Genomic DNA, 144,179 nt, shown 5'->3' on the forward strand with positions numbered 1-144,179 from the left:
GCTGGCATTATCGAATGATTGGCCTCTACAGTTAGATAAATCCAGCCCAAGATTCTCCACCATGGCAGTCACACAATCTGCTAGACTTTGGCCTGTATGGCTCTGAATTGGCTCAAATGCCAGGAAACGCTCCACTATGTTACCTTGCTTGCTAACAAATCTGAAGATAAATGTTAACTGATCAACATGAGAGAGGTCGGGAGTGGAATCTACAATGACAGAGAAATACTTTGCATCACGGAGCTCTTCTGCAATTACTTGCCTGTTTTTTTCTCCCATCATGTCAATAAACTCTTCACATATTGTTGACGACAAATATGAGACGCTCCCTCTGCCCTTCTGGCCATATGTTTTTATATGCTCTGCCAGAAATGGGTCAGATTGGGATATTAACTCTAATATTCCCAAATAGTTGCTGTTATTTGGCGATCCAATGAGCTCGTCATTCCCTCTGAATGCCAGTCCTCTTTCTCCTAAAAACTTGATCTCTGCCACCACACGTCGGAGAACATCCTTCCAATATTCCCTCGCATCCGAAGTTTGCTTTATCAGCGCTGAGTCGATTGCGCCAGATCCACTCATCCTCTGCATCAGTGTCAGCATGTTGGAGATATGGACTGGGCTCCTCTCATGTTCTGAAATGCGATGTGGATGTTTCCAGTCGCAAAAACCGTCCACAAATGCATTTTTTGTTGCCCCAAAAATTTTGCAGGCAAAGCAAAAGACATGTCCAGTTGATGGTGAATACACCAACCATTTTTGAGTGCTAGTTGACCATTTGGCAGGTGACTGCACATCATGTCATTAGTTAATGAACGAACCCGACCACCTAGTCCACAGTCTCTCGTCGATGCAGGATATTTCCTTCATCTGTTGTGAAATGAAGAGGGCCCTCTTTCAATAAGAACACTCTTTACTTTGCCACTGAATATATTTCCCCACAGCGCAGGATCAGTAACAGTTTCACACCAGGAGTCTTCATCATCATCCCTCTGCTGTACCGCACTCTCAGGTTCGTTCCCGGCCGCCAATATCTCATCCACTGGCGATGTGACAGGACTTACCTCGGTCTGACCTGTCTCGGCCACCACCGCCAGGCTGCTGCCCGCCGTAGTAATGCTAGTGCTAGCATTGTCCGCTGCAGTTGTGGTACTGACACCGCTGCTGTCAGTACCATCACCTTGCCTCACTTTTCTGGTGAAAAATGAGGAGATGGACGGAATTTGCTGCAACAAAGAGACATCTTTGGCTTCTTTTTCTTTCCTTTGCTTTCTTTTAGCTGCTCCACTCAGCGCTCGATTCTCCATTTTGAAAACGCATTGTACGTTTGACCTCCAGCGTGCGTACGTCATTGTGTCATCACACATTTAATCTTATAATTTCTCAAAAATTCAAATTATTTTATTATCATACTACATTTTCAAAAGCATATCCATTCCAATATATATTTTTTTATTCTTTTATTTTATTTTTTTTACTAAAAAAAAAAAAAAAAAAAAAAAAAAAAATCTGAAGGCCAAGGGCCCCCATTGGCTCTGGGGCCCTGGGCACACGCCCACTTTGCCCATGCGGTAATCCGTCTATGGTCACATCCTGTTCCTTTGTTTACTGTGTTTTTGAGAAGCGCGCGGTAACAAACCGGCGCTTCCTTTTTGCATGTTACCGTCAGAGATATTGTGCGGAGATTTACATCTGTTAAAAGATAAATCTCATGTAACTGGACTGCCTGCTTTGCTAGCAGTTGTCTCTGACGATGTTTCCTGATCTCTCTCCCTCTCTCTTTTCTCCTAAACCTGTTTATACACACATCCGATCTGTATTTAGAATACAGTTCAGGTAACATAGTTAAATCTATATTCAGAGAGGCTGGACACATCTGGAAGCCATGCGGCCGAACGCCAAAGCAGAGACAAAGAATTCTCTTTGTCTGAAAATCCCTTGGTGTAATTCATGTGACGACCACCAGTGTGAGCTCCGGCCACATGGTGTCATTAACATAGACTCCATTTTGAATAACGCAAGTTAAACCACGCCTCCTCTCTCCCTCTCCTCCTATTCTGGCTCTAAATTCGTAACGGCTCCGCCATCTTGTTTTGTAGTCAATCCGCCATTTTGAGAGTTTTTAGGCCTTGATTCGACGAATCATGATCGGCCGCCATCTTAGATGTGACGTCACCACGTGACTGCGTCATTGCCACACCCTCTTCTTTTTCTCTCTCGCTCTCTCACACCCACACACACACACACACACCCACACACACCCACACAGAGACAGACACAGAGACACATTGATAGACACAGACAGATACACACACACAGATACACATAGATGAATATATGTGTTTTCTAAATTGTGATAAGCGGCTGCTGTTGTTATCTTTGAAATATGGGAGTTTGTTAAAATGATGAATCATTAAATAACACTAACTGTATTTCACATGCACACACATAGATACACAAACAGAGAGACAGTTTGACACAGACACACACACACACACCGAGACAGACATTCATAGGTAGACCGTATTTTCTGAATTGTGATAAGTGCTGCTGCTGTGTTTACCTTTGAAATATCGGAGCTTGTTAAAATGATGAGTCATTGAATAACATTATAACTTTATTTCCCCTTTTTAATAAATGCTTTTGTAATCAAAGTATCTGTAGTCTGTGATTATTTGTGCATATGTATGTGATTGCAGCTGGATTATGATTGCCTGTGCTCGAACTTAGAAGCCTTCACTGTTAATTAAGTAATTATTAATATTAAATATTGAGATTATTGATTTGACCTTTATCATTATGAGACTGATATTTAAAGATTGATTGTTGGTCCCTGTAACAAGGGTGGTGCCCCGCGACAATAAGCAACGATTACAGATTTGTATTATTCTTAATTGATGATTGTATTTTCATTAATTATTTTAACTATTACTAATGGATAACCGTATCATTTCGAATTAAATGTGTTACTATTCTTAATTAATAGCTTTATCATTTTTGATTATTTAAGAAATAATTGTTATTTTAATAATCATATTTCATGATTATTAATAATTAGCCAACGTCAATTCTACTCCTACTATTGCACAACAATGTTTATCAATAAAAGTAAAAAAATATATATAATGTTACTTTTAAAGTGTATATCTTCATTGATGTCAATAAACATGATTTTTTTATTTGTTGTTGTCTTCTTGTGTGTGTTTGTCTTCTTGTACATAAGGCTATTTAGTCAAAATATGTTTTCTAGCCACAAATAAATGGTTTATGTAAACCACTTAATTTACATAGTCATCATAATTTTAATAAGTGATTATTAAAATTGTTACAATGTTAAACATTAAGTGTGGCCTGACAGAGCCACTAAAGTGGCTGTGGATTTGTTTTCATCAACAAATAAAGGTTCACCTCGAGATAGGAACCAGGGTTCATGGTCAGAGCCCAGGCCTGTGACACCAGGGAACAAAACATACTGTGTACTCACCAGAGACATTTGTTCTTCTTTGGCTCCATACATTGAGCACTTGTCTGCCTCTGACACTTTGAAATCTTCATTATCACCTACAGCCACAACTACCACATTAGCCAAAGCCACCGGCTGCACTCCTCTGCTGCTGCTGTAGGAATTGACAAAATCCCAAACCGCTAAACCTAGAATCACTCACAATCACCATCATACATAATACAATACTTGTCAGCCTTGTTGCTCAGCTCCCACAGCGCTGTGTACTCTGTAACTTACCCACGTCATCTCATGGGAATACGCAGAGGATGGCCAACTGGCTTTTTAAACTTGTGCTGAGAAGCCTCAGATAAGCATCACCTTTCACTTCCCATTTCCCAGACCCCACATGAAACCACAATGTTTTGTTTTCGCTGAAATACACTTTCCTCTCTTTCAAAGATGAAGCTACAGAAGGGCGAACTTCTTCCAAAATAGTATTTGCCGTTCAAGACAAAATGGTAATATGTGGTGATTATAAAAGGTCAATATCTTTGGTCCAGACTAAAACATATCAATAGCTTGGTTTGAATTTTTTTGCAATCCCTAGAGGATGAATCCTAATGACCTTGGCAAAACTGTTGACTTTAAGCCGAAATGCATGTTCATTTACAATTAACAACGGTGGGCATGCTGTACCTAAATGCTGAAATATTAAAACCTATACCTGCTCAACATATTCTGCATATTAACATGATGTTAGCATTTAGCGGAGAGAAACGCTGTGCCTAGGCGCAATTTCATGGAGGTTTTTTTGCCTTTAGACTCTAAACTTATAATTGCGAAAATTCACAATACTGACACACTCCAACCTGGGTGCTGACCACGGTGGATGGTGTTAGCTACGGCAAGGCTAAAATTAACAACCACATTTTTATAGCTTTTTCAAACCAAGCTACTACGCTTCGCACAGATGGTGATTGATCCCAGAAGTGTTGCCAGATATATGATAGTTATTGAATTTGTACGATAATTTTGCCCTCAGTACAATGTATCATCAATAATGCCATTATTTCCTTGATGTACGAAAATGTAATCATGTTGTGAATCTGATCATTATCAGGTGTAAAAATTGGATCACGTCTATGTATTGCTTGTGGTGATGAATGTGCGTCATATACCCATAGTTCCTACCCACGGTGGGATGCACTGAAGCATCACTTAGCCATGGTCACGTGACATGAACGTTTCGGACCACATTTCGGAGCATTGTTTCAAATCAACAGCACTTTAACACAGCTTTGAAATGACAGAATTGAGCAGCTCATCCCTACCCTGATCGTGTACGCATTTTTTTCCGATTTACAATAAATTTAAGCTTCGGGTGCAATACTTCAACATTATCCATCCGGCAACATTGGATTCTAGTCTTCCCAATTCCGCATGCCGAAGTGTCCTTAGGCCAGCAAGATACTGAACCCATAATTGCCCCTTCTCATAGATAGATGTATGCTGCACATAGATGCACTGTATTATTGTGTGTGTGAGTGAGATTATGGCAAAAACTGTACGTCAAAGCACTTTGAGTGGTCATGAAGACTAGAAAAGCTCTATATAAATACGGACCATTTACATTTCCTATTACGCCACACCTAAATTAGTGGGCATACGCAACTTCTTTAAACACGGTTAAACCAGCTAAAAAGAGACGATTTAGCCCTCTTCATTGCCAGTAGAAAAGTTTGCCTTCCAGTTTTTTCTCCCAGTGCCTCATGATCGATGTCAGAAATGCACAGAAAACTTAGGCGCTCTTTCACCTTTTAACTGCAGAATCGTTTGACCAAGGAGTGAAATTAGCATGTGTCCAGTCACTTCAGAGTCAAAAGATAGATGAGTGGGTTTTGTAGTGGCAGTTACCTCAATAATGTATAAATAAACTACACTTTCATCAGTCAAAAATATAGTATGAGCTGACAGACGGCATAAGCTTTGGTTTCTTTTACTGCTCTCATATGCTGCCCTGCTGCTAAGATGGAGGCTATTAGCAGTAATCAATCAGTTTGTTCATTCGGCAGGTCTCTCTAAAAGAGCAGGCAACCTCCTGGGCAATTTGTAGAACGAGGACAACAAGCTAAACAACGCAGCCCCTGAGATAAATCCTTCATCAGGGGAGAGCTGTGAAGAGCAGTGGAAGTCTCAATGAACTGGAAGTAATCGGATTAGTGGGAGCATCCAATGCACCCTCTCACACACACATTTGTGCCTGACAAAGACATAATAACGAATACTGTGAGTGTGTGTAGTCAGGTCTTTGGTGCTCCTCAGACACACAGTGGGTGGATATCATACAAGGCACTGGGGCAACTCAGGACATGAGCGTGGGTGGTGTTTGTCTCTCCTGTTCAATTTACACTTGCATGAATTCAGTCGCGGTGAATTACACAGAAAAATCGAGCCCAGCTTTGAGAGAGAATAAGATAGTACAGGCTATTTAGTTCTCTCCTCTACGGATATTTAAAAAAAAAAATCAAAAGAAGGCAACAGTTACATCACCTTAAATGTGATTCCTCTAAAATAGCATCCTACCGTTTCCACTTCATTTGGACAAATTAGGACCTGTGTGTCTGCGGTATCGTTCAGGACAAATACCAGATATTTTATTGAGGAAAAGAAAAACAAACATGAACAAATCATAGGGGTAGACATTTATTCTGTTGTCTAACAGTCTTTATGCCCAAACTATTATTAGATTTAAAGTGAGAGAAGTGCGTCTTTGCTGTTTGTAGTCAAACTTATCCATTTCTCCCATTTTATCAATTTCTCAGTTTGAACTCGTACATGTACACAGTGTAATCAAGACAGCTTCCAATGGACAATGATTTTCTCGATGGAACTCCTGAACCAGAATCGGCAATGATAGTGAGGTGAATGAGTGCACTTATGTATTATCCTTTAGTTTACTTAAGATAAGAGATACTCTCTCATTCTCCAACAGTGTTGCTGTGACTTGACCATACTTATTACTACTTAAACTTAACTACACCAAATACTCTCTTTATACAACTTAAAATTGAAGAAACCCCTTATGGTGGCCCCGTTTGTAATTTGGTGGAAAAGATACCTTTGCGTTTCACATGAAAATAGAAGTTTTATTTATTTCATGTAACATCATAGTATGATCATCATAATTCAACAAACACCAACAATGTCGTTGGTATGCAAAAGTAAAGTAAAGTTGTATTATTTATTTATAATAAAAAAGGTTTAATATCAGAAGTAAGATTTCTTATTGTCCAGAAAATGCCTTCCTTTCTTATGCAAGTGAATGCTATAGTGTAGCATTTCTGTGTAAGCAGCATTCTTCTGCTTGAGCTGGAGCTCATGTTATCTACTTTGCTGTCAGGTTGTTTAAGATATACTGTTTGTGTTGGTTGTCACTGAAACTGTAACCAGTATATAATAACACATACACAAGTTAAATAATTGCTACATAACACTACACCTGTACAACTAAATAGGATGTAAAACTCAAACTTTGTATCATTTAAATTTGATCAAGAAAATATTGTCTTGTCTTGAATACCATGATGAGGTCCAAATCTCATAAATTAGCTCATAGATTTATCAAATAGTTAAATTAAACATACAGACCATATAAAATGTATAGACAAACTTTATTTCAGTCTTTTGAAGTTGCAGATGATTCCAGACACCAACCACGTGTCCCTTTTTCACTTGCATGTTGCCCGTTACTTACCTGTTTTCCCATTATGTGGTGGTGAACAGGAACATAGTATTATTTTAGTTTTTATCATTGTTGTTGTTGTTGTTGCATTTTTACATTGTTATGCAATATGCTCTATTTTCTGTGTTCATGTAAGTATGTACCATGCATTGTCCAAAGTATTAAATTGTCCCAGTCTTTTAAAACCACACCACATTTCTATAATAATCTAGAAAATGCAGCCTCTTCCTCAGATTCTCTTAAAATCTAAAGTCTTTTCATTATCTAAACACGTTTAAAATAAAGTGTAGAGTCAATTTGAATTGTATTGTTCCTCCACTGAATTAGCAAAGACTTCTCTGTCTGCTGCAGGATATATGTAAATGTAACAGCCTCAGAGGAGATGCGCGAGGTGGATGACGCTCACAGAATCGACCTTCACCAAAAGAATTGTTTTCGTACGGTTGGACTCCTGCATACTGTGTAGGTTATGGGGACACAGCGGGGTCATTCATAGGCATGATGTCTAAATCTATACATATCCAGTGGGGAAATGAGCGTTTATAAACAGAGGCACATTGCATTCATCCATGAGCCACCCCCCTTCGTGGTAGTAGTGGAATGTACCAAATTGGCTGGAAAGGGGTGGTTACAGGAAGACAATGCGCTGATTTTCAAATAAATCTTTGATTGTCAATACCTTTAACATGTAATGCCTTCTAGTGGGGAAATGTGATTTCTACTTGGTGACATACGGTAACGTGTTCATCGGGTGTTGTGTCCGCGCGTCAGAGGCGGTGCGACCCCCCCCCCCCCCTTTGAGTGGGCCGCGCTCATATTTAGGCAATCTGAGACTGTAGCTGCACACACAGGTCGGACTGGTCCACAGAGAAGCAAGTGATAATGCCTGCCCCATGCATGTGCTCTCACAATTTCATTCCTTGAGACGAATCATTTCGGAAGAGGACGACTGTTTCATCCACACGGGTGAGTTCCCTCCACAGCATCCTACCGAGTGCGCACAAGGTGTTTTTCTGTGCGAGCGCGTATGTGTGTGTGTTTGCGTGAGAGAGGCTGAGTGGGGTACCAGTGCGCCGGATATGTGTGCATGGCCCGTGAATGATGAAACACCTCACAAGGATGTCATGCAGACGGAGCGGTGTGTGTGTGGGGGGGCTGTCATTATTGCGCCTTCCTCGGGGAGCGGCTCGTGCCACATGGCATCGCTGTGAATTTATTTCTTTGTGTGTTTGTCCATCTGCATTTTTTCCAAACCGGCCCGTTTCTTTTGACTCATCATTCCTGAGGCATGTGCAGCCGGAAGAAAATGGTGAGGCGCGTGTGTCTTTGTGCGCCTCCATCAGCCTCACACTCTGAATGTCCATTCAGTGATCGCGAGGCCGTGTTTGACTCCAGTCTCCATGATGAGCGCGGTGAAGGTTACTCAGCATCACGGCTGTGGTGCCTTCACTGGATTATGAAAAGACGGCCTATGCCTCACATAGACCAGGCTAATCTAGCAGCGGTGAAGTGGGTCTATTAATCCACTAATCCGCCACTCGGTGAAAAACGGGGTGCCCATGTTTATTCTGCAACCTCGGAACATCGATGCGTTTCATAGGAAAAAAATTCAAACGTGTACGTTTGAAAAATGTGAAACCAACACGCCTTGTAAGGGTGATGAAATCCAGAGGAGAGACAGATGATGCGCACTTCATCCCACCTCAGTCTGAATATATAGTGTCCACACCCTGGATGGTTTTCATGCTGAAATCCAAGGGATTTGCATGTTATTATTGTCCACACTAAAACAAAGCGCTGCACATTGTCCCGAAGAGATAGTTATAATAATAGTATTTTAATTATTGAAAGTTGGCATCCGGTCATGTATGAAGGGTTTGTCCATCACCAAGGGCTATGGAGCAGCTTTCCTCCGAATATGATCCTTTAGGAGACAAGTGGCACCTGTTAGCTCGCATTTGTATTTTATATTAAATGTTTCCCCAGCCGCGTACCACTATGATTCCCCCGAAGACTATAGAGACAAGTGCCACATGTCTGCTCATGTTATTATTGACATTTTTTTATTGACATCCTTCGAGGTTTCCCCATCCCTGAAAGCTGCATACTATTGTGATCATTCCGAATATTATCCCTTATAGAAGATGCATGCTGTCTGCTCATATTGGTATTTCTTTTTTTTAAATTCGACATCCCCTCACATATGACAGGTGTCCCCATCCCTCACAGCTGTGGTGACACCGTGTTTGGGTTCGTATGCAAATGGCCTCCTGCCTTCAATTATTCAGAAGGCTTGAAACATGATAGTCTCAACACCTCGACCGGTCACAGAGTCACCGTCGCCCAGGCTAATGTTCCAGAGCCTCTTTCTTTCCTCCTTCAGAACTTTAACTTACAATAAAATCCCCATTCATTGATTCTGCTGCCCCAACCAGACCATGTGATTTGCATGTGCACATATTTGTATGGACTCAAACACTCTGGCCTGGGAGAAGTAGGGAGGGGAAAAGTTAAGATTTAATGAATGCAGAAGAAACATATGATTGAAATCAAACATTTTAATAATTAGGTTGATGTGTACAGGTTTCATTTATCCTTGTCTTCATTTGCCAGAAACCCGTCAGTCGGCCACTTAGCAGGGAAATTAAAGGCTGAAAGGCGACTCACAAAACTCACTCAAACACACTGATGACTAGAATAAGTGTTTGTTCATCAGTAATGGTTGGGCCAGTGCTGTAACCACAGTTTTTAACTTTTTATTTTCCTGTTACTTACAGCAGTTTCCTCTTTTCTGCCACAGACATTGGTGATAATGAAGAACTGAAGACCTATTTCACTCAACCTCTACGAACTTTCTTAAACCCCACGTGTCCTTGAACCCAAACTCCTTCAACCTTGTAGCTGTGCAGAGACCGATTTGAAATAGTGACGTTTCAAAGACGCAGGCCCTGCCCTTCCAGCCCACTGACTGAAAAGACTTTCCACCCTTCGCCTTGATTGCTTTATCAAATGCCCAAAAACAGCAAGGCCGTCAAGAGAGAGCTTGACGACGATGTCACAGAGTCTGTTAAGGACCTGCTTTCCAACGAGGACGCCTGCGACGATTCCTTCAAGAAGAGCTCGCTGATCGTCAACAACCATGATGGGGAAGGGAAAGAGTGTGACGTGGAGGAAGGGGGCTCGGACGGCGAGGAAGAGGAGCGTCCAGCCTGGAACAGCAAGCTCCAGTATATCCTGGCCCAGGTCGGCTTCTCTGTAGGCCTGGGTAACGTCTGGAGGTTCCCATACTTGTGTCAGAAGAATGGAGGGGGTGAGTCCCAGTCAGATCATTAACACAGTGAGCAGTAGAACTCTTCAAATATGGATGGGTAACATAAACTTACTAAAAACTAAGACATTTACAAGGAACAGAAACATTCGATTCATCAAGTTTGTATTTATGTCACAGTTTTGCACAACTCCATGTGTTAATATCATAATCTTGTCCATGATTTTAAACTGTTAAATATTTCCGCCACACAGTAGTTAAGACAGATACTGTGCATTTACAAAACCAGACTCAGAATGAACTGGTTCGGCAATAACTACAGTTTGCTTTAGTGTTCTTGACACTGACTGTTTAAGTTTCTTATCCCATCAGAAAGACAATGGTCTTAGTCTAGTGATTAATAAAATTCCAGTTGTGGTTGTGTAAAAGAGTTTACAGCAGAAGAATAGACTTCGGTTTCAAAATCAGTAACATTAGAATGAATGTGTAGTAAACCTGTGAGTATTTCACTGTGCTGACATGCAACTGAGGAGGATTTATCAGATCCAAGTTTAGAGTATCACATCTAAAATAGTGGCAAGTCAAGGACTTGTGGGTCGGAGCCTTAAATTTACTCTGAGGCTGTAGACGCCTAAAAGTGTTGGCACATCTTTATGTTTCATGTGTTATTACAGAGATCAAATGTTGACTCAAGAAACCACGTGACTGCAAGTAACCAGAAGTTCGGATTTACCCTTGAAACAGTCTGAATATTATCAGAATAATAATTGGGCCCCAACTTGACAAAAAGACCATGCAGTGTTTATTATTACACTGAAGTCCTTTCCAAGCTTCTTTTTAATATTAAAAGAACTGCTGATAGAGTTTGGCCGCACATGACTCAGAAACTCCCAAAGTTCCTAAAATAGACAAATAGACGTTGAATGACCGGTTAAAAAGTGCCAAAAAGTGTGTGGGTTTTTTGTGTGTGTGTGTTCCAGGCCAATAATAATGTGTTGCACTTCCCACCTGGAGATTAGGTAAAGCCATTGACTGCCTTGAGAAAGCTGATTAAATGAAACTGTCTCACAGACGCTGGCCAGACAAGATAGAAGCTGTCGATACAAGTCATTTTAGTTATAAGATACAATGTCACAACGGGCTTAAAAACTAAGACCCATGAAATTAAAAGATCAGTATAAAAGACTGCATGCCATTCCAAATTAAAGAGTGTGTGTGTGTGTTTGTGTGTGTCCATACAAGTGTGTTCTTGTACATGATTTGCATGAGATCCATCTGTTAGTATCTTCCGTATGTGTGTGTATGTGTTCTGTTCAAATCAACTCTCTTTCGACCCTGTCATGTTTCAGGTCTGTTTTAAACAGCTCTGGTCCCCCTGCTGTGTTCAACTGTAATTAGATTAAAATGTCAGATCTGTGGCTGGGGCAGGTCTTTGTGCGTGTGCGCGTGTTAGTGCGTGTGTGTGTTTGTATGTAAGACTGGATTTTGTATATGTTTTAGTTGCATTATCCACACACAGCAGGAACCTGTATGCTTCATTTGCTATGTACAGTACGTGTTTGCATGTCATCGTCTCTCATCTCCTTACTGTTTTCTTTAATGGCAGTGTGATGAGAACAGAGGGGCCCTTTGTCTTCAGGGCCTACAGCAGTGCCTTTAAAAAAAGATCGTATTGAGTAGTCTGCTGATTATGTTCTCCATTAATTACTTCATTAATTAATTTTGAACTGCTTTGTTAACAACATGCTGAAGTATTGACCCTAACAACCTGAACACAAAACAGTAACAAGCGGTAGCACAAGATTCAATATGTCAAATAATTTGTTGTGTATTTCCTATGGTTATACAGATTAAGAATCAAAAGTAATTAATTAAACTTTATTTGTACACTCGTTTTTATAGAAACAATGTTAAACAAAGTGCTTTACGGAATCAAAACACCAGACAATCATGCACAAACATTATTAACAGGGACTGAGGAAATTTTATCGTAAATCTCCTATTGGAAATGCGGAAAATGTTGAATGCAGGTAAACAAAGAAAAATAAAATAATAAAGATAATAGAACAGAGACTAAATAAAACAGGATAATAAACTGATAACAATTCAGAAACAATTCATAGTAAATAAGTAAGTAACTTATTAAATAAGTAAGTAAATGATTGAACATCAAAGATTAAAAGGATATAACTGTTGAAGATGTTTAGAATAGAAGGTTTTTCAAGGTAGTTTTGATATGAATCATCTCATCTAATTTCTTATAAAACATGCATACAAATCATACACTCTCCTTTTCACTGCACAAGATGCCTGACTTGACAAACCAGCTATTTCACCTGCACAGCATAAGTGAAGAGGACTGCAGGAAACTATTTTAAGAAAAGATAGATTTGCTCTTATCAGGCTTATCAAAGTGTTGCCAACATGTGGGTCTCTGTTTGTGTGTGTGTGAGAGAGAGACGCTGTCGACAGTTTTAAAAGACAATGGAGACCAGTGGGGGGTATGAGTCTGACTGATGTTGAAGCCTCCCTCTACTCAGTGAACCAGAATTAGACGATTTAATATTAGAATCCAGTGAGTATACTGTACAAACACAAACACACACACTGGAAACAAAAGATAGACCAACACATATTTACTTCCTGCCTGTGACCACTCCCACCTAAAGCAGAGCTGGGAGGGACAGCAGCAGGACTCAGGAAAGGATCTGAATGAGCGTCCGGCCAGATGAAACAATATACTCTGTCGAAACAGGGATGAAAAAACAATATACCCATTGTGGAAGTTTGAATGTTGTCATCAGTGACTCACAGTGCACCTCGTTGACTCACCTATTGTACTTTTTGATGTAGGGGTTGAGAAAGGTGAAAAAAAGGCAGATCTAGGCCTAGAAATATGATGTATGATGTAGAAATGTCTCACAGTTTCCATGGTGGAAGGTCCTTTCAAGACACGCGTAGAAAATAAAAACCTACTCGCTGCAATATTCTTTGCATCACAACGTATGCAGCGGGAACTTAACAGCCACATAAATTCAATAACTTCCCCTAAACACATATAACCACCGGCCATTTCCTCTAAGGAAATGTTGAGGTTCTCTTAGTTCTCTTCAGAAGGTCTTGGGCACAGTCGTACGGCTCATGAGTAGATGCATGAGAGACGTGCCCCCTCTGTACTTCATTACATCACACTCATTACCGCCTGTCCTAATGTTAGTCATCCGCCCTGAAACCTTAATTGTAGAGAGCAACGTTGTCTATGTAATGTTGCCCAAAGTAATCCCACAGTCATTTAGGTAATTTAAGACTTCTGCATCGTTGCTGGTTTCCTGGATTATTTGATTGCACCACACACCGTGGTGGGACACATTAGGTGGAAACACACAGTTGCAGCTCAGCAGTCGTGTGTATAGTAATTTGTGTGTGTGTGTGTGTGTGTGTGTGTGTGTGTACTTATGCCTGTGTACTTACTTATGTCTGTGAGAAGACCATTGTGAGTAAAAACGAAAAAGAAGCCGTTCCTCACTTTTACAAAGAGTTGTTTGGAGGTTAAGACTTGAATTTAAGGTTAGGGTTTGGTTTGGATTAAGGTAAGGTATTTTGTTGTAATGGTTAAGGTTAGAGTAAGGAGCTAGGGGATACATTATGCCAGTGTTCTCGCTGAGATAGAGGTATGTTGTGGGGATGTAAATCTGTTTATATGGTGCCATTGTATGGACTTGACTTCCTTTTGGGGACACAAAGTAAGTCCCCACAAAAAAATCATTAGATTTTATGGTGGAGACATGTTTTAAAGGTTCAGTGTGTAGAATCTAGTGACATCTAGTGGATAAGTGTCACGTTGAAGCTGATAACTTTTCACCTCAACCTCCCCTTCCAAACATGAAAGAGAACCTGTGTTAGCCTTCGGTTGTCATAAAGATTGATTCAAATGGTGTTTAGTTTGTCGAGTATGGGCTACTTTAAAAACTGTGATACACTGTGATTGTGAATTTGTATACAGCGTGCCGCAGATTTAGAGATAAAGACCAGTTACAAAATGTGTATGTTGTGCCCATGTGCCTCAGGGCTGGTTTCAGGAATAAAAGTGGTGTCACCTCACAGTTCCAGTTTCCTCTCCTTGTGTGTCCTCAGTCTAACTTGCTGTCTGTATTTTGCTGGACCTGCAGGAGCGTACCTGGTGCCCTATCTCATCCTGCTGATATTGATTGGCATCCCGCTGTTCTTCCTGGAGCTCGCCGTAGGCCAGCGTATCCGCAGGGGCAGCATTGGGGTGTGGAACTATATCAGTCCTCGGCTGGGGGGCATCGGCTTTGCCAGCTGTATGGTGAGTCTTGACACTGTGTATTCGTTTTATTGCTTAAAGGTAGAGTTGGTAAGTTGTTTCTGAAAGAGTAATTATCTTTTTCTGGAAATCCATCAATAAAGGAATCTGAATCTGACTTCTAGTAGTTGTCAATCAGTGCACGTTCATCTGTTTTGGGGGTGTAGCCTTGACCAGAGGGCTGATTGGATTGGGTGGGATGTATCGGTTGCATATTTTCAGTGCAGCCTTCTTATCCAGGAATACCAACCCTAGCTTTAAAGACAGATTCTTTGGAACAAATAATATATTTTGAAAATGTGGAATCACAAATGGGAAACCATAAGGATAATGTACATTGGTCCTTTATGTGAAAAATGGAAGAAAAATGTTATCATCAAAGGTGACTCAAACAGAACATCATGTTTGTTACTATGTAAGAAGGTGATATGATTAAAGAATCCTGTTTTTGGTTCAGTGTGTCTGAAGTCAATCTACTCTGTTCCTGTAGGTTTGCTTCTTTGTGGCTCTCTACTACAACGTCATCATCAGCTGGAGCCTCTTCTACTTCTCCCAGTCCTTCCAGCAACCTCTGCCATGGCATGAGTGTCCGCTTGTGAAGGACAAGAACAGTACATGTGAGACACATAACAAAGAAACCCCTTAGCAATTAATTGTCACTCTAGCTTCTAACTCCCTGTCATGCTCGAACTGTGAAACACAGAGCTTATAAGAGAGGCGATTTTTAATAAAGAAGTCAAAGGCAACTCTTTACATTTCTGTCCGCAGATGTGGTGCCGGAGTGTGAGAAGAGCTCGGCCACCACCTATTATTGGTACCGTGAGGCCTTGAACATTTCCGACAGCATCTCTGAGGGAGGAGGCCTCAACTGGAAGATGACGGTGTGCCTGCTGATTGCGTGGTCCATGGTTTGCCTTGCTATGATCAAGGGAATCCAGTCTTCTGGGAAGGTAGGCACAAATTGATTTTCTTTTAGCGTTTTTTCATTTCCTCAGTAGATTTTGTAGCCAGAAAATATATTTTTTTAAATTTAGTTGGCTGTACAGCTTCCCTGTGATGGCTTGGCCAGCTTGGCCTTCATAGCCGCTTAGATATAACTCTTGGACTCTATAAAGTGACAGAAACAAATGGCCATTTCTTGCCAAGTGTTTTGTAAAATCCTCTCAAATAATGAGCTCACTTTAAAGTAGAGGTCTTTAAAGGGCACACAGAATGGGCGCCTGGTATTAAACCACTGCTTGGTGACTACTGTAATGTGACTGGGCTTGGCTTGGCTAATGATGCAGTCTCTGATATGATCCTGGGAGCTCATGTGATCTTGTGTGGGATTTCTGGCTCAGCTTACTTCAGTGCAGTATAGCGAAGCTGACAGTAGCGTGACTAGCATCCGGAAGGATAAGCCCACTGGCTAAAGGTCGGCGTTTGCTTGCAAACTCGCCCCGCTGCTCTTCTCTTTCTACCGGTGATCTTTATCAATCCACACTTTCTCGGATCATATGACAAGCATTAGCCAAGGTCACAGTCAAGCTGCGCTAATTGGAGAAATTGTTGCACTCTTTAATGTTCCCAGAGTAATCTTTGATGCAGAAGTTATTTGATTTTGATATTATCCCCCACATCTTACGCTGGGCATCGGCTTGGCTATGACAAAGAGTGGGGTCAACATTAATCCGGTGTATTTCTGCGATTACATTTTTTTCCCCTCTCCAGAAGAAAAAGATCTTGATGAAGTTCATAGATGAGCTGGAGAGAGCTTAACCCAATGAAACAAGTCTTTGTAATGAGGCCAAAATCATGGAGAATTAACATCCCGCAGATCTGTTGGGCTTTTCAGCCTCATTATTTTGGTTTTAAAGCACATTAAGTGAATGATTTAGTTACAGCTGCATCTGTAGGGAACTGTTTCCGGCACAAAGGCTCTGAAAAACCTATTATGTGCAACCTGTCTGTCACTAGATAGACAACTTGGTGGAGACCAAACTGGAGTTCTCAGAAGGTGAGTATATTGAACTGACATCTAACAACGACCTGGAAACATGGACTTATGGGATGCTCAGGTTGCACTCTGGCTGTTGAAATTTAGGTTTGCAATGGTTTTAACTAATGTAATGTTAGGTTGGTTATGGTTTTTGTTATCTGCCACTCAGTGTATTTCTGCCTTGGTGTAAAAAAAAGTTATTAATTACTAACTTCATGTTAAAACTGGATAATTTCTCTCTATTATGGGATAAATACATCTGACTCAGCTCCTGCAAGAAAAACTTTTGTTATATCAATACATGAAATCACATGAAAACCAACATATCTTCTCCTCTTAACAAATGATATGGATATGTTGTTATTATAATAAATATCCAAATGAGAAAAAGTTCCACAATTGTCTATGTTTACAGTGTACTTTTTATCTAAAGTAATCACGATTGATAGACTTGTGGATCAAAAATACAATTTAATTGTATTTTGTACAATACTTTGACAATAAAGGCTCTCAATCGAGATACCTTCTTGTTTGTAACTTAGGACCAAGCAACATTTTTTGTCATGGTGGCTGCAATACACTGCCATGTGTTTTCAACCTTTATGTTGAATTAACTTTATTATTTCAAATTTACAAAACAAGACTGGGAGCAATAAAAAACAGCAATAACCTAGAATCATATTTTTTTACCGTTAATTGAGAAAATTTGTTTTACAGCTTTAACATAATTGTCTTCAGGTTTTTAAACAAATGTGTTGAATATATTTTAGGTGAAAAGATTCTGCTTTGTGGAAAATAACCATATAGAACCCTGTCGAAACAGTAACTGTAGTTTCTTGAGATGGTGTGGTCACGTTGGCCTTCTGTAGCTCATTCTCCACGACAGTCTTAGACAAAACAAGATAGATGACTGCAGCAAAAACACAGCTTCAATCTCAGCCTGTGGCTCAACTGATTCACAGAGCTCCACAGTCTCATTTCCCTTGTCTGCCACATACTGCTTCCTGGCAAGAAATGTCACTGATAACCACAATCACTTTCACACTCACAACCACCACTGCCACTCTGTCAGAGGAGTTGTATTAGAACTAACGCGAACTTCCATTGCCATTGTGAAAACAAAATGATTTGTTAAAGTGAGAACATACGTTTATTTTGTGGTTTATGAAAAAAGAAACCCCAGCTACTGGTGAATTGTACATTTGGAGCTTGATGATCGTCCTCCAACTACCTGGTGTGTCTGGATGGCATCTCAAGTTGGCCAGAATAGAAATGGGAATGAACTTTCCCCTGAAGGGGCCAGATTCTTCTTTGAAGTTCAGTCGAGGCCTCGTGGTACAAAAGAATAATAATGTCCCCTCCACCCATGTTCACACAAAAGCCTTTTCCAAGGAATATCCCTAACTGCGATCTGCATTGCTGTCCCATTTGTGTGTGGGTGGGCGTGAAAGGGTTCAGACTGTTTTGGTTGCCATGGTTATACGCGCCCTTTCTTGCTTTGTTTGATTGTGAAGAGCGTGGCCCAAAGGAGAGGGAGTTTACAACTTTACAACTTATGGTGAGGGAGAGAGCAGGCTTGTCATAGATTTGGTAAAATAATGTTGAGACACATTGAACGTTGGTCTTTTGGATGAAAAGCAGTCTGCAGATTACTGGCTCTTTGTGTATGAAGAACGATTGCGTGTGATTTTATGTTCTCAGGGGGAAATCTGTTGATGATAACACAGTGATAGCAGTTCTCAGAATATGACCTTTGCAAGAAGCAAATGCATTCTAACAAGAAACATTATGTTTCAAAACATGACAGAACATTAAACTGACATCATGAAGGACCAGAAACATTATATCTGCTTATCACTGTTTGACTTGACTGGGATTGTGTTCTTATAAACTCGAGCTCTGTGCTCAGACAAGGGTTGCAGCAAATTGTTACATTTTACTTTAAATTGGGGGATTTATCATCTGCAAAGCTTTCAACTCTGCTTAGACACCAATACAACTCGAATAAAACATAAAATCAGTCTATATGTTGGTTTTAAGTTACAGAATGTATTGACGTCAGATTTCTTGCCTTTAATGCATCATTTCACAATTAACAGAAAACTATTTTTGTATCTGTGCTGTCATAAATAGATCGAGCTTTGAGGCATTTCTTTGAAACTAAAAGAAAGAGCAACTTGTGACCACTGCAGAACAGGAAAATGCCCCAGAATGAGTTCCTTTGGCAATGGAACCCTAGGTTTCAAAACTGTCTATAACCAGAGAACATAGCCATGGGACACTTGCCTCACAGTCAGTTCCATGAATATCCTTTGTGATCACAGGTTAGAGACTCTGAGTTTGGTGAAACTTTAAAATATATGAATGAATCCCACTTAAATGCATTGTTTACCTTTCTCTTTAAGATGTGACACTATGTTGCCTCACTCAGGTCTACATATGGACCACCATGTAGGAGACGCATTGGGTCTGAATCACCAACTGTGCACATGACCATCTCCCACCCCAAACCATCTCCCAGTGCCCACACCCCTCTGTTAGTCCTGTAAACCCATGTGTCGCAGGGTAGCGCCTCAGTCAGGCTCTCATTACAGCTCTCAGTCTTTAACTACCATCTTGTCTATACAAACTCAAAATGACATGGGGCCCAGTGTCTGATTAGCACAATAATGAGACAAAGGGGCATGCAAAGACCCTGGAGCTACCAGTTCTGGCTGATATCAGTTAACCACCTTGCCTGGGGCATTCTTTAAAAATGATCAGAAAAGATCAGATATTTTAAAACATACCCCAGACTCATCTCTCCGCTACAAACCTAGATCCGAGACATGGATATAAATAGGAAACAAAAGAAAATGCAATGGCTTATCATAATTTTCCCGTCTCATTTACCAAGAAGAACACATTTTTTATTTTTGCAGCTTTTTAAAGGCATAAGCTACTCACTCTCAACATGTGATCAGGAACTGAGCAGCAGTTAGTTCCCCCTTCATAGTCCAAAACTTAAAATGTTCAACTTTGATAAAAAAAGGTGAATAGTAAAACTATTTAAGAGTAAAACTTCCATAACCAGCCGGCAGTTTGGATAAGGCTGTTGGGTCTACTTCAAATCTGTGCTGGCAAAACATGATCTGGAAACAAGCTCATAGCTATGAACAAAACATTTATTTGAATTCAGCTTAGTTTGACTTTTAGTATCTTGTGATCACTCAAAACTGATTTGGTCCTTATACAGCTGTAAGTGACAGTCTTTGTTTTCGCTGTGTATCCATTGCTCCTAGTTTCCAAGACACTGTGTGACTCTCTTGACATCTTGAACAATGCAAAGTGTCTGTTGAGGGACAAGCTTACAGGAAAGTGTTTTAATTTTAATTCAATGATGTGTTTGTTTGCAGGTGATGTACTTCAGCTCCCTGTTTCCATATGTTGTGTTGATATGCTTCTTGGTTCGGGCTCTGCTCCTGAAGGGCTCCGTCGATGGGATTCGCCACATGTTTACACCCAAGGTAATGCAAGTCAGCATGTCTCTATAGTCTTAAAATACAATTCAGAGCAACACTACTGTTGGAAAGTCAATGAAATTTACTAAGGAGGAATATATCCATTTCGTATTTAACCATTTGATTGTTGTTCTTCAACTAAATTGTTTCATTATCAAATAATCAACCCATCCCTTTGTCTATAAAATGTCAGAAAGTAGTGATTATATTTTGCCGGAACCCAGGTTGACATATTTAAATGTCCTGTTTTGTGCAGCTCAGACCATAACCTTGCAGATAACAAAGATTGTAATCTCCATTTAAAAAAACAAAACCGTAACCAGCAGATCTGTTTCCTGTTTACTTGTGAAATCCTGAAACATCAATACAACTAATCTAAAAAATGCTGACAATTTATTTCCTTTCAATAAACAAACGGATTAATCGTTGACGTTCTTCATGAGAGACAAGCATGTGTCAGAAATGTAGAAATGCTTCTTGAATATTCACGCTTGCAGGCCAAGTTTTTTTAATCAACCAGTCTCTGTTAAATTGGATGACTTCAAGGTGTCGCACTCCAAAATTCAATCTGCAGCGTAATAGGCCGGCTCATCTGCATTATCAGGCCAATGGCACTTTGGGATGTGAAACCATGTCACCATGGCAACTGGAGTCACTGAGGCTTTATGTAGGCGACCAGCCCCAGACACTCGTCCACAGCAGAGTGTGTCTGTCGCGTCTCATGTATCGGCTCAGTCTCGTTGGCCGATATTTTACAATTTTAGCCAACATGTGTTGCCACCGTCTCCCGCGCACATCAAAGTCCTGCTGCATGCGGCGAGCAGTGTGAGACCTTTTGTAACAGAGAATCTACCAGGTGGAAACTGTCAAGCCACCAGCTGTCATTTGGCAAGACACGGTGTCCTGAGAGGCCGCACAACACAGACTAATAAATGTTGATTATTAAAAAAACATTGTTGGATGAGCATGTGAGTTTAAAGCCACTTATAATAGATCATTCTGTGCACTCAAGGATTATTATTGTTTCAATTATTGACTTTCAACCTCATTGTTGAAGGGTTTTTATGTGTCGCAACATGTGAATCACAGACCACACATAGTCTTAGTCATAATACGTAATAACATACACAAGGCAAGGAACTACACTATGTTCAAACATATGCTCACAACCCCCCCGCCCAGCCAAAATAACACAATGTGCATCACTGACAGTGAAGCATCATAGTCCCATTCAGATTTTAAAAACTCTTTTTCATAAATGTTCTAAAATAGAACAATCAGTTCATGTATTCACACGTGTGGTGCCTAAACTGTCACGGAGTTACATCATCAGTTTGTTTAATGACAAAAAGTCACACTATAGCACCGCATGTTAATGTTATCACTGTAGACGTGTGAGTCTTCACAGATTTAGATCAATCTCAAAACCCAAACCTCACATCTTATATGTTAAATATACAGAACAGTTTATCTTTAATTACCGAATTTTGGGAATTGAAATTATGTATTTACATTTTTTGAGTAATCTCAATTCAAATTTTCAATTACTCATTTTCACCTTTGTTTATCAATAATACAAATTCACAAGTAAATTCAAGGTTTAAAATATAAACCTTGATTTTTTATACAAACCTATATTTACAATCAGCTCATTTCAAATTAAGCAGCAGTTGTATTAACATGTGTTAAGTGCCTTAAGTGACTAGGTTAAAATTATTTATAATAATAAAAACATCATAAAAGGTAACTCATTTTCAGATTAAACATCGATGATATCAATGAATTCTAGCTGGAATCGAACAAACATTCAGCCAATCACTGTACACTCCATTGATCATGTGACACTGGCGTTTCTAATTAGGGGAAGTGATCAGCTATGTCGGTCGAAAAGTCAAAATGCAACTTAGCTGACCTCTTACTTTTAACTTTTTAAAATTGAAAAATAAAAAGTGAAGATTTCTAAATCTGGTGAGACAGATTTACTTCCATAAAAGACGTTGCTAAACATGGACTGTGTCACTGAATCTGCCTGTGCTCTGTTTCAGTTGGAGATCATGCTGGAGGCCAAGGTGTGGCGAGAGGCGGCCACGCAGGTTTTCTTCGCCCTGGGTCTCGGCTTCGGCGGCGTCATCGCCTTCTCCAGCTACAACAAGCGGGACAACAACTGCCACTTCGATGCCGTCTTGGTGTCTTTCATCAATTTCTTCACCTCTGTGCTGGCCACCCTGGTGGTGTTCGCTGTGCTGGGCTTCAAAGCCAACATCATGAGCAGCAAGTGTGTCGCACTGTGAGTATTAACTCAGTCACGTTCAGATATTTATAGCTTTGTGTTTACTGTCCACCAGTAAAGGGCTGATCTGAGTGTTAGCGTCCCTCACGATGAAACAGCGGTTGTGGCTCTTTTAAAAAAAAGCTAATCGGACTCCTAGTGTTTATGTTTTCCATGTAGGCAGTGGCGAAAGAGAAACAAATGTCATTCTGAATTTCAATTGTATGAATAAAACATAGGGCAGGGCAATAAAACAGTATCAGTAATTATTGAAATATAAGAAAAGTTCAATATATAATGATATATTGCTCATTTACTGCTCAAGTGTTAATCATTTTCTGCTCACAAATAAGAGTTTTAACCATTAACCTTCTCTCAGGGGCCAAAATCTGTCTTAAACAGATATTTATTGGAAACTCATATGAAAACTTGTATCTCTGTATCACTTTTGGCCTTATTGTCCCTGTCCTACCAAGACATGGTTATTTTTTAATCATCACTTACTTGTGTCTGTTTTTTAGAAACATTAATAAGATTGTGGGGTTGCTGGGTAACGGCATTGAGGAGAACCTGATCCCGCACCACATCAACCTCACTAAGGGTGCTCTGGTGAGTGTGGAGGACTACGGTCAGATGATAACCATCTTCAAAGGGGTGAAGGATACCGACTACCAGAGCCTGGGTCTGGACTCCTGCAGCATTGAGGACGAGCTCAACAAGGTTTGTGGAAAAACACATAGAAAAACACATCCAAATATTGATTGATAGGAAATTATCAATAATTCTTTAAAAATACTTATTTGTTTTCTTGCCAAGAGTTAATTGAGAATCCAGTAAATGTGAAGCAGGGGCAACCATTTAGATTAGCTCCACTCAAACACTGTTTGTTTAGTCTCTACAAACACTAAAGGGGGGAAACAGGGTGCTGATGGGGCGGCAGCACCCCCTATTGGCAAGGGGTGTAATAGACATATCAATTAAAAAACATTTCATTTTATTTTACAAGAGTAACATTTTAAGAGTAAGGCAAACATTTTGGATTCAGTATTTTTTTGACAATATTTTCTGTGTGGCCAATCTGATGCACAATAAGATAGCATGAGGCTCCAACTGAAGGAATGTCAGTTGTGGTAGATCTGGGTAGGATATTTCTTTTATGGCCAAAAAAGCCAAGTTGCAAATCGCCTTTTGTTTTGTAAAACAACCAGACACTACTCCAGTACATAGCTTTCAATGAGGACGAGCTGCTGATAAAACCTAGCACTTTTATGATTATGTGTAAGTTTTTCATTAGCCATACAGAACAGCCGTTCTCATACATGATCTCTGGAGAATGTCTGCAGAGGCTTGACCTGACCTTTTACTGAGTTTGCTTTTTCACTCACTCGTGGTGAATCCTGCAGAGAATCTCCTGCTGTTTTCTCACATTGGCTCATTCGGACATTCTTTGGAGTTTTGACTAGAGGGCCGGCCGGAGAAACTCTTACTTAGTATGTGTCTGAAAGAAGCTATGAAGACTCATAATGTCTGTATGAATTAACCTACCTCAAGTAAAGGCCTGGATCTTAGTTTAGGTAAAGTGAAGATGCTTACTTCCTTTCCTTCTTCTTCTTCTTCAACCCTTACAGGCCGTCCAGGGCACAGGCTTGGCCTTCATCGCCTTCACAGAGGCCATGACCCACTTCCCAGCATCGCCCTTCTGGTCCGTCATGTTCTTCCTAATGCTGGTGAACCTTGGCCTCGGCAGCATGTTCGGCACCATCGAGGGCATCCTCACTCCGTTGATTGACACTTTCAAAGTCCGCAAGGAATTTCTCACAGGTCAGAGATGATGAATAAGAACAACAATGTTCCTTCTTTCTTTCATACTAAGTTAAATTTGACCGAGTAGCCTTTTAAATCAAGTAGCATTACATTTGAAAGTGTTTCGTTGCATGTGCAGGATGTCTAGGGGCTGTATTTGCCTGGGTTGTTAGATAATCATTCACTTGTTTTCATATTTATAAAGTTGATCATCAACAAAGAAACAACAGTTTATCAAACGTCTGTCCTTTTCTAGAACTGCCCTGGTAGATCAGCACCAACACTTAGAGAAGATGAGAGGGGAAATTAGTTTATTATAATGTTATGATTCCAGTACAAAGTCTCAAACCCTCAGCAATGAGACTTTCTCTTAATTTTGGAACATAAATGCAACTTTTCACTGACATCTAAAGCTAAGACAGAAATATTGCCACAATTAGGGCCATGTTGAAGAGAAATGTTATGAGATTTCAAAAATAAAAGTCTTATATCGGAGAGGCGGTGGTCTAGTGGCAGAAACTTGGACTATGGGCAGAGAAGGTCTCTGGTTCGTCTCCGGTTCGACTCCACGGAGAGACAACAAAAGACGAACCTGGATTGATCTGTCAAAAATCCAAGAGTCTCCCTACCCTGTCTAGTGCCCCTGAGCAAGGCACCTTACTCCCCCAACATCTGCTCCCCGAGCGCCGTACATGGTCGCTCACTGCTCTGTGTGTCCTGCACCAGATGGGTAAAAAGCAGAGATTAAATTTCCCTACCTGCATGAGTGTGCCTTTGCATGTCTGTGCATGTGTTTGGGACGAATAAATGGATCTTAATATTATGAATAAAAAGTTGTAATTTTACAAGATCCAATGCCTTTGTCAAACTATGAAACCTCTTAAACAATCACACATATGTAATGTGGGAAAACCCTACAGTTGATTTCCTCCTACACAAAAGAGTTGATATTTGTGTGGATCTTTTTTCAGAATAGACTCAGTTTCTTACACAATCTTTTTTGTCCAGATACTTATGATAAAGTGGTGCTGATGTGACAAAAGGTTGAGTAACCTAAAAAGATGCTCCACATTCTTCATTCTAACAAACAGCAGATTGATCTTCAGATATTTCCTCTCAAAAATGAGTCATAGCCAAAATTAGGACTTTATTATGACTTCCTCCCTGTAAATAAAAACATTAATCTTTTAACATTATGACTTTGTTATTGTTAAATTATGACTTTATTCTCAAAATATCAGATTGGTTTGTCCTCTACGTTGGCAATAGATAGAAACACATATTCAAAATTAAAAAAAAAAAATTCTACCATAAGCAACTTCTTAAGTTTTGATAAATGAGGCTTGAGGCTCAATGGCTGCTGCACACTGCAGTGAACAGATGTGGGACATGCGGCTGCTCATTGGCCTCCGACAGCTTTAAATGGTTCCCGCTGTAGTTAACCATGTTGCATTTTAGCTCTGTTTATTACAACTTGCTAGTTTAGGTGTAAGTTAATGACAATAGTTTACGGTACAACCATAAAATATAATCGCACTTACCAGCCACAAACGATATACAAGTTATATGTATGCATGTATTAGCTGTTCTTAGTGCTTCCATACTTCTTATTTGAACAATCCAATATGAATGTGAACTCAGTGACCCGCTCTGTATTGTAGATTATCTGTGAGTATGCACACTATCTAACTGCAGTACCTGCATCTCTCCTGCAGTGGGGTGCTGTGTGCTGGCCTTCTCCATTGGCCTCCTGTTTGTTCAGCGCTCAGGGAACTACTTCGTGGCCATGTTTGACGACTACTCGGCCACTTTGCCTCTGCTCATCGTGGTCATTCTGGAGAACGTGGCCGTCGCTTGGGTTTACGGATGTGAAAAGTACGTACACAATATCATCAACTGCATATAGTCTGAAGTTTGTATGAATTACATAGAATGCGAAAGTAAGCAGGTATGTGCAGAATCAAACTTCGTATTGACATTTACCCTTCAAACCAATTAAAAAGCAGATCTTTTTTTATCACGTTTCTAAGTGAGATAGTGTTGAACAAAAAACTTTTATACAGCATTTTGATGATGTCTTGAAGAAAAGCCAAATTGACTATGATCACATATGCATTTAGTATTTTGGTAGTTTTGCTTGTAATATTTTCAAAATAATTATTAAAGGGGACATATTATGAAAATTCCACTTTTGTAGTGCTTCTACACGTTAATTTTGGTATCTGGCATGTCTACCGTCCCAAAAACGCGGGGCCCTGAAATCAGGTCAATCTGAGGAGGGCTGTTTTAGACAGGGTAAAAAAGGTGCTGTTTAAAATTATCCTTGTCGTATTTTGACCAAAATATGTTACAGACATTTCATTAAGACCCCAAGGAACCATATCAACTGTGGTAAAATGGGCATAATATGTCCCCTTTAAAACATTAATAAATCTGTTCTATTCATGTACCTGAGTAGATCTATTTGAATGAAGCCGTGAAGGCAAGACATACACAACATACAGAGGCCATCAGGTTTACAAACAAGAAATGATTTTGGATTCTTTGCCACAAACTTCTGATCTCACCTCCCACTGCTTCGCTGCCCCCACTCTCTCAGGTTCTTTGAAGACCTGAAGGACATGCTGGGCTTCACGCCGTACCGTTTCTATTACTACATGTGGAAGTACATCACGCCCATCCTGCTGCTGGTGCTCCTGTGCTCCAGCTTCGTCCAGCTGTCCATGACGCCGCCAAGCTACAGTGCCTGGATAGAGGAAGAGGTGAGTCAACGTCTCCGGCCGGTCTCTCCCGGGACCAGAGATCAAGGAGGAGGGGGGTGGAAGAAGTATAAAGCAAATTAAAGGGTTCAAAGTAGCTGAAATGGAAAGGCAGGGGATGACCAAGTTTTCACTGATAAACACATGTTCAGGCATCCTTTTACCAAGGGAAAGTCAACAGTATGTGTAGTCTACCACTCAGACATACAATGTTTGATCAGAGCCATTTTAAACCTTCAGTAAGTAGAGCAAAGGACAAAATTGGACAGTTCTCCTTCCTGTTCTCCTTAATGTGCAGTAATGCTCACCCTACTCACCTGCAGAATGATTGGGCATCCTTTTTGATTTAGGTACAAACTTTCAACATAACTTATTACAATAGCTTTGATTAATACATGAAATAATCTGCAATGTTAGATTTTATACAAAATGTATAAAATCCCTAAAACCATTTGATAGTGTTCAGGGTGACATCTTCATATTCCTCCTCTGTTCAAGAGTCTTGAAAACCATACACATTCATGTTGTCATATCAGTGATGCAAATGCAGAGGAGGGCAGCAACTCCTTGATTAATCATTGTACTGTTGACTCAGTGATCACTGGCAATTTATCAACATTTCAATTCTCACATAGCAAAATAGTTTTGGCCAACAATCAGCCAACGTCCCTCACATCTTGGGCAGGCTGTTCTTGTTTGCCAGATCTGGGCCCCAAGGAAGCCGTAGCAATACAGCACGTCAACCAAAGGTGGCTCGAATTAGTTTTTATGCTATATGGGCCATATTCACCATTCGCCTCATGGGAGCACTTCAGCTTTGCATCCCTTTTCCTCCTTGTTAAGAGCGATTGCGTGTTTGCCAGAAGTGACCCACATTTGCTATTTTACCGGTGGGCAATTTGAGGCCCACATCCATTTTGTTTTTGGCCACAAAGCCATAAGTGCTGCATCATTGCCTAAAGTGGCCCACATCTGTTTGCTACCTATAGAACAGACATTAATTACATCAACTTTATGGAAAATATAAATTAACAATTAAGTGAGATATATTTAAAAGCAAATATATGGATTGATTACAAGATTGGTTGTTTCACAAGCTGGATGGTTTACCACCTTTCTTTTGTTGAGGGAAACCTTGTTAATGAGCCACTGTCCACTGTCATGAAAGCACTGAGAGGAAATTACTTGTTGTCAACTCATCATTGTGTGTGTAACTCCACTTGTCCGTCCTCCATATTTTCTTCTGTATAACATGTTTTCCTCATGTCTGTCCTCCAGGCCAAAGAGCACACTGTGATCTTCCCTTTGTGGGGCATCGTGGTCTGCATCTCCCTGGTGGTGATGGCCATCATGCCCGTGCCCGTGGTCTTTTGCCTGCGCTACTTCAACATCATCGATGACAACACCAGCAGCCTCTCCACCGTCTCCTACAAAAAGGGCCGCATCATCAAAGAGACCGCCCGGCCGGGGGAGGATGATGACACCAGCCTGATTCAAGGCAAGTCGCCCAGCGAGGCGCCCTCGCCGATGCCCGGCAACAGCATCTACCGCAAGCAGAGCGGCAGCGGCGGCCCTGATGCTGACACCGCACCTAACGGCCGTTACGGTATTGGTTACTTGATGGCCGACATACCGGATATGCCAGAGTCAGACTTATAGACTGACTATAATAGTAAGCCCTATGCGGCCATACCGGCAGGCCACTCCCCCCCTCCACCCCTCTGCGTGCGTTTAGTTGGCTGTATCATCAATGTATATTTCACTTGTACTATATATCCTTTGTAGATATCGTAGCTGCTCTCTATTTGTCGTCTCTGAACCTTTTTGTTTATTGTCTACTTTACAACAAGTGGGAGGAAACATCACCCTTATCTGACCCATGATCCATTGGCCTGGCTGCGTCCCAAACTACTCTGCGTCTCCTGCTCCCTCTGCTTCCTCCTCAGTGCAGATTCTGCAGGAGGGAACAGGTGTAAGCAATAAGGTGGACGTCCCACCAGGCCTACTTGAACAAGGATCTGCATTTAGGAGTCTGCGAAGGAGCAGTTGCGCGGGGTCGTGAGGTCCTTTTTTAGATTGAGCCTGTGTCTGTTGGGGGGTGTGTTAATCAAGCCAGCATCTAATTCTGCTGTAAAAACTGGGCGTGTAGATTATGACACCTAACTGCTGGCCTAGAAGTCCTGAGATTAGCGGCAGTGTAATAACACTGCGAGACTGATCATCTTTTTGCTGGTGAGAGTTCACGAGTTGAGTTCAAACAGCGAGAGGATGACCTCTGGAAACCACTCCCATGAATGTTTGAGACGAAAGTGTGCCTAAGTAATTTATATTTGTTTATAGAATACATGATGGACGCTGTATATTTAAGGTATTCTGTAAATATAATATAAATATTATAAATATATTTATCTTGATAGTTTGGATATCAGAGCACCATGTTTTTAATGTTCAGAAGTACTTCAAACTTCCTTAACTCTCATCTTTGTTTTTTACTAATGTGTTGTCAATGTTTGTGAGGAATGAACCCCTCTTGTAAATATTTTTTCCATGAAATGGCTTAAAATGCAATGTATTTTTTTCCCTGTCGAGATTAAAGATCAAAATGGTCCACACCCTGCCACAGATGTTGGTCCTCTTTTTTGTTTAGGTCTTGTCTGGTTATTCACAACCTGGCTGTCACCATTCCTCTACTCTAAATGTAAATAACATTAATTAAAGAATATGAATCTACACATACAAAGAATGAAGATACTGGTAACTTTAGAATTAATTAGGAGTATTTTATAATTGTAAAGGTCAATAAACTATAAATGTGTGATGAAGTGATTAAGCCTGTGATAACCATTATATTCCATCCACCTCTCTCCATTCACCATGGTTCTTTCTGAAAATAATACTCTGTCAACAGCATGTACACAGGGCCAGGAGAGTTCATAAAATATCATTTAATTAACCCTGTTTGACACCAGCAGTAACACACTTCAGGGACCGTAAAAAAAAACGTAGAAAGCAGGCAGCACTATGAGAGGTCTGATGTGGAGTGACTGAGCTCACTGGTCACATAGACATGAGAATAAATAATGACATATACACTTTAAGAGGCTTGTTTTCCTTTGGCTTTTTTCATGTTTCAACCTCCAGCTGAACAATTTGCAATATGCGGAGCAGGAAGTCGTCCTAAATGACTGCTGTGCAACACAAAATAAATTGTCCGTGTCCCTTTTAGAAAAATGTCCACATTGGAAAACAACAAAGGTTGTCTTCATCTGGTCAAACGTGGCACATTGTTGTATTAGTGTTCATCTTAAATAAAAAATCAAATCAGCTAATTAAGCTGAACCCTCCCCGTCAATCTGAACTGCTGACACGACGGTCCACAGGAGAAATGATCCCTTTTCCACCAGCAGTTCTGTGCAAAATAATGAAAAACAAAAGGCTTATTACTGCCACCACCACTACCAGCACTACTCCATCCATATTGATAAATAGCAAATGTATGCAAAATCAAACATGAAATAACTCAAGCACTAATTTCTTTATTTCTTTCTTTATTTAATACCTGCTTAGAAGCATTCATTTGGAACATAAATATGTAGCATCAGGAATAGTAGATAAAGAAGATTAAAACACTTTCAGTTCCCCTGTCAATATGGTCTTTTGGGATTGTTTTTCCTCAATCTTGATGTGGGTAAAGGGAAGAGGAGGCCACACCTTGTTAAGCCCAAAGACACAAACTGATTTGTGAATATGGATAATACAGATAAAATGAGATCGACTGATTGAATAATTGGGCATTTCTCTCTAATTTTCAAGGGGTGCAGATACACTAGCAGTTTGTATAGCTCCACATTCGAGGCACTAACACAATCTATAAGGTAAAAAAAGATTAAACTGTTATTCAAGAATATAAAATGAAGTCATCCTTCTGTTGCAGCTGATCCTCCACATCTGCTTCTGTTATTACGCTGACTGCAGCTACAAGTACATCTGACTGTGTTTGTGGGGGTACAACCACTGCTACTGCTCGGGAAAGCTCCTGAAATGTGGTAGGTTCTGACGTAGAGTTATGACGAAAATTGAGAAGTGGGAAATAAAGGGAAAAAAATGTATCATGCAAACCTCTGGGCTCAGTGGTGCTGAAGCTGCTCTCTCATTTTGGCTGTGACCAACTCTCTCTTCTCGCAGTGTCTGTTCAGGTCTCTGACCTCCTTCGGCAGCGTGCCGTTCCACACCATCAGCACCGACCCCTCGTCTGAGGGCAAAGGCAAACGTGCACTTTTAGGTTGACGCAGAGAAACTCACACGGCGGGACAACTGTTCTCCCTAAGTGTGAGACAAACAATGAACCATCGGACTCACAACTCAAACCTTTATCTTGTGGGTGTCTTCTGCCCAAAACCAGCACCACATTCTTCCAGTTCAGTGTTGCTGTACATGGAGAAAAAAAGATGATTACACCTGGAACAGTTCATGAACAAAGGCTGATATAAATACAGTGTTTCATGTGAAGATTACATCAACAAGTCCAAAAATATCAAGACCACAGGAAAATAAACATGATGCACAAAACTGGGTTGTTTAACACAATTCTGCACTCAAACATAACCCGTCAGTGTGTGAAAGTAAGTAACAAAATGGAATTTGTTTTAGTCGACTAAAACTAGACTAAAACTAAGAAGGATAAAAATGACTAAATGTGACTAAAACTAAAATGCATTTTCGTCAAAAGACTAAGACTAAGACTAAATGAAAAATAGCTTCCAAAATTAACACTGCACTGCACCACAGTGCTGCTTTCTATAATATATATTAATTTATATTATTATATAGTGGGATATGAACCCCTTACCCGTCAACATTTTTTTCTGTATTCTTCAATATTCTTTCTTAACCAAAATACAGTGAGACCATTTGGTATGTGACGGGAGCCTGTGGTGTGAGTATGAGGAGTTTGTCACAATAAAACAAGTGTACGGTTGTGTCTGGTGTGACACAGAATAAAAAAGATGTGAATTTAGAGATAAATGGGTACATTGAGGACCAACCTATGAGTGCGGAGGCTATGCAGCGGATGGAGTCGCAGCGAGGGCCGATGACCTGCAGTGTCTGGTGTTTGGAGAGCTCCAGCAGCAGCAGGTGGCCCCCTCTAGTGCCGACCCAGAGAGCTGCAGCGCTCTGCACCAGCAGGGATTTCACTCTGGCCTGGGAGGGGGCTGCCTCAGCTGGCAGGTCGGCTTTGCTGCCCTTCCTGCCTCTGCAGCCAGAGTCATGTCTGCAGGAAGAGGACTCATTAACACTGTACCGCTGCTGGTGACAGACTGTGATGGCCTGCACCTTTCACCTTCTGATCAAAGCAGCGTCTATCTTCAAATGGTAACGACACAGATCAGTCGAAATGCCGTGTTGTGTGTGTGTGTATACCTAATGATCTGGGCACAGTCTATGGAGTCCACCATCCTCTCACTCCTCTTGTCCCAAACTTCAACTCTTGAGGAGCCAGCTTTGCTCAGGTATACGTATTTATCCACAGCCATTCTTGATACACAAGCCTCACCACCCAGTGACCGCTGCTGCCTGGAGAGCACACCATGCAAACACATAGACAAAATGATACTGTTAAACACATTACTATTTCAGTCTAGACAGTCAACAGACCTTATTTAAACTTTTAACTCAGGCTGCACTTAAAGGTTCAGTGTGTAGGATTTGAATGAAAGGGATCTATTGGCAGAATTTAAATATGAATAATCCAGGAGATGTTCTCACTAGTGTGTTTCATCTAAATTGCACAAATTGTTGTTTTCTTTACGCTGAAATGGGCCTTTATAAATACATACTTAATATTTACCCAGGGAGCAGGTCCTCTCTACAGAGGCCACCATGTTTTTTCACAGTAGACCAGACTGGACAAACTAATAAACTTGTGAGTTTTTATGACAACTGAATGTTGAGGGTGAGGTGAGGGGTATTCAGCTGCAACATGAGACTTCACCACTAGATGTCACTCAATTCTACACATTGAACCTTTAACTTATAATTCTATTATGATGCAGTACTTTTAGAAAAATATGTCAACAAGTCGAAGATCTCAATATTTATGAAATCCTTAGGGCTCAGAAACATTAGTTATGAACATCCACATTTATGTTTCAGGCCACATGTTTCTCTGTCCGTCTTCATATTTGAACAAATTACTTCTCACCTCTGCTACAGTAGAATGTGAATACAAATGCTACATGGACTCACTGGAATACAAGGCTCTGTCGAGTATCTATGGTCTTGGAGACATCGTAGTCGGCTGCGAAGGAGCGGATCGTGGTGCCGCAGCCCGCCCACACCGCTCTGCTGTCCAGTGGATGCACCGATTGGCTCAGACACATGACAGGTGTGCTGGCGTTCCCCACACAGACAGTTTTCACCGGTTGTCCATTTTCCTTCTGTGAAGAGGAGGAGTAGGAAATAGATATCTAAACATACCTAATGCGTTGTTCAGCGTGGGAGGACACAGTGGGAGTAACCTCTCAACAAAATAAAATCATCCTATCAGATGTTCTTTTACTTAATATTGAAAGTTTACCTTGAGAACAGAGTCTTCATAAACAGTGAGAAGTCCATTGGCTGTCCCCACCAGCAAATAATTCTTTCTTTGGCTGAAACATAAATTAAAAAGGGGAGGTTAATACTATTTGCCGATTGTTTATTTCAACATAACCTTACATGTCACACTGTAATAGGTACAGTTTTATACAGAACATTCCAGATTTTAGATCTATACACGGAATCTGTAGTCACAGCAGTCACATTGTATTTTACTGGAATTATTATGGATTTCTGACCATTCTCCAACATAGCTAAAAATCTATTTATTAAAAGTAATAAATGAATGCTTCTAAAAATGCTGCATATTATTAGACTGATCTTTAATAAATATACATCAACATTTGCTGGAGAGAGCTCATGATATCAGTAGACATGGTGTTTTAACTGTATTCAGATGTGGTTCTAATACCTTAGCTGGTTCGTTTACAAAAACTTTGATCCACACAAGATATTGAAAAAAAATATGATTTTATTGAATGTTTTCACCATGTATCCCGTGACTTCTCTTCAAGTGTCCCCCACCAGGCAAAAGTGTACTTTTTAGTGTAGAAGGAAACAGACCCCAGACCACAGACTTGCAGTATCCGTCTGTGGTGTTTTTACTGATACTCACGCTCGACAATTGTGCACATGGAAGTAGAGCGAGGTGACAGCGTCCGGGACACTCTGCAGGTGGTGCCAAGCTGACGGATCCAGAGTGCTGATGACTACCAAAGAGCCGGACTGGGTGCCGGCCACCAGCCAATCGCAGGCCTCGTTTGGGATTTGCACTGTCACAAGACACAGGACGGGACTGGTGTCGATCTCCTGTAGGACGCAGAGAACTGGTCTTTGAACATTTACGACTGATGTGTGTTTGTACTATCTGACACTCTGATACGCTTAGGTCTAGTGGTTTTATTCTTGTAATTATTATTTTATGATCGTTTTTATTTGATATATCATTTTCTAATGAGTTTTACTTAAATAAAATGATTATTTTAATTATCATTAAAACTAACTGATGAACAAAAATGGTATGTGTCTTGATGAATACCATTACAATAGCATTGTGTGATATATTGCGCTCCAGTGTCTCAGCCCACTAATGTCATGGCCCAGAATCACATACAATCCAATCAGTTATCGTGCTGGGTTACATTGCACAAGTCTAATAAAACATATGTATTTAATGTGAGAGTGTATTACAGAGTGATAATAATTCAATCTCTTTCCGAACCAGAGTTAACAATAAAAGTGCAAAGATAGAAAATTGGATGAAAACAGATCCTACTCAGCAAAGAAATTAAAAAAAGATAAAACATCAATAAAACAATACAATTTAAATTATTTCTTTTAAAAGGCTACAAGAATGCTTGTCTATAAAGTTTTAAACTGACGCAGTGATTCTGCTGATCTGATGTAAAGTGGGAGTTTGTTCCACAGCATAGGAGCTAAAACTGTAAAAGCATGATCCTCCTCTTTCGTGGGACTTTCAACAGCATCGGATCTGTGGTCTCAGTGGTCAGGGTTAGGGGTTCGGAACAGGGTAAGGGGTTAAAAAAACTGATGTATAAAGCCGAGGCAGATAATGTGGCGATTTAAAGTGTTCAAAATAATCTTGAAGTGAATTCTGTAGAGGATAGGTATCCATTGTACTTTGGCTATGGGTGCTAGACTCACTGAATTATTATTATTACATTTTTTTGATAATAGAGGTATAATAATGAAACTCTTTAAAGTTGGTGGGGTAGTGAATTTGAATTTGATTTATGTTAAATACAACACAGATATATGCAAATATTTACATTCTGTATACTTCCTCAGGTTCAAAAGGGCAGGTACATTAAAATGAAATTACCTTTTTGAGCTGAAAGATGTAAACTCCTCTAAGGTCAAATGTTGTTGCACAATGTTTTATCTGCTTTCCATACCTGAGTAGTGACTGTGTTGGTGTCCATGTCCACAGCTGAGACGGAGCCCACCCTCTGCGTGCTGCTGCCCCCTCCCAGCCAGGCTGTGTGGCTGCTGAAGAGACAGTCACTGCCGCCAGAGCTCACTGTGAGGCACTCTGCGTTGAATGCACTGGGAACGAGCAGCTCCTTCATCAGACACAGCATCTCCCCTGACTTTAGCCTGTCAAACACCTGCACACATCAAAGTACACATGAAGCATCTAGGGCTGCACGATATGGGCAAAATATGATATCCCGATATTTTTTGGCTGAATGGCGATATACGATATATATCTCGATATTTTCTATAGAGTGGGTTAGATGGTTTTTTTTAAGTCAAAAGCCACATGTGAGACGTTGCAAGCACTTTTAATAAAACACAGATCAGTATGACTGCAACATATATCAACATGTGATTTTGTATAGTCATTTTCACCAGAATGGAACATGGAACTCTGGCTGGCACATGTGCCAAGTGCAAGAAAGGTAAATTGAATGAACACATGAACACATGAACAGAACAGTTTTTATGCTTCTTAACAAAATAAATAAAATCTTTAAATCTCTTTGACAAATTATGTGGTGCCAACATCTAACATTGTGTGAAATAACAAATATATTAAATAGTTTTAATTAAATGAATAGGGTTAAGATTATTCTTCTCCTACAGCTGTGCAAAGAACAAGAATGTAAACAGAACAAAATTACCAACAGAACAGGCCAAAAAAACGTTTCTCATTTGCAGTGCTCTTATATTTTACAGGTTTTGTGCAAGGAAAACTAGTCTATCAACCGCCTCAGGCTTCAGGGATGCCCTGTGACAGTTGACAATGTTGCCGCTGCAACTGAAAACACTGAGCCAGGAGCCAGGAGGCTCAGTGCTGGAAAAATATCGGCATGCATCTTCCACCATTGGAGAGGATCTGTGTCGTGGTCGATGATAGCTGACTGTAAGTAGCTTGTAAGCTCACTTTCAATCGCCTCCCTCTGTGTCAGCCTGGTGTTGGTGGCTGTGCTCTGCTTGAAGAAGCTGGCCAGTGACTTCTTCTTTGTGGATGGTGGTGGCATTCCTGGTTCCTCTGGCACAGGGCCAGCCGGGTCCGGCTTACCGCCGCCCAAATCAGCCTGCAAGGCCTCCACCTCCAACACAGCTCTGTGTTTCAGTGCCTCAACTCTTTCACCTGGGATGTATTGGACCCTGAAACGTGGATCCGCAAGTGCTGCCATATCCAAAAGGTCACTTGTGTCTGGGTCAGCATACTTGGCATTAAGGTAATCCAAGATTCTGGTCTTGATCGACCTACACAGCTCACTATCATCCTCTTCCCGTATTAGGAGACTTGAGTTGAAGAGGTGTAGCACAGGCCTGACGTAGGAGAGGGTGACATACTCTTCACCGGAGAGAGCATCTGTGAAGTCATGAAGGGGCTTCAGGACTTTCTGGACTGCCTGCAGGACCTCTACGTCCTGCCAGTTAAGGACAAGATGTCTCGACTTCTTGTCAGCAAACAGGACTTTGGAGAGGGCTGCCTCTTGCTCCAGGACCCTGCTGATCATCTGCTGTCTCGATCCCCAACGTGTGGCTGACTCTGTGATGAGCTGGTGAGTCGGTAGACCCAGCTGAATCTGCACCTCAGCCAATTCTCTCTTTCCAGCTATAGGAAAAGCTGCTGACCATTTTCTTGCACAGCGCAATGCACCTTGTGATGCGGTGATCATTAATGTCATGTCCTGAAATAAAATTGTTAAATATTTTAAATCATTTACTTTTCATTTAACCTTTTAATTTAAACAATGTCTTAGAAACCTGTTAAGTAGAGTACGCCGTGTTAATTTATTTTGTTTTTGTATTCACTTTTTCAATTGTGTGTTCATGTTCTTTAATAGAAAACATTTAAAATAAAAGTATTTAAAAAATGTAATTCTTCTTTGATTTTTATTATCTAAAAAAGGAAGATCACCTGTGTTTAAGAGGGAGGTGTGTGATTTAGATTATATGTCAAATTCAAACACCATTTAACTGTGTGAAAAAGTTGTTATGGCAAACAACCGTTTTAAAGCATGCACACATTTTCTCTTCCCTGTAACTATTACTTTGCCATTGTACTCACCAATGGCCAAATGAAGTCGGTGACCAAAGCATTGCATCCTCAGCCATTTTAGCAGTTGGGCCGCTTTAACAACGTTGCTCCCATTGTCGGTGGTTATGGCCACCAGCCGCTTTTCCTCCAGCTTCCAGTTTGAGAGTGCATCCTGCAGGGCTTCAGCGATGTGCTCTCCGGTGTGATCTTGAGGAAAGTAGCTGGTTTGGAGGCACGCCGACTCCATTCTCCAGTCCTCGATAAAATGAACTGTCAATGACATATACGGCTCGCAGGTCCTACTGGACCACATGTCGGTAGTGACCGCAAAATATTTTACTGTTGCGAGCCGGGCTGTCAGCTTTTGCCTGAGAGTGGTGTACATCTCTGGCAGCACTTCTTCAGAGAAATAGTTTCGATTTGGCAAATTGTACCTTGGGTCCATTGTTCGGAGCAACTTTTTGAAACCATCCTGGGCGACCGTTGCGACCGGGACCATGTCTTTTGCAATGTGGTAGGCTACCGCTTTAGTGATCTCACGCCACTTTGCGGTTTTCTTGTCATATGGCTCACCACGAGTGAAGGATTCTTGCAATAGACATTGTTTTGGGGCAGCCGCAGAAGATGCTTTCGCGGTCGGTGATGCAGCAGCAGCAGCACAGCCACGGAGTTTCACACATTCCTCGTATTGCACTTTGTGCCGCTGCTGCAAATGGTGGAAAAGATTGGTCGTGCTTCCACTTTTGGACGCAACTGTTTTGTTGCATTCCCTACAGATGACCTGCAGCTGCTGCTCATCTTTTTTTTTAAAACCAAACCATTTCCTTATGATGGAGCCGTTGTTTCTCCTTTTAGAAACAATTTCGTCTCGCTCCGCCGTCTCGTTTTTTTTATTGGGATCCTCCATGCTTGATTTGTTGTGAGGGGGTGGTGGGGGCGGGAAAGACGCGTCTTTGCAATCGGCACGTTCGGAACGACAGAGTGGGAGGGGTCGCGGTTGCGCTCACAGTCTCCCAAGGCAAACGCAGACGCTTGAGGCGAAACTGACCATTTTAACGCATATATCGATATAAACGATATTGTCAAATCTTGTATCCCTGTGGAAATTATATCGATATATCGTACATAGCCGATATATCCTGCAGCCCTAAGCATATCCAATAGTGTGTAAAATTGGCTGGATCTGCCCAGGAATTAAAGCACCCCATGTATCATTGCATTTCCATCTGCCTTGCTACTATCATTGGCGAGACATTCAGCCCGGCTTGATTGCTCTTAGCCAGCAACCGCTACCACTGCAGATTGGTCCCTGTAATTCTCCCCAGCTCTGCGTCCTGGTTCTGTGCACTGGAAGTGACAGCAAGAAACCAACCAATATGGATGACAGGTGTAATATTTGCTGTCGCTCTCGTCTCCCATTGCTGACATTAAGGTGGATACGGCAAATCCGAAACACAATGTTGGCATTTAATAGAGCTAAACCAAAGCCTCATTTTCATAAGGCACCAAATAGGAAACAATTGCCGAATAACCAGATTTCTTAATGTTCCTTGTAAACACCACATCCCCATTATGATAAAAATTTAATTAAACGGTGTTCCAGCTCTAACCTGAGTGGAAGTGGGTCGATCCTGTGGACTTTGCCTCAGACACTCCTTCATCAGCACCTGGAAGCCCGGCCACGGTGAGCAGCCGTAGTGTTTCACTGGATCTGTGTCGAGACACAGATACAGATTTACTGTGATTTATCCTTAATGATGCCATCACTATGTGTCAGATTCAACAAAAAAAGTGTAATATAAGCAAGATTGATAATATAATGCTGTATGATCCCTTGTGTGAAAACATGGCCCAACTAAAAACTCAAGCTTATCAATAACATACAGCTAAATTGATTTCATTTTACAGACGTCTTCTTAAATTGACATCGACTCTGGTTTAAAAAAACTCACCTGGTAGTTTCCCCTGCACTGCCACTTCATCGAACTCACTGGGGAACTTCATCCCGTCAGAGATGCGCTCTCCACAGGTCAGGAGGTCGTAGAGCAGCAGACCGAATGAGAACACATCAGCCTGCTGGTTATAGATCACGTTACCCCGGGCGACCTCCGGTGCTCGGAAACCTGTGTGGTTCACAGAAATAATAGCTTCACGTACGGGGTTAAACTCTCTGTATCTCTGACCTCACTTCACTCATGAATCCTATTGCAAACACACACATAAGTAAACATATGACACTTCAATTTAATTAAGAGTATTACATGTTCCAGTACAGTTTAGCAGCAGCTCTATAAATAACCAGGTTCAATGCTAAATAAAAACCTACAGTTGCAATCAGAAATATTCAACCCCCTCACCTCAATAGACATTATAGTGATGTGGATGACAGATAATGACAATAAATGACAAAAAAACCTCATCAAACAACAAAAGATATTTATTGATGCGTATTTTAGTTATTTTGACAACAGAAGTTGACTTAACTTTGAAGTTCAAATGAAAAATGTAACCCTTTCAACACATGTGCATGCAATGTTATTCAACCCTCCAGCTTCAGTACTTTGTGTTGCATCCTCAAGCTTTTATAACTTCTAAAAATAGTAAATGCGGACAAGCTTCTTACACCTCTCGATTGGAATCTTTGCCCATTTTTCAAGTGCAAAAGCCTCTAGATCAGTGATGTTTGATGGCTTCCATGCTGCAACTGCCTTCTTTAAATCCCACCAAAGATTTTCAATCAAATTTGAATATGGTGACTGTGAATGCAACTCCAGGACGTTCCAGGATCTTTTTCTCAACCAAGCTTTGGTGGACATGGAGATTTTGCTTTGGATCATTGTCTTGCTGGAAAGTCCAATGATCATCAAGGTTTAATTTGTCACAGAAGGAATCACATTCCTCTTTAAAATGGCCTGGTATTTCTGTGAATCCATGATGCCATGTACACAATAAAGATTGCTAGTTCCTGCCGCAGAAAAACAGCCCAATATCATCTTTGACCAACCTCCATGCTGGACTGTGGGGATGGTATTCTTCTGGTCATAAGCCTGGCCTTTCACACGCCAGACATACCGCTGGTCCATACGTTCAAACAGTTCCAGTTTGGTTTCATCAGTCCATAGAACTGTCACCCAAAACTCTGTAGGCTTATCCAAATTCCTCCTGGCATATTCTAGTAGACTTTTGATGTTGCTTGTGGTCAAGAGCTGAGTGCGTCTTGGAGCCGGCCATTAAGTCCTTTATTATTCATTGCATGTCTTATAGTTGCCACTGCAGCACTTGTACCAGCCTTCATCAGGTCATCCTGTAGGTGTCTTGTAGTCATACAGGGGTTTATCTGAGTTGTTCTGACTAAGTTGCTGAGGGTCCTTGATGAAATGCTGGGCTTTCTTCCACGGCCAGGCATGTTTGAAGCTGCTCCATCAGTTGTAAACTTCCTTATAATGTTCCCAATTGTGTCTCTTGGAATATCATTTTTGGGGGAATTCTTCTTCTACCCAAGGCCTTTCAGGTGTGATGAAATAATCTCCTCTCTCAGCTTTTGTGTAAGCTCCTTTGTCTTTCCCATGATTGCAACTCACCTTGAATACCTTCATGGGTGGGGTTTATATATGGATCACAGCTGAAGCAAATGAAGGATCAGTATAGATTTCCCAAAGGCTTAATAATGTTTCAACTCAACTTTAGGACAAAAAAAACTGTCAGACAGCTTAAAAACAACAATTTTATATAGGGGTTGAATAATTGTGACATGGCTATCTTAGCAAAATATACTGCTACACACAAATACTACATCATGCATTTTCCGTGTTGATTTTCTGTATCACTCAACTCATAAAGAAGGCATCCGAAGCACAATTTTGATCAAAGAACAAGATTCTGTCTACTTTAATTGATAAATCCTTAAAATCTTTGGGGGGTTGAATATTTCTGATTGCAACTGTATGAACTATCGGATTGAGGAGGTGTCTGACCTGGAGTGCCCTCTGAGCTCCTCACTCCCATACTGCAGCAGTACTGGGAGATGCCGTAGTCTGTGATCTTGGCGATGATGTCGCAGTCGGTCTTCAGGTTGAATAGAAGCACGTTGTGGGGCTTCAGATCCCGATAGATGATCATGGCTGAGTGAAGGTACCTGTTCACACAGATGATGGATATCTTTTCAAACTAGCTTGGTAAAGTTATCTAGTTTGTTTTCCGTTATGTGCGATGACGCAGCACACACACGTCCCCAGCCGTTTTAAAACCCTGTGAGTTTGTGAATGTTGATTTTGCAATAGGTGTGTTACAAAAACCTGCATTAATGTATTTCATCAAAGAACAGTCTCATAGAATTAAAATTACAGCTAAAAAAACACATTTAAGTATGCAGTATGTTTTCTAATAGTCATGTCAAGATTTTCTAAACATCAAATATGGTTATGTTAGATGTAAGTAGCTGTGCATCTAGACTACATCATAATGAGACTGTGCTGTATCATAATGTCTTCTAATAACTTGTAAGCAGTCCCCAAACATCGAAGAGATCATCATCATGACAAAATAGAAAAAATAAAATAAAAAATAAATTAGGAACTTAATGCAATCATCCATATTTTCTACCTGAGTCCGTCAGCCACTTGCAGGGCGATCCTGTGCTGGAGCTTTTGGTTGATGCTGCTCCTCTGATGTTCAAAGAGGGAGTCCAGTGAGCCACGCAGAGCCAACTCCATCACCAGGACCTGAGAGGCAGAACCAGCTGCCAGCAGGCCCACCAAGCTCGGGTGACGGAGGCGACCCAACACCACCAATTCCTGAAAAAAACAGTGACCAATGAGAAGAATTAAAGTAACTTAACCACTTTCATTTCTCAACAGTGCATGAAAAACTCAAAAATCAACATTATTTTAACAATATTATCTCAGTGCCATGGTGAGTTTATCTAAGCAAGGCACTTGAGTGAGGACACAGCATCTGTAGCTGCCCCTTAGTTTTTGATTTGAATGACTTCAGCGGTACCTGTCTGAGGAGTCTGTGGATGTAGAGCTCAGACGCATGCTTGTTGAATATCTTCACGGCTACTTCCTCATTCTTGTAAACACCTCGATAGACTGTTCCAAAGCCACCGTCCCCTGTGGCCAAATATACAGTATATCATACTTCAAGAAAAGCTATTTACCATTTAAAATGTATCCCACAAAAGCAACACAGGAAAATAAGAGTATACCCAGTTGGTTTTCCTTTGACAACTCCATATGCAGCTCTTCAGTGTCCAGCATGGTTCCTGCAGACTGGTCACTAAGTACTAAGTCAGGGGCGATCTGAGAGATGGGCAGTGTGCACCGCGGGTCCTCTGGATTCACCAGCAAAAAATCTAGGACCCAACGTAAACGATTTCAGGTAAATTGCTGCATTTTGTACCTAATTGTATATTGAACCTTGTTGAAATTACATCCCTAACAGAGGTGTTAAACTTCCGGAGTGATTTATGTACCATTGTCAAAGTAAGTGAAGAGGTCCTCCAGCAGGATCTTGCTCCACTTCTGTCTGTCATCGAAGCTGTACAGAGCCCACTTCTTCAGCAGAGCCTCACCGCTGCCGTGCATGTCCATGTTCAGCAGGCCAGGAAACCACTCCTCCAGCAGGGAGTCGATGTGATCCACCACCTGACCCAGCAACACATGGCCTGGAAGGAACAGAGAGACACAGGTGAACATCGTACAGCAGCAACATCATCATCATAAGCAACTATTACCTCTCGAGAATTGATAATTGTCAGTGTGACCATAGACCACTGAAATGTAAATGGTAAATGGTTTTGTATTTATATAGCGCTTTTCTAATCTTGATGACCACTCAAAGCTCTTTACAGTACAATTTTACATTCACCAATTCACACACACACACACACACACACACACACACACACACCCATTAATACATTGCATTTATTAGCAGCACTTTGAACGTTGTTCTACGAGGGGCAATTCAGGGTTCAGCATCTTGCAATTCGGCATACAGATGGGTCAGACTGGGGAGTGAACCGCCAACCTTCAGGTTGGAAGACGACCACTCTACGCCTCAGCCACAGCCGACCACATGTTATCACATCATCTGAATATCTTAATCCAAGTGACAGCTGAAGAAATTCCCTCAAGCAGTCTTGAGGTACTGTGTCATTCAAGAGGCCTGTACTGTAAGGCCTTTAACAGTGACATTGACCTTTAACCACCTAATAAGTTAATCAAGGAGTTCAAGTTAGTTATACCAGATGTAATGAAATCCCCTACTATCAGTTTTTTATATCACATTCACAGGAAGTAACTGTGACCTAGACCTTTGACCCCCAAGCACCAACATCGAATGTAATCACTTCATCTTTGAGTTCAAAACGTTTAGTAACACATTTGAAGACATTCCCTCAAGATATAATGTTCAAGTAAAACACTTAAAAAACTTCTTGAATCCAACGTGACCTTGACCTTAGGCTACCAAAATGAAATCCAAGTTCAACTGAATGTTTATGCCAAATGTGTAAGCAATTCCACCAGGGCTTCTAGAGATATCGCAGTGACCTTCGACCACTTAACAGGTCATCTTTGAGTCTAAGTGTTTGTGCCTAATTTAAAGAAATTCTCTCAAGGCAATCTTGATATATCGTGTTCACAGGAAAGGGACGGATGAAGAACATAATGCCTCCGGCCACTGGCTCCTGTCGGCGCAGAGGAATCAAAACAAGCTGCAGGACAAGCTGCTCGTCTCTCTACCGCTGCTCCATGGAGAATGTGCTAACGCACTGCATTTCTACGCGGTGTGAAGGAAAGGCCTTAAAAGAATAATCAACAGCGCCCGGAAAATCATTGGCTGCCCACTGCCCTCTCTGGAGGAGCCTTTCAACTGCCTTTCAACATAGTTTAAAACACTAACCTCAGCCCACTCTCCCTTAACTATTTGAAAATACTGCAAAGTTCCATAGTTAATGTGTAATTTTTAACTGTTTCTGTTTTCTCTCAGTGAATTGTCTTTTTTCCATTGCTCTATGTTGTGTGAATGTACTAATACAGCAATATTATCAATACACTTGCCTGACATTATGCTATTTGTAGTTAACATACGGACATCTATTTACATATTCTCAGTTAATCTTAATTTGCACACACTGATAAGATTAAAAGCAGTTTCCGTAGCATGGAAAGGTTCTCATTTCTGCATAGCAGCCAATATCGCCAGTTAATGCTTAATTTAAAATTCAGATCATGTCGTTCCTTCCTGAAAACCCCTTTTATCACTTGTATATATGGAGAAATGTCGTTATTTTTTTAAAAACTTACCTTTACGTGAAGAGGGCACAGTTATTCTGACGAAGCTGGAGGGATTTCCATCCTCTGAGGCAGCTTCCACCAGACAGTACGCCTGAGGGCACCAGCTCAGGTAAACGCCTCTCCTCCAGTAGATCCGGTTGGGACGCACAGCTTTATCTGGGCAATAAATAGTTTGAGAGAGTCTTTTATTTTTTTGGGGGGGAAAAGTACTGATCAAACAGTGACTGTGTCTCTTATACTTGTATTTTACCTCTTCCACAGAGCAAGTAAGAAGAAACATCCAGTAGGCGGCTGATAAGTCGAGACCAGTAATCCATCGGGAAGTACGGCATCTCATAAAGACGCACAATAACCTCTGAGTTCTCACTGTGAGGTAGCTCTATGACCGGCCTGTGTTTTGACAAACTTCAAACGGACGAATGAGGGGTTAGAAACATTTATCAACTTTCTACTTACTATAAGATTTCTGCAGAATCTGTCTGGTCGATAGAAAACACAAGAGATCCATAGGTTTAAATCTAAACGTACTTGTTGGGTACCAGCAGCTGGTCCTCTCCGAACGGCAGCGCGATCTGGAACTTCTCCAGCAGTTTGAAGAACTGCATCAGGTGCCTCTTGGGGAAACATTTGGTCTCAATCAGGAACTTTTCCACCACCGACCGCTGAACAGTTCCTTTAGGCTGCTCCCAGAAGCCACAACTCTTAAATGTCAGTTTCTACGGAGAGAGCACACAACACAGACAATTAAATATAACAGGCATGTACCTACATATGAGGGTTAATGAATAATAGGCATCTCTGAATATATCCTAGGATCAGCTGTTGAGCAGAGCACCATTAGTGTGAGGGATTTATGTTTTCATCTGAATAACATCTGTTGTCTATTTTATGCAGATGATATTCAGTTGTATTTATTATTATAATTATAAGTTACTTCCTCTATTAAAGTGATTTAGCCCCTTGTCCAACAGCTCACACTGTGTATTAAAAATCGTTTGGTCCTCCTAGACATTCCTCTTCATTTTGATAAAGACCTGGAAACAATGATCCACGCTCACTGTACATTGGGGCTGTCTTACGCTTTCACGCTTTCACGCTTTCACCCTAAGCTCCCCTAAGCTCTGGAACATTCTGTGGCCCCAATAAATTATTTACAACAATCTTAAAGGGGACATATTGTGAAATTTCCACTTTTGTAGTTCCTCTATTTCAGAAAGGATACGCTAGAGTGCGTCGAATGGGATTAAGACCCGAATTTACGTCACAGTCTGTCTACATGGCATAGCTCCCCCTTAGATGCCTTACGGGTAGCAGCAGCGAGCTAACGCTAGCTTGCTGCTAGTTTGTGTTTAAAGTTGCAGCTCTTTCTGGAATGGTTGTTTGTGCACGTGTTTACAGCAGTATTGCAGAGATATGTGGCACCCCAACCGGGAAGCATCAGACTGGGAGGTGAGGGGAGAGATCCCATTTTGAGTTGTTACCTGGGAGATGATGTTGCAGAGCCACTGGGGGTCGATAAAGTAGAGCTCTTGGAGTTGAAGTGCTGGATCATCAAAGTGCAGTAAAACCCCTGCAGACAGAGAGACAAAGCCCACTTAGTTGATTTACTGTGGATCCAAACAGCAATAATTATATTTAAAGTGTAAAATACACCTCAAACTTTAAACATGTGTATGCATAATTAAATTACATTACAGGATGTAACTCCATGGTCGTAACAAAAGGAAATTTGAATTCATACATTCCCACATCTCTATGTCATTGTATTTTCTGCCTGCTAAATGTATCAATACATTTCTTTCGATGATATTTAAAGGAAGTGTGGGTAATTAGTTTTTGTAAAACTTTTAATCATATTTGTGGGAAATACACTTTACATCCAGATAGCCATCAATAAATGCAGTCGTCTGAAAAAATGAAGAAAAAAGCCAGCGTCTGTTGCCCGTGCAGGACTGTAATAAACACAACCAATCACTTCATTCAGACCAAATTAAATGAGTGGGTTGCGAACATGTCTGCCAGCATACATCCTGACCTAAGTGAGTATGTCATGGAAAGGTCGTCTTCTAGAAGTTGCTAGTGCACATTTATATGTTATAGGGGCATAGCTTTGACCAGCGGACTGATGGGAGGGGTTGGGATGTATCAGTTGTATTTCTTTAAAGCGTAGCCTGCTCTTGCAACCTTCTCCAGGATTACCAACCCTAGCTTTATTTATTTTAAATTTTTTAAATGCAGCAAAGAACCAGACTGACCGGCTTCACTCATGAAGTGGACGGCGTGGGGCATTTCAGCTTCCTCCAGTTGCAGCTGACTCTCCTGGATGAGCTGCAGCAGCTCCAGGCGCCTGAGGATGGGGAACTCAGGGGGAACCCTGGTCCTCTCCAGGAGAATGCGGCGTTCGAGCTCAACATAGCTGTCTGGAACCGGCTGGCCCATCACAGGCTGGCCCTGGATCTGTGAGAAGGAGGAGAGGTGGTGAGTCACGTGGTTAACTCTGGACAAAGGAAAAGAAAACAATAAACCTTCCCGCTTTCGCCCCTTTACCTTGAAGCTGGTGACCTCTCTAGCGATGGCCTTCCGGAGTTTGGCAATGGAGTCCGAGTCCTCGCAGACAGAGACCATATGATAATCCTTTATGGTTGGGAAACCCTGGTGGTTCAGCAATTCCTTTCTGATCTTGGTCAGGCAGTCATGAAGCTGCTGCTCGTCGCTCACATCTGTGTGTGTCCCCACCAGGATGACCGGGGAGAGTGGAGCCACTGCCTGAAGTGAAGAGGAGCGCACACTTAGACTCTACCACTGCTAAAGGTTTTGTTCTATTGCAGTAGTTGGCTATTAAAGTTATCTCAACATACGCACAAGATATAGAATTCTAGCATCTAACAATATAATTTAAAAGATGATGTAAATTAATACAGTATTGTAATAGCTGTTTCACTACAGACAACTGCTTACTTTGGCAGATACATTTGATTTGAATCCATGTAACTGTTTCAGGAAGTTTTTCTTTCCGGGACTACCTGAATTAAACAATCTGTCTAATGGGGAAGCTTCCAGTCAGTGTTTTTATCAGTAACAAGAGGTGTTCCACAGGACTCAATATTAGGTACTTTTCAAATTTACATTAACACCATTGTTTCATCTGTATGTATCCATATGTTTTTACTTTACATCTCGATCATCTTGATTCCTCTAATTGGTCTAATCCAATGTTTTTCTTAATGGCTTTTATATAGGTAAATTGTAAAACTTCTTGCTCATTATTACTCAACCTACTTGCATCTCAGCTGAAGTTAGACCAGAACATTTTATTTACTAGAACATATTTATCATGACAGGTTGAATCTTTGGTTCATGACTTGCTTTGATGTTGAAGAGCCAGGGTTTGAGGGTGTCCAACTGACCAGCTCCTTTGCTGAGGTTGTAAACCACCAGGTAAATAGCTCTGGAGGTCAGGAAGTGAGGGTGAGCACCACTGAACTCCTCTCCACCTGGGTAAGAAAGCAGAGAGTGAAACTACACCACAGCAGCTGAATAAAATACAGAAATCTCAGATATGAGATATCAGTGTCTTACAATATGCATGACTTGTAGCAAACTCCATTGCACACATGCCTGCAGTTGCCACCTGACTGTTCAATAACAGTCTCTGCTGCCCCCGGTGCCATGTGTGGGTTAATGTTTATAAGCTGCTGGACCACTTGGCAATTTGTGATTAATGCAAATTCTTCAACGCACTGCTTTGCATATTCATTTATCAAGGTCTCAAAATGCTGGCAAACCTGAAAAGTCCCAGACATTTATCACCATCTTCTTCTTGTCTTTTTCACCGATGACCCAGTCCCTGATATCAACAGTTGTCCTTTTAGAGTTCAACTGGCAGCGCTTCAGCTTCATCAACTGCTGAATCAGGGTGGTCTTCCCGCTGCCGGCATTCCCCACCACGATGAGCTTCATCCGGTAGTATGGCACTGCCTTCTTCAGCCGCTGCTGCAGGAACCTGGGGTGAAGGGCAAAGGAAAGGAAAGGCAATACATCCGCCAACGAGGTTATGTTTTTATGGTTGTTCGTTAGTTATCATGATTATGGAAAATCTACCAAACCGAATTCTATGTTTGAATTCTAAGTTTGTTACGAGACATCTCTCCTTCAATAAATTCAACAAGGGCAAACATAAACTGTGGTGTACATTGAGCCAATGGTATTCGATATGATGTGGTGGTGGTCAAAAGCTTTTCAAATTTATATGTATATGTATAAAAAAAAAAAAACTCACCTGACTATGTCTTTGGTCTTGTTGCCAATTAGTTTAAGGTCCAGCTGGAGCCGAAGACCATCCAGCGGCAGGTCCCACAGTCTGCTTAGTTTCCCCATTTCATCCGGGAAGGACCGCAGGTTAGTGTTACGGCTCACATCCAGGGAGGTCAGGCTTTCAAGGAGGCCAACCTGTGGAGGAATCTGGAACAACACAACCATCAAATTTGCAGTAATGTGAATCTTATTTATTATCAAGCTTTGCTCTAAATTGCCCTTTACCTCACTGAGGTTGTTGTCACTCAGGTGAAGTTTCTCCAGTCTGATCCATTTGGAGGTTGGCCCGTTCAGATCCAGAGCTGCGATAGTGTTCTGACTGAACATTAGCTCTCTGAGATTGCTGGATGCCCAGAATCCCGGGCCGGGAAGAACGGCGATGTGATTGGTTCTCATGTCCACAGACCTTAAGCTGAAAGAGGCAAAAAAACATCCGCTGCATTACAACACACTGACTCTCAAAATCCTAGAAACAAGAAAAGTAAGTGTGAACTTGGCTTACTTTGGAAGATCAAGTATAGCCTCAGAAACACAATTGAAGTTGTTGTTTGCTAGTTTTAGTGTCATGATCTTTGACGGCAGATGTGACAGGCAACCTGGAGAGGACAGTAAACTCATGATTACAATCACCGTGTTCACTGTGTTCACATAGTTAAAATACTACCCACACTGAACTCGTTTTCAAAGTGTTCTGCACAATGATATGTTATTAAACTTTGTATGACCAATATTACAAAGTACAAAATAGGCAAAATAGGAAGTTACAAAGCTCCTGAAACCAAGATCCTGAATGCAACAACTAGGGTCTGGTACTGGACTCTGTACTTTTAAGGGAACCAACCAAATCACGTCTGTACTACCGGGTACCGGTTCACATTTAATCAATCTATGCCAAATTTGAGGGCCAAATTTGAGGGGATTTGGGTGGGAGAGTAGGTATACGTGAGAAGAGAGAGTATACGTTAGTTAAAGAGTGAGAGAGCAACTTTATTAATTTCTGATCATGATCATTCTGATGTTTTTACCTAGGCTGAGTTTACATGTGTCTGATCATACTGTTTTTGTGTATGAGTGGGTGAAGGCACGAGAGACAAGCTGAATGTTAAAAGTATAAGGTACCGTTGGGTACCGATACATAATTCCAGCTACAGGTAGCAGCACCAGTAACGGTTCAAATGTGAATGGTACCCAACCCTAGTAAAAATAGCACTCACAGATTTTGTTCATAGCGGCATTGAACGTTTCCAGCTTGGGGCAGCCTGTCAGAAAGTCTGGAGAAATATGCTCCACACTGTTCTTGCAAACATCCAGCAGCTTGATCTCCGGCAGGTACAGGGGCGTGCACAGCTCAGTTATACTGTTCCTGAAAAGTTAGAAAAATGAAGTTATATTCACCATTGTGCCGTTAGACAAGTGGACACATGATAGGGTCGTGAAATAACTTGAGCTATAAACTTAGCTACTGCCATGGACACTGCATGGATTTAGTTAGAGAGGTGAGTCATACATTAAGGAGGCTTTATTAGTGTGGAACATTTTTAGAGGGTTTCTTTACACTGTGATTTATATGAGCTTCTGATAAAGATGCTTATCGTGTGAACTTACTCATATATGGCCCTATACTACTCGAACACATTTTGTGTTCAAGTTTACTGTTAGGGTTAGGGTTAGTAATTTTAAATGTTCTTAACTGGTGTCAAATGTTGTTGATCACTCAACCTAATATTAAAATCACAAATGTGGTTATATAAACTTTCTTGAGTGAATGAAAACACTACAGTACAAGTGGATTGGAAATATTCACTTCACGGTATGAAAGAACTACTATCGTCCATTTCCAACACTTTCCTGCTCATCAGTATATTCAAACCCCAAAACAAACAGCTCTGTTTCCACCAGCCTACCCTTCTAGAAACAGCTCCTCCAGGTGATCCATGGCGCGGCCCAGCTCGTGAGGAAATGTAGTGATTTTGTTGAAGGACAGGTTTAGCTGCCGCAGTGACGGCCAGATGGCAGTAGGGTCAAAGGTCAGAAGGGGACCCACACAGTTACGAGACACGTTCAGCGTGCCAAGCGACGGCAGTGACAGCAGCTCCGACGGCAGCGACTGGAGCTGGTTGCCCTGCAGGTCCAGTCGTGTCAAACTGTTCAAACTCTGTGCCAAAACAAAAGCAATAATATGAGCTTTAGCGTAAATATCACTTAATCCTTGGTGATTCAGCAAAGATCATATCCATCACCTGGCAAAGAGCTGAAGGAAACTCTAGCAGACTGTTTTGGCCAAGGTCGAGGCGGAGGAGATGCCCCAGCTGTTCCTGCACAAACCCGCTGTCCATCAGACAAGACAGAGAGTCCAACTCATTCCCGGACAGGTCGAGCAGGCGGATCCTCTCCCTCTCTCTGAACAGAGCGGAGTTCTCCACAGACCCCAATGCTGAGGATGTGACGCATGTGTGTTATTATTTCGTCCATTTCCAAAAGATTCACCCTCCACCTCTTTTCGCCTAAAAAGTATTTAATTGTATACGTCCAATTTCTATAGAAATGATCATAAACCATTAATGGTCACAGAGTTTTTAAAGAAGAAATAAAAGTGAAAGCTATGACTAGGCTAAGCATGTTCCTTGACTTGAATCAACGGTAGTTTACAGTCCAACATCACAGTACACATCAAGCAGCTGTGTCTGCGAGAATGACAATAAAGCTTAACTGAATTAAATTGAATGGAGTTACATTTTGGGGCGGAGCCAGTCCTCACATATCGCCTGTGTACAGGTTCACAGTGTTCGCTCTCAGTCTGACCACTCTGAAAAAGACAAATCACATGAGAGCAAAACCAACAGTGAGACAGAAGGCTCACATTTGAGATTCCTAATTCTGTATATAGGCTAAGAACTGCAAGGTATATAGTTTTACAGCTGTAGTGCACACAGGAAAATGGTATCACCCTGAGCATAAAATACTAAATAAATATGAAGAGCTTTTACCTCTGTACTGGCATGTCTGTGACGCCTCTGCTTCCTACTGAAGGACCCCATCTTCAGCTCCTCTGTTGAATTATTATGTGGTTTGGGAGACAGAGCCCCCGACAATGAATCACTCCCTGCAGAGAAAAAAGCACACAGGAGAACAACTTATAAGTGACGGTGAATTTTTCCCTTAAGTTGTGAGGTTCGATTTAGATCAAGACAAAACACTGTAAGTGTAACAGGGGCAGATCCAAGATTTTTCTATATCAAAGGGTGTAAGTTATCATGTGTAAAATGTAAACGTTGGTAAACAAATCTATGTTACCCAATTTTGACTTAGGGAGGGCTGTATATTAATACAAATTGTATATCTTATTTAAACTAAGCTCAATGATATAAAAATACTTCCTTTTTTGTTGTAGCTCAACGGAAAAAAAACTCCAGATGATGCAGAACACATTGAACGTGCCTTAAAGCTAAAAGGTCAAAAGTAAAATGAACAAATGCGTGTCACAATTACACTAAGAATAAACAGAGACTAATCATGGGTCAAATATATCCATAATGAATCAATGTGACTCTCTGAAGAACAACAGACAATGTATTGAGCTGAGTCGAATGACAAAGCGCTAAAAACGACAGAGGAAACCATATAATGTGTATGATCTTCAGTGGTATATCAAATAACATGAAAGTGAGGGCATGTTAGTGCTCAGTTGCTGCTGCAGTACAATAGAGCTACAGTCTGAAGTCCAACATGTTCAGTCAGTAATAGAACTGCATTGTTGTCTCAACAGCAATGTTGGTATTCCCGGATATAAATCTAGTATCCTGCCTGTGTTGGAATCGTAATGGATAATATGAATTTACAAACTTTCATTTTTAATTCATTTAAAAGAGAATTTGGTTATTTTTCGACCTGGGCTCCATGTTTATAAATGTGGGTGTGTAGCTGAATAGTACTGATAAAAACTTCAGTCCAGTATAACTCCTCTGCTGGCAGCTGTGACTCTGCGGCAGTAGTCACAATGTTATCTTATGGGCCAACTGAGACAATAAGATTCAAACAATCAAAGGCTCAAATAATTTTTCTGGCATCATTATTTCACTTTCAACTCTCATGAGAATTAGGTTGATGGAAGAAGACGAGATGGAAGAGTTGGAGAGAGGCGTTTGGCTTTTACTGAAGGAAATTATTATGGCTGAATCCTTTTCCGATGTGGACGATGTCCATGAGCCATTTGATGGCTGTCCCTACTTGTTGGAGCATGAGTGTGGATGAGGAGCATGAGGAGGGGGAGAGTGGGGCAGAAAGCAGAGCAGAGACAACGAGCTTCTGGAGAGTTGAGAGTGAGACTTCTCGTTGAGTCAAATGTTGCAAGACTCTTAAGATTGCAGCCACTGCAGCAGAGATGATCTACTGGACCGATTTCAAAAGTAACTTTCATTTACACACACATTTATAAAAAGAGGGCCCAGGTTGAAAAATTCCAGTTTAAAAATCGTACTATATCTACCATCAATGAATACACTGCAGGATCAGCTCCAGCAAACAACTCTTTAACCTTACCGTCACTCTCCATGTCGTCGTTGAAAATCAGGCTGTCGTCCATGGAGAAACAGCTGAAGAGAGAGTCGTCACTCTCGTCAGAAATGTAGCCAGAGGTCAGAGAGGGGTCGGCCATTGACCTGGAGGGACCACTGATGCTCTTGGATCTCTGGATAGATTGAATGTACCTGGCTAAACTCATGCCTTTACCTTTAAAGAGCAAGAGCATTGTACGTCAAAATCATGAAATATTCCCATCACAACTGCACCTTTAAATAATTTACTTTGTCCAAAATCCAAAGATGGTGTATGTACAATAATATAAAAGAGAAAGCATCAACTCTTCCTCACCGTTACCAAAGCGGAGACTTTGCGTTCTTCCTCTTTCGGCAAATAAGGGGCCGAGCCAGTTGGGATCCATGCGACCGAGTTTGAAGCCCCCCAGGCACAGGGCACTGTTGTTGAGGTCCAGACCGAGACGACCCAGCAGCTGTATGACCGTGGGCCCATCACACAGCTTGACACTCACAGCCAGAGCCCTGCGGAGGTGCTGCTCGTGTGCACCTCGGCTGATCAGGAGCTCCACCAGCTCGAGAGGTCCGCCTAGCTCACACACCTGCCAACACAGCACACAGGCCATGACGGAGAGGCAGGCAGGGCTGCAACTGATTCATTCATCTGTCAATGATGCTATCAAACCTCAATTCTTCAAGTACTGGGACCCATGGACCACGGACAGCTCTGCTGCCCGGGCCAGAGTGTGCACAGCCCGGCCACAGCCCCACCAAGCCTGGGGCAGACACCCAGGGAGCTATGCAGTGCTCCACTAAATCAGCTGACAGTGATCATTTTGGGTCTATTCCAACATGTTTGGACCCTAAAAAATATTGTTTTTTTTATAGTTTTACAAGCTGTCAGTAATTTACTGCTCATCTCTGCGTCTCTATCATTTGTGCAGTGCACTGCCAACCGAATGGAGCCAAAATGAGTGTGCCCCGCCATCTCCACCGGTTCAAGTTTACAAATTCTGTTGTTTATATCCAGTGTGAGTTTACACATGTGTCCGATGCCACTGTTTGTCCAGAGTGGGTGAATCTTGACCCGAGACAACATGATCACTGTAAGCGGTTTCCACTCTACTAGAATTTTGTTGGGAGGCGGAGGGTTACGAAATTTGGCGGAGGTTGTCGCCTCATAATTCTCTATGCCGGAAAAACCCTGGTAATGTATTGAAATACATGTTTCATGTATCTGTACATTGTTGAAGTTGATTTATTTTCAAGTGCTTTTAACAAATACTCCACTCCATATATCAGCAAAGATATCTTCTAACATGTTACAGTGTATTGTGTTAAATGCTCAAGTAATGATTAACCACTGGGGAGGCCCATAGATGCAGTCAGAGCAGTCAGGGAACATTAGACCTCGCCTTCTGCAGCAGCATCACTGATGAACACCTGAAATGCACTTTGAGGCAACCGCTGAGACTTAGTACTTTTACTTTCAATGCTTTTAGCACAGTATATTTAAAATAAAGTATTTGCTTCATTCACTCAAGTACTAATGTGTTACTTTTCATTTGACCTTGGTTATGATTTGTCTCTTTATTAGTATATTTAATTAAGTAAAATGTTTGAGTACTTCCCCACTCACACTTGCTCTTCACACATTATTGCCCAGACAGACATTGTCAAGTTAACACATGACCTGCTGGAATCTAAAGGTCCCTAATCTGGCATGTGATGGTTTGTGAACTGACCTGGTAGATGAGAGACTCTTTCTTCGTCTTGTGGTTGATGTCGGCGCCCAGCTCGATCAGACACTCGGCCATCATCGTGTCTCCATCCCTGCAGGCCTTTTCCAGCATGCTGTAGTGTAGCTCCGAGTCGCACCACATCTTCGACAGGGCCAGACACACTGAATTTCGCAGCTGACGGCAGACAGAGCGGGCGAGGAGGAGGTTAAATGGTAAAATGGTTTGTATTTATATAGTGCTTTTCTAGTCTTGATGACCACTCAAAGCGCTTTGCAGTACAGTTTTACATTCACACATTCACACACACATTCATACAGTGCATCTATTCGCAGCACTTTGTTATTCTATGGGGGGGTATTCGGGTTTCAGCATCTTGCCCAAGCACACTTCGGCATTCAGATGGGTCAGACTGGGGATCGAACTGCCGACCTTCAGGTTGGAGGACAACCACTCTACCCCTCAGCCACAGCCGTTAAAGTGGGTTAAAGTTGTCCTAAACAAATCTGTTTATTAAATCATGCTGAGGGTTTCCAGTGTTCCTCGTGGTCATTCTAAGTGCTTAGCAAGAAGTAGACAAGTGGCCTCTGTTCTTAATCTGAACAGTATATAAATGTGTCTGTACATCCTGCACAGTCATTGGTACTGTATGTTCCTTTTTGTGGGGACTGTGAGTACAGAAGAGCATGTGTTTTAACAAGACTGTCTGCTGATCACTATAATTGCTGGTATTCGCAGTACATTCTTAAAAAACACATTGATCTCATTTGTGAGAGCGGTTTGAACTGAAGTCAGTAATCTGGGGCCTTTGGAAAAGAGAAGCAAATATTCAACAACATTAGAGGTCAAATGAAAAAATAAACAACTCCAAGTTGTGTCAATCATGTTTATACACCAATTACAAAGCTTTTGTCTGTTTACAGAACAGGATCGATTTCCTGTGTTTTTCACATCAGTTTGAGATGTTCTAGAGAGTTGTTTGAACTCTTCAGGATAACTTGTATCCCGGAAATTTGTTTTTTTCTTTTTAATGTGCGATATCAAACCGGACCTCTGACATCCTGAAATAGACTTCGGGAGTTGGGATGTTTTCACAGATCCTTGATCAAAAGATGGAAGATTGGATGTAACCAACAATTTTTTATTTTTTTATTTTAAGTGACAGGACAGACCACAAAATTATCCTCACCACTCGACTCCATTTTTTTCCTACTGCGAATTTTCAAAACAATAAAACGCAGTGTGTAAGGTTTCCATGCATGAAGATTTTAATTGGATGATGGATTTATTTTGAAATGCATATGAAAAAAAAAGACATGGTGTGCTTGGTGTGCTAAGACCTTGAGAATCTGTGGCCATGCAAATAATACTGTGGGGCTATTGTACAAAAGTACTTCACTTACATGGACATCTATATTACAACTATAGACCTTTTTCAATGTGTATATGACAGTGTTAATTTTGGCAGCTATTTTTGATTTAGTCTTAGTCTTAGTCTTTTGACGAAAATGCATATTAGTTTTAGTCACCTTTTAGTCATTTTAATCCTTCTTAGTTTTAGTCTAGTTTTAGTCGACGAAAACAAATTCCATTTTAGTCTAGTTTTAGTCGACGAAAACAAATTACATTTTAGTCTAGTTTTAGTCACATTTAATAGCCACATTAAACTCCTTTTCTATAAAAACATATAGCTGCAGCCTAATAGCTTAAAAATATATATTTAGTTTTAAATGTGAAAACAAAAAGGGAGAGCAAGTCAGACTGGAGCCGGACACAGAAACTGAACATCGGTACAAACCAACTGCAGCTTCTGCTCTGATGAAGAAGCTCAGGGGCTGATCTCTGAGCAGCTGAGACCAGAGAAACTCAGGTTTTCACAGTTTCCATAGTTAAGAAGCAGTCGGTCACTGAGAGGCTGCTTCACGAGAACGCGCTTTGCTTTCACTGTGTCTCTCTGAGCGAGTGCGCGAGACGGGGGGCGGAGCCACGGACCGGAGCGCTATCTGGGGCGCACACACACACACACACACACAGACACACACAGACACAGTCACTCGCCCGCTCCTGATACTTCATGACGGCCTGATACAATGATGTTTTAAAAATTATTGTGACTTAGTCAACCACCAACATTTTCGTCTCGTCTCGTCTCGTCAACGAAAATTAAAATAGATTTCGTCATAGTTTTTATTTTCAAAGATTCGTTTTCGTTACGTCTTCGTCTCGTCTTCGTCATGGAAAAAAGGTCGTAAACGAAATGTTAGTTTTGCAGGTATTTTCCCATAAAACATAAGTATTATTAATTTTCATCCTGACTTGAAGCAAGATGAATCTCCAGGGGTATAGAGTGATTCCAATTCATTCTGATAAAAAAATAAAAGGTCTGTATAAAACATCTCAGCAGATCCATACATAATTGTGGAGACGTTTTACTCTTGTGCGAAACAGTGTCACCCTCATGTTGGTGGTCTGACTCACAGGGCTGATGCACTGGTCGGGGGTGTCCTCTCTGAGCTGCTGGAAGATCTGCCTGTCGAAGTCTTCTCTCTGCAGCTCAGCAGCCGCTCCCGAACAAGCATCCAGCATCCTCAATGCCACCTGGAAACACTGTGGGACACAAACACAGAGCTCAAATATAAATAGCCCCAAATCTTCGCAACCTTTACCTCATCTCATCTCATTTTCATCCGCTTATCCGGGGTCGGGTCGCGGGGGGGGCAGCTCAAGCAGGGGGCCCCAGACTTCCCTTTCCCGGGCCACATTGACCAACTCTGACGGGGGGATCCAGAGGCGTTCCCAGGCCAGTGTTGAGATATAATCTCTCCACCTAGTCCTGGGTCTTCCCCGAGGTCTCCTCCCCACTGGACGTGCCTGAAACACCTCCCAAGGAAGGAACCCAGTGGGCATCCTTACCAGATGCCCGAACCACCTCAGCTGACTCCTTTCTAAGTAAAGGAGCAGCGGCTCTAATCCGAGTTCCTCACGGATGGCTGAGCTTCTCACCCTATCCCTAAGGGAGACGCCAGCCACCCTTCTGAGAAAACTCATCTTGGCCGCTTGTACCGGTGATCTCGTCCTTTCGGTCATCACCCAGCCCTCATGACCATAGGTGAGGATAGGAACGAAGATCGACCGGTAGATCGAGAGCTTTGCCTTGCGGCTCAGCTCTCTTTTTGTTACAACGGTGCGGTAAAGCGAACGCAATACCGCCCCCGCTGCTCCGATTCTCCGGCCAATCTCACGCTCCATAGTACCCTCACTCGCGAACAAGACCCCAAGGTACTTGAACTCCTTCACTTGGGCTAAGGACTCATTTCCTACCCGGAGTAAGCAATCCATCGGTTTCCTGCTAAGAGTCATGGCCTCAGATTTAGCGGTGCTGATCCTCATCCCAGCCGCTTCACACTCGGCCGCCAGCCGATCCAGTGAGTGCTGAGGGTCACAGGCCGATGATCCAATGAGGACCACGTAGTCTGCAAAAAGCAGTGACGAGATCCTCAGACCACCGAACTGCAACCCCTCCCCACCACGACTACGCCTCGATATCCTGTCCATGTATATCACAAACAGGATTGGTGACAAGGCGCAGCCCTGGCGGAGACCAGCATCCACTGAGAACGAAACTGACTGGCTGCCGAGGACGCGAACACAGCTCTCGCTTTGGGAGTACAGGGATTGGATGGCTCTGAGGATAGACCCCCTTACCCCATACTCCCGCAGCACCTCCCACAGTTTCACCCGGGGGACCCGGTCATACGCCTTCTCCAGATCCACAAAACACATGTAGACCGGATGGGCATACTCCCAGGCCCCCTCCAGGATCCTTGCGAGGAACCACCACCCCGGTTTGCCACTCCTTTGGCACTGTACCCGACTCCCACGCGATGTTGAATAGGCGTGTCAACCATGACAGCCCCTCAACACCCAGAGCCTTTAGCATTTCTGGCTGGATCTCATCAATCCCTGGGGCCTTGCCACTGCGGAGATGTTTGACCACCTCAGTGACCTCCACCAGGGAAATTGACGATGAAACACCATCAACCTCGAGCTCAGCCTCCAACATAGAGGGCGTGTTATTCGGATTCAGGAGTTCCTCAAAGTGTTCCTTCCAACGTCCGACAACCTCCTCAGTTGAGGTCAACAGAGTCCCATCCTTACTGTACACAGCTTGGATGGTTCCCCGTTTCCCCCTCCTGAGGTGCCGGATAGTCTTCCAGAAACACTTTGGTGCCGACCGAAAGTCCTTCTCCATGGCCTCTCCGAACTTCTCCCACACCCGCTGCTTAGCCTCCGACACGGCAGCAGCTGCAGCCCTTCGGGCCTGTCGGTACCCTGCAACCGAGTCAGGAGTCCTCCAGGATATCATATCCCGGAAGGCCTCCTTCTTCAATCGGACGGCTTCCCTGACCACCGGTGTCCACCACGGTGTCCGAGGGTTACCGCCCCTTGAGGAGCCTAAGACCCTGAGGCCACAGCTATCCGCCGCACCTTCAGCAATGGAGGCTTTGAACACCGCCCACTCCGGCTCAATGCCCCCAACCTCCACAGGAATGCCAGAAAAACTCCGCCGGAGGTGTGAGTTGAAGATACCTAGGACGGGGGCCTCCTCCAGGCGTTCCCAGTTCACCCGCACTACTCGTTTGGGCTTACCAGGTCTATCCGGAAATTTCCCCTACTCCCTGATCCAACTCACAACCAGATGGTGGTCGGTTGACAGTTCCGCCCCTCTCTTTACCCGAGTGTCCAAAACATGCGGCCTCAGATCAGATGACACGATCACAAAATCGATCATTGATCTTCGGCCTAGGGTACTCTGGTACCAGGTACACTTATGAGCACCCTTATGTTCGAACATGGTGTTTGTTATGGATAATCCATGGCTAGCACAGAAGTCCAATAACAAACGACCGCTCGGGTTCAGATCAGGGAGGCCGTTCCTCCCCACCACGCCTCTCCAGGTGTCTCCATCGTTGCCCACGTGGGCGTTGAAGTCACCCAGCAGAATTACGGAGTCCCCTACTGGAGCCCCATACAGGACTCCATTCAGGGTCTCCAAGAAGGCCGAGTACTCTGAACTGCTGTTTGGTGCATACGCACAAACAACAGTCAGAGTTTTCCCCCCTACAACCCTTAGGCGCAGGGAGGCGACCCTCTCGTCTACCGGGGTAAACTCCAACACCGCGGCGCTCAGCCGGGGATTTATGAGTATCCCCACACCCGCCCGGCGCCTCACGCCCTTGGCAACTCCGGAGAAGAATAAAGTCCAACCCTTATCCAGGAGTACGGTACCAGAGCTGAGACTGTGCGTGGAGGTAAGCCCCACCAGATCTAACTGATAGCGCTCCACCTCCCTCACAAGCTCCGGTTCCTTTCCCCACAGCGAGGTGACGTTCCACGTCCCCAGAGCCAGCTTCTGCCACCCGGGTCTGGTCCGTCGAGACCCCTGACCTTCGCTGCCACCCATGTGGCTGCGCACCCGACCCCAACGGGTCTTCCCACAGGTGGTGGGCCCATGAGATGAAGAGAGGGGGGGTGCCACGTAGTTTGTTCGGGCTATGCCCGACCGGGCTCCGTGGCAAACCCGGCCACCAGACGCTCGCCATCGAGCCCTCCGTCTGGGCCTAGCTCCAGACGGGGGCCCCGGGCTTCCTCCGGGCTGGGTCCCATCTCCTCTTGTATCGATATTCATTGAGGGTTTTTGAACCATTCTTAGTCTGGCCCCTCACCTGAGACCACTCTGCCATGAGAGACCCTACCAGGAGCACAAGGCTCCAGACAACACAGCCCTCAGGTTCACAGGGACACGCAAACCTCTCCACCACGATAAGGTGACGGTTTACAACCATGCAACCTTTACAATTTGTACAAATACAATACCCCTCTATCCTAAGACCATACACAGAGACAAACCCACGAACACACAAAACATCTGTATTTAGGAGCGTGTTCAGTTTGCTAGCAGGACTTCACATACATATTTTGAAGCTGGATTGCAAGAAATAGCATTTTTTTTTTTTAACCTATATTCACCAATTAGTGCATAAACATAGGTAGTGGGACACAATGTGTGTGTAAAAAATGACAAAGAAAATAAAACAAAGACAACATTTTAAGACGTACATTTTTTCAGGTTTGTATATATTCATGATCTTTACAGAATGACTGTGGTATTTTGCTCAGTTCATTCATGTACAGTATATATATACATATTTCCCCATTTCCATTACCGATTTTTTACGTTCCGTTCCCAGTTATATGATTACATTACTTTACTTAAAATGTATATGTTGTGAGATTAATGCTTTTGACAACCTGTTGTGTTCAAACTGAATGAATGTGTTGTAGCAGTCTCTATACTGTCCTTTTTTTTAAAGTATCTGTGCCCAATCCTGACCTTCAAGAGCATCTCAGAGTCTCCGCTGTACTGGATGAGTGAGACGACCACAATAGAGGCCAGAACGGGCACGATCATCCTTGACAGCTTCTTCTTGGATACGAGGCAGCCGAGCAGGGCCAGACCCCAGTAGTGTATCTCTGGAGGAGGTAAGTGTTAGTTACTATTGATACTGAACATCTGTATAATCAGTTTGTAACTTCTGGCAGTCAAAGGCAGTACAAATATAGCAACTATTACACAAATATATAAGTTCGGCAAATCCTAGCGATATATGAAAAAGATGCTGAAATGTAATTCATAATTGTGTACTGCACCTCGTTCCCGTGGGAACATCTGTAGTGTATGTAGCACAGTGTCTATGGCCCCCTGCTGGCAAAGCAAGTCCACTGCACCAGAGCAGTCAGCCAGGGCGGTCAGCACCTTCAAACCGCACCTCTGTATGTCGGAGCTGCTGATGAACTGAGCACACACATAAACAAACAGCACTGAATATCATCCTGGTTGTCATTCTTTCAGATCTATTCTTCATGCTGTACGATTTACTGCAGAGCAAACGTGATGGACAACATGAACATTTGCTGGGCCAACTACACAGACAACTGGTTACCCTGTACGCAGGCATGGAGCCAGAAGCAGGGTATAGTTTGTGCTTGTGCGTGTGTGTACAACAGTGTTTCCCCCAGTAAATGTCTCAGTCAAGGTGTTAAGCAGGAGGCGGTGCTGTTGGCGCGGCGCGTAGCGGCGCGGCGAAAATTTTTGGGGGTATTTTGCTCAAAGATGCCAGTACGCATGAATGAAATAAACAACTGTTTATTTCAATATAAATAAACAACAGTAGGTACAAATGTTGTGGAAAACATGCAGACACTACAAAATAGGGTTTAAGCCGGTTTTTAAGAAAAATCAAGCTGCCTCGGAAGATGACAGTTTGTGATGTCGGATTCCGTTCAAATTAACCGCCTATTCATTGTGGACGGCAAGAAAAAAAAAGTTTTCGCGCATGCGCACCTGATTCTGTATGATTTAACATGTACGCAAATAAGCATCATTCTTTGTGCCTTTTTTACGTAAATGGTATGCCACATAAGCCTTTACGTTACATATCATTCATGGACCAATTAAAATCGAGATATTACTAGACATCCAGCAGCTTAAGGCCAATGTATGCTACTCCGAGTCCGTTGCGGACTGACGGACGGACGGAGCGGACGGACCCTTTTTGATTTATAGTTCTACGAGCCTTTTTGTTGTGAAAACAATTCACCGCCAGAACAGTAGATGGCGCAACTGAAGTCGAGCTTAGAGAAGCCTACCTCATGAGGTATATAGAAGAAGTCCACGATAGGTTTATTTACGTCCTCCCGGCTCCTCACACACAGTGAACGATGGCAGCTAACAGAAAAAGGATGTTGATGACGCGACAGTTTTTGCTGAATAAAGTGACACCCAGTGGGTCATAATGCTTATGTTATCGTGTCTTAACGCAGCGGTTCCCCGGTCTTGTTTCCAAACTGCGTTGCTAATTCAACAGCTGCAACAGCTTGAAGCTACACGGAGGCAGCTAGCTTCCCCCCAGCTTCCACACACAGTCAGCAGGGACACCCGATACTAACTACTACCGTTAGTTAGTATCGATCTAAAGTGTTTGCTTCTAACCTGACGGTGTTTGAGAAAGAGTGTCATGAGCCGTGGGATTAAAGTCAGCGGGTTTTTGCGCTGTTCCCACCGCAGTTAGCATGGTGGTTAGCCCGCTAGCCACGTTATGAAAGTTCGTTATAACAGTATGTGACCGTACACACGTGCCGTAAGTGCTCTAACCAGCCACCGTCAGGCGGACAACGCCGCTGGCTTAACACACTTGTCACATTAATTATATAGTCGTAGTTGTGATTTTGGTTAATTGTGATGTAGGGAATGGAACAGGAAGTTTCCATTCCGAAATGCTGGCGTTAGCGGACCAATCACAGCCAAGGGCTATCCGTGGGCTCTCCGCCATTTCGACGTGTAGTTAGAAAAAGGAGAGCTGCACGAAAAGCTCTCCGAGGAGCCGCGGAGAGGCACGGAGAGGGTGATCCACGTTGGAGAAGGCGGCCCTATCTGTCCGTTATGCTGTAGTCCTACATAATGATGAATGCTGTCTTTTATTTTTTAAGTTGAATAGAAGTAGTACTTATTTGAAATCGGCCGTGCGTGCCTGTTTGTTGTTTATTGTTTTTGATTTAACAATATATAGGTTTAGAGAAATCTGGCTTTCAGAACTCAGTGCCTACCCACTCACTGACCTCACCGCACGTCACTGGCGGTAGATTGACAGGTGACTATGATAGACTATGCAACAATATATTCAACCACCAGATGTCGCCGTCTCAATTACACTCAAAAAACTTTATTGGCACGACTAATGTTGTAAACAGTATTACCTGAGTATTATCAATGCCATTTTTTTTTTTTTTTTCAACTTTTTTTTTTTTTTTTTTTTTTTTTCAATACATTGGTAGTCAAGGCGGGGCCCTAGTCTTGTTAAGGCGGCCGCCTTAACAAGATAGTGCTGGGGGAAACCCTGTACAAAACAACTTGTGAGGTTATCTCCAGATGATTAACTTTTAGAGCTGATCAGTCAAAGGTGAAAAAAAGTGGTTCTGAAACACATTAACCAAGATATTTCTACAAGAAAATCCAAAGCTTCTATTGTTTAGAAAACGATTCTCCCTCACATGATGTTAGATGGTAAGTTATGTCACAAAGAACTAACAAAGTTATGTAATTTCTCTGCATCCTTTAGGACTATCAACATGACCTTAATATCTTGTATAGATCGAAAATCATTTTGGTCCATATGGGTTAGAATGATATTTTTTGCAACCAATAACATTAGAGACATGATCTAGAGCTTATTTAGATTCACCAGTCATTTGTCATCATGTGGTATAAATGGCATTATAACAATATAAAAAAGTTATGCATCATCACTCCCCGCCTACAGTCATTCTTAAAATGAATTCCTTAAACTTAAAACAGCTATTCCATTCCTGGACAACAATATGCAATATGTGTAGCTCTAAATTATGATTTGCTGTCCATAAGTTACTATGTGTGAGATGTACTACCATGGAGCCCAGCAACAGCTCAGGCAGGTTTTTTACCTAAACTAGAATTACCACCCTGTGGTTGTACGCCTCAGCCAATTTCAGTCCATTTATTTTTCCAGGCTCATATAAGGTCACTGTGACTTTTCAGCTTTGACTACTGAAATCTAATCAGTTCATTTTTGAGTCCATGTGACAACTGGTCAAAATTTTGGGAAATTCCCTGAAGGCAGACTTGACATATCCTATTTAAAAAGTAAAAACATGTTGTTAGGCCAACTTGACCTAAGACCACTCCAATCTAATCAAGTAATCAGCAAGTCTAAATTAACAACTGTGGCAAATTTGAAAGGTTTCTTGAAGAGTTGCTTCGATCTCATGTGCACAAAGCAAGAAATGTGGGGTCCCAGCTACCTTGTCCTTGACAAAATCTAATATGTCATTTGAAACTGAACATTTGTACCAAATCATGGAAAAAACTCAGACCTCTCTCAAGTCATTCTTGACATACTGACCATCAACAGTACGGAGGCATAAAAATGTAAAATAAAGTTTAAATGTAACAGTAAAAACTGTGTTGCTGTAAGTCATCATCAACATTTTTATATGACATCTGATTTAGACCATATTTAGAACAAAATGGCCATGAAAGATGGTTCAGGGTTGAAATATGGTTAATTGAATGCATTTTGGCCTTTCCCACTGACATGGCATGTCTTATTTTCCCTCTCCTTTTCAGATGCCAAAGCATTGACCATATCGCCACAGGCTGAGGGCCCCAACAACCACTGGGGGGAGAAAAAGCATGCACACAATTCATTCATTCCAGTAAGTATTGCAAATTCTTTTTAGAAATTAAATTACATCCTTCCAATTTTCTGGTGGCAGACAGCCTACTGTATCTTTTCCACAATGAATGGATGAACTGTTTAATTTGGGTAATGATTGAAAACTATATGTGCTGTTTATGTGTGTGCACTGCTTCTGCTTTTGTGGAAAACAAAATACACTTGGTTGTTTTCAGCCTCTACCATCTTTAGGTTCTCTATGGTATTGTTGTCAACACAACAAGCCAGATTTAAGGATTTAAAAAAACATTTGGGCAGTCAGTGTGCTCGTACTCTGTTCAGAACTTCCAGGTAGAGGGTGTGAGCTCCTTCCACCACACACTGGTTCTTCAGGACTTTCAGCGACACGTCGGCCATGTCCGGGTCTGCGACAGAGACGCCGTGCTCCCGTAGACTCCTCTCTGGAAATTCAAAACACAGCAAATGGACATGTGGACATACAATGTAGAAACAAATAATCTGTTGCTGATCACTAATCTAATTAAGACTGCTACAAGTGCAGCGCTGGGAACAGAAGCAGAGTACACTACAACCTTAATACAAACACGCTGCTCCACTTAACCAGCTTTGCAGTCAACTACCGGATAATGTAAACGAATTGATGCTATAGTGAAAATTAAGAATAACAACTTATGTATAGGAGGTTTGTCTATTTGCACACCTAAACAATGAATGTATTTGTATTCACACATCATTTCACACCGTATGTAGGCAATAGCCTGCATGAAAAGTAGAAATACACAAAAACTACTGAACAGATTTCCGTGAAGCTTGGTGATTGGATGTGGAATGGGTCAGGGAATAAACCATTTCACTTTTGGAGAAGATCTGGATCAAGGGGCCGATTTTTTTGTTTTCTTTAACATTGTGAGAAAGGCGATTTACATTTGGCTTTATTTCTCAGAGATTAAGTCATGAATGTTGATGAAAAATAAATAAAATCAGGGGACGGATATTAATTAGTGTGCGTAACTTCTGCAGAACCAAAACAAGTACGCATCTAGTGAATATTTTCTACTGATGGTCATTCTAGTTTGTATGTTTGTTAGATAGTAGGATGAATAACAACTACTCAACTGATTACCATGGAACTTGTAGGCAGGTAAATGGCGAGACAGGGTCTCTGTCTGTTTAGAGGAGCTTTGCTGCTAAAAGCAGATGCTAGAGGCCATAAACCCAAATACAAAGCTCAGTAGTGATCACCACAAGTAACTCATCGCACATTACACAGTAATTTAATTAATTGTAAACATAGAACATGAGCATGTGCAGAATAATAACAACCGTTGAGAAACACAGAGACATATATAGCTTTAACTTCATCAACAGAAAGAAGGGATGGAGCATAGATCACAGTACGAGCACCTAGATGTTGACTCAAGGGAATAAGAAAAGAGACTCTGGCAGATCAGATTCAGACGATAAGATCTGGTGTTAACACGCGTCTCTCTGCGATCACATGTTGACAGCTCAAAAGTACAGGTGTGAATCCAACCAAGGCACATTGAAGAAACATATCATGCACTCAGACATCATTATGAGATGGTCCCTGACACATGTGGCCACATTGTTTTAGCCTGGGATAATGCAAAGGACTCCTTGGCCACAATTGAAATACCACATACTCAGGTGAAGTAGTATTTTGACACTTGTGTTTCCAATACGTTGACTTATTTATGGCCACCTCCATAGTATTTAGATTGAATTTCGTTGTCCTTCCGAATGAGTAAAATCTTATTACATGGTAGAGGTTCCCCCTCCCTTATTCTCACATAGACACAAAGAAAGAATGTTCGGATTAATTCAAAACAACATCATTTGTTTTTTGCGAATAGAAATGATGTACGAGTTGATCTGGCTATAGAGTAGGGAAGTGAGATCAGATCAAAAGTGATCACTGGATACACATGTGGAGATACATACTTATACAAATGTACAGGCTCTTGAATTGTACCTGGGCAGAGGAAGACCAGGCTGGCCTGCAGAGCCTCCAGCTGAACCTCCGGCTGGAAGTTGTGGACCTTCATGGTGCTGAGGATCTGACTCATGGCCATGTTCAACTCATCCAGACTGGCTATCCTATCGATGCAGGGAGGAAACATCTGTGTTACTGTATCTGTACATTCTGAGAAAACTAAACCATACTTTAGCTGCGGCTTGTTCATCTTAACAAAATAGCTGTGTCCTGCAACTAAGTTTGTGAAAGTATTTAAAAATATTTTATCATTTTATTTCAAACAAAAACTTTAGAATGTAGAACTCAGAACCAAGACGGGATTTTCTTCTCTCCATCACTTAGATTGAAAGCATATTAAGAAGTGTATTTCACCAACCAGCATGAACAAGAAGTATATTCAAGTGGGCACCTGCCTATTGTTCCATACCTCAGTGAAAAAAGATGAATACTATGAGAGAAACGACACACTACAACTCTAGCAAACTTGTTTCTGTTATCTTAATTTTCACCTCTTCTATTCATAAAATCAATAAAGATTGAAAATAATGTATTTGTACCCACCTTCCCTGGAAGAGCAGATTGAGCAGCTTGCAGGCGCTGATGGAAACCTCCTCTGAGGTTACATGTCTCTTCATCATCTCTACCAGGTTGACATGGAGGCCACTTGAGAGCAGCAGAGAACACATTTTACCTGCAACCAGAGCAGACGTTGACTGTACAAGCCAACTAAACAGTAGTGTATGTATAAACTGATGATATCATCTGGATTATAGGAGAAGTGAGGTCTTTATTGGAGCTCAGAGGAAACGTTCCATTATAAACAGTAAACTTAATTAACTCCGGCAAAACAAAAAACACTCTGGCACTCTCTATTGTCTACTTAATTGAAGGCTGTTGACAACATGTAGGAGATATCATGGGGACTGGGTATCCAACACACAAAGCACACCCCATCCCTGCACACAAGCTGTTACAAAGTGCTGTTCAACACTCACTGTTGTGAGTAATGAGCATGGCAATGGCACTAGTAGCAGCTTTAAACACGCTGGGAGAGGAGGAGTGGAGCAGCATGGCCACCATTAACTGTCTGTGAACAGGAGTCCTGCAAACAAACACACAAAACAACAGTCATTACATTCTCTCCTTGGTTAAACGTAGGGTTGGTAATTTGTCTCGGAAACACTTTGAATCTTGTTTGTTGAAATCCTCTTGATGTCCCAAAGAAAAAAGCCGTGGCCCTCACAGAGCTGAAATAAACAGGAACGATTGTTGACTTCGATTGAATGAAATGACTGCTTGTTGTACCTGTCCATCACTGACCTGCTTGCCCGCACGCAACACTGAAGCTAGGACGATAAGTTAGTATGCGAGTCACAAAAAGTCCTCTTCTGGCAGTTATCAAGGAGTGCATGTTCATGTGTATTGGTGGCGTAGCTTTGTCGATAGAGCTGATGGGAGGGGATGGGATGCATCAATTTCAAATTGGAGCCAGTCTTGCTGGATTTTCCAGGATTGCCAACCCCAGCTTTAAACAGTTGAATATAGTAAAAGAGGAAGTGTGTGATATCTCCTTGTTTCACCTCTCTTCCTGGTCCTCCTCTGAGTGGCTCATTCCAGCACCGTGCAGTAACAGATTGTGAATGGCCCAGCTTGCAGCTTCCTGACGCCGTGGGAGGGAGTCACACAAGTTAAGAATATTAAATATCGTATATTTCTTTTTAAGATTTGATAATGCGGTCTTGGTGAGGAAGTAGTTGGACTGACCTGAACTGCCGGCTCAGCGGCATGGAGCTCAAGTGCCATACAGCAGACCTCCATCCAGCCCAGGCCCATGTCCTCTACCTTCTCTTTACCCCTGTTCTCCTCCTCCTCTCCTTTCTCAAGACCTTGCTCAGCTACCGCTTTGTTCTGCACGATGGTCGCAGCTGGCACAAAAATACAGTGTAGTCAGTAACTCTGTGTCTCCAACACTACTACAGCTGCATGAACATACATAAGGTAATTTATATTTAATATGTGGGGTGGGTGTGTCCTCACTGAGGTCAGCCAGGCAGGATAGAGCGGCCGCTTGCAGCGTGGCGTTGTTGGGGAAAGTCTGACATGCTCTCACTGCAACCCTCTGGACGCCGTTCAGCACCAGTATGTTGTAGTAACTCTCTGCAAGATGGAACACGCACAACAAGTCGACAGTGAATCAAGTGTCTCTGTTTGCCAACCGTCAGCCTGCAAACACGGCGGCTTATCAGAACAAGTGAAAACTAAACACTCTGCTCCAGAGTTATTCACTGCTTTGCGGAAATAGGCAATCAAGTATAAATTAAAGTCCAGATTCTTAATATTTGGACAGTTACTCATCAATTAAATTTGTACCCCATTACCTCTTTTTTTCAATTGTGTTAATTTTTGGAATGATTGTGTGATTGCTGGCAGCACTACCTAAAATCTACTGGACAGATTCCCTTGGAACCGGGTGGAAGGATGTGGTGTGGGTTCCCTTTGTTCAACATTGCAAAATAGGGCGGTTTTTAACATTTCTGTTGCTTTCTCAAAATTGTATGTCTGAATCTTGATGAAAACATTCAAACATATTCCTGGGGTTAATATCGATGAGTGTGTGCAATTTGTACAAATCTGGATTAAAATGTGGCGTATATGTTGAGTATATGGGATTTTTTCCTGCTGCTATATGATCACAAATAAGGCTAGTAACCTGTAACTACCACCAATGTGTAGCTGAGAAACATAATGTGGCCTTACCTATAAAGCTTGTTTAAATTGAAGGGACTGTTGCTCCTGTGGAAGTATGCCTTCTAATGTGCAACATTCTAGATTTGAAATTGAATTAGAGGAGCAATAAATTCTCTGTGTGGTCTGTATTTACCTCATCAGGCTTTTATACTTTAAAAAGGCCATTTCATAATGATGTAATCATGAAGTAATTTATACTATGTGATGACTACTGATTGTTAATAAAAAATACTGTAGATCATGTTAGTGGTTACAAAAATACATCACTAAACTATGTCATGTAATTTTTCTGTCGTAGTGATGTCACAATGTTATCCTTCATATTATATGATCATTAATGCATTTTTAATCGTTATTAGATATTGGAGGAGGTATCAGGTTATTAAAATGTTACTGAAATATTATTGTTGATAAAATCTGGATCTGACCTGATGTAAACTTCCTGAAGAGGCAGCAGGCCGTCTCCTGCAGCTCCTCCACCTCAGGGAAGGCGTCCATGGCAGCGATGATCACGCTGTAGCACCGAGTGCCCCCAGACATTAACATCTCCACATTGCTGGCTGGAGAGGACAAACTAATTAACTCTAAATGGTGGAATTCATTCTGCTTCATATTTCATATTTTCATCTTAATCTTCTTAATTCTTGTCTCCAAAAAAAGTACACGTTTGTCTGCACAGTTAGATGAGACACTACATTTATGAAAAAGCATAGTGGGAATAGCAGCAGTAATTTAATAGGATTTGACTTGCAGTTAACATGTGTTAGAGAACCAAAAAACAGCTCATAGAAGGAAACAAAACAAGAAATCAGAAATAGTGCATCACAAATAATGAGAGTGATGTCTTGAAATAGGCTGGAAATCCCCTACCCCCATGACCGTGAGAAATCTTACATCTGTGATCATTGTAGAAAACAATGGAACAAGGTCATGTACAATTTTGGCATTGCTCCATTTTCCATGTGGAAACCATCCTGATGATTAACATTTAATTATAGGACAATGCCTTTTTTTATTCTTTTATTTTATTTTATCGTCATCTAGTTGTTTTATTGTTGTAAGTGAAAATAATATTATATATAGCTTATATTTCTTTCATGACACACTTTTAAAACAACTGATAAAGTTGTTTTAAAAGTGATAAATACTCCCAACACTTTTGTTAAAACACATTAAGCTATTGCAACCTTATACTAGACATACTGTTCTTTGTGTTTTGGGGGTGTAGCTTTTACAAGATCTGAGGGGTTAGGATGTATTTGTTACATAGTTTCAAAGTGTAAACGGCTCTCGCTAGTTTTCCAGGATTATCAACCCTATTTTTAACGTTTTCTGAGAAGCAAGAGAAATCATTTTAACTGGAAACAATCCATGGCACAGGACAGCTCTGCAGTGCATTATTACAACTACCAAGACCACCATTGTTACCCATCTGTCGAGCATCAGTGATTCTGATGAGGTGAGGTGTCTGCTCGAGCCCAGGGGATAAAGACAATACTCAGCCAATCCCCTTCTCCACCCCATTCCCCTTCAGCCACTGTACCCATAGCCTTGGTCAAGTTCATCAGAGTTAACTGCTCAATCACATCCTCATCTTCAGCATTCTCTACATCCCACCACAACCAGCACCACCAGCAGTAAAGAGGTATCCTGAACCATGCACAGCCTCAACCATCAATATGATCATCAAATACTCTCACAGTTCTCCTGAACACAAGCCATATTTCACACTCCACCACGAAAGTTTTGCTTTCATTATCAGATTATTTATTCATCCATTATTTAAATTAGATTTGTTTTTTGTCAGTTGCAGAAAGTGTAATTACACAATCTTCTATTGCATAATGATCATTAAAATAAATGTTGTTGAATCAAAACAACTGAGAACAGGTTTGTCAGGCGCCACTGCACTGCCAACAGGAGTTCATGTGCTTTCTCCAACAACAGATAAGGTAAAAGAGGATCCAACTCACAGAACAAGGGATCTCGTGCTGAAGTATTTCCTTATCGGACTGAAAAGGTCGTTCTGAATGTATTGAATGAAGTTTTTAACCTTTTTGTTAGTGAAAAACACGCTGACCCACTATCCTGTGCTGCAACTGTTTACTATAGCGTTTAATATGATTGACGAGCCGTTACAGTGACAGCACATTCAGGTGGTAAGCTCAGAAATAGACTGTGAGAGCATTTGATGTGGTATGTGCTTCTTTCATGATGATTAGGATCCTTCGAAGTGCTAACACTATTCTTTAGATGAGTAGGGAATTAAACTCAATACATCTGTTTCCGGACATTCACCAGTTTCCCTTTCACATTACTACAAACGCTGCAGACAATACAAAAAAAGGATTCAGGTTAGAGGTGGCACGGCATATAGAGGCAGGATGTAACGTATTAATTCTACTGCAGAGATGTTTTTATTTACATCAAATCAACACAAACTCTCTTGACATCTTTGTTGGGGTCTTCTACGTGTATAGCTCCTCATTTTTTAATCTGAGATATTTGTTTGCCTAGTTTTTAAATTTTAGTGTAGGAATATGTAAATCATTAACATATACTGTACAGTAGCCCACGGTGAATCCTGCGGAGAACCTTTGTGTTCTCACATTCAGCCACTCCGGAGAATGTCTGGAGATTATTTGGAGTTCAGTGCATGTCTGAAAGCAGCTTATTGTTCCAAACCAAATATGTTGAGAGCTCAATCAACCTAAGATCAATGAATGACAGAAGTCAGAAACCAGTTTGGCCCTTCTTACTAATCAAATATCAAAGTTATCCAGTTATTTTTTTAACCTCTAAGACATGAACATTATTTGGGTTAAATCAGGTCCTACCAGGACGAGTCAGCGGGAGCAGCACTTTCATGGCCTGCAGCAGCAGCTCAGGACTGTCGGGGAACATCTGTAGAGCTGCCAAGATCACAAAGTGGTCCTGGATCTCCACAAACTCCACCAGGTGGTCGTCACTCACTGGAAACAGACACAACAAAGAGATGCCGCTGAAAAATACATGAGTAAGATACATAAAAAGACTGCACCTTGGATTAATAAAAATCCATTCTGATGATGTGTTGCTAAACTTGACATCATGTCTTGAAGTCACAGATAATAAAACATAGATAAACTCATTATTTATGTAACAACATGGAATTCCCCCAGCACAAGCCCCAACACACTTTCCATATTTTCCCCCACTAATGGAAATGCTAATACTGGTATGCTGCATGTAATAAGCATTACAGCCTCACAGGACTCCAGGCACTGCTAGAAATTGTCGGGCTATTATTTTTACTATTTAAACTTATTTACTACAAAAAAGGTTTCATAGGTAATATGGAAATGATTCACTGTCAACTAAATGCTTCACAGTCCGTTCTGATACACAAGCTTTGCTGCAGGATGCACGAGAGAGAACATTTAGACAAAGAGCATATTCATTTGTACAAAAGTATTCAAGATGTAACAGCATGTGTCTAACCCACCTCTCTGCAGGAGGACTTGCAGAGCTCTGCAGCCTTGGAGATGCACTGCTTCAATAGTAGGAAACATCTTCATCGCCTGCACCACCAAGCCGAATGCATCCTCTTCCTCCTCCAGCACCAGAAGGGCAATTATATCTACATGGCCATGACAATAACAGGCTTAAAAACCCAACAAAACTGAATGAGGCTGTGTTCTGACCATTACAAATGGCAATTAGGAATGTTTTTTCATCAGTAAGTGATTGATTTTTCCATTAGGGGAGCTACAATTTGCAGGAGGATTTGCAGAGAATCGTTTAACTTCAAAGACGATTAAAATTTAAATAGATTCAAAAAATTGTTAAATGGCGGAAAGCTAAAGTTATATGTTTTAAAACACAACACATCCCCACATTTGTATGTTGCCAACGGATTAACCATAACTTTCACACACTTTTGGTTTTCACAATTTGCAATGTGATTTGTGCTGCATATCCCTTAGCAACTGCAGATATGAGCTTTCTTTTGGGGATTTTAGGCAGGTCTTTAAAAGAATGTTCCTCAGTGGCAGGAAGTGCTTGATTACTATGTTTGGCAGCTATTAACATTGTACATTCACAAAGATGTTTTCGGACCATGTGACACATGGAACTCAGCCTTTTCAGTAATATAGGGCCGCACACATTAGATTAGGGCATAACCACAAAGATTTTTAAGGAACAACGATAAGTTGTTGCCGTGAAACTACACAAAAAAGGGACAATGGTTTTATTGGTGTGTAATTTTAGAGGGGAACCCCACATGGCACATGTGTAAAGATACTGCAACATTTACATATGTGTCCTGCTGTTCTTATGGGTTAAATAAAGTTCAAATGTCTTATATATTTGTACACTTTATACTTTCTTATCTCTACTCTTCATGACAAGCTAATTCTCAATATTATTTTGTATTGGCTTGATATAAATAAAATCATAACATGAACCTTCTACAGTGCTGAATAACTTTCCAAACAGAATTCAAATCACCATTAAACTCAGTAACTTTAACCTGGACATTAGGGATAGGTCACAGGAGAGGGTGTAACATTTACTAATTTACTAATAATATAATGTTTGTGGTGGCATCACACAGAACGCAGTAGTAGAAGTAATGCTCTGGTGTGCTGTGGCCTATCTCCTGTGTAGTTGTGTACCTGAACGGAGAAGCAGCGCTAGGGCTCGTAGTCCCACCACGGTCACTCTGCAGTCTGCGCTGTAGTGACACAACACCTTCAGTATCTGCCTGAAAAAAACACATCAACAAAGGCAGGAAGTTAACCATTCATTAATTCTACTGTCTGCATGCAAGACGCAAAAAACAGCAAATATAAAGGAACTAATTAGGCAAAACAAATTGCAGGTAAAACTGACGCAATAGTAAAAGCCAGAGGTGGTGACTTACAATAATGAGGAAGTGAAAACAGAAAGGAGAACATTAAACTGGTTCAGAACAAGATGTGTATACAAAGTAGACACAATCTACCTTTAAGAGGGGAAGAATGCCTTTGAGTCTGAAAACTCATGCTGGCACTAATGATCACGTGTGAAACTTTGCTGTATTCATGTCCACTCCACCCGAAGATATGATGCATATTCAAGAGAAACCCAGCTCATAAAACAGTAAAATACTACAGAGGAGAGTCTACCATTATACTTACAATCCATATGACTGAAATATAAAATGTTATCCTGGTCATAAAACTGCTGAGATCTTTCATCTTTGTGACCTTTTCATTGGTTTGGATATAACATCAAACTCTCAAAGACACATTATGTGGTTTTGTTTGGACAGTGTTGAGAATTACATTAATATGTTCTCAGTGAGAAAAACACATCTTCTTTTAGACAGGAATGTTGTGTCAACTTGATATTTATGTGACAAGAATTAACTCTCTTCAAGTATGTTTTTACTTACTGGTGCACTCCCAGTACCACCCACTCATTGGCTGCCTGCAGCGGTGGAGTCAGCTGGTCCAGCGTAGCGGGGCATACTTCCATCAGCCGACACAGTAACGACCAGCCCACCTGTACCAAGAGATAACACCATTACAACCTTCATTTTAAATCTATGGGTGAACATGCCCAACAAGAATTCCACAAAGTGAAAGTGACAACTCTTTAAAAAGTCAAACCAGCCCCTGCTGGACGTGCACTTGAAATTATTTGCAGATGTGGGAAGAGCCAATGACTATTTTTCATGTAGGACACCATCCATTCTTTCATCAATTCTTTATGCCTCTTATCCACAGCACGTGTCCTGACGAGAACAAAGAGAAGAGAGCACATTTCTCCAATATTAGCATCGCTACACTGGCTTCCAGTTAAATCTAGAATAGAATTTAAAATTCTCCTCCTCACCTTCAAGGCCCTTAATAATATAGCGCCTTTTTACCTTAAAGAGCTGTTAGTACCTTATAAACCCACTAGAGCACTCCGCTCCCAGAATTCAAGCCTACTTGTCGTCCCTAAATTCTCTAAAAGTAGAGTAGGAGCCTGAGCTTTTAGCCATCAAGCCCCTCGGCTGTGGAATAATCTACCACTTTCAGTTCGGGAGGCAGTCACCATCTTTTCGTTTAAAAGTAGGCTCAAAACCTTCCTTTTTGATAAAGCTTATAGTTAGAGCTATTCAGTGCGCCAGAACGTTACTTGTTCTATTTAATGACACATGACACACGGAGCTTCTCTTTCCAGCTTCTCCTTCCTCTTCTCCATCCCTATCCCCCTTCCCCGGAATCCCTTTGCTTTATCACCCGCAGATCCAGGGCCTCTGTTGCCGCACCATGGATTGCGGTTTGTGGATCGCGCACCGGGGGTCGCGGTGTTGGATCCAGTGTGGCGGATTCTGAATCATGTGGGCTGATCATGGTGCTGGTGGCGGACCCTGTGTCGCGTTGGCATTGGGCACAGGCGGTGGACCAGGACCGTGATGGTGGCTTGTGATGGGTCCTGGTGGGCGGCGGTGGACGGTGACTGAGGACTGGAGTGGCGTCTGGTCTGGATGGTGGATCGTGGTCTAGATGGTTGCTGAGCATGGACTGTGCTTGCAGCGGGACTGCTTGGCATGTCATGTTGGGGTTGTCCTTCAGGATGTCTACCCTCATCAAATGCTGCTAGAGACTTTGATTATTGATGATGTTCTCCTGCACGTGGCATCTATTGCACTTCTGTCCGTCCTGGGAGAGGGATCCATCACATGTGGCTCTCTCTGAGGTTTCTACATATTTTTACCCTGTTAAAAGGGTTTTTTGTAGTTTTTCCTTACTCTTGCTGAGGGTTAAGGACAGAGGATGTCACACCCTGTTAAAGCCCTATGAGATGAATTGTAATTTGTGAATATGGGCTATACAAATAAAATTTGATTGATTGATTGATTGATTATCCTTCGAGGGTGGGAGGGGAGCTGGAACCGATCCATCTGACATTCAGTGGCAAGTGGGGTACACCCTGGGCAGGTCGCGCTCCCATTCACACCTAACTGACAATTGACTTAACCACCCCAATCTGCATGTCTTTGGAATGTTGGAGGATTTTGAAGTACAGGGAGAAAACACGCGCGGACAAAAGGGAAAACATGCAAACTCCACACAAAAAATAGGTTCTGAACCTTCTTGCTGTGGAAGACAATGCTGTACACATCTATTCACCAAATCCATATCTGGGAATTTCCTAAATTTGTTTGACTTCCTTGTAGCAGAGCCAAAAGCAATTAACACAACTAGCAAAGAGCTGTTGTCGCAGTCTGGTGTGTTATTTGAGCATCAACTGAATCAATGTAAGCTGCGCGTGAAGCAAACAATAAAATATGTTTAAGACTAAATCCTACAAGTGTGGACTAAAAGCAGAGCTCTTAAATAGGGTGTCCGCAGCCCCTAGGTGGTTCGCGGAGGTACTGCAGGGGGTCGCGAAATTTTCAGTTGATTCGTTTTTTTTAAATATTTTTACATTTTTTTCCCACAAATGGAAATGTCTTTAAATAAACCTTAACATGAGTCCAACATATTGTTGCGAACGGATAAAAGGAGGCAGAAGCAGTATCTTTCAGTCAGCAATGCCCTCTGCAGCTCCTATACATTGCACATTTTTTTAAAAAAACATGAATATATGAACCTTTGTATTATTTGAATAGCTTAGTATTGAATGCACAATAACAGGGTGGCTATGTTTATACATGGCACTAGGCCCAGTTTAATATAAATAACAATTTTATACAATGTATATAGTAGGGGGTCCCTGCTCCATCTCTCCATTAGTTTGGGGGTCCTTGGCCTGAAAACATTGAAGACCCCTGCTTTAAAGGATTCAAAGTATCTGACAAGTACATCGCAGGTCCTGCATCCTGCTCAACCTGAGAAAGGCAAAACGTCAGAACACTCTCGATCGTATTATTTTATCCTTGAATCGGGTCTGGTATAAACAGGCATACTTTGAGTCTTGCAATCTGACTTTGGGTTATGTGTTTTACTGCAGCCTCACCTCTGATAAGCTGCAGAACAGAGCAGTCACAAGATGCTGTAAACATGCTGGGTCAGCTACACAGAGCTGAAACTGTCTTAGCAGCTGATGCCGTTGTAAACCTCTGAATACAGCTCTGAGTCTAGTTAAAGGAAAATGCAAAACGGTTTCTGTTTTCCATAGGAAACATGTTCATGTTGGGAGAAATTATGCTGGCCCCGATGGTCGCGAAGAAAATGGGACACGGAAATGTCGCATTCCAACCGTGTTATTAAGTTCTCACAGGACCGACAAATGCGATACGATTTGTTTGATGTGTTGTGGAGCTGTAATCCTAAACAGAGAACTTGTTCGTACGTGCATTCACCTTTACTGTAACTGACTGCTACACCTGCCACTTTATGCATACTGTTTTATTCAGTTATTTTGTGTTGGGCTTATTTAGTTTTGCACGTAGCGACTCCCCTCGGATAAATACCTGCAGTTTAAGGAGCGGACCATGTTAATAGACGCACCAGATCCCTCGCTTGCGGACCAGTGCAATAAGACACCTGCCGTACAGTGCCGGCACAAGGATAGGAGCAGGAACTACGACCGGACGCGGGCTGTGCGGCATTTGTCAAAAACTATAGTTTAACACCCTCGCCAGCAGAACGAGGTAAGGAAGCTGGTCCCATTTACTTTACTGCAGGTAGCGTGGAACAGGAGTCGCTATGTCACGTTAACACATCAGACTTGTCTCGTGGTGATTTGTTTGTTTATTATATTTTAACGTTTGTGTTTGGTTTTATGGATTAAAATATCATATACTAAATGTCATTCCAGTTTTACGGTGTATTTACGGCTACGATGAAGTGAACAATAAAGAGCCATCAGTAGAGAAACTCTGCGTCATGTTCGGGGGGGGCTATTACATTAACTGTTTCTCTCAAAAATGCTGATCGTGTTGGTAAGCTCTCCATGTATCCTTAAATTATTTTTACAACCCCGGCAAAAATCGTTTGCATCTCCCAGCGTGCGTGCAACAACTATGCGTCGCTTTACATACGTCACATACTACGTTGCTCTGATTGGTTGTAGGTCTATCCAATTGAGCGAAGAGGAATTTTATTTCCTGGTTCGGTTGAAACACGCCCCATAATCACAGCCCAATGGAGCGGTATCAGACTCACATTCTGACTAGAATTGTGAGTATGACAACGTCAGGCTAACTCTACACATTTGTCATTGAAAAAAAGCCCCATTAACAAGTCCCATTATGAAAGTCAAAGTTGAAGACGGTCCAGTTTTTTGTTTAGGAATTTCGACTTCTGAGAGACAAAGCAAAACTAAAGAGCTCCATCGAATGTACTAGGGTTTCAGGTGCCTCGCATTACCTGCTGTACTCCTCTGCTGTTCCTGTGGGACGACAGCACTGCAATTAGAGGGATGTGGACATCTTTGTCTTCAAACAGGTCAGCTGCTGCAAAATAGAAGAAGAAGAATGTCAAGCAATAAAAATAATTCATGAATCAGTAGAAGAGGAAGAAGAGAGAGAACATGGCTGTAATGCAGATGTTTGTTTATAAATCCATTAGATAAGAAAGACTAAAAGGTGCAGGTATAAGTGTTTGTTCCTTTACAAAGAAATGAGTAGTCCTCCACAAAGACAGGTCAGGACAGAGCTCTCTGGCATAATGGCCTCAGAATAAGAGGAGATGTGGTTTTATATTTTGTGTTGTTTACAGTTAAGGTTAGCATGAGAAACATGTGTTTTGTTGTGATGTATAATTGCGTCAGAGCGGGGTTCCTCACCGTGGTCTGCGTGCGCCAGGAGGAGCAGATCCTGGATGATCTGGATCAGGGTGCACAGCTGCCGGTCCTCCTGTGGGCTCTTCAGCCTCACCACGAGCTTCTTCAGCCTCTCCTGCAGCTCCTCCTGGTCCACCATGCTCTCTGTCCTCCGCCGGACGACCTGTCGGACATTGACGGTGAATCAGTGCGCTGCCTCCGAACCGACCGAGGGCAGCAGCTGAGAGGAGACGAGCTGAAGTGTGCGCTCACACCATGGCTTCACGGTGGCGGATATGGCGCAGTGGGATATTACATTAGCCGGGGTACAGCCTTACAGACTATGGGTACAGCTCGAAAGGGACCCTGGTGCCTTCGGAAGTTGTCGAGGTGTCGCACAGTGTGTGGTCCGGCGTTGACATCGCGGTGCTCGGCTATCTGACGTGAAGCTGGTCGGCGGATCCAGATCTCAGAGTTGGGTATGTGAGAAAGTTTCTGTTCCCTCCTCCTCAGTCACATGAGAGGGGAGGGGAGAGAGAGAGAGAGAGAGAGAGAGAGAGAGAGAGAGAGAGAGAGAGAGAGAGAGAGAGAGAGAGCGCATCACACAGTCACCACCACAAAGAGATTGTTACTAAATTTGTCATCACACAGACTGTACAACTACTATACAAAAACATGTGAAATAACTATACACACGTGCAACAACTGTACATACACATGTACTTCTATTCAAAAACATGTGCAATAACTATACATATACATGTGCAATAACTATACAAACACATGTTCAACCACTATACATACACATGGGCTATTGTATTCACACACGCCATCAAGTTAAAGTTGTTCCTTAGTTTGCGTTGAATGTCATACCGCACCTTTGAAACTTGACCTTTTGTTTTGTCTCTTTTTCTTCCTTGCTTTTATTTCAATTAAACTACTGCACTGCACCGGTTTCTACTTATCAACACATTTCCTTGTACTGTACATATATACTATAAAATACTTAATCAAGGGGCTATTGGTTTATTTATTTTTTTATTTCCTAACCACACTATTTTTTGTTCCATATTTCTATTTTTTTCTTTATTTATAAATTTATTAACATTTGTAATTATTTGTTTCTACAATTTAATATAATTATTGACCTATTAAACTATATAAAAACTTTTTTTATATGATTCTATATTATTTATCTATTTGTATACACTTTTATTTCCTTATTGGCAAGGACCTGTTACAAAGAGCAAAACAAGCTTACCAAACATGTCAATAAAACAGAGTTCAAGATAATATTTTGGGAGCTTTCTTTTATTTGATTTTCTTATTTTACCCAATAATTTTCATTATTTGTGTCGCCTATCTATGGAAGCCCATTTCCGCCACTGTGATGGAGAAAGAAATCCTGCATCTCGTTATTATGACTTACTATCTCATTATTATGAGATACTGACTGCTAGTACTGACAGATACTCTGACCGCAGCAGAGCAGGGAAGCCATGGTTGAGAGACTTTAGATTAAGATTAAGATGCATTTATTAGTCCCAAACACATGCACAGATATGCAAAGGCACACTCATGCAGGTAGGGAAATTTAACTTCTGCTTTTGACCCATCTTCTCTGCCCATAGTCCAAGTTTCTGCCACTAGACCACCGCCTCTCCTCTATGTGGTCAAGCCAGCCGCCTGTCTTGTTTGCAACACTCAGATTCCTGATGGTGGTGAATGCAAGGTTCTGTCTACGGGATTGTGTGTTTCTGTTTGTGCGCTTCTCTGTTCCTCTTCACACAAACTGATAATCACATGTATTAAGTTATTAATCGATGATGACGGATCATGAATCCAGATCGATTTGTCACTTTAACCGTGAAGTGCTCGTCTTGTGTTGTGTGAAGCGGGGCGGCTTCTGGCATAGGCAACTTGCCTGTGTGTGCATCTGTACACAGTCCAAAAGTTCTTGGGGATGCATGACAATCTGACAATTTGAGAGGATTTGAAATAAATAAAGTATAGAATATCCTCACACCTTGTTCATATTGCATTAAAATGCAGACAAAAATGGATTATGTTGTGCATTTTCTACACATCAAGATTTTCCTTTTCTTAAACAATGTTGTAGTTAACTGTCTTAATTAACTAATGAATGTAACCTCTGGAGTGAGGGTGGTTGGTGGGCGCCAAACTGAAATCTTACCTATAGGGCTCCAACATGGCCAGGGCCGGCCCTGTGTGTGTGAAGCAGGGGAATGCATGCACACAGTGTTTAAACATGTGTCTCATGAACTCAAACAAACACAATGTAAACGTCAGTCCTGTAAGTGTCCTAAAAACTTAAAAAGTTGAGTGCAGGTCAGAGTGGAAGTGAGGAGGAAACAGACTCCGACACATACAGGACGACCGGGCCTTTACAGAGCCTCAGATCCTGGAGCAGCGTTGGTTACAATGATGATAATTATCTCGGAAATTCCGAGACAAATGCCCAAAAAAATAAAATAAATAAAAGTGAATGCAATACACTTCCATATTCTTCTTTTGATTCTTTTTTTTTTAATCTTGCCATCGAAATAGGCCATCACTTCTCAAAATAACTAATCGATTTTGTCCTGTATTGTTAAATGTTAGAATAACAATTTAATCAAAAGGCTGTAGGATGATGTATGCAGCAGGATGATGTGCGCCTGAGGATGATGTGCTTCGTAGGATGATGTGCGCTGCAGGATGATGTGCGGTGATGTGCGCACCAGGATGATGTGCGCCGCAGGATGATGTGCGCTGCAGGATGAGCTGCGCCATGCGGCGCATGATGATGTGCGGTGATGATGTACACTGCAGGATGATGTGCGCAGCACGATGAGGTGCGCCGCAGGATGAGGTGCGCCGCAGGATGAAGTGCGCAGCAGGATGATGTACGCTGCAGGATGATGTGCGCTGCACGATGATGTTTGGTGATGATGATATGCACCGCAGGATGATGTGCGCCCACATCACCTGCTGCGCAGCGCACATCTCCTGCGGGCACATCTCCTGCAGCTCAGATGTTTGCACATCCTGAGGCGCACATCTCCTGCAACGCTGATCTGCTCACATCTCCTGCAGCGCACATCCTGTGGCGCACATAAATAAAACATATATTTACCAAAAAATATATATATAATTAAATCAAATTAATAGAACAAATGTCCGCACACCAACTGCAACGCACATCCGCTGTGCCGGCGCACACCCTGCAGCGCAGATGTGCGCACATCAGCCCAACTCCTGCGGCGCACATCTCTTGCAGCGCACAACTACTGCAGTGCACATCTCCTGCAGCGCACATATGCGGTGATGATGATATGCGTGCGGGATGATGTGCGCCGCAGGATGATGTGCGGTGATGATGTGCCCCGCAGGATGATGTCTGCTGCACGATGATGTGCGCCACATGATGATGTGCACCACGATGATATGCCAGCAGGATGACGATGAAGTGCGCTGCAGGATGATGTGCTGTGATGATGATATGCTCGGCAGGATGATGTGCAGTGATGATGTGCGCTGCAGGATGATGTTTGCCACAGGATGATGTGCCCAGGATGCTGCACGCACATCCTGCGGTGCACATATATAAAAAATATATTCAAAATTAGAAAAATATAATTATATCAAATTAATAAAAAAACTGGGCATACTGCTGGCACAGCGGATGTGCGCTGCAGGTGGTGTGCACACAGTTTTTTTTATCAGTGCCGGCGCACCTCCTGCAGCGCACATCTCTTACAGCGCACAACTCCTGTAGCACACATCTCCTGCGGCGCAAATCCTGCTGTGCACATCTCCTGCTGGCAGACGTGTGCACATCTCCTGCGGGGAACATCTCCTGCGGCACACATCTCCTGCAGTGCACATCTGTTGCAGCGCACATCTCCTGCGGTGCACATCTCCTATGGCTCACATCTCCTGCTGCGCACATCTGTGCCTGCGCACTTCTCCTGCGCTGCACATCTCCTGCGTGCACATCTCCTGCGGTGCACATCCTGAGTATAGAAGAGTATGACATTATCTGCCACACTTTATACAGCACAGACAAGGGATGCTCTCTGTCCCCTGGTGGGAGTGTGCTCACCTCTGTGTCTGCGCATCGGGATGGAATTCCACTGTGCGCGATACAGAAAGCAGAGGAGAAATCTAAACGCGAGACCATGTGGCGGGAGGCGTGGCGGAGGCAAAAAAAAGAAAAAAAGGGGATACTTGCGCCAGAGCGTCCTCCAAACTGCCTCTTGCCTTCAACTCCCTCAAGGTTATCTGAGCCGCATGTGTGCACATCTCCTACGGAAACATCTCCTGCAGCGCACATTCTGCGGCCCACATCACCTGCAGCGCGGCGCACATCTCCTGCTGTGCACATCTGCTGCAGAGCAGATGTGCGCACATCCTGCTGCGCACATCTCATGCAACGCAGATGTGCTCACATCTCCTGCAGCACATCCTGTGGCGCACATAAATAATACATTTATTTACAAAAAATATATATATAATTAAATCTAATTACTAAAACAAATGTGCGCACAACAACTGCAGCGCACATCCGCTGTGTCGGCGCACACCCTGCGGCGCAGATGACCACACATCTGTGCCGGCGCAACTCCTGCGGCGCACATCTCGTGCAGCGCACAACTCCTGCAGCACATTAGTTATAAAAAATATATTTACAAAAAAATATATGTATAATTAAATCAAATTAATAAAAAAACTGTGCGCGCAAATCCTGCAGCGCACATCCGCTGTGTCGGCGCACATCCCCGGGTCAGATGTGCGCCCCCTCCTGTGTCTGTTGGTCTGTGTATGTCTGTGTATGTCTGTGTGTCTTTGTGTTTATGATTCTGCTATCTAGGGCTGGCAATAAAACAATATCAATAATTATGCTATATCATTTCAATCAATAGCAATATATTGCTTATTCATTGTGTAAGCACATTGAGGAGTTAAATCTACCTCAGAGATCTACCTCAGATTTGTGAAATGCATTGCTTCTAATCAAGTGTTTGTCGTTCTCTGCTCATAAAGAACAATTTAAAACCACAACCTTCACTCAGGAGCAAGGCAGCCACAATCGATTATTTGTTCAGTAATCAATCAACAGCAACTATTTTTCAATCAATAAATCGGTTTGAGATTCTTTGCTACTCTATTGACAGTGAAGTGAATATAAAAACTAAATCTTTGAACAAGTATTTAAACACAACCACCATGCAGTCAGTATTTCAATATAATGAGATCCTAACTCATAATTATGAGATAGTAAGTCATAATAATGAGATACTTAGTCATAACAATTAGAAACAGGATTGTTATTGTCTTCATCACAGTGGCGGACATGGGCTTCCATAGACTTCCGACCCCTGGTGCCATTTGAGAAGGTAAACGTCACCACACGTGGGCGTGTTTATGTCCCTGCATCATGTGATCTGGGACAACTACTCACTTCCTGTTTGTATCGGACATCAGCTGCAGACACAAGCCCGTCTCAGGTATTTATTCTTATTCTGCACACACACATATTGACTGTTTACGTACAGAGTTGGATTTTGTGTCAGGGTTTCATTGCATCTGCCGTGAGTAGCACTTTTATTTTCTGTGCCAGCGTGTAATTCCCCCTGTGTCTGTCAGCTGATCGGTGACGACCTATGCTCGTGGCCAAATCTATGGGACCATGTATTATGACTTCATTTGAGGTGTTTCTTTTTCGGATTCAGCCTTTTAACATGCTGCATATAGCTGCACATTGACTCCATTAACTAATCCACGGAATACACCTCGAAATCTGATGTGTCGACGTGTATTCTCAGCACCTCCCAGCAGCTGCAGCATTACCCATCACTTCCTGCAAACAGAGCCCACATCTTAATTCAACCATCACTTTTATATAACAATACACGTTTTAGTACTAGTACCTACGTTTTTATAAGCGGTACATATTGAATTACTGATAATGACTATGAGATAAAGACTTATTTCTATATCACCATATATCCATTATCTTCCCAGGATCCCAGGACAAATAAAGACTCACACAATTAGTAGATTTTTGAAGGGAGTTTGGTGCTGCGTTCCTGAGAGATGACAAAGGGCCTGCAAATTAACTAAGCTGTAATATGTTTCATCGTACAAGAATGGTTGTGGTACAGTTCATTATGTCAGAAGTTGAGAGATAACTTTCTTTACTTAGGGATCGCCGAAGTCAGGTGAGGACGTCGCATGAACATAGTGGGGGAGTAAAGATATCAGAAACAGAGCTACTGGCTATCTCTGTCGAGCTGGACCTCTGTATACTGAATCAATAAAGTTTTATCTTATCTTATCCTATATTAAGATAACATGGTATGTAATAACGCAGTCACATGATCTACTTTTTGGGTGGGGGTCTTCCCTCAGCTCAGCTGTGTGTGTTATGGACGTTTTAAACTCTGTTATTAAAGGACAGCATCCATGCAGACCTTCCAGTCCCCTCATCCTGGTGTAAGAGGAAGCTGCTGATGCTAAATGAACCTCTGCTGAACTGAGCCCTGTTTGTTTCCTATGTGTCCAGCAGCTCTGATAGGTACAGCTGCAAGCACATGAGCAGCCTTGTGGTCAGCAGGAGGCAGAAATCAGAGAGTGATGGAGAGCGGAGTCTCATTGAGGACTCAGCCACCAGTGGGGATCGTCTCTTGGACCAACATGCATCCACACCGGGGTTCGTCTACGTGTTGGCCTTCTTCTCTGCCCTGGGAGGATTCCTCTTTGGGTACGACACCGGGGTGGTTTCTGGGGCCATGCTGCTCCTGAAGAAGGAGATGAACCTGAGCGCCCTCTGGCAGGAGTTGCTGATTTCCAGTACCGTGGGGGCCGCAGCAGTTTCCGCCCTATGCGGTGGCTTCCTGAATGGCTGGCTGGGGCGTAAGGTTTGCATCCTGATGTCCAGTTTCATCTTCACCATCGGCGGCACCATCTTGAGCTTTGCCCCAGACAAGGTTGTCCTGCTTGTGGGCAGAATCACTGTTGGTTTGGGCATAGGTGAGCTGGTGTTTGCAAATTGAGAGTCTTTAATCAAACCAATAAATATTAATTTACTACCAATACTAATGATAAAATAACAATTTGTTAAGAATTATTATTTTCCGAGCTTTTGAAGTTCACAATGTGATTGAAGAAGCAACAATAATATATTCAAGGTTATGTAGCTTTGCTCAAAGTTATGTAGCTAACTTGAATGACTTAATTCTGCACCTTACTGATCAGAGTATCAGAAATTGTACATGTATGTTTGAATCTTTAAATCCTTCATTCAAAGAATCCCCCATTTGAGTCAATGGGGTTCTTCAAAAGCACTATGTGCTGTGTTTGGAACCCAACGTTTGGCATCAGCTCTTTGGACAGTTTCGAAGCTTAAAGATTTTTCAAAATTAGGGAAGTTTTGTATATAAATATTTTATGTTTAAATTCTAAAATATAAAAAATTATTGTTTTAGTATGGTATAGGAGCAACAATATTGAGTGTTTCTAATTAATCTCATTCCTAATAATATTAAAGATAATATTAAGTAATAGTAATAATTATAAAAAATGTATACAGCACCTTTCAAATAAGGCATCACAAAGTGCTTTTAAGTAAGTTATGGAACACCCCCTGTTATTTAAACCTGCTTTCACATTGCTCGTGAGCAGATACAAAGTTCACAAACTGTCTCTCATGTCAACCAATCTGACCTGCTGCTCCTGGTCCACTGAAGGGTTAACACCATCATCATGCTACAGAATCAAATAAGAACTTAATCAAATTCAGATTAACCAAACTTTAGAGAAACAAAGTGTGCATGTTGAAGTCTTTCTGTGCTTTTCATAATGAAACCTGATCTTTTTCTTTGCCCCTCAGGTATTGCTTCAATGACAGTACCTGTGTACATAGCTGAAGTTTCCCCTCCACACCTGAGAGGTCAGCTGGTCACCATCAACTCCCTCTTCATCACTGGTGGCCAGTTCATTGCCAGCGTGGTGGATGGAGCTTTCAGCTACCTGAGCCATGATGGCTGGAGGTATTTGCTCCATGTTGTCATAGCTTTTCACTTTGTCTGTCATGGCTCTCCCCATTTTGCTTTAAGAGAAACCAACAGACAGTCTTGCCTGGTTAATATAATTCCTCATTTGGCTGTGAAAGTTCTCCATTCATGCTTTAACTTGATGAGGTACCTGCATCAATCACTGACACTTGCACTCTTCTTTAATTTAATGCATTTGATGCCGTGTATTGTCATACACAACCTATACATCAGCAAGCCTGTTTAAACTTTTTGAACCCTCAAATATCAAGACAGCTTAGTTTGTGTGCACTGTAGGGATGGGCGTTCGATTAAATAGTCTTCATCGATCGTCGGGACGAATTTTCGATTAATCATTAATATTTTCAAGTTCAAAAATGCACTATTTATAGGCTTTATTAAAATGCAGTGAAAAAACAAAGCGTGTTTCCTCATTGAGATCTTTATTACAAGATGAACAAAAGGTGCTACTAAACACAAATGACCGTTGTTTTTTTTTTTTCCAAAATAAAATAATAATAATATAAAAAAACATAATGTTAAACAACAACTTAACCACAAACATATATTACTTAGGTCTGACAGGTTTTTCCAAATGTAACTCAAAACTATCAAACAAGGCACTGAGTCGAGAAAGCTTCATAAAAATAACCAGTAACTCTCATACAACCTCAGCACCAGCCTACGGGTTTGTGTTGAGAAAGATGAGCATGTTAACATGCTCTGGGGTCAGACGCGAACGCAGCCTGGTGACCGTCAGTCCAGCCGCCAGAAAAACGCACTCTGAGCGGACTGACGTCCCCGTGATACACAGGTAGCTCCGTGCTAACTTGGCTAGCCTGGCCAGGGCTCCGGTGTTTGCGCTCCCCTCGACCATATCAGACAACCAGGCTCCTCGACTCCCCCAGTCTCGGGGATGGCTTTGCAGTATTGGCAGTGAACCAAGTCATTTTTTTACTCAAAATTGTCCCACTCTACACTTCGCCATGACCTCTAATGTTTACTTTTGAAATGGAAATACACGGTAACTCGCAGCTAGTCGCAGGTAACTGAGTAGGCCTGTGGCCCCCGTGGTCAAATGTGGAATTAGCTAATTTCTCAATGAAAAAAAATAATTTCATCGACGAGGTTCTTAATGATCAATTAATCGATCGTCGATTAATTATGCCCATCCCTAGTGCACTGTAATATTTGTTTGCTCACAGCACTGAATTGCTTTAGTGCCTCAGGGGTCATTTTGACAGCAAAAGTAAACAGGACAAGCAAACGAGGGATCATGAATACATTGGACTTTAAAAGTGCAATACTGATCCTAAAATCTCACTAAAAGCAGCGTGCCTATCCCCTACAAGGTCCGAACAGTTAAGGTAATCACACAGCTCTAAAACGATTCCCTGGAATGTATTCAAAAGATCCCTGCCAGTCTACAGACCTGAAGTTGAGAGTCAGCAGGTTTTTTATGTTTTATCCCTTCATTCCTCCTCCTCCTCCTTGTCCCTATTCTGCAGATACATGTTGGGTCTGTCCATTGTTCCAGCAGTGCTGCAGTTCGTCGGCTTCTTCTTCCTCCCGGAGAGCCCTCGATGGCTTCTCCAAAAGGGCCGGAGCCAGGAGGCTCTTCAATCTCTGAGTAAGATAAGAGGAGGCCAGAACGTTGAGGAAGAGTACGACACCATCAGAACAAGCATCGAGGAAGAGGAGAAAGAGGCGAATGGAGGTGAAAACAAATCTGAAAACGAATAACCTTGAATTCTGAATTTAATGTTTAGTTTTTACCTGAATTCTGAATTTGATGCAAAGTAAAAACTAAACGTTAAAATCAAATATAGTTCCAGGAGTTGAATTTGTAATATGTCATACATACTTTTGTTTTTTTGTTTGAATGTTTAAGGAGGTCTTGTTATTTTGCGGATCATTAGCCACGGTCCTACTCGCAGGGCTCTCTTCGTTGGCTGTGGCCTCCAGATGTTTCAGCAGCTGTCTGGGATTAACACTGTCATGTAGGTCGTCTATTTATCTCGTTTGAGCTCCCTCACACAGTAATTATCTCCCTCCTGCCTGATACCATGGGCCACCACTGTAAAAGCTTAAATTATTAATGAAATCCTGTGTGTCTATGTCTTGACATGAGCAGTATAAATGTTAAACCTTGAAATGCAGAGTTGTTGAGGCTGGGTGCTGACCTGGAAACCAGACCCATCAGATGTAGATGCATAAATCACTTGGCTGAAAAAATGGTTTGACTGTTCTGTGACCCTCTTTGCCCACATCCAGGTACTATAGTGCAACCATTCTGCAGATGGGGGGGGTGCGGGACGACAAACAGGCGATCTGGTTAGCTGCTGCTACGTCTGCTACCAACTTCGTGTTCACACTGCTTGGAGTCTGGCTTGTAGAGCGAGTGGGTCGGCGGAAGCTGACCCTGGGCAGTCTTTTAGGTTGGTCATTTGAATAATGCTACAGGGACTTTATTTGTTACAGACTGACAGATAATAGGATATCGTAACCACTCAAGTTTAATCAAACATATAACTTGTCATTGACATTCATTATTTTAATACAATTTTGGGAGATTTGTAGGCAATATTACTTGTTATTAAAAAACCGTTAGCATGTAAATCCGTAATAAATTAACAAATCTAAAAAGACAGTAATGTACTTATTGATCTTTTACAAAAACACACAACAGACCAGGAGATATATGATACACATCCTTTCTCGAGAAAGGAAGGTGGTGCAAGCTTTATTTATTCATAATTATTATCAGAAATGTTTTTACTGTTCATATTCTGTCAACATATTTATGACTAGACTGAAAACTTTGGATTTTGGACTGTGTCTTCTTTGATCTTACAGCACAGTGTCTTATAGTATTTAAAAAGTTTTGACTTGACTTAATTTCTCGAATGCAGGTACTGGTCTGAGTCTCACTGTGCTGGCAGTTGGGTTCTTGCTATCTGCCCAGAACTCCCCGCCCGTCACCCTGCACCCAGCTGAAGCTCAGAACTCCACCTGCAGACAATATGGGTAAGAACTCATCAAGCAGCAACATTTCAGTAGCTTCAGTCCATTGTTTGATGCATTAGTGTATCGTCTCATTCACTCAGATAGCATACGTAGGCAATGTGAGAAGGTACATGTTACTTTCTTAATAGATTAGATTAGATTAGATTAGATACAACTTTATTGTCATTGCACAGTACAAGTACACTCCTGATCAAAATCTTAAGACCAGTTAAAAAATTGCATGAATTTGCATTTTGCACTGTTGGATCTTAGAAGAAGAAGAAATGGGAACAAGAGACCAAAAGTTGTGAGCAGGCAATTTATTGAAAACAACAATTTAACTCAAATAGGCTGTTCATCAGCTGATCAAAAGTTCAGCTAAAAAAAAAAAAAAAAATTTCCTAAAACAGACATTAAAGTGTCAAAAACTGAAGTTCTGCAAAAAAATTTACCAGTGTTTTGTGACGTCAATATTCTTCCTGCCTCTGTGGTTGTAATGCCTGGTTCTGCTATGTGAGGTTTCTGGTAAACCAACTCTATTGCCTTGAATAATACAGATATTTCACAATAAAAAAACTTGTTTAAACAAATTAATTGATTCAGTCAACAGTCACTCTAGAGTGCTTTTACTGTGAAACGGGCACAGGAAGTGTTGCAAATATTGAATGTGACATATTCAACAGATAGTCATTTATATTGGCTTGATATAAATGACAGCTTGATGGGCTCTGTGAGAAGTTTTACAATCAGCTCTGTCCTCCAGGTTCTGTGAATTCTGCATGTTGGATCCCAGCTGTGGATTTTGTTACCGTGAAAATAGAACCGACGTGTACAACTCCTCCTGCATCCCTGTCAACCAAGCATCCACAGATCATGCAGCGTGGGGAAGGTAGGAGGGATTCATGAGTGTCACAGTACCAACTTGACAACCCAATCCCGTTTAAGTGCATATCATTATTGCAGTTGGATCGTTTTGTACATGAAGTAGACTCGTGAATCACTTTCAGCATCTTTAAAGTTAAAGCTTTTGAGTCACATCCTTGTGCTGGATGATTAAGATTTAATTAAGACACACCAATTGGGAAAACCTGCAGAGTAAAGTTGGTTTCAATTTCTTTCTTTTTTTTATCATGTAGTTGTTCCAACCAGACGGGGGCAAATGACAGTTCACTATGGGCTTACAACTACTGTCCCACATCCTACTCCTGGATCGTCCTGTTGGGGCTCATTCTCTACCTTGCGTTCTTTGCACCAGGTTTGAGAAATCTTACAAGGATCAGTTTGAAATTCTTTCCCAACTTTATTAACACTTAAAATGCTCAAATCTCTGACCCTGCTCAGACCTTGTATTATCATCCATCATGGGAGATCTGATCACAAGTTGATTTTAAGTTTGTTTATATGCATTTAAACACGTGTTTTTGCGAAGACCACATTATATTGTTGTTAGTGTTGTTACTAACAACAATATAGTGTTGTTATTGTGTCTACAAACAAAGCAACTTACAGACACAGATAATCCTTAAAAATATGTTTAATTAACTGTCCCGGGTCAGAGGACGTCAGCTAGGTGGTCTTTCATATGTGGCCAAGGACACATTGGCATTCACACAGTGAAAAGTACTTAGCCACAGATCCACCAGTCCACCTCTGTGTATGTGGTGTGAGTTATCAGATCTCAAGAGGACTGAGAACCAGTACTGACCGGTGACCACATATGATCGGATCACTCAGGATGGACGTTAATACTAGGTCTGTAAGGGGTCACCGATTCGCAAATGGAGAAATGATTTTCTGCCCCTTTTAACAAAAAAAAGATCTGCCTGCACACAAATAAACAATGAACAACAAATACCTAATATACTGATAGGTCGCTGATATCAAGAGCGATAAATGCAATGCATAGTATCCATGTGAATATAAATCATTCTCTCTCCTCTGTGTGTGTCTGTGTGTCAGGTATGGGCCCGATGCCTTGGACAGTGAACTCTGAGATCTACCCACTGTGGGCCCGCAGCACCGGGAATGCCTGTTCAGCTGGGGTCAACTGGATCTTTAACGTACTGGTGTCTCTGACCTTCCTTCATGTCGCTCAGTTTCTAACCTATTATGGTAAGATTATCAGAAGTTCAAGGGATGTTGTTATGTGTTGGATCATCGTCTGTAGTTGCATGGAGTAATTGGCTGTTTTTAAATATTGTCTGTAAAGGGTTCTGGTGTCCAGTTTCCATTTAAACTCAACTCTAAGTTATTGCCAGCTCAGCTCTCCCTTGTGTTCACCGTATAGATAGGTGTCCCCTTTCTGCATCCTCTGTGTCCTTGGGCGAGATATTGCTCCTAAGGCTGTACCAGCAGTGCCTGAGTGATGCGTTATACAAAAAGTGCTGCACATAGATGCACGGTGTGAATGTGTGAATTGCAGTGATGTTCATCTAGAAAAACATTACATAAAAACAGCTGTTTCCTGGTTTATCTTTTCCCTTTATTTAGCTCTGTTATCTAATTTATATCCATGTTTTTAAAAGAAGAAATGTAACTGTAGGTTGTCTGTGAAGAAATTCCTGCAACTTCAGAAATTTTGCTTCAGCCTGATCCTTAAATATAGTATTTTATTTTAACTCCTTATATAACCAGGCGTTGTCACTGTAAACACCATCTTGTTTATAGCAACAGTGGCAGGGGACATGAGATGAACTTCAACTGTTTACAAGTTTAGATTATTTCTAAGAAGGACTAGAATCTTCACAAGTTCACATATTGGTTCACCCATAGGAAACACAGCAGGTTAAAAACTGGAATGTATTCTCCTTATATTTAAACAAGCTGCACCAAATCTCACACACTCATAGAAATCAGTCACCTAAATGTGCTTGATCGTTTTTTGTAGGATCTATGAATTATTCTCTTGGAAATATGTAAAAATGTGCACATTTGTTCAGATCCACAACAAAATGTAATGTTTAATCTTTTTGAGCCCAATAGATTTAGCGTTATGCTGACAAACAAACATGGATGAAAACAAGGGCTGGTAATAAAGTGCCCTGAAGATCCTTCTATTGTGCAGTCTCTGGTAAACAAGCTGCCTAGAATGCTGCCATTGAGTTTTCATTCATGATTTACCAGGGTGACATGAGATCAAGTCTGCATTTTCAAGTTTAGCTAGCACATAGACAGTTTTTTTTTTCAACACCCCAAACAGTATGTTGTCACATAAACCTCACTTTAAAGTGAATGAATTATATTAAATTACATCATTAAACATCATTGCAAATGCAAGATAACACAACCACACTCACCACTCATTGATCTTTGAAGCCTCCGACTTTTAACCTTCTGACACTTTGAGGGAGGAAGGCTGTGACCGTCTCTATGCAAACAAACAACACTTGAACTTTCCTCTGAACGCCCTCCCCTTTAATTTATCATGGAAGCATATAACTTGCATTTAAGATTAAGAGTAACTGAGATCAAACTGTCTAATTACCTTTTGAAGCCATTGTATTTCTACCACTTTATTTGTTATTTTTTAAATGCATACAAATATCAAACTGTTTTATTTTCACCATGGCAACCATTGCTCTGAACTTAACAACATGTGCTTTTGTATCTCTCCTCCAGGGGCATTCTTTCTGTACACAGGCCTGGTGGTGCTGGGACTCCTCTTCGTTCAGGGCTGCCTCCCGGAGACCCAGGGCCGGCAGCTGGAAGACATCGAGAACTTGTTCACCGGTCCACTCTGCTCCTGTGGAGACTCCTCTCACAGCGGCAGTCACCAAGTCCAGTACATCCGGGTAAAAGGCAGCAACGTCCTCCTCTCTGACAATGATGCCTCAGATGTAGAGTAGACTGTCCTCTCTGGCTTTGGGTGTTCCTGTCTTGGAAAGACTGCTCATGTGGGGATGGGAGGAAAGGTAACTTTGCTCTCTGGTGGCTGCAATCAACACTAAGCCAAAAAAAGGCTTGAACTCCCCAATGAATGACCATATCTGGTGCTTTTCTTTTCTCTGGAGACATAAGTTGCATCTGTTGTTTCTTTCAGAGTTTTTCTGTGGTTTATTCTCCTCATTTCCCACTGTTTTTCTCCGTCGTCATTAAGAGAAAAACTAAAGTGAGGTTCATATGAGATAATTATTATCCCAGGAAAGTTACAGTTCAGACTATGGGATTTGGACACAGAGATTTAATGCATTTGTTTGAATAAAAGCACACAGACCTATTGATAATTCACTTTGATTCTGAATGTCCTAAAGCACAGAGCCTGAACAACAAAAATATGTAACTGTCCAAATACTTAAGTCTGGATTTGTGTTTAAGAAAATGAATATAACAAAAACTGAAAACATTTATACTATTTTCCACCAAATTTAAGCACATACACTTTGAGGAATGATTTCGATTTTTTCCAGCAAGTAGCATTTTCCTTTCTTCAGTCTGTTCAGAGACCAAATGACCTGGTTGCTGACTCGCCTTTTCCTCAGCCTTTCTTGTGTCAAGACAATCTAACTTCCAGATGAAGAACACTTACATGAATTCAGTCAGATAATTTCGTCTTTTGAAACCACCAGCATACCAGCAATGATGTGTTCTAATACCAGCCTCATTATCTGTATTTTTAGATTCATAAAATATAAATCTTTCTGAAACACTTTATGTTGTATTTGTTGAAATCCTGTTGAAAGTTCTCTAAAAAAAATGGGGGAAAAGTCCTTGTTCCTCACAGGACTGTGAGAAACACAACCTGTTATTTCATTCAGACCAAATTAGATGAATTGCTGGCATAACTATAATCTATATGATTGTAGAATTATTTCCAAACTCCTTTATGTGCCGATGTAAAGCTTTGCTGGTGTGGCTGAATCCGGTGATTGGTGGTTGCTGATATTTTATACACAGTGTGAGAGTTTGCACTTTATGAACCAAAAAGGTGTGTTTTTAATTTTTTTTTAGCTATTTTTGTATGTCAGAATATAAGAATGAGTTGCCTTAATCTCGATTTTCTAGCAAGGTTCGGAAAGCAGCTCGGCACAGTATGGAGCAGTGGGGTCAGACAATGCCATAGCCTATATAACTGTGAGTACTGCATCAAAGTGCTGAGAGCACAATAAACTTTGCTAAATGTTTCTGTAATTTTCAATCTCTTGTTTCCGCAGCTGAGATAATGGTAACGAAGTAGACCTGGACAACACAATACAGGGAACGCCTTTGTACGCAACGTCCACTTAGCACTTGGATATTTATTAGCATTTAATATTTTTTCTTATTATTTTGCTGCAGTCTGTTTTTGTTACAGTGCAAGATAGAAATGGCCTTGTCTGTACCACCTGTAATATTCCTTTTAAATGTTTAATTGAAGTTTCTAATCTAATACTGGATTTCAGCAAACCTCTGTAAATGTCCGAACTTTGGTGCGTTTAATGTGTGAAACCACAAATGGGAACAAAAGATATACAGTGTTTATAACTGCGTATTTTGTGGTATTGATTTAATGCGTTGCCATGTTGTTCTGTCTGCTATAACAACCAATTTGTAATGAGATAACAGTGACAGGACCCAGCTGCCAATTGTACATGGTTACCCTCTTCCGTGATATTGATGAGGAAAGAATATTTTTGCAGTGTGAAAATGCACAAGTATACATATGGTGACAATCATTTTAAATGGTGACACTTTCATTTGGTACAACCGACTCAGTCCACCCACAGGGGAACAGACATGCTAAGAATATCAATGTTACTGTGTAGGTTTAAAGGCCGCAGGTTCATTTGAACCTAAATGCAAATAGTAGGGGAGTGCATTTCATTCTGGTACTGTGTCATTCTAATCTTGTTCATGTTTTCTTGCTGTGTATGAAATTAAATTCCTTGTGTCTTTGATCATGCTTTTTTCCATCATGTGATGTTTGGTAATTAAACACACAACATGGTTGTAACAAGTGGTTATTTTAGTTATTGTTGCCTTTCTATCATCTCGAACCACTCTGCCCATTCTCCTCTGACCTCTGACATCAACAAGGCATTTTCGTCCACACAACTGCCGCTCACTGGATGTTTTCTCTTTTTCTGACCATTCTCTGTAAACTCTAGAGATGCTTGTGCGTGAAAATCCCAGTAGATCAGCAGTTTTTTAAATACTCAGACCAGCCCGCCTGCCACCAAAAACCATGCCACGTTCAAAGCCACTTAAATCCCAATTCTGAAGCTCGGTTTGAACTTCAGCAAGTCGTCTTCACCACGTTGAGAGGCCTAAACACATTGAGTTGCTGCCATGCGATTGACTGAATAGCTATTTGTGTTAAAAAGCAATTGGACTGGTGTGTCAAATAAAGGGGCCGGTGAGTGTACATCTTCAATATTAGCTGTTCTTAATTAACTGATACATTTTTTTTCTCTTTAAATGTCAGGAGGTAGTCAAATATTTAAACTGCATTTTTCCAAAGCCAAGTACATTGTCTTCAAATGGCTTGTTTCATCTGACTAGCAGTAAAAATCTCAAAGACATTTTGTTTTACTGTTGTAAATGTTTGCAGGAAATCACCAGATCTGCAGATGTAAGTGGCTGAAACTTGATAAGGTTTTTTTTTTTTTTTAAATAACTTCAACATTGAATCAATGAATAATTGCAAAACATTTTCTCTCGCACCTCTAGTTGTATTACGTCCTACTGCTGTTTTTCTTTTGACCTAATTTTTATTTTCTACTTTTGCATTGGTTAAGAAGAAACAAACATTATTTAGATATAGTTGACTAGGTATATCTGTCTATCTACACTCCTGATCAAAATCTTAAGACCAGTTAAAAAATTGCCTGAATTTGCATTTTGCACTGTTTGATCTTAGGAAGGTTCTAAGTAGAGCTTCAAAATGCAAAAAGAAGAAATGGGAACAAGAGACCAAAAGTTGTGAGCAGGCAATTTATTGAAAACAACAATTTAACTCAAATAGGCTGTTCATCAGCTGATCAAAAGTTTAAGACCACAGCCTTTATATTTATATATATATATATATATATATATATATATATATATATACATGCATTGCATTTAAATTGGCTTAAACATTCTTCTGGGTAATCTCTTTAACTTTAGAATGGGGGCCATCCAAAAATCGAATTTGGCGGTCATTTTTCAAGATGGCCGCCAAATCATCAAGTCATAACTATATTTCTTGCATATTTGGGGAAATATTTCACTAATTGTGATAAATATTGTTTTGTTATTTTGTCATTTTTATGTTGATTTTTTTTCTTTCATTTGTCATTTATGTTGTTTTTTTTATCGATTTTTACAAGCTATTACTTGGCTAGAATATGTATGAAAAAGCCATGGTTTCAGTGTCAAGTCAAAATAACTTCATTGGACCTCAAACGTCTCAGTGACATTCACAGCTGCACAAGGCTGTATAAGACAGAGTCAGACGAAAAACATTTGCACCTGCCATTAGCAGAGCTGTTTTTGAGCATTTAGCCAATTCCTGGCAACTTGCAGCAATTGGTGGAAGTATTGTCCAGTTCAGCAACCACCTTTGTACTTGCAGTTTCCATCCCCATTCTGCAGGACTTGGTAAAACTGGTTGAGTGACAGTTGCTTGGCCCCGGACAGCTCCTGCTTGGTAGGCTGCACGTTTATTGTGTTCCTTGAGGGCTGCACTTGTTGGTGGTATGGCATCATATGGCCTTTGCTTGCGGGCGAACAGATGCAGTCGTGCATCATTCACAGATGTGGCTGCACTTGATCGGTCATACATTATGACCACAAATCTCTCCAGCATTTGGAGGTCATCATCATCAACGGCCAGTGACTAAGCTTGATAAATGTCCCTAACACTTCATCACACACATTCCATGTTTGCCATACAGATTTCTTAACCTTGCCACGGAATGCAGACACAACGTCACACCCACCAGATGCATGGAAAAATGGTAGGCCACTGGATGTCACATGCTACAGTGCAAAAAAGCAACTATAGCGATAAATCTAGCTACTATTTTTACTGTCCTCTACACATAGCTTAAAGGTTGGTTTGTATATGGAATGAGAACAAAGGGTAGTGCTACTCCTTATATAGTACCAGACAGCCAATCACACAAATCTAGCTACTATTTTTACTGTTCTCCTTTTACTGTATATCCGCCAAATACCTCTATCCCTCTAATTAACCCTAAACTTCACGTAGTTTTCCCCGTGACCTATAATACAGTTAGGCGATGACATGTTTTAGAAATGTTTCAGATGGTTATAACTGGTAATTCCTGTTTGAAAATGTTCAAAAGCATACTATGGGAGTCCGATATTATTGACATCTACAAAGTATAGGCAAAGATTATGATGAAATGCAAAATCAGTCTTACCATGGTGGCCATCTTGAAATAAATGGCGGCCATTTATGATTTTCGAGTGGCCCTGATTCCTAAATCGAAGAGTGACCTTCAAAGATGATTTGTACCAAATTTCACATTTGTATCACCATTTGAACAATTTCCCAAAAATATTGCTGTTATTTTCTCCACTAACATAAGTGTATCTAGTGGCCCCACTATTTAAAGAATTCTTCTTTTATTACATGCATATATAGTTCTTTGGAATTGTGCAGTTTTAAAGATTGTAACACAATGGAGGCGAAAGGAATTTCATTTGTTGCATTAAACCTGGACTAAGACCTTGTTAACTAAATAAAGCTGCAATGGTATTTTCTGACCACAAGGAGACCCCCAGCCACACATTGTTCATTTAATTTGGTCAGTCTGTGTTTTCTGGACAAGAGTGAGGTTGAACTAGTTTGCACATAAATGTTTCTCATGTTCAGTAGTGCAGCCAGCATGCAGTCTGTGGCCTCCCTTCTCTGTAATGCATACTGACATGACTAGTCATTAATAGAGCTAGTAATTTGCCAAGCCTTCCAGTCCTAGTTACTTGATAGGTCTGTCACAGGACACCTGTATTCATGTTATAATTACCCATGAGGATGTGATGTTGGGTATGGTGCTGCAAGTTACTGAGTCATGTCCTGCAGTTTTTATCCTGGTTCATGTCCAGTAGTGTTCAGATTAGACAGAGATTGAAATACACCAGGGTGATTCTGTAAAGGTACAATATACACTCCACTTACACTTCTTTAGGTTACCAATATAATAAAATGCAATTCAGTAATGTAAGTGTGATTTAATATGATTATGGTAAAAGGGTGGATAACCTGAATATTAATTTAAGAGGAAATAATAGCTAATAAAGTGAACTCTTAATGCACCTATGTTCTATGCGATCAAACAAGTAATTCTGTGTCAGCTCCACTGTCCTAAACTTACAGTTGATTTCCTTGTGCTTGGGATATGGTACAAGCTGTGCCAACACATTAGACCTTTCTGATGCTTTCAAAAATATCCATGATGGTTCATAGCCCTCAAAGGACTTTGGTCCAAGAAGGCTAATTTCTTCAGATTGCAATAACCTGTACGTATTTACCTCGGAGATGAGAGGAATACACTTTAAACCAAAGTATTCAGGTGTTTGTTTTTTTTCACATTTAATTGTGCTTTGCATTGAATATTAAATAGAATAAAATTAGTTTTTTACTGATTTTATTATTCAGATTTTGAATCCAGAGTAAGTCACTACACAAGCTTTGGTTGAAATCATGGACGTTGTGATGTAGCAGACAGATAAGTCCTATGGAGCTGTCCTGAGAGAACTGTTATACCTTTATATACCACTAGATGGTGCATAATGCTTTGTCTTCCAACTTGTTTCCCCTTCATAGTTTAAAACTGATGCATTATAACACATTATCGCTAAATTACAGTAACTACAGAAGCTTCCATAGCCCCGGTAATGGAAACTCAAGAGGATATTTAAAGTTCCAGTGTATAATATTTAGGTGAAAGGGATCTATTGGCAAAAATTTAATATATAATCCTCCCAGTGCTGTTTTCACTAGTGTGTTTCACCTAAATTGAATAAATTTCTTTCTTTCTTTAAATATTTTATAATTATATCAGGAGCGGGTCATCTGTACGGAGGCTGCCATGTTTTCACAGTAGCCCAGACTGGAAAAACTATACTAGTTTTGAGGTCCTATGACAACTGAAGGCTACAGGTTCTCTTTTGTGTCCGGGAGGGAAGGGTGAGATGAGGGGCATTCAGCTGCAAGATGCAACCCAATAAATAGAGGTCACACAATTCTAGACACAAACCCTTAAAGAAGGATGACTTTAAAAAGTATTTATTGGATTAATGTTCTAATAAAGTTAGTCTGTGATCAAAATACAAATTTCTGTGAATACATTTACCTTCTTTAATCGTGTAGCTCTCTCTCTAAAATGCATGTGATTCTGTCGCTATGGCTTTCTGTCTATAAGGAAAGACATTTTACTTGATATATTGATTTATTGTAACTGTGGGCAGCATTTTTAAATATCTTCTTTTGAAAGGCCAGTTGCATTTAAGCCTTATTAATGAGATAATAATGAGAGCCTGGACTGTTCTGCCTGTGGAGTGTCCACATGATGTCATCCAGTGTGCCACAGCCAAGATTCATGCTGCAAGGCCCCGCATGTAGCAAACAACAAGACAAATATGCTTGGATGTAAATTTGTGTTTATTCAAATTTGTAATGCAGCACTCCTACCTAAAGTGTGGTCTTCAGTTCCGTTCAGTTCAATTTAATTCAAGCAACCTTATCATTCCAACGGGGGAATTAATTTGGAATAGCTTTTACAAAAAATATTCACAGACAGGTACAAGGGAGCCAAATGAAGATACAAATATATAAGAATGAATAAGAAGTAAAGGCAAAGGTGATGATCATAAAACATGTGGAATAAACGTCCAGGGTTTAAGATTATATGTAAAATATGGATGAATATGGATGAAGTGCCTTGCAGGATGAAGTGCTCCGCAGGATGATGTGCTGCAAGATGATGTGCGGTGATGATGTGCGCCACAGGATGATGTGTGTCGCACGATGATGTGTTGTGATGATGTGCGCCGCAGGATGATGTCTGCTGCACGATGATATGCGCCACACGATGATGTGTGGTGATGATGTGCGCAGCAGGATGATGTGCGGTGATGATGTGCGCCACATGATGATGTGCGCTGCAGGATGAAGTGCGCCACAGATGTGCGCCGCACAATGATGTGTGCCAAGACGCCAATGTGCGCCCCAGGATCATATGTGCTGCAGGATGATGTGCACCGCAGGAAGATGTCTGCCAAATGATGATATGCGCCACACGATGATGTGCGGTGATGATGTGCCCAGCAGGATGCTGTGCACCACAGGATGATGTGCGCTGCACAATGATGTGCGGTGATGATGTGCGCGGCAGGATGAAGTGAGCTGCAGGATGATGTGCACGACAGGATGATGTGCGCTGCACGATGATGTGCGCTGCACGATGATGTGCGCCACAGGATGATGTGAGCTGCAAGATGAAGTGACCTGCAGGATGATGTGCGCCGCAGGACGATGTCCACCACAGGACGATAAGCCCGATGTGAGCCACAGGATGATGTGCGCCGCAGGATGATGTGTGACTCACAATGATGTGCCCCGCAGGATGAAGTGCGCAGCAGGATGATGGGCGCTCAGGATGATGTGCGGGGCAGGATGATGTGCGCCACAGGATGACGTTTGCTGCAGGATAATGTGCGCCGCAGGATCATGTGCGCAGCAGGATGATGTGCGCAACAGGATGAAGTGCTCAGCAGGATGATGTGCTCCACAGGATGAAGTGCGCAGCAGGATGATGTGCGCAGCAAGATGATGTGCGCTGCACAATGAAGCGCACCGCATGATGATGTGCGCCACAGGATGATGTGTGCCAGTGTGCGCCCTAGGATGATGTGTGCCGCAGGATGAAGTGCACCCCAGGATGAAGTGCGCCGCAGGGTGATGTGCCCCCACGATGATGTTCACCGCAGGATGATGTGCACCACAGGATGATGTGCACCACAGGATGATGTGCTCTGCAGGAGGATGTCTGAAGCCAGGACGATGTGCGCCAATGTGCGCGCTGCAGGATGATCAGGGTGCACAATGATGTGTGCAGAAGGATGAAGTGCGCCTCAGATGATGGGCGCCACAGGATGATGTGCGCTGCAGGATGATGTGCGCCCAGGATAAAGTGCACTGCAGGATGATGTGCGCCCCACGATGATGTTCACCGCAGGATGATTTGCGCTGCAGGATGATGTGCGCAGCAAGATGATGTGCGCCACACCATGACATGAGCTGCAGGATGATGCGCCACAGGATGAAGTGCACCACAGGATAATGTGCGCCACAGGATCATGTGCGCCGCAGGATGATGTGCGCAGCAGGATTAAGTGCTCAGCAGGATGATGTGCGCCACAGGATGATGTGCGCAGCAGGATGATGTGCGCAGCAAGATGATGTGCGCTGCACAATGAAGCGCACAGCATGATGATGTGCGCCACAGGATGATGTGTGCCAGTGTGCGTCCTAGGATGATGTGTGCCGCAGGATGAAGTGCACCCCAGGATAAAGTGCGCCGCAGGATGATGTGCGCCCCACGATGATGTTCACCGCAGGATGATTTGCGCTGCAGGATGATGTGCGCAGCACGATGAAGTGTGCCGCAGGATGATTTGCACCCCACGATGAAGTGCGCGGCAGGATGATGTGCGCCCCACGATGATGTTCACCGCAGGATGATATGCTCCGCAGGATGATGTGCACAGCAAGATGATGTGCGCTGCAAGATGAAGCGCACCGCATGATGATGTGCGCTGCAGGATGGTGTGTGCCGATGTGCGCCACAGGATGAAGTGCACCACAGGATAATGTGCACCGCAGGAGGATGTCCGCAGCAGGACGATATGCGCCGATGTGAGCGCTGCAGGATGATCCGGGTGCACGTTGATGTGTGCCGAAGGATGAACTGCGCCTCAGATGATGTGCTCAGCACGATGATGTGCGCCGCACGATGATGTACGCAGGATGAAGTGCACCGCAGGATGATGTGCGCCCCAGGATGGTGTGCACCGCTATAATGTGCTCCTCCTTTATCCGGGCTTGGGATCAGCAAAATGAGCCAAACGAGACACTCTGGCAGAGCAAGTTTTGTTTTTCATACGTTTTTTTTTTTTTCAGGGTGTGAGTGTGTTTGTATGTGTGGCTGGGATCGACTTGCAAACGAATAATGAGTAAGTGTGTGTCTCTGAGAGAGTGAGCGGAGCGGGAGGCGGAGCCCCGGCGCCTATGTATGTGTGTGTGCTGTCCGCGACACACACAACACTGTTCAGGAAACCACTGCAGAGGGGCGGCTCTTCAGAGCCGCGGGTTGCAGACCCCTGTCTAGGCGAAAGAGAGATTTGTTTACTGCTCCGCCGTTAAAGAGATGCGGACGTTAAAACATTGGGCGCGCCACACAGTTTGATAATCACTGCTCTACACAGTGGATCCCCCCCTGGTTCGCCCGTGCCCAAAACCGCCACTGGGTGAAACTAGTTCATTTACTGAAGTCATCATTATAAACACTTCGTCCATCACTGGGTTAAATAATAAACTGAATTCGTTTTGAAGACTATACTGAATATATATATATTTATTTGTCACACGAGTTATTTTGGAGATTTATAAAAATAACTGTGTAGCTCCTATGCCTAACAACTACTCTACAATATTCTTTATTTCAGTTTTTCCTTCTTTCTTTCTTTGGATATTCCTTTACTTCTTTCTTTTTTTTCTAACTTTCTGTCTACCTAACTAATGTGCACGATTACTCTCACGTTGTGACGTCACCAGGCAGCCGGTGCTTTGCAGTGGGCGTGGCTTGCTGACGCATTGCGGTTTCCTCCCCAGTGCGTAGAGAGGAGAGACGCGGCCGCGCGCGCGTGTATACGATGTTGCTCCATGTGTGTGCGCACGTGCACGTCCGCGGGTCAGCTCGCAGCGGTGTGTCTCTGAAGAGAAGCCGGCGCTGAAGCATCCGGGCCGGACTGCACAGAGATGCAGACACGCAGCCTCAGCTCCTCGCTGATGTCATGGTGACCACACCGCCGATATCGTTTATGTGCGTGTTGCAATGGCGGTGTTGAAGTGGAGGTGAGCGGCACCGTTGCTCGGGGGGAGTGCGCACTCTTTTTTTCCTCTCCGATTTTTCCAGGGAAACGACCAAAACACATAGATCAGCTTTTTGCTCCTTCCTTTCCTGCTGGTTCTTGTACGAGGAACCATGGCGACGGGACAGGATGACAGCACTGTCCGTGTGGCGCTGAGGTAAGTCCCGGTAACATCTCCTCATTCTTCTGTGGGTTAATTAACCGGTACCACCTGTCAGTCAGGCATGCGGGCCTACAAACTCCATCATCTGCCAATACACGCACACACGCAGTCGATATATCATCAGCCTCACGTCATCTTAACACGCTGCTCTAGCTCCAGCACCGCTTGATGCGTCTCCCGACCATAAAGGACATGCTCCCCTGTCCTCTCTGCATTGTCCTTAAGTGGAAGCACAATATGTTTCCTTTGCAGGGACCCAGTCACTGCACGGGTGTACACACACGTGCCTCGCCTTCTCCACACTGGCATGCATCAGCAGGCAGGCACCCTTTGTAAGGACTGAGCAGTCAGAGGAAGAGACAGATGCAATCGGCCTGTTTTCTCTCCTCTCCTGCAGGGAGACAGTAAGTCGATGAAAGAGGAGCTTCACTTGACAGCCACGTTTCACGGAGAGGGCAGTGCAGCTCCTCTAACACCGTCAGAGTCTCTCTTTTAGCTTGTGGACGTTCAGTCTGTAGGCCCTCGCAGTGATTAAACCCTGTGAACAGACACAAAACCCGTCTCTCTGTCCTCCAAGTCAATGCATTTAATACGTGTGTGCTATTGTGCTGAGGTGGGCCACTCCCACCCAGCTGGTGAGGTGGCACAATGAAGGATGATGGCACAGTGTGAAACCAGTCTTTCCCCCTGCCTCTCATTCAAGGCCAGTCAGAGAATATTATATATTATATTATTATATTATTATACACATCTTGCCTATTTCTTCTACATGTGGGTTTTTTCCAAGTTGTCCTTCCTTGCCTTTTCTCATTTGTTCCTGATCATCTCTGTCACATGCACTTTCTCACAAAAGTGCATCATCATTGGGTGTGAGGAGCGTTTTTGTCCGGAGCTTCCTGATTCTATTTGGAGAAATCTATATTTTGATCAAATGCAGCTAACATTTGTGGGCAGCTTTTGTTGTTTGGTAGATGACTTGTTGTGTTGTTCCAAAGGTAATGTCTTCATGCTGACTCTACGTGTGAATGTGCTGAATCTGTCGAGATCTGAGGGACAAGATTTTAGGGTTTCGACGCCCTCACGTTAGAAGGCTTTGGTTGCCCACATGAAAACAGTCCATTGGGAGAGCAAAAGAGATGGAACACGTTGACCAAGATGCATGGGCGTAAGAACACGTAAGACAGAGTTTTGGCCTTAAGGTCCAAAACACAGAGGTTATTTTGTCGTCGGACAAAAGTTGATGGGCTCAAAGGTTTTCCAAAAGTAGCTTCAGATAGTTACAGTAAAGTTTTTATTGCACAAAATAATAACTAATCAGAAAATGGCACATTTAGCTGACATACCTCAAAAATCTAAGCGCGAATGCTCTTCGCTCTTTATAGCTAGAGATGACATTTTGTACGATTTGAAGCTCTGAAGCTGCAGGGTCAGAGGAACCCTGTTAGGATGGACTAACCAGACAAATAAGAGCACAGCACTCATGTGAGACTACACAATACAACTGTCCTGCGATTAACACACTGAAGGTTCAGGTTATGTTGAGACTCCCCAGTTCTGGAATGAAATGAGATGTGTGGTTGCTGTTGTTGTTGCAATGGACTGTAATTCAGAACACAAACCCCTTCCAGTAGTGTGGGCGGCTGTGGCTGAGGGGGCGGCGTGGTCGTCCTCCAACCTGAAGGTCGGCGGTTCGATCCCCAGTCTGAACCATCTGCATGCCGAAGTGTCCTTGGGCAAGATGCTGAACCCTGAATGGCCCCCATTATATAACAATGTGCTGCAAGTAGATGCACTGTATGAATGTGTGTGTGAAATGATGAATGTGAAACTGTAGTGTTGAGTGCTTTGAGTGGTCATCAAGACTAGAAAAGCGCTATATAAATACAAATCCATTTACCAAATCCATTTACCGTTAGTGCTGGAAAATGTCCTCAAATGATTTATTTGAACAATGTAAATGAAACAAAAAAATGAGTTACAGTTCAGAATCTGAAAGCAGATAATATTGACTTCTTTTGATCAAATGTGCAACATGTAACTTCAACCGCAAGATGTATTTCAATCAGGCAACTTGTGCACAAATCAAGTTTTATTCATGTTAAGCAGCAATCGGCAGGGAAAGATCGAAATCCATTACTTGTGTCCAAAACAAACAGTGGAAGGAAAGATGAGCTGGCTTGCTTACTGGCTAGCAGTTTGTTTTTCCGTCGTCATAGGTCATTTCCCCCGGAGGTTATAGCAGAGACAGACAAAGTCACAGGTGAAGTTGATATGCAAATAGGAGGCGGCCAAAATGAAACGTCTTGTCACCTTGTGTTGCTTTGGGTTTCAACATTGTTTGAAACATTTTGGATAATGTAAGAAAACAAGTCAAAAAAATATATAACAAAGACATTTCAATGAAGAATTTTTAGATTTTATATCTTGTCGTTACAGCTCTATTTGTACCAGTTTATTTTTTAACCTGCCTTTTAAAGCTAATTCAGTCTAACATAACAGCACAGCAACAAATCCCCCCTTTGTGAGGGTTGTAATATTCAGTTTTTTTGAAGTTGTTTTAGGGAGGTGTTGCTTCAACTGTGCGATTATTGTGGAGGATGTTTGCAGTGCTGTGGATTTATATTGTGTTGTACAGAAAGGTTTGTATGACATTCAGTCTACAATTAAGCAAGGTGGACAACATAGATACAAACACCTGTGACACCTCAAGTAGAGACACACTTTGACAGCAGATTCAACAAAAAACAGAAAATCATAAAGAGGTTCATAAAGGTTGTTTTTCTTTGCATGGCTGCTGTATTAGACAGCTTCAGGTTTTGCCAGTCGTATCAGATAAACTGGCAACTGAGTGGACATTACAGTACAGTACAACAAGGCCACAAACTGCTGCCTCAAAACTGATAATTGAGCTGAAATCTCACCAGTCTGATTCCAGGACTCTAATTCTGTCGAAAGTACACAGGATGTTTGATGTGAAGGTTGAACTGCAAAGCACACCAGGGCATCCTGCTAAATGCTGACAAAAAGTGTATAATTATGGGTTTAAATGACTTGTGCTTTCCAAAAGCGTCTAGCAATTTGCAACAAAAGTGTGGACAACATTCATCCATTGAAAGGGGGATATTTTGTGTTCAGGAACTAACATTTTCAGCGTCTGATTTTAGCACACTACATTTCACTTTGTCATAATTTTTCTAAAATAAAAAGGACATTTAGTCTCTCTCAGTAAAATGCATGTAGTAATTTAAGGCTTTGGACCTCTACTAATAATCATTTTTGATGCATTTGGGCTCTGACGATGCCTGTTAAACCAGTGTTGTGATAAGTTTACACATTGCTTTTTCTCTGTGAAACCCAGTTTGCAGTGGCATGTTATAACTGCTACCAACTGGTATAACCCTTCATCAAGACTGTTGACAACTCTCCCACGTGCACCTGTACAACCAGTTCAGATTTGGCTTGACACTTTATTCTCTCAGCTGCCTCAATTCCACATAATCCCAAATAGCCCACAGATATTTGGGCATGCTTATGCTCCTGGCTACACAGGAGTTGCTGTGTGTCAACAAAAAGCCTCACATGTAAATGACATCTTTTTGTAGCTAATCTCAGAGACCAGCAAATGAATGTTGCCATTTAAGGCACTAGACCTGATCCTGTATTGCTCATTACCTTAAACAGGGTCGCCTTAAGGACTGAGGTGTCTGCCTGAGGTTGTGGAATCCGTTTAAGACCCTAGCTTATTTTAACAGAGGCCGGCCTGTACTCACAAAGGAGAGCAACGGTCAAAACCTTTGGTTTAATGTCCCTTTGCGTCAACAGCATGTGTTTACCCATTCACCGAGCTTGGTCGGTACATTGAGAGGGAGTCACACGGTGAACCTCTTAGGCTACAGTATAGACTGCACTCTAGTCAGCTTATTTGCACAGTGCGGGATGTCACAATGACTGGTTTGAATGGTAGGTGTACATTGAGGGGAAGGGCTTAGGTGGAGCTAGAGACTTGTTGAACCTGCCTGCTGAGGCAATTACTGCATTTCAACAAACTTACGGCTAACCTTTATTCTTAAGGTGGTTACAGATGAGCGGCACGGATCAAAGCGTGGCAGAGCAACTTCGACTTTGTTTATATCTGCAGTTGAGCTGCTGTTGCCAAGCTCATTAACACCTGAATAACGTGAGGCAGCCCACTTTATCAAGATACACATCTCATCATGGAAATTCCGCCGTTCTTCTTCTCTGTGAGGACTTGTTGATTTCACTTCTCAGCTGAGGGGGTATAACAATCATGATAATGAGATTAAATGGGTCCCTAAACCTCTTAAGGCTTAAATTACAGGAATACCTTAATGTAATGACCTGGAGGCATGCAGCGACTGGTCTTAATCTCTTAGATTGTCGCTCCTGAGCCAACTGTAGAGGCAGGGTTAATGGTGGTAGAAGGAGCTTGTTAAAATGAGCTGCACAATTAGCGCAGATATCGTCTATGACTTAAAGAGCAGAGCAGGCTGTAACTCAGCTGACAGGAGACAACAGGTGACAATAGCTGTGGGGGTTTACAGTGCAAACAGAGGCAAGGGGGCCTCTCAGCTGAGATGATATGTGAGGTGCAGATTAGAAAACTGCTGAAAACATGGTCATATAGGGAATTGTGAGGCAGTCACAAGGAGCAGCTTTTAACTGCATGTAGACATAACATGAAGACCGGCCGCTCTGTAGTGCCATATTGAAAGTGGAACTTCTATGCGTCTCCACTCGTTTGCCTTTGGACCCTCTTTCTGAAGATTTGTCATGATATATTTCCAGAAGTTTGAACTTTGAATAGAAGGCAAGTTTATTTTTATAGCACATTTCTAAAAGGGAATTCATAGGGCTATATATAAAATATAAAAGGCATCACGACCAATTGTAAAGCAACAGACAGAGAATAAAAAGACAAAGTGATAACATTATCAATAAAAGAGTGAAATTAAGATGAAGTTATTTGCTGCCGAAAACATGGGCACGACCAGTGGAAGACTGGCATCGAACCAGTGGGAGCTCAGATACGGGACGTTTGAGATGCACGCTCGTCACCCATGGCAGAACCATGCAAACACAAAGCCCCAACAGTCCACATCCACTGAGCCAAGTCAGTCTGGAGTTCGCTGCTGACCAATACCCCTGTGAATCTGTGTGTGGGTCTGTGTGTATATAAAAAGTGTGTATTGGTCTCTAGCTCCCGTTATTTCTTCCCATTGTTCTACCTTTGAATCAGTATTTATACAAACCTGTGGTGCTACAGATGACACTTTAATACTGTGTACTGTTTTTAGCCAATCCCTTGGTTAAACAATTGCTGATGGTATGAGGCAGGAATGTGAATTCTGCCAGTCCACATTTAACCCGATCCACACAATAACGGTTTCATGCGGCCACAGAAACCCAATCTGAACTGAGCAAACACAAATCCTCCTTTATATCACTGCATATGACTCAGGTGTCTTCTACTGGATATGACGGAGAGGTTATTTAAAGAAATTATTGTTTACTGCATTACTCTCAGTGTATCCTAAATGTGCAGGTGAATATGAAATAACCACCCTATGTAGATGTTGTTTTGGTAGCGGAAGGATATTAGGATGATTGTTAACCATTAGAGGCCATTTAATGTAGTAAACCTGAAAACAAAACTAATCCAATTATTTTGATAGTTAAAAGTTTAAGTATATTTATAAACAAATAAGAAGAGCATTAGCTACATTAAGTTTTTCAAATATGAGGACAATATATTTTTCTTGTCTTGTACCCAGGATGGCTATGACAAACAAGCTAGCAAGCATTTGAAGCTATGGGTTTTCGGAAGTTGGGACTTTTTAGATTCTCTGATATATTATAGGTGATTAAATGATTAATCAATTGATCAAAGAAAATATCAGATATATAATTATTTTTTAACCCAATCCATCCATTCTCTTCCACTTATGTGGACTTGGGTTGTGCAGGTAGCTGGCTAAGTATAGTATCCCAGACGTTATTCTCCTGAGTTCGCTCTCCCTGGGGGGAACCGAGGGGTTTCTCAGGCCAGATGGGATATGTAGTATAATAATACAACAAAATTATGGCAATGGCTCCTTTCTAAACATTATAAGTCCTGGGTAATGACTAAAACAGGTCTCTCTACTGTTAGGTGATGCCTTTTGTATTCAGCTGAGGACACACAAACTCAATTTGTCACTTTACATTATTTACATTACCTCACTGAACACCTCCAGGAACATTATTAACCGCACAGTCAATACAATAAAAACAAAATGATGAATAACGTAACTTCTGGCTACAGTAGCAATGGAATATGATCAGGTGCAGTAAACTGCATTTAAAGAGCACACACAGCAGGAACCACTGTTCATGGTTGTTTTACAGTATGTGGAGAGATGACCTTTAAAAACATTGTTCAAGCATAACATCAGGGTTATTCTTTGTTGCATTGTGTGGAGCGATGCTTGTTGGCTGTGACCTGCGTTGTTTCCTTCCAGCTCTGTGTCCTCCTGCCATGATCTCCATTCCTTTGTGAGAGAAATAGCCTGAGGGGAGCTCACACCATGCTGTATCACTTCTCTACTCATGCTGCTTGTCCTCTTAACCACTAGCCAAAGTGTTAAAGTGCTAGCCAAGTAACACGGATGGAAGCTATGAATAATACCCACTTTGCCTGAGGATATGGCTGAACGAGAAGCGGGAGCTCAACACAGGCCAGCTTTTAATAGACTGCTTATTACAGTGTAACATAGCTGACCTTACTTCAATTGATGGTAAAATCAATATAGGTTTATAGTGTCGCAGTTAAAGTTGCGCAATGTAATAGACTTGTGTGCTGTCTGTACCTGGGATCAATGCATTCAGGTGATATACGGTCCTCAGTGCAACAGTTAACTAAGTTTACAGTCCAGTCAGATTGTCAAGAAATATTGTCAAACATCCTTTGCGAGTATCCAGAGCTTGAGGCGATTGATCTTTGTATGATAGTTTTTTTTGTCCGAATGCCAATCCAGAACCCAAACATGTTCAATTTAGAATGATACAAACAGAAAACAGAAGCACATTTTCAGGGAGTAAATGTTTACAAATATTTAGCTTAATGAATTGCTTTAATTGTTTATCCGCTTGTTATTGAATTCTCTATTATTTTATTATTATTATTATTATGATTATTATTATTATTATTGTTATTATTATATCTAATCTAACTACCTTATGAGCAGCTTGTTAGAAACAATCAATTTATTGATGCAATTTTAATAACTTAGCTTGTTGAATGTGAAGACTGTTTTCTTATTTTGTTAATTAAATATATTTTGGATTTAGACTCACTTAAACAAATCACGCAGTCTGAAGTAATTATTTGCGTAATCGTATTAATAATAAATAGGTTCATTCATAAAAAAAAAAAACAACAGTTAGTTGCAACAGTACAGTAACTCAAGGAGAGTAAATGTAGGCAATGTAGCCAGAGTATGAACTTCTTTCCACAGCTAGATTTAAATTTCCCGACATGTGAAGTGTTAGACTTAGGTGACCGGTCGCCCTGTTGTGCCATATTTGAAGTGGAACTTCTGTGCGTCTCGACTGTTTTGCCTTTGGGACCTCTTTCTAGACAGAAGGCTCCTCCATTCCAAGACGATTCTAAGCATAGCCTACACTTAAACTCAACTTCCCCCAGAATAGATTCATGTCGACATTGCTGGAAGACCTCAGTTATCTATATCGCAACCTCTAAGGAGTCAGCACATTTCTGCCAGTCGCATCTGTACCAGTGCAGAGAGCCCTAGACTGTGGAGCCGCATGCACCACATGTGGACATGTTAATGACAAGGAATAGATTTCCTACCACCACCACCACCACCCTCTTAAAATTATGCAGCACTTATGAAACAAGCTTTACATGCAAAATAGATTGGATGTACTCCGTAATTATACAGCAACTTACATGCACACCACACCAATTTTAATGATGTTGTTCACTCTACTGCTATTATTTACACTCTACTCAGTCTTTTGACATTTTTTCTTTGGTCTCCACCTAAGACTCTAGCAAAGCTCTGCTTGATGTTGGCCCCTTCCTCCCTGCACAAAAGTGTCCAGTTAAGGGCTAGAGGCTATATCTATAACGGATTAGGTCTAAATGTGGAACTGGTGCCACAAATATATTTTGGATGTAACTTAACTTCCATCATCAAACTTAACTTCCATCAGTGGAAAGTCACAAATAGGCCTCAGATAGTCACAAATAGCTTGGTTTGCATTGTGAGCTGCCACCTTGTTATTTATGTCAATACACTGTCTCTGCACTTAATGGGAATGGCTGTATTTTCTCTATTCAAGTGAGCTGCTAAAGAAACTGTATCTCTCTGTAAACATGATATGTGAGGTTATATCTGTAACATCAGTGGCTGGATTTGTATGATACATTTTAGTAAAACTGGTCTGTTTAAGACTAAGCGGGCTTTTACACCTACCTTGTTTGGTCCGAACCATCTGACTCGTCAGTTTAGTCCGTACCAAAATAACAGGTGTGAAACAGGAAAAAATGTAGTCACTCCAAGAAGCCGTCTCCGTCTGGATCAAACTGAACTGTGGACCTATTTGTTTGCAATGTCCTTTTTTTGTGTGGATACTTTGGAATTGAGGATAAATTAAAAAGTTGAGACAGAATTAACAATAGAAGAGATGGAAGCCGAAGCAGCTTTGATTGAGGATTGCTTAGCCTCCAACAATGTAATGTTTCAATGTAGAGGATGTTAATTTAGCTGGTTGTAATACCATTATGCTATAACAGTGCCAACCAAATTAACAAAGTGAACGGGTCGATTCATTTTCTCCATTCAACATTTTCAAGGTATAGCTGCTCAAATACAACGAGTTTGCTGCTATTACTTCTTAAAACTGATAATTCAGTATGCAGTTATTGGGTCCTGCAATAAATCTGCAATAAAATGTGTAATTTGTTGAAATATTTGTATAGAGGTGTTGATTCAACTGTGTGGCCATGTTGGAAGCTGCACTTTGTTGTGCCTTTCAATTGTAATGTGGTTTATTGATCTCTCAGACAGGCGACACTATTGTTTTGACACCAAGTTACATCCCTGGTGCAGATCAATTTAACATCATCAAAGAAAAAATCCTAGATGCAGGTGTAGCAACTGTAATAAACTGGCAACTAAAGCTGCTTTCAGACATGCACTGAACTCCAGATAGTCTCTTGAGAACACGAACATCACAGATTTTTTTATGGAGATTCTCCTGCCAACCCCTGGTATAAGCTCTGTGGTGTGTCCAAATGAGCTCATGTGGAAAACAGCAAGAGACCCTCTGGAGTGAAAACGTTGAGATCATGATGTGTGCAGGCAGAAACTTCCTTAAAACACCTCAAATTGTACAACAAACTTGTCAGACTGTGTCTTGCACCTAAAATGCAGGCGTTGATAAAACACCTCTGAAGGAAGCATATGCAAATGAACCCTCACCACCTGCCGGAGTCATGAAGCAGCTGTCTGATCTGCATATATATGAGAAGTGAGTCATTTGAATTTAGTGTTGAGCGGCCACCAAAATAGAATTGCACATCTGACATGAGATACAAGCGGTTAACTGCAGAGACGAACTGACTTCCACTCGACCTCGACTGGTGTGTTTGCCTAACCTATTATCTGCTATCTGGCTGCCTTGAAAGCTGCAGATGGCGGCAAGCTAATGTGTCTCTCACTTTCCTCCACACCTACACACACACTCTCCATATTTTCAGGGGTAGCTTTTGTGTAGTTGGCTGACACAGCGGTGGGACTCCTGTGTCAACAATTCATGGTTGAATGACACTGCAGTCCTGGCATGACTCGGTCATACGAGCCCTGCGGAGACAGCTTGCATTTCACAACATTTTGATCTGTAAATTGAATTGTATATTGAACATTTCTAGAAGATTGTTTCTGAACATAATGCAAGATTATTATTTTCAAAACAACATTTTAGGTAGATGTTCTTTTTAGGGCACAGTGAGCGACTCATTTATTTACCTGCAAAGATTTAAATTACGAAGCAATGTCCAATCACAGTAAAAGAAAAGTGTTTATTGGTTTCCATGCAGCTGAGGACCTTTGTGGCATGTTATTTTAATCTCTCCCCCTACTCTTTCATTGGACCCTCACTGTTGTGGGCTAACTATTAAATCCCAAAAAGTTAATATTGAAAAGAATATAAACAATAAATATATTAATAAAAGAAAAAGCCTGTTTAGTCTGTAGCTTTTGTCTGAGAGAAATCCCAGTTTTGAATATCAGTATATAATAATCCATTTGATCCATGCTTTTGAAATTACGTAGGTCATTGTAAGCCTGTGGTGTATAAGATCAGAATCAGAATCAGAATAATTTTTATTGCCATGTATATTTGCACATACAGGAAATTGCCTTGTTATATATCCCTGACTCAATAATTAAAAGCGTTTTAATTTCAATAGTTACTGCCTCCAAAACAATTGATGATTTGGGGTGCCATGTCAACCACTGGTGCTGGTTAACTTTGTTTTTTAAGTCCAAGGACTATAAAGCTGTCCACCAGGAGATTTTAGAGCACTGCATGCTTCCGTCTGCTGACAAGCTATATGAGGAGGCAGTTTTCCTTTTCCAGCAGGGCTTAGCAGCAGCCCACAGTGCCAAAGCTACTACTAACTGGTTTGCTGACCATGTTATTACCGTGCTCGACTGGCCGTCACACTCTACTGAACTGAGCCCCATAGAAAATCTATGGGGTATTGTCAAGACAATACAGACGAGCTAAAGGCTGTCATCAATACCATCCGGGCTTCAGTAACTTCTCAGCAGTGCCACAGACTAATCCACACCACACTGATGCAGTCTTTTTTGCTTATAGTAGCACTGACCAAGTACTAGGTGCATAAACGAAAATACAGAAGTTAGACTGTAAATTCTTTATTAAGTTTATTAAGAAATCTTTGACTATTTTGAAATGCTATTTTTTCATGAGATGTAATACAATTCATACAAATTTATGATTACAATATTTCACTTTAAACGGAATTATTTAATTATGAAAAAAACTACTTTTCCACAATATTCAAATGTTGTATGTAGTTGCAAAGATATTCAGGATGAACCAGTTATTGCTGTCTGAGTATGTTTTTCACAAATCTTCTCAAACAAGAAAGCAGCTGCTGGCTATACATATTTAATTAATGCTTTTTATAATGTGTTTGGAAAAGATAAGTTATTGTTAAAGTAATGTTTGAATAACTTTGAAACCCTTAAAGAGAAACAGAGAAGCCAGTGCCAGCTCGAGGTGGCTTTGTTTAAATGTGTCTTCTTTGACAGCTGGTATTTGTATACTGGTTGTATTTATGTCTACATATGCAGTTAAAGTTTCATGCAGGATCAAAAAGCCAGAAGATTTGGATTTTGTCGTACTAAAACTCCTTGCTTATATTTAATTCTTCTTCAGTATCATAGTCAAATAGTGATGAATCAGCCATAATAAGGTTGAAGGAGATGTTGACTGTTTTAACTGCTAATGACTGTAGCTGTTGCTTTTAGGCCCTGCTGCTGTTATATGAGCTGTTTGGCTTCATTATGTCTCCAGACCTGCTGTATATTACTGATATCAGGTAACTGTTCACTGTGTTAGTTTATTTGTTGTGCTATGGTCAAATTTAAACACCTCTCGTAATAGGTTTAACGTGTGTGTGTGTGCGTATGCATGCATGGGTGTGTTTGGACTCCTGAAAAGGATGTCACATTCATAGTACACTGATATACTATGTGTCAGCCAGACTACAAAAAGGGGGAGGCTTTAAAAACATCACTGTAGCATCAGTTTTCATGTGATGATTAAAAAATAAGCCTGATCTATCTTTTTTTTGGCAACTTTTTACGTTTTAGTCAGGTGCGAGGAGAGTGATTTCAAATGTAACAGCATTAGGGCTACAACTACTGCAGTATTCTGATAGTCGAGTAATCAAGGATTATTGAAACGATTAATCGGATTATGAATGACACAAATTCTCAATTGCTCTTATTTAGCCAACAGCTTTTAAATTTAGCTCGAGGTTGTTCGAGGCATGCGATGACTGAAAATAAAGACAAAAAAGATCGATACTTCATTCAAAAATGTCTTTTAATAAACTTTGCTGCATATTAGGGTACTATTGACACAAAAAGAAAGAAAAATCAAGTTTATGTCCATTTAAAACCAAGGATAGGCAAAGTGCTAATAATTTTTTCATCGATTTTTGTCGACGACACAGATTAATCGTTGCACCCCTAAACAGCATTGAGGTGACCTGTCCTCTTTCAAAAATACTTAATAATCAAACACTAAATTTTGGAACAATGACTTTCATCTTTAATATTGTTCTTACTGCAACTTCCGCTTGGGTATCTGAGTTGGGAGACAGAACCTGAATAAGAAGCTACAACGCAGGCAAATTCAGAAGAGTGAATGGTGCCATTGTTTTCATACAACAGGTAGCAGCAGACATATTCCTGTCCCCACGAAACCACATCCAGATTTATTTGGATCTACACCAATGTAATATGGCTACTCAAAGATGAAATGTTGTATGTACGTCTGCATACATCTGCCAAAGAGCAATAAAAAGGACTAATGTTCCTTCAAACACTAGCCCTGGCCTGCCTGGTGGTGTTCCTGTTCTGTGCTGACAGCTACAGATGATCCCTTGGTGACACCTCCTGTTGCCTGACCTTCCCCATCCCATCCTGATGATGATGGGGTGGTCTGCTGCCTGACCCCTGACCTGCAGGAAACCGTAAACCCGCTATCAGCTTTCCACAGGGATTCACTGCAGCCTTGTTTGTTTTTCAAAGCACATTTTCCAAGATCAGTGGGATTTCCATGCATATCGACATCTTTATTTTTACAGCATGATGAACCAATGAGCTCAGGTCAGACAACAGGGTTGTCTCGGCCTCTGTGAACTTCATGTAAAGATTATGAAACAGGTTGTGTGCCCTGCCAGACGTCTGGGTGTGTCTCTTTACTGTTGCAAGCTCTGGCCTCGTGTTAGGTTATGTGATGAATTCCTTCTCTAATACACCCAGAAATAAGACTACTTTAATAAATGGGTTAAATGAGGAGCTTTTTTCGAAGGCTTCTCCCCACAAGAGGGTAACTGGGCTAATTTTAGACCCGATTTGCCCTTTCGGACAATTACAGGGGCTTCCTGACTGGAGGCCACTCTGTACTGATTATCTGCTTTACAAGTACAATACTGCTACCAAAAACAAGGAAACAATTCCAACTCACCTCCAACAGAATACATGTCTGCCCTCCTCCATGTTGTCTTCTTCTAGATTCACATTAAAGTGTGAATTCGGAAGAAGACAACATGGAGGAGGGCAGACGTAAGACGCAAAACGTAAGCACCTAAAATTTATTTGCCAACTACCATAATAAAAAAGAAAAGAAGAAGATATCAAGAGTTGACAACTAAGTTATCCCACCCTGTAGGGTTTGGAGAACTGATACATTGCAAAATAGTAAAACTTTTGAAATTGGTATTTTTCTCTAACATAATATATATGTACCCTTATAATACTAATTATATAATACCAATGCTATTGGAGTGTGTCAAGAAGAAGACTGTTTGTGGCAATGCACTTTTAGATTTACTGGGTCTTTGGTTCACTGTGTGGAAACACCTTGATTTAACATCTCTGGCAAGGAGGTTGTTTTCCCCCCTGTCCGTTTTTGTTGGTTTGTTTAATAGTTTTGGGGTAAGGATTTTTTTTTACATTTACACTGATTTCCCAGGGAATAATAAGTGGATCTTGCAGAAATAAAATTAGGCACATTTAGGAACTAATATGAATGCGTATGAAATTTGGTGCATCTCGACTGAATTTAAGGAAACTAGAGATTATGTGTTGGGGAGAGCGGGGTAATGTGGGACATCGGATGATGTGAAACACCCCCTGTATCTAGGCAACGGAACACATTTGTGGTCATGTGACTATTATGTTTAAAAGCCCCCCCCCCCTGCAATGAAGGATAAGTTGGTGCAGGTGCTGCGGTAAGTATGTTTTTTCACAAAAACGTAAATTTCTTGCTTTGAACTTAATCGACTGTTGTGTCAAAACAAATTGATTCAGGTAGAAAAAATTATATCATACATGTTGGTGAACTTCCAACATATAAAACCTTGTAATTGATGCTAGCTGAAGATTAGCCTGAATTGATAAAAGATGTTGTTTTTCAAAAATTGTGGCTTCGGGGTAAAGTGGGACAAATGCTGTGGGGTAAAGTGAGACAGTGTCTCACTTTACCCACCATGAAGCACAAGTTAAGTTTAGTCTTAAACAAATTTTTGTGTTATATTACATTATATATGTTTTGTTTTTAATGTCATAAACATTGTAGAAAAGCCATCATGCCAAGAAACTACACCAGGAAGACAACCTGGGGCCAAACACCCCTCTCAAAGATGGAGAGTGCAGCCGCTGAGGTGCAAGGAAAGAAGTCCTTAAATAAAGCTGGAAGGGATAGAAATATTGATTAGACAACCCTCAAAAGATTCATAAAGAAAAAAGAGAAAGGGGAAGTAAAATCAGTAGCCTGGGGTGCAGTAGCTGAGGTAAAGAGAATATTCACAGATGAGATGGAGGAGGAGCTTGTCAAACACTTGAAACAACTAGCTGACCAGTTCCATGGCCTTGCTCCAGTTAAGTGCCGTGAACTGGCATTTGAATACACCGAGAAAAACAATATCCCTGTCCCTGCCAATTGGACAGAGAAACAATGTGCAGGTAAGCTAGGGTGTGCAAGAGATCACATGAATCATAATAATCATAAATGTGCTTAATTGACCAATCCACATGATTCTGTTACTAGTCCGATATTAGTGGTTGTCAATCTAGCTTATTATAAAGTATTTAATTCACTGTCTCAGCCGAAACAGCTGCTGTCATATTTATCTTCTGATTATTATTGAGAAATGTAAGCGCTTTTACAGCTTTAATGAAAGCACAAGTGTCAGACCCACTTTCTCAGTAATTTCACATTTAGGTGCAGGGGTGATCTGGTGTCAATCCTTTACTGCAGGAAGGATATAATGAGTAAGGGTTCACGCCATCTCACCATAGAGGGATGCGCTTTGACATGTTTGAGGATTAGGCTCTGAACTGATGTCAAAACAGCCTTTGTTTCCATGAATTTAATGGGGAAACATACTGTATGGACTTCAAAATTTGTGTTATTGGTTACACAGATCCCTGATTCTTGACAGTTCTGATATTTGGATGTTTGAAAGTTTCAGAGGCAGATGATTTTCTTCTCTATCTGATTAAAATAAGGGTCTCAAATTGTTCATTAATTGGCTGCAAAGTATGCAGTTGCAGGCAGTGCATTTAAAGCTGATGAGAAAATCGTCACTTATAATGTCCTACCATAAAACATCTTTAAAACGTAAGTATACATTTCTACGCTGAATGTTAAGTATGCATGTGGGCAGAGCATGACACAGCACCACAAAATTCCCAGTCTTGCAAATGATTAGTCAGCTATGGAACTGCAATGAGCCCTGTAATAAATTATAGTAATGTCTCTCCATGTCAGTTGAAGTGTGAGTATCATTCAACAGCAGAGTTTCTTAACACAATCAAATTACTGTAAATTTAATAAAGACGCTGTCAGACACAGTGTTGTATCATTTATTTACTTTAGCCATACACTAGTTTTAGAGAAAACACCACCGTTACACAGGAGGAACAGATCTGCCTGTTGAGTTAAATGTACTCGAACTGCTGCTGTATAAGCACAGGATACAGGCAGCATAAGGCCGCAGCGCTTGGACCAAGGCTAACTCTGTTTATGACCTCAGTTAATGAGTTTGTCACATCCTCTAAATGAAAGTATGACTGCTGTTGGCTCTTTATGGAACAGAGAGGATAACTAAGGTCTGTTGTGGTTGACTTGAGATCAGTAACAATTATCCCTGTGGGTTAAGAATAATTATATGATAAAAGACTTAAGAAACGTCGACCTACTCTGAAATTGGGTCTGCACTCTGCAGTGAATTAACCTCATTCTGAAGTATATTACGGGTGGCAGTATACTGAGCAAGTTCACCTCACCCACATGCCCCTCCCCCTGGCACCCTTTAGTCTGCCAGACCAGCCTTATATCCTGCTGGGATCGGATTATGACGTTAACTTCCTCTAACGCTTCTATTACCAGTCGCCATGGCAACCCCATCCTTCACACAGAGTGCCGAGTGTTTCAGGCCAGCATAAACAAAAAGACCAGATGATACAGTTTTTTGGAAAAAAAACCCACAGATTTCGATTATCGAGCAGCCCTACACACGCACCATCCTAGCTTGCTCTAATCCCTGTTCTGCCGAGATTCTTAGTTGCATGTATGTGTAATATGCAGCCACTGTTAGCTTGAAGACTTTCGCTCATCTATTTCCCTGTCCATCGTTACTCCTTTTCTGGACAAATGCTTAAATTAATGATTCAATCAATAATTGTGAAGGATGATGCTTTTTCTTGGAGTTGTTCTGTCTTTTGAGTCATGTCTCATGATGCTTTTCTAAAAATGTATTATTATTTCCTATGGTGTTTTTGTGATTGTTATTGTTCAGTAAAGTGAAAAAGCCCAAAGTCTGTGGAAAAGGCAGATCCTGTAGTCTGGCCGCTAATTCTGCATCGCTGTGAGTGACATCACAATATAGTCCGGCCAGCTGGCCAATCAGAGCAGACTGGGCTTTATCGGGAGTTAAAATCTGCAATGGCATTTAATTGCAGGCTCCTGATTTGCAAAAACTATTGTGCAAGTTCTGAACAGTCCTGATGTGTTAAACAGATAAGGTAAACCCCACCGTTCTGACGTGTTCTGTCTGATCTTCAGATGTGCGGTTTATAAAGTGAGTAGGTAAGAACAAGATGTGTGTTTTAAAGTGATCCCCTGTGCTCTTAAACCTTCGAGTTCTGCCTCCCTTTCAGACAGAGGGAGGCATGTAGATGCTGGCCTGCAGTGTCTGGCAACGAGCCAAGTGTGTGACAGAGACACAAAGCCACACACACACACTTCCCCCCTTATTACTTTCTCTCTTCTGCACACCCTCTTTCTCTTTGTCCTTCACTCTGGCTTATCAGTGATTGTGTCCTCTATAAAGGACAGTGAGTTGTTACACTTAAAGTTGAGCGGACAGCCCAGTGGCAGCACATGACGTCATCTCAAGCAGCCACACTGCTGCTCTCAGCAGATCTTCACACAAAGATCTGTCCTGTTTACTCTCCAGTCTGCAGAAACCACAGGGAGTGGAGCTTTGCGTTTGTGTGCCGGGCTTTGATTTTTGGCTGCGTGTGCATGAACAATGGTTTTTCTCAGTCTTTTTCTTTTCACCTCCTTTTTATCTTGGCACAAGCCTCTGCTCTACAGCTTAGTCTCCGCAAACACAAATGAAGCAGAGCAAAAACATGTATGGTTTCCTTAAGTTACTTCGAATTTATATATAAGGGTAGGAAACATTAAACGGAAAAATGCCAAATTTACTTAAATATTTAATATTCACCTGAAGCACATTTTTATGTTCTATAACTTACACCATCATTTGCTTTTTTTGTTTCACATTAAAAAAACTAAGCATCTTGGGTCCTTGAGAGAAAACATTTAAAGACGTCATCTTGAGCTGCAGGATAATCCAATAGTTTCACTATTTTCTGTTGTGTTCCAGACTAAAGGAATACAGGAGAAGATAATCAGCAGATTAATTGATGATGAAAATGATCATTGCTTTTAGCCCAAGTGGCCATGATTCACTGGTTTGACAAAATAATACATATACAATATATATATATATATATATATACACAGATACAGATTCAAGTTTCCTTATTATTATTCATTGCTTTTCAAATAATTATGTTTTCCATGTAACATCCACTTACTTCATCTTTATCATCCCCTATACATAGCAGCTGAATGAGATGTGTGGCCTCGGATGAAAAAAAAAGCATTTCACAGATTGGATCATACTCACATCTCTGTATCCTTTACACCCCCCTCTCAGTGATGTGCAGCATTGAGTGCAGTGATGAGGTGGTTTTAACAGTGGTGTCACTGGGGCAGGCTTGAGTGTGAGCAAGAAAATAATAAATTGTGAATAAAGAAGCAGAAATAACTTAAAAATCAGGCAGTGTCTCTTTTCAATTTGATCCTTGATTATTTAGTTACATGAGATAAATATGGGACAATGTTGTATTAAGTATCTCTCAGAACTTATCCTGAAAGTTTTGGTTCTACTTTCAACAAGTGAGCAAAACTGTTTCTTGAAATATAAAATCGTGGAAAGTTTCACAAATGCTTCCCTGTAGAGTATTCATTTTTTACGACTAAAACATGAAACATAAATCTTTAATCTTTTTTTGTACAAGAAAACAAAACAAACCATTCACAACAGCATTCATATTATCAAAACACAGACTGTCAGCAGCAGATGCTTTCACTAACTACAGACCTTCACTTAAATGATCACAGACAGGGCAGAAACTGAGTGTGTGCTCACTAATCATCTGCATTATTTGTGTTGACAAGACATCAGGCTGATATCTGAGGGCTGTGCTGGTGTTCGCTCCATGGCAGGGACCGAATTAATAAATATTGTATCTAGAAATAATGTTTCTTCAACCAAGACAAACAAATTATTTCTGTATAGCTTATTTCTAGTTGTGTGTTTTCAAAGCGAATTATCTCAGTAACGGAAGTGGATAGTGGAACTAAATAGTTTAAGCATAAGTGTTTGCTTTAACAAGAAACGGATCTGCAACAAAATCCCAACAGTACAGTGAAAAGTGTGTATACTTTGGATTTGTGTGTGTGTGTGGGAGCGTGTTGAAACAGACAGGATTACACACCCAATTAGTTTGTTAAATGGTCGGAAACAAAGGCCCCCCTTGTGGTTTGTGGAAAGGATTAGATTTCTAGAGCATTCTAACAGGCCAAGGAACCATAATTGGTTAAATACTATGGATTTGACTAGGAGGCTAATTGATTTCCTGACTGGAATCACATTTGTGATTGCTAAATCTCTTTCTGAATCAATGTCACCAGCTATTCATCAGAGGAATGGCATGAAACTGCCAGAATAAATATATAACTTATAAACAGACCCACATGCAAAAAACATGGCAGTGGTCAAAAACTCCTCCTCAAGCCTTTACCCGGCCTTTTAGACTTTTCACTGAATTACATTTTAGTGAAGCAGACACAGTAGGAGCCTCAATGTTACTCAGAAGTTGACTCTGTTAAGGCCCAGCTGTCCCCTTCAATAAGATCAAGTTGCTCCAAACCGGTCATACTCAATTTCCTATAAATGCCGGGAACTGAGTTGAAATTAATTTAGTATTTCTTGTGAAACTGTGTGCAGTTATGATGTTCTCAATTATTAGTAAGGTTGCTTCATGAAGTGTGGGAACAATCAGTCAACTATACTTTCTCACTAGATTTACTGTTCTCATATGTTTATAGTTTTACTGCAGGACTAACACCTGCAGTCAAAATTGTGTAACTTTTGTCAGGTGCAGAATTTATCCTTCAGGCTACAGCTGTATTATTATATTTGAGACAGCTTCATGATAGTTTACAAGACAAAAACATTGCACATCTCTGTGCATCTTTACAAGCAAGCAGAGACTTTGCATATACCAAACACAAGCAGCAGCAGACTGAAGAATAGTTTGCATGTTAAGGTTGTTTCCTTCATCTGTGACTTCACTCAGTGACCGTTATTCACGGACATGTCATGACCTCCAGGCAGGACATTACCTCTCCTCCCTCGCCTTCGTCCAGCCGTGTAATCCTGTAGCTGTGGCGTTGGTGTCAGCGCTGGGATCCAGTGTCACAGAGAAGGACACAATGGCCGCACTGTACTTGGCTCTCAGCATTGTTCTCCACTGATCTTTGGGGGCACAATGAGGCCTCTATCCGCTCGAGGCAGAGAGACTGGCAGTCCTGCTGTCAGGTGCTTTTCTTCCTAGCTTAATTGTGAGCTGAACCCATGAGGAGAGTTTCTTTAAAGTGACAGAGTGATGTTTCCTGAAAGACTTGCCTGTTTGGTCACAGTTAACCACTGAGTGGGGACAGGGAAGATGCTGAAATCATTTTTTGTATTATTTGCTGCTGTGTTCCATGTTGGTGGGAGAGTTAAACAACGAGCTGAGGCTGAAACTCCCTATGTAGCTGTCAAGTGGAGGAGGGCTGCAGATTCAGGCAATAAACAAACAAACAAAAAAATAATCCTGTACATCAAACTAATGTTTTGGTCCCTGCAAATCTTTTGGGGAAAATTAGCCTTTGGGCTCTTATTATTTCTGACTCATACTCAATGTCTGATGGTACTGACACATTAGTTGTCTGGATTTTTATTTTCACTTCAGCCTCCTACTCCTGCAGACTAATCGAATCCTGCCTTCTAAATGTTGTTGAGGGTGTGTTCCATCACTGCATCTGTCTCTGCACAGTTGATGCTTGTGATTTACAAGTGTTAAAGGTTTTTAAGACAAATGGAAGTTTTCCGAGAAATGTTTGTTCACTCTGAGAGCAGTACAGTCGGTACATTGCACTCCTGTTTTTGTAAAACCTCTGCCATGTGAAATGCGTGTGGCATTTTTAGTTGGACGATTAGTCCTTCTGATCATCTTCTGATTCCTTGTCTGAGTTGCCCTCATCCGAAATGTATGACATTCGTTGTAGAGATGTCTGAATGGTCTTTTTTTCTGAAAAATGTATCAGTAGTTGCTGAGCAAACAGAATTGTCGCCATCCTGCCTTTTTTGCCCAAGGAGCCTTGGACTCTCACCAACTCACGCCGGATAACTTCTAGTAGGATCCTGCTTAGATACAAATTTGGTATAGTTGGGCTACAATAACTAATCCCCCCCATTATCAATTCATCTTCCAGCCTTTTGAACCCCAAGATGGCCTCATAAAACTCTGATTTTTTTGAATCTGCAAGTCTCAAAATGTGGTTTTACGATGTTGGACACCTGCCTCAGGTTTTCATCAACAACCGTAGGAAACCAGAATTATTCAGGATGTTCTGTTTTTAATGTATAGTAAATATACATTTTAATGAAGGTTGTTTCAGTTATATAACCTCCAGGCTGACATTCAAAAAGTGCTTATGTTTATATTGACACACACACACACACACACACACACACACACACAGAGGGAGAGAGTTCCTATGTCCCTCTCCTCTTCCTCTCTTACTTCCACATTAAACCAGTTCATCTCTGGCAGATTTCACCAGCCCTAACATCCAGTATTTCAGCTCTAACCCTAACCCTTACAGACAAACACTAAAGCATACAGATTTATATATTAATCCAGCTTTCAGCTTTTAGGGGATAAAGTATTGGGTCAGACTCGGATGTTGAACAGGTCACTATTGTTCTACATTAAAGCACATTTGCAACTGAAAATCTGTAAAACATTTTGTGTATAATGTTTATAATGTATTCAACAATTTTGTAGAGTGAAGGTAATGGCTGCCTGCCAAAATATGCAGCTATAAAACTGCTTAATGAAGCAGCTCCTGGAAATGTGCTGATAACTTATTCACCATCATGCAAAGATTGACTCACAGATTTGATTCCCACAGCAGCTACAGTAACTGTGCTTCTTGTCATTTTATGTCCTTGAAAATAAATAGGGGAAGGGATACACTTTAAACGACACATTTACTGCAATGTAAATGTTGGGAGAAGTAGTTTCCAGTTGTTGGTAAGACCCTTTTGTAGGTCTGTAGACTGTTTAACTTTTGTGGCATATAACTATTTTGGTGTGGCTTTTTTGTAAATTCTAAATGGCCACACCTAAATATAACAATAAAAGGCTATGTGGGTTACATTTTTACATTGGAACTAGTTGTACTTTGTTTTTGACTTTCTTCTTGGTTTAATGGCAATAGATGGCACAGATAGATCAACAAATCGTGTTATTGCTCAGGGCGGCAAGTTGGTATCGTGGGTAGCACTGTTGCCTCACAACATCATTATTTAGTCGGGCTGTGTATGTGTGCAGTTTGTTCTCCATGAATCTGTGTGGGTTTCCCCACAGGTACTCTAGCTCCCTCCCACAGTGCAAAAACTTTAAATTGACAATAGGTTTAAATGGTGAGCATAAATGGTTGTTTGTCTCTGTATGTTGGCCCTGTGATACTATGGTGACCTGTCCAGGATCTACCCTGGTGTAAACAGGCCAAATTAACCCCTGCCAAAATTAAAAACCGGGTATACTTTGGCCCGGGCCAGAGAATACCCCAGGGGATAAACTGGCCCAGGCCCCTTTAACCCCGGGTATAGTCCGGACTGGGGGTATACTACGGCCTGTTACACCGGGTCTCGCCCAGTGTAGGCTAGGATTGGCTTGAGCTCCCCCATGACCCTCAAAGGATAAACAGTTTAGATAATTATTTTATAAGTACATTTATTTATATCCTTCTTAATTTCCAATACAGTTTTACTAGAAGCCACCTCATGTACACAAAAACGAAAATCCCTTGTATCTGTCTTTGCCGCAGGATTCGTCCGCAGCTGGCCAGAGAGAAGATCGAGGGATGTCACATATGTACGTATGTGATGCCCGGGGAGCCTCAGGTGATCCTGGGGAAGGATAAGGCCTTCACCTACGACTATGTGTTCGACATGGACTCCCAGCAGGACGCCATCTACAAAGCATGCACAGAGAAGCTCATCGATGGCTGCTTCGAAGGCTACAATGCCACCGTCTTCGCATATGGACAGGCAAGTCTTTGTCCTATGTGTCTCAGCTGCAGCGCTGACGGTGCTTTATAGCTGTGTGGATGGAGAGAATTTGTCTCTCTGCATGGGTGTGTTTGAAAGAGAAGGGGTACTGGAGAGATGGAGTGCTGACATTTAGGTACAAGGAGACTCAAGGAGACTGTTGTGGAATGTATGAGCCTCTGTGACCTTGTATTTGTCCAGCCATATTTTTAAAGGAACAGTCTGAAATTTAGAAATACTAAGAAATACTCTTTCTTACAAAGGAGTATACTAAAATACCAAGCTCTAGCCAGGAGAATGTTTACATAGCTTAGCATAAAAGCTGGAAGCACATGGCAACAGCTGCCCTGACTATATTCATACAATGTATGTGCGGGAAAAAGCTATTAAACATATTACTTGTTGAGCTTTATAAGTGTTGGTGACATTTGGATGAGCCAGGTTAGTGGTTTTCCCTCAGTTTTCATGTTTTACGATAAACTCCCCATAAAGACATGAGAGTCCAATCTCAACTCTCAGCAAGTAAGCGAATAAGCATCACAGCCCCACCCCCCATTTGTCAGTCCCCTAAATGTGCTTGGAACAACGATAACTCTTTCTTTGAATTCCCCTCTTAAAACTCAATTGAAGAGTTGAAAAAGTCTCATGTTACAATGTTACAAGAAATAAGAAATAGTGGATCCAGATCCGAACATAAATGTAAGATTTTCTTCCCTAACTATCCTTCCACCACTTTTTGTGGTAATCCATCCAACAGATTTTATGTAATCCTGCTAATCAACAGACAAACGCAGATGAAATTTTAACCTCCTTGGTGAAGGTAACAAATCAAAATCACAGAAGTATGATTATACTTATTATTAGTACTCAACGTTGGTTAATGTGTCTGAATTTCCAGAATTCATTTTATTTATTTATCTGGTGATCATGTGACTCAGTGGGTTAAGTCACCAAGGAGATCAGGCCTCATAATCCCACAACATTCATCTGTCCCCATAGAACGTCTGTTTCCACTGCACGCACACCAACTCATTAGTGCCGCCGCACATTGAAGAACACTTCAGGGATTTACCTGTGGTATAGATAGTCGTATTTGTATTAAGCTTACTGTTTTAAGATGTATAACATATGTGCAGGTTATATATTTTTTTATGTTGTGATGAAAGTTAATCTTAGGTGAATTGATAAATTCTGTCTGAGTTGAAAAATCTTTCTCTGTATATTTGTCAGTTTTTCAGATTTATTACAACAAATAAAGATATATATATATATATATAGTCTGCAGATTACTGAACACTGCAGCTAATAACAAATCGCAGCCCTTCTCCTCTCATTCTCCTGCTTAACGCACCATCTTTGTTTCCACCGTGTTCATTGCGTGCGCGTCTGGTCCTCTAAACCCTCACCTCCGCCCCTCCTCCTGGCTGCTCAGGTTGCTGTGGTGACAGAGCTTCTGCTGCGTGGCACTGGCACGATTCAAAGACCAACCTTTTAGATGGATATGCATCTTTAATGTGTGTCCATATGAATCCACATTTCTCTGTTCCTGCCTCTATCCCTGTTGTCCTACTTCTGATGCTTTGGCCTGGATCCGACTTGTTTGCCTCTGTGGTTTTACAGGCACTAATCTAGATTTAGACCGACCCACTCGGCTTCAGCACAAGATCTTAACCCAGTGTGATTGCAGAATGTAATGATGTTGACCGAGGAGATAAAAATCTTATCTGAAGATCAAAGCCTGGATTTAGTTCATTTTAAGAAAGATATACAAAAATAGAATATTATCTTTCTTGGTTTTGTCAAAACATGTCGGCTCAACTTTATCAAATATAATCAACACATTTTCCCGTCTCTCCACTGTCAGAAGCCTTACTTGACCAAACATACTATGTGGTGGCTGAATTCATCCTGAAGAGTCGCTTATTTTATCTTGAATAATTCTCCATCTTATTGTGTAGCTCCCCACTTTACTCATCCCTTTGTTATATGTGGTATAAAAAAGAAGTTTGGGAATTATAGGTGTCTAAGGGAAAAACTGGAGAAAAGTACATGACAGATTAAGTTAAACAATTATTAAATATATGACAAAAATCTTCGTAAAACTGAATATTACAACAAACCAAAAAAATGGTAAATATCATTTATCATTCAGTTTATTGGATATTTGTTATATTGTTGAGAAGTGAATTGAGATCAGCCACGTGTGATAGTAATATGTTGTGATAGAAAAAAGGTGATACATTTTTAATGGGTTAAAATGATTAAATAAACATAAAACCAAGTTACAATAATCAGTCAATTAAAATTGATAGATGCGTTCAAGTAAGTTTAAAAACATTATTTTTGAATTTTAAAAACTGAAGTGAAATTGGTATCCTGATCCCAGGAGGGTCATTGTAAATCTTTGGTGCCTCTTTGTCAAAGTTATTTTTACACAGTTCTCAGATTTAGTTTAGTTGCTTGTGGAGTACAGTGACCCAGCATTGTGTTCAGTTCTTTTGAATGATGTGTTCATTTCCACATACAGACGGGTTCAGGGAAGACCTACACCATGGGGACGGGATTTGATGTCAACTTTGTTGAGGAGGAGCTGGGCATCATCCCCCGCGCCGTCCACCACCTATACAAAGGCATCGAGGAACGCCGCCAAGCTGCCCAGGAGCAGGGACGCCCTGTACCAGAGTTCAAGATCAACGCCCAGTTTCTCGAGGTTCCACACCCATCCTACTGCATTATAATCAATAATGTTTCTTCATTTTACCTGCTGATTTGAGCCAAGAGTGATTAACTCAGTAAAACAAACATATAATCGTTCTCTCACTTTGCATGAGGACAGGCCTTACAGAGATGTCATGGGTCAGGCTTATATTGTTGACACTGTTCGTTTAACAAGCCCTGACACTGGTGCTCCATCACTCGGAAATATCCACTCTGACAATTGAACTGCAGCAGCTGTCTTCGGGGGGTTAGGAGGTGTGTGGGGGGGGCGCGTCTCAGTCTGGACAGGAAGAGTTAACAGGAATAATGTGAGTTGACAGTTGTGCCGCTCCATCAGGCTGTCGCACGGTTTAAATTCCTAGACTTGGAACTGGGGATGTGGAAGATATGTTGTGGCTAATACTTTTTGGATATGTTCAAAATTCACACACAGGCAGGAAATTTTTCCTGCCAGATTTTTCATTTCACACATGAGGCTTAAAGAAGTCATATTTAGCGCTGATTGTCGGTGTTGACATTTTTTTCTAACATGTCAATGTGTCATATTTCCCACTTAAAACTAAGACATTGAAACTTAAATTACATACATAAAGTACATACATTTACTTGAACTGCATTACAGAGAAAACTCGTTGTTATTGGCAGTGGATGACAATATAATATAAAAGGATCATTGCCTGAAGTTCATAGATCTTCTTGGGTCACTTTGTTCCCCTGTGCATTACAGCAATAGTTAGTAGTTTTGACCTCAGGGCTGAATGGAGGTGGAGGTAGTTGCATTTATTTCAGTGTAGCCTGCTCATGCTGAGCTTTTTTTTTGATTACCGAACCTAGCTTTAAATTTATCAAGGCAGATGTCATCAACCACAAACTTCAATCTGATGCTAGTGATGTACTAGAGCTTATGATGTAAACCATCTCAAGGGGCATGGTGATGATTTTAGTTTCAATTCACAAATGTACACACCACCTTCATTGTCATAATGAACTGCAGTTTTGAGGCTCGCTTATTTATTTTGTTTTTTACATTTACTCATAAATTGTATTCAAGGTTGAGAGATCTTGTAGTGATGTCTCTTGTGTTTCTTGTGTTTCGCCCCAACGCAGCTTTATAATGAGGAAGTTCTGGACCTGTTTGACACAGTGCGAGACATGAAGCAGAAATCTCACATCAAGATTCACGAAGACGCCACCGGAGGAATCTACACCGTAGGAGTGACCACACGCACCGTGTCCTCCGAGGCTGAGGTAAAGGAGAAAGACAGTGTGTGTCTGAATCAGTTATTCAAAGACCAGGAGGGGGGGTTAGAATACAGATTAAAAACCTTTTATGAATACAATTTCCACTATTCCACACACTGTTGCTGTCTCTTTCCCAAGCACTAGTTAGTTGATTAAAATGTATAAACATCTTGTGCATAGTTTAGGAAATTAATTTAATAAATTTATTCTGGTTTCTGAATCTGTTTGCCAGCTAGAGGTGTTTACAAATAACCTTTCATGAATTCATTGTTCTTTACTGCACTCGTGTTTACTCTCATGAATATTGTTGTATTAACAATTAAAACTCTTTGTCTGCCTCTTCAGATGATCCAGTGTCTGAAGCTGGGTGCTCTGTCTCGCACCACAGCCAGCACTCAGATGAATGTCCAGAGCTCCCGTTCTCACGCCATCTTCACCATCCACCTGTGCCAAGTCCGCGTTTGTGCCTCTGACAATGTTAGTGCACTTTAACACTGAACAACATCTGAGCAAGCACCATGAAGAGCCGCTCTTTCTCAGGGCAGGCAGATGTGCAGGTTAATTTATATATGCAGCATAGATGCTCGAGGCTGATGGGTCGTTTTATCAGTTTTATACACCTCGATTCAACTACAAGGTTCTTTTCAGCTCTTAAAATTGTTCTCAAAAGACTGTACCTAGATTTAGTTTGCTGTCGTTTAATACTGTTGAACTCTGTTTTCAGCTGTGAGCGTAAAGTACAAATGTAAGTATAGAAAATACTTCAGCCTCCAATCCCTGTAGAGTGGACATCATATTTTCCAAGTAGCTGGTGCCTCATATCTCAAAGTACTTCTTCACAAGATAAAAGAAAAAAACTTTTTGGGACAAAGACGCAGGAATCACATTTAATATAATGCGGGGTCACGACTGGAGTTTGTGTGTGTTTCTGTTACTCAGCAAGAAAATGAGACTGATAACAAAGTCTCCAACGGAAACTCTGAGCTGGACGAGTACGAGACGCTGACGGCCAAGTTTCACTTTGTGGACCTGGCAGGTTCCGAGAGGCTGAAGAGAACTGGAGCAACCGGCGATCGAGCCAAAGAGGGCATCTCCATCAACTGTGGACTGGTGAGTTTCTTCCTTCTCAACCTCACACAGGCACTGAGGCTGGGGTATTCTAGAGTTGTACTGCCATCTAGTGGCAGAAATTCTTAACTCTAGTGTGCAACAAACCAAGGTGATTAGTGGATGATTCGCTACTTAAAATTTAGTTTTTCTGTTTTGCCAACGAAAAGCACAACACCTTATTCCTGGACTGCTACCAGAATTTATGAATTTAGATAAATTAATTTAGCTGAACATTTTCTTTAAAGTATTCATTTAATTGTGCAAGTATTGAGAAGAGTACAAGTAGTTTAACAAAATTGTCTTTTTTTATTTTTTATTTATTTAATTAAAAAAACATTCTCTATCTTTTTTCCATGATGAAAATGGGACAGTTTCCAGCCATTGCTCCTGACTTAGGGAGTTTGCATTAAGCCAAATATTAACTGTATAAATCGTATTTAACTATTATTTAGGATTTTATTTGTAAAGACATACAGATGTTCTAAGATAAATTCCTGATATGTAAACAGCAAATCTTCTTCTCCCTCCTGTTTTGCTGCAGCTCGCTCTGGGGAATGTAATCAGTGCTTTGGGCGACCGGGGCAAGCGGTCCGCACACGTGCCTTACAGGGACTCCAAACTCACCCGGCTCCTACAGGACTCGTTAGGAGGAAACAGGTTCGTTTTTTCACCTTTTTACACAAATGGCATCTTCCTTGTTAGTTACGTTGTCATGCCGGCAGAAGTCTTGCCTAGTTAAAGGTTTCAACTTGAAATCAGTAAACTGTGAAAACAATACGACACAATAAACAGATATAATACCCACAAGTCGTTGCTGTAATATCAATGCAGGAATTAATTTGAGATAAAACAATATGTTCTGTTCGCAAATCAAGGATTATTCAACAAGAATGAGACTATTAATAAATCTGCCATCTAACTTTACTTTAAAATCTAAACATGAGAAAACAGGCAGGATTTTATCAGAAAGCTACCTTTACTAAGTTTAGATGTGAATAAATATTATTTTAAGATATTAAATTCCAGCAATAGCATCAAAAAGAATTGAAGCCTTTTAAAGAATTGTGCTTCTGGACCAAGCATAACTTTTATCCACCTCCTTCTAAAAGCCAAACAGTGATGATCGCGTGCAGCAGCCCATCTGACCGAGACTTCATGGAGACGCTGAACACATTGAAATATGCCAACCGAGCCCGGAACATCAAGAACAAGGTCATGGTGAACCAGGACAAAGCCAGCCAGCAGATCAGCGCTCTGAGGACAGAAATAGCTCGACTGCAGATGGAGCTGATGGAGTACAAGACGGTGAGGAGAGAGTATTTGATGTCAGAGATGTCTGAAACATTTTTGAAGTGTTTTTTCTTCTTTTTCTTCTCCTTTCCTCCATTGTATTTGCTGTTTGTAGCAAAAGCCCTGAAATACTTGCCACAGTTTTTAAACATGCCCCCCCCCCCCCTCCCCTGCAGGGTAAACGCATGGTGGGTGAGGATGGTGTGGAGAGCTTCAGCGATATGTTCCACGAGAATTCTATGCTGCAGACAGAGAACGGCAACCTGAGGGTGAGGGTGAAGGCCATGCAGCAGACCATTGATGCTCAGAGGGGGCGGCTCACCCAGCTGCTCAGTGACCAGGCCAACCAGGCCCTCGCCAAGGCGGGTAGGAGTGCTCAGTCAGACTCTTGGATTTATTAAGGGAAAAGTGTTTATCTACAAGATTGCTATTTTTGTATGCTTTTTACTACAGTGATGATATTTTGTTTTTAAAATAAGAACAGTTTTTCTGACGCAGCAGAAATCTGTCCTGTTTCTCTCGTAGGTGAAGGAGGAACAGAGGAAATTGGAAAGATGATTCAGAGTTACATCAAAGAGATTGAAGAACTAAGGTAAACACCTGGGGCCTCATTTATTAATGTTGCGTTAGCACCAAACTGGCCTGAAAGATGCGTTCGCCAATTCTTAGTCAAACTCATCTCTAAAAACAAACTTGTGTGCACTTGTACCCAAACTCTGACCCAATGCATACAAATATTTTGATGACAGAAAAATGACAATGCAGATGTGTGGTGGTGAACTTCAGCCAGATTATTCATCCACTTCATCATCAACATTAAAACCAGGAGCGTTATATGTCCTCGTGCACACAACTGTTTTATAAATGAGCGTTGTGCTTTCTTCCCTCTTTGTCATTCTGTCTGAATCTTAAATCAGTTTCTTGAGCTGCAAACTAAATTACACAACTCCTCTTTGATGGAATACATGAATGCAGGTTTTAATATAGCATTTATTATCACATTTAAAAAAACAAATAGGCTAATTCCTCTATCTAATGTTTCAAACCGTCTTGGACCTTACAGTTGACCTGATGTAGAGTCAACTGTTAGCTCCCCTTTTGTATTTCTTTTAGAATTATCTCCACATACAGTTCAACAGCACCATGACCTAGAGCCTCCAAAATGTAAATAAAAGTGGTATCAGCACCTTTATTAAACCAGTTTCAACACAATTAATCAATATTAACTCCATAAAGGATACATTAGGTTTAGAACATTTTGCCTAATAAACTCACAGGGTGCTTAACATTTTTGCTTACAGATTTAAAGACAGCCAAAAGATGTAACATACCTTACTTTTTGATCAAGACTATTCCTTAGTTTTCAAAGTTAGACATTTTATGCCTTAGTGTAAGAACTGTTTGAGTGAAGGAAGCAGCAGAGGACCTGGAAATCAAGAAATGTGCTCATCTGAGAATTGCCACACATGCCAAAAATAAACAATAAGAGCATTTGGACTGCAAACCGTTGTCTGATGTGAGTGTTTGTGTCCCTGGACTTCTTCTTCAGAGCCAAACTCCTGGAGAGTGAAGCCGTCAATGAGAATCTGAGGAAGAATCTGTCTCGTGCCTCCAGCCGTCAGTCGTTCTACGGCGGGTCCAGCCCTTTCTCCTCCCCGATGATGGCTCCTGAGAAGGAGACGTCTGACATCATCGAACTGGCCAAGAAAGACCTGGAGAAACTGAAGAGACGGGAGAAAAAGAAAAAGAAAGGGTAATACCATTAGTTGCGGTCATTTATTATTAAAACACATGTAATTTAGGATTTGGTAGCTCATCTGATTTTTATTTCTTGTAATATATATTTGTACATATTTTGTCTCCAATCAGGTAGACCTCTTCCACTTAGAAGAGCATCAAGGCCCAACAATCCCCTTAAAGTCAATAAAGCTGCACCAAAACACACACTTATAGATATCAGTAGCTTTCTCTATGCCGTTTTTTTCAAGATCCATCAATTATTTCCTCGAAAATCGATTTAGTACTTCCAAGAATCTCTGTCTGTCAGTGGCTCATAAATCTCAAGAAGCGTTTATCTTACTTGTTTCAATCCTGTGTTAAGGCCTAATGAAGTGCGTTGTTGAATTAAGCGCGATCCGAACACGCTGTCTGTTCAAAAGTCACTTTGTCAATAAAGAGGTGAACAGCTCTTTGTGCAGCAGCTGTGGTGCAGCTTCAGGGCTCTGTGGCGTGAGTCCAGCAGTCTGCCTTGACTTGCTCTCCCTCAATTACTGCAGGTCGCTTTTACAGTTTCAGAAAGAAACAACCAGCATTACCACAGGCCAATCAAACAGCACATTGCAATGGTTACAATGGTTAGAATGGCTACTGCACTAAATGTCCGAAATTGATAAAGACGGTGAAAATAAAGCAGTCCTTTTTGTTCGGATCTGCCTCAAATATGAGTTAAGGTCATTTTCACACACTCAAGAGTCAGAAAAGTGCATAAAGGCACAAGTCACCTGATTGCTTGTTGAATCAGTTATGTCTTTACATACGTTTTTAAACACTTTCACTGAATCTGCAAACCTTAAAGATGTGGTTAGGGCATTCCACAACTTAAGTGCAATGGGTTGCAATTGAAGGAGTTCTCTCTTGGTGCATGTTCCATCCATCCACCATGTATTGTGGAAATCCATTCAGTGATCCTTCCGTAATGCTGCTGAGACATAAACAGAAGGACTAGGACAAAAATCTAATGTATCAACATGTATATGTAATGCATGTATATTGAATGGCTCTCTGGCTTGTCATGTAAACTGGGGCATCACTAAATTTACAGATGATGAAATTACTTGTGTTTTATGAATGCATTTTTTATAAATTGATTCTGATCAAATATAATATTATGAAAAATGTCACTGCAATACTGTAAACCAGTAGTAGAGACTGGTCAGAGGCTCCAGATTGAAAATGATCAGACTTGTGCTATTCAGTCTTGTCAGTACAGAGCTTCCTCTGACCAATCTACCCTCCACTCTTCCTTCCTTCATTCATCTCTTGCTTCCTTGTGTCGTTTGACCCTTCACCCTCCCCCTGAAGACTCCAGCTGCTGTTGGAGGAGAGAGAGAGGGAGGAAAGGGAGGAAGTGGTGGAAGAGGTTGGGGATGCCAGGTTTGTCAGAGCTTCCAACCTCTTGTTGACACTCTCATCCCCTCGCTTCCCCTAATTCAGCTTTATTTATTGTAGGCACCTGGAGTGAAACACGCCTCGGTAGCAGCACTTCACTCTCATAAAACAACCTTTTCACCATTAAACTTAACTGTAATCTGTCTCCTGATCTTCTATGTGAATCATATTGCTCATCCATCTATCCTTCATGCTACATCCCTGCCCTCTGTTTCATCTTTTTTGTTAGATTATTGACATTGTGAGTCAGATTTTTAGACTTGTAGGTCTGAAACATCCCAAAATGTCTTGAAAGTACGAAGCTCGCGAAAGTTCTTTGCAAATTGTTTTTTGAGATTTACATTTGTGTTCCCTCACATATTGTTTCGCGTTCTCTTGCAGTACTCCCAATACTCTCCTTTTTTAATATGACGTATTACGAGGTAACACAAAACATATGTGAGCAAATGTAACGTTGCCGGTCGGGGCTCAGTATGAAAGCACCTTATCATTGAACACAAAGGCAAAATGTATATATTCTTCATTTATGACTGTGTTGATCAGTCTTTGTGCAAAATGTTTTAAAATAATGTCAAATCCTTCTTTGTTACTCTTTCTGTCCAGATGTTTTTAGTGACAAGCCACCTTAACCCTGCTACCCCCTCTGTGCACAGATGTGCTTTTTTCACAAATTTTCTGTTTTGCTGCATTTTTCCCTCCACCCTTTTTTGCCATTGCTGTTTTTTTTGAGACGAAAATGTCTTTCAGAAATCAACTGGGCAGCAGTCACCTTTATATTTGGTTTTGATATTTCCCTGTTCTGCCTCTTTGCATGATATATGGTTCATGTAAAATATGCATTATCTCATAAGAAACAATCAGTAAATATAGTCCTAATATACTTTATTGCTGCACCAAGGTGACGTCCATTAAAATGCCTATTTCCAAAAAGAACTGGTACCAAGCAAAGACATGTCACTATTAGCCACTTGTACTTGTGTACTTGTGATGCTACTTACAATCCACTTGGGATAAACCAAGTGCCCTGCTCAGAAAGTGTTAATGGCACAGTCACAGCAGATATATGAGGTGTTTGACTTGTCTCCATGCTGGAATCTTTCAGTGTCAACAAGGAGGAAATTCCTGACAACGAGCAAGAAAAGGGAACGGAGAAAGACATGTCAGAGCGAGCCAACGAGGAAGCAGAAATCGTAAGACTGACAGCTCTTGTTTTATCTTTATTTGGAATCAGCATTAAAGCACATTATGAACAGCATTCAGATATTGTTTGTTTGTTTGTAATGCAGGAGGTCCAGGAGGGCAGCGACCATGAAGAAGGAGAGGAGGAAGAGGATGAGGAAGAGGAGGAGATGGATGTGGAGGAGAGCTCTGATGATTCTGACTCTGAGGCCGACGAAAAAGGTATCGGTGACAACATCGGACTCCTCACTTTCTCTCGCTCCCAACTTCCAAACTCACTCAACATTTTGTTCCTGTAGTAGTAGAGGCAAACATTTCAGGGCCATGTTTTAAGAACCTAGTTTTCTAGTTTTAAAAGGTTTATTCCGGCCAAATACTTCTTTCTCCAACCACTTACAGTTTCAAGTGTTTATTCCAGCCAAAACGACTGTCAGTCTTGCATTTCTTGGTTGCTGAAAGTTGCATGCTGGGCAATTCACATCCAGTAATCACACTCTCATTGTCGTAGTTAAAAAACTTTCGCAATATCACTAAAATGTTAAATTATTCATTTATTATTATTCATTGGGGTTTTTTAGTCAAAGGCTATGGTATTTGATTTAATTTATAATTTAAAACTAAAATAAGATTAACAGCATGGAAAATATAGTCACTGGTACAACCTCAATACAACAAACATAATAAGACCTGTGATTTCCAAGTTAATTGCATGAATGAGGTTATAAAATAGCTTCCTAGGAATCAGAGTTTAAGCAAGGTTTCAAAAACTTTTACGTAATAGATCTTGTGTTTAAGTAGGTCTTAATTATGTTCATGTTATTTTAATGGTACCTCCATCGCACTCCATCGCAGTAGTTTTTTCATTTCAAGATAAATGTTTGGTTTGTTTGTAATGTCGTTGTGTGTTAAAGGTATTAGTAATAGAGAGATGAGCACGCTTTAATCAATAGAACTGAACTGCACTCGGCTTGACTGTGGGAAAGATTGTAGACACCTACTGTCTCTGTCTGTGGAGGTACTTTACCTTATCCTCAATTATGGGGAAATGTAAATAATTCTGGGAATGTGATATTTCTTCTTTCCTGTTGTAGGCTTGCTGGTGACATACAACCATCTCAAATGTCTTTATTATGCATTTCAAAAGGTCTTAAAATGTCTCAAATTTACCCTGTTGAAACCCTGATGATACTAAACATGTTGTGACAGTGTTTAGGAGGCACAGGGAGAAGCATGTGACCAGTTTTTGACTTTGCACCAATTCCGCCTCTATGGATATGATGAAATGTATTCATCACAAAATGGAGAAAAAAAAACAGCAAGTTTCAACTTTGCCAAAGAAATTGAAAAGGAGTCAGATGAATATTGGCAGCACGTTCTTATTTGGGTCAGCTTCAGTGTGGTTGACGCAGAGCCGGGCACCACCAAATTGACTGCAATGAATTCTTCCCCAAAGACAAACATTGTGTAGACATGTGCCTGTTAACACCATTCTGCATTTGATTGTCTTTCTCAGAGAACTTCCAAGCAGATCTGGCCAACATCACCTGTGAGATCGCCATCAAGCAGAAGCTGATCGACGAGCTGGAGAACAGCCAGCGGCGTCTTCACACGCTCAAGCAGCAGTACGAGCAAAAGCTGATGATGCTGCAGTGCAAGATCAAGGACACGCAGCTGGAGAGGGACCGTGTCCTCCAAAACATGAGTAAGACAACTCTGCCAGAAGGGGGAGTCATGTATCAGTGGAAGAGCAGCGTACTTCATTTATCCATCATGCTCAGGCAGTTTTGATGAAAAAAGTGTGGTTTTTAATATTGCTACCTTTTTCAAGTATATTTGAGTTCTTACTTTTGGGAATTTGGAAGAAATTATATCTTATCCCACACATTTGAGATATCAGATTTTGTTCTTTTGTAATCAAAGACACTGCCGATACAGAATCCTTTTAAAGTTACATTTGTCAGCACTGATGCATCAAAGATTTGTATGATGCAGGATTTTAAATGACACAAGACTCTCTGTCAAATACAGATACAAGTTTCTGAACAGATCAACCATTAGAGATTAGTGCTTCTGAAACTCCTCTAAGTGAAAGTATTTGAGTAGTGTACGATTATAAAACGGTTTTCAATTTTTTTTTGTTTGTGGGGCGGCTGTGGCTGAGGGGTAGAGTGGTCGTCCTCCAACCTGAAGGTCGGCAGTTCGATCCCCAGTCTGACCCATCTGCATGCCGAAGTGTACTTGGGCAAGATGCTGAATCCTGAATGGCTCCATAGAATAACAAAGTGCTGCGAATAGATGCACTCAATGAATGTGTATGTGAATGGGTGAATGTAAAACTGTACCATAAATAGCTTTGAGTGGTCATCAAGACTAGAAAAGCGCTATATAAATACAAAACCATTTACCATTTACTTCAGATTCTGTAGAGAGCGGCACGGAAGACAAGTCTCGTAAAATTAAGGTTGAATATGAGAAGAAGCTGAGCGTTATGAATAAGGAACTCCAGAAGCTCCAGTCTGCTCAGAAAGAACACGCCCGCCTGCTGAAGAACCAATCACAGTACGAGAGGCAGCTGAAGAAGCTTCAGATGGATGTGGCGGAAATGAAGAAGACAAAGGTATGATGCGTTTGATCATGATAACTTTGTGCCATTATGCATCTTTTTCTAGAGCTGAACTTGGAAGCTTTGTTTAACAATGCAAATTACTCAAAATCAATGAAATTCAACGTCAAAAGATGAAGGAGAAGAACTAAATCCAACATCTTTTATCGGTATTTGTGTTTAAAATTTGAAATTTGTTTGTGATTTGATCACATCAGGTCCGTCTCATGAAGCAGATGAAGGAGCAGCAGGAGAAAAATAGGATGAATGAACATCGTAGAAACCGAGAAATTGCCACCTTGAAAAAAGACCAACGCAAGCAAGAGGTAGGTTACAGTGTGGTCCTCGACAGCCTCTTTAGGTTCAGCTGGCGATTACTATTCTTTTGTTGATGCTGTATTTATTTTCTTTCTCAGCATCAACTGAAGTTACTGGAGGCTCAGAAGAGGCAGCAGGAGCTCATTCTGAGGAGAAAGACTGAGGAGGTGAGCAGCTTTATACACTTTCATCTCAACTTCACAGGGTTTGTTTTTATGATTGAGAACATCTTCTACTGCTCCTGCACAGGTAGTGCTGCCTCACAAGTAGTTTCACTTCATGCCTGCAAAAACAGATCTTTGTATTCATCTGTGCTAGCGATAGCCAGTGGCCACAGGCTTATGTTCTCAGGTTGTCCGTCCATATCTTTCTTGAGACCACGACATCTCAAGAATGCTTTAAGGGAATTTCTTCAAATCAGTTTGACTCACAGATTAACTAAAGGTCAAAGGTCACTTAATCTCACAATCTTGTAAACATACAACTAGACTCGAAAATGAGAATTAGAACTTTATGTTCAAATGTCAAGGTCACTGTGACCTCACAAAACCTTTCCCTCCTAAACATGTTATTTGTAGTGAAACTGCATTGTAATTCTAACAGTCAGCGTGTGTGTGTGTCTGTGTCTGTGTGTGTGTGTGTGTGTGTGTGTGTGTGTGTGTGTGTGTGTGTGTGTGTGTGTGTGTCCTTGTGGGTGTGTCATTGTGGGTGTGTCATTGTGGGTGTGTCCTTGTGGGTGTGTCCTTGGGTGTGTGTCAGGTGACTGCTCTGAGGAGGCAGGCCAGGCCCACCTCTGGTAAGGTCATCAGGAAAGTCAATCTCCAAGAACCAGTCCAGGACTCCTCCCACAGACCCCCATCTGGACGCTTGTACTCCTCCAGCATCACTGGTCCCAATGGAAACCGGTCAGTCTATATGTGTCGTAGTGCACATTGTTTCCAGAAGCTACTGAATATACATCCAAAATCAAAATCTTAGAATTCATAAGTGATATCCTCTTGAATCTGCCATAAATTTGAATAATTTAAAATGAATCAATAACATTATGATCCAAACCCTGTGTGCAGTTTTTCCTACAGGCGTACAGTCGGTATTTACTCCACCAGAGTGGCTCGTAATAAATGGCAGTCCCTGGAGCGGCGAGTCTGTGATGTCATCATGCAAAGGTTGACCATCTCCAACATGGAGGCTGACATGAACCGCCTCCTAAAGGTAAAGTTCTGCACATTTACATGGATGGTCCCTCTAGAATTTCTATCAAGTGCAAAAGTTCTTCAAGCAGTGTAAAAAGAGCCTGAGGCCTGCTGCTGCGTCAGAGGGTTTATCTGTTGTCCTTCAGTGGTTTCTTTTTCGTGAATGGGAAGTCAAAGGTGACATGTTAAATAGTGGAAAAATAATCCTCAATATTGATTGGCTTTATTTTTGACTGTATTTATTTTCATGTTTTCACTTTATTCACTGTTAATTCAGATATCACTGAAGTTAGACTCAGTTGTCTGCGCCATTGTTGCGAACTCACCTGTTGTTGAGGGCAATGTCCCTTATTTTGATGGGTCCCAGCTGCGGCCCCAACGCTGGGACCCATCTAAAATATTATTAAGATAAAATCCACTTAATCCCAAAACATTGTGCCTGGGCGCAATGTTTTGATCCCTGTGGTTTATCTTAAGGCTGAATCTTACAAAACACTAAAAGTCTGTTCAGGTTTTGTTGGTTTTTGTTACTAATGTCTTTATTTAGATTCCATGTCATGTCACATCATCACTCATCATCACCATAATCATCTGGCTGTGTTTATAGCAAAGGGAGGAGCTGACCAAACGTAAGGAGAAGGTCATCAGGAAGAGGGAGAGGTTGGTGAGGGAGGAGCCAGAGGCAGAGAAGACACTGCCCCCCCTCAATGAAGAAGTGGACGCCCTGACAGCCAACATCGACTACATCAATGACAGCATCGCAGACTGTCAGGCCAACATTATGCAGATGGAGGAAGCCAAGGTGAGAAAGCCTGATGAGTAGATCACAGTTGGGTATGAAGAGTTTATTTAGCTGTACTGTTTGATCAAATAGATTAATAAGTCAA

General features: G+C 41.4%; 4 protein-coding genes across 19 annotated transcripts in view; 3 read left to right on the forward strand and 1 right to left on the reverse strand.

Moving 5' to 3' along the window:
* Positions 1 to 8,027: 8,027 nt before the first annotated feature.
* slc6a15 (solute carrier family 6 member 15) lies at positions 8,028 to 29,708 on the forward strand. Its single transcript, XM_062390818.1, has 12 exons — positions 8,028 to 8,153; positions 9,988 to 10,497; positions 14,625 to 14,782; positions 15,270 to 15,396; positions 15,548 to 15,729; positions 20,153 to 20,263; positions 22,303 to 22,544; positions 23,048 to 23,246; positions 24,155 to 24,347; positions 26,045 to 26,204; positions 26,929 to 27,091; positions 28,367 to 29,708. Exons 2-12 carry the CDS (start codon positions 10,197 to 10,199, stop codon positions 28,745 to 28,747), a joined length of 2,217 nt encoding a protein of 738 aa, XP_062246802.1. The 5' UTR covers positions 8,028 to 8,153; positions 9,988 to 10,196; the 3' UTR covers positions 28,748 to 29,708.
* Positions 29,709 to 30,017: 309 nt separating this feature from the next.
* Positions 30,018 to 80,839, reverse strand: lrrk2 (leucine-rich repeat kinase 2). Of its 4 annotated transcripts, none has more exons than XM_062389735.1 (52): positions 80,376 to 80,839; positions 79,958 to 80,040; positions 76,045 to 76,154; positions 75,284 to 75,372; positions 74,110 to 74,244; positions 73,463 to 73,597; positions 71,054 to 71,185; positions 69,915 to 70,034; positions 69,642 to 69,802; positions 69,458 to 69,537; positions 68,873 to 68,979; positions 68,439 to 68,568; positions 67,875 to 67,999; positions 66,194 to 66,321; positions 62,301 to 62,445; positions 61,984 to 62,123; positions 58,068 to 58,196; positions 55,596 to 55,766; positions 54,188 to 54,452; positions 53,858 to 54,046; positions 52,306 to 52,421; positions 52,052 to 52,124; positions 51,559 to 51,752; positions 51,223 to 51,473; positions 50,533 to 50,681; positions 49,821 to 49,914; positions 49,544 to 49,730; positions 49,284 to 49,465; positions 48,790 to 49,007; positions 48,367 to 48,498; positions 47,552 to 47,766; positions 47,260 to 47,461; positions 46,486 to 46,574; positions 45,533 to 45,720; positions 45,255 to 45,409; positions 45,014 to 45,160; positions 43,177 to 43,368; positions 42,910 to 43,056; positions 42,702 to 42,814; positions 42,306 to 42,496; positions 41,678 to 41,838; positions 39,656 to 39,826; positions 39,314 to 39,414; positions 35,602 to 35,814; positions 34,302 to 34,495; positions 33,666 to 33,738; positions 33,335 to 33,525; positions 32,510 to 32,662; positions 32,134 to 32,360; positions 31,448 to 31,516; positions 31,208 to 31,340; positions 30,018 to 30,497 (listed from the first exon to the last, which is right to left on the reverse strand). In XM_062389735.1, exons 1-51 carry the CDS (start codon positions 80,509 to 80,511, stop codon positions 31,216 to 31,218), a joined length of 7,623 nt encoding a protein of 2,540 aa, XP_062245719.1. In that variant the 5' UTR covers positions 80,512 to 80,839; the 3' UTR covers positions 30,018 to 30,497; positions 31,208 to 31,215. The 4 variants fall into 4 exon arrangements, with proteins under 4 accessions (XP_062245719.1, XP_062245721.1, XP_062245722.1 ...); XM_062389737.1 differs by having other exon boundaries at positions 54,194 to 54,452; positions 79,958 to 80,043; XM_062389738.1 differs by having other exon boundaries at positions 31,457 to 31,516; positions 79,958 to 80,043.
* A 4,953-nt stretch (positions 80,840 to 85,792) lies between these two features.
* LOC133955183 (proton myo-inositol cotransporter-like) lies at positions 85,793 to 97,287 on the forward strand. 7 transcript variants are annotated; one of them, XM_062389886.1, is made up of 13 exons: positions 85,798 to 85,861; positions 86,923 to 87,386; positions 88,246 to 88,405; positions 89,917 to 90,125; positions 90,300 to 90,408; positions 90,683 to 90,846; positions 91,321 to 91,435; positions 92,178 to 92,303; positions 92,551 to 92,669; positions 93,374 to 93,526; positions 95,033 to 95,205; positions 96,416 to 96,484; positions 96,565 to 97,287. In XM_062389886.1, exons 2-13 carry the CDS (start codon positions 86,948 to 86,950, stop codon positions 96,571 to 96,573), a joined length of 1,845 nt encoding a protein of 614 aa, XP_062245870.1. In that variant the 5' UTR covers positions 85,798 to 85,861; positions 86,923 to 86,947; the 3' UTR covers positions 96,574 to 97,287. The 7 variants fall into 7 exon arrangements, 5 of the variants coding, with proteins under 5 accessions (XP_062245873.1, XP_062245870.1, XP_062245869.1 ...); XM_062389889.1 differs by having other exon boundaries at positions 85,793 to 85,861; positions 86,920 to 87,386; positions 96,416 to 97,287; XR_009920852.1 differs by having other exon boundaries at positions 95,033 to 96,484.
* Positions 97,288 to 105,268: 7,981 nt separating this feature from the next.
* kif21a (kinesin family member 21A) overlaps positions 105,269 to 144,179 on the forward strand; it is a 52,137-nt gene continuing 13,226 nt past the window's right edge. For 3 of the 7 annotated variants that reach the window (XM_062390158.1, XM_062390159.1, XM_062390160.1), the window contains exons 1-21: positions 105,270 to 105,650; positions 128,250 to 128,472; positions 131,000 to 131,182; positions 132,298 to 132,438; positions 132,778 to 132,909; positions 133,372 to 133,542; positions 134,084 to 134,199; positions 134,652 to 134,847; positions 135,009 to 135,198; positions 135,358 to 135,424; positions 136,382 to 136,585; positions 137,914 to 137,985; positions 139,103 to 139,190; positions 139,287 to 139,401; positions 140,693 to 140,881; positions 141,597 to 141,796; positions 142,000 to 142,107; positions 142,198 to 142,266; positions 142,859 to 143,004; positions 143,167 to 143,311; positions 143,900 to 144,094. In XM_062390158.1, coding sequence (XP_062246142.1) covers positions 105,607 to 105,650; positions 128,250 to 128,472; positions 131,000 to 131,182; positions 132,298 to 132,438; positions 132,778 to 132,909; positions 133,372 to 133,542; positions 134,084 to 134,199; positions 134,652 to 134,847; positions 135,009 to 135,198; positions 135,358 to 135,424; positions 136,382 to 136,585; positions 137,914 to 137,985; positions 139,103 to 139,190; positions 139,287 to 139,401; positions 140,693 to 140,881; positions 141,597 to 141,796; positions 142,000 to 142,107; positions 142,198 to 142,266; positions 142,859 to 143,004; positions 143,167 to 143,311; positions 143,900 to 144,094 — 2,994 coding nt within the window. In that variant the 5' untranslated portion in view covers positions 105,270 to 105,606. Of the gene's footprint in view, positions 105,651 to 128,249; positions 128,473 to 130,999; positions 131,183 to 132,297; positions 132,439 to 132,777; positions 132,910 to 133,371; positions 133,543 to 134,083; positions 134,200 to 134,651; positions 134,848 to 135,008; positions 135,199 to 135,357; positions 135,425 to 136,381; positions 136,586 to 137,913; positions 137,986 to 139,102; positions 139,191 to 139,286; positions 139,402 to 140,692; positions 140,882 to 141,596; positions 141,797 to 141,999; positions 142,108 to 142,197; positions 142,267 to 142,858; positions 143,005 to 143,166; positions 143,312 to 143,899; positions 144,095 to 144,179 lie in introns of all 7 variants that reach the window. The other 4 variants (XM_062390157.1, XM_062390161.1, XM_062390155.1 and 1 more) reach the window with 3 other exon arrangements.

Source organism: Platichthys flesus, chromosome 6 (assembly GCF_949316205.1).
Source record: "Platichthys flesus chromosome 6, fPlaFle2.1, whole genome shotgun sequence".
Classification (NCBI taxonomy): domain Eukaryota; kingdom Metazoa; phylum Chordata; class Actinopteri; order Pleuronectiformes; family Pleuronectidae; genus Platichthys; species Platichthys flesus.

Excerpts from the sequence above, each read along its gene's own strand:
- slc6a15 (XM_062390818.1), top strand. The coding sequence starts at position 10,197 with ATGCCCAAAAACAGCAAGGCCGTCAAGAGAGAGCTTGACGACGATGTC. Across the intron at positions 14,783-15,269 it reads TCGGCTTTGCCAGCTGTATG|GTTTGCTTCTTTGTGGCTCT; the intron begins GTGAGTCTTGAC and ends CTGTTCCTGTAG. Across the intron at positions 27,092-28,366 it reads GTGCCTGGATAGAGGAAGAG|GCCAAAGAGCACACTGTGAT; the intron begins GTGAGTCAACGT and ends TCTGTCCTCCAG.
- LOC133955183 (XM_062389889.1), top strand. The coding sequence starts at position 86,948 with ATGAGCAGCCTTGTGGTCAGCAGGAGGCAGAAATCAGAGAGTGATGGA. Across the intron at positions 92,304-92,550 it reads GATCATGCAGCGTGGGGAAG|TTGTTCCAACCAGACGGGGG; the intron begins GTAGGAGGGATT and ends TTTATCATGTAG. Across the intron at positions 92,670-93,373 it reads CCTTGCGTTCTTTGCACCAG|GTATGGGCCCGATGCCTTGG; the intron begins GTTTGAGAAATC and ends TCTGTGTGTCAG.
- lrrk2 (XM_062389734.1), bottom strand. The coding sequence starts at position 80,511 with ATGGTGGACCAGGAGGAGCTGCAGGAGAGGCTGAAGAAGCTCGTGGTG. Across the intron at positions 50,682-51,222 it reads GAGGAGCTGTTTCTAGAAGG|GAACAGTATAACTGAGCTGT; the intron begins GTAGGCTGGTGG and ends CTAACTTTTCAG. Across the intron at positions 32,663-33,334 it reads CGACAGAGCCTTGTATTCCA|GCAGCAGCGGTCACTGGGTG; the intron begins GTGAGTCCATGT and ends TGTGCTCTCCAG.